General features: G+C 42.6%; 17 protein-coding genes across 17 annotated transcripts; 9 read left to right on the forward strand and 8 right to left on the reverse strand.

Moving 5' to 3' along the window:
• Positions 1 to 3,391: 3,391 nt before the first annotated feature.
• On the reverse strand, positions 3,392 to 4,327 carry LOC309350954 (olfactory receptor 9G19-like; the record flags this gene model as incomplete). Its single annotated transcript, XM_081878240.1, has 1 exon — positions 3,392 to 4,327. One exon carries the CDS (start codon positions 4,325 to 4,327, stop codon positions 3,392 to 3,394), a length of 936 nt encoding a protein of 311 aa, XP_081734366.1.
• Positions 4,328 to 9,229: 4,902 nt separating this feature from the next.
• On the reverse strand, positions 9,230 to 10,198 carry LOC309350712 (olfactory receptor 9G19-like; the record flags this gene model as incomplete). Its single annotated transcript, XM_081877804.1, has 1 exon — positions 9,230 to 10,198. The coding sequence occupies exon 1, from the start codon at positions 10,181 to 10,183 to the stop codon at positions 9,230 to 9,232; it is 954 nt and encodes a 317-aa protein (XP_081733930.1). The 5' UTR covers positions 10,184 to 10,198.
• A 6,841-nt stretch (positions 10,199 to 17,039) lies between these two features.
• LOC309331242 (olfactory receptor 2G3-like) lies at positions 17,040 to 18,023 on the reverse strand (the record flags this gene model as incomplete). Its single annotated transcript, XM_081843352.1, has 1 exon — positions 17,040 to 18,023. The coding sequence occupies one exon, from the start codon at positions 18,021 to 18,023 to the stop codon at positions 17,040 to 17,042; it is 984 nt and encodes a 327-aa protein (XP_081699478.1).
• A 5,329-nt stretch (positions 18,024 to 23,352) lies between these two features.
• Positions 23,353 to 24,291, reverse strand: LOC309350811 (olfactory receptor 5AR1-like; the record flags this gene model as incomplete). Its single annotated transcript, XM_081878078.1, has 1 exon — positions 23,353 to 24,291. One exon carries the CDS (start codon positions 24,289 to 24,291, stop codon positions 23,353 to 23,355), a length of 939 nt encoding a protein of 312 aa, XP_081734204.1.
• Positions 24,292 to 28,146: 3,855 nt separating this feature from the next.
• LOC309350991 (olfactory receptor 5AR1-like) lies at positions 28,147 to 29,078 on the reverse strand (the record flags this gene model as incomplete). The annotated part of the gene is given in 2 exon segments (XM_081878330.1): positions 28,147 to 29,019; positions 29,022 to 29,078. Coding segments are annotated over 2 exon segments (930 nt in total).
• An 8,114-nt stretch (positions 29,079 to 37,192) lies between these two features.
• On the forward strand, positions 37,193 to 72,689 carry LOC309331250 (olfactory receptor 5AP2-like; the record flags this gene model as incomplete). The annotated part of the gene is made up of 2 exons (XM_081843366.1): positions 37,193 to 37,322; positions 71,884 to 72,689. 2 exons carry the CDS (start codon positions 37,193 to 37,195, stop codon positions 72,687 to 72,689), a joined length of 936 nt encoding a protein of 311 aa, XP_081699492.1.
• On the forward strand, positions 41,829 to 42,776 carry LOC309350753 (olfactory receptor 5AR1-like; the record flags this gene model as incomplete). The annotated part of the gene is made up of 1 exon (XM_081877925.1): positions 41,829 to 42,776. One exon carries the CDS (start codon positions 41,829 to 41,831, stop codon positions 42,774 to 42,776), a length of 948 nt encoding a protein of 315 aa, XP_081734051.1.
• Positions 47,497 to 48,459, forward strand: LOC309350692 (olfactory receptor 5AP2-like; the record flags this gene model as incomplete). Its single annotated transcript, XM_081877751.1, has 1 exon — positions 47,497 to 48,459. The coding sequence occupies one exon, from the start codon at positions 47,497 to 47,499 to the stop codon at positions 48,457 to 48,459; it is 963 nt and encodes a 320-aa protein (XP_081733877.1).
• LOC309351699 (olfactory receptor 5M11-like) lies at positions 53,059 to 54,009 on the reverse strand (the record flags this gene model as incomplete). The annotated part of the gene is made up of 1 exon (XM_081879527.1): positions 53,059 to 54,009. One exon carries the CDS (start codon positions 54,007 to 54,009, stop codon positions 53,059 to 53,061), a length of 951 nt encoding a protein of 316 aa, XP_081735653.1.
• On the forward strand, positions 60,477 to 61,415 carry LOC309350827 (olfactory receptor 5M5-like; the record flags this gene model as incomplete). Its single annotated transcript, XM_081878106.1, has 1 exon — positions 60,477 to 61,415. The coding sequence occupies one exon, from the start codon at positions 60,477 to 60,479 to the stop codon at positions 61,413 to 61,415; it is 939 nt and encodes a 312-aa protein (XP_081734232.1).
• Positions 65,798 to 66,742, reverse strand: LOC309351708 (olfactory receptor 8U3-like; the record flags this gene model as incomplete). Its single annotated transcript, XM_081879542.1, has 1 exon — positions 65,798 to 66,742. One exon carries the CDS (start codon positions 66,740 to 66,742, stop codon positions 65,798 to 65,800), a length of 945 nt encoding a protein of 314 aa, XP_081735668.1.
• Positions 72,690 to 78,503: 5,814 nt separating the features above from the next.
• On the forward strand, positions 78,504 to 79,439 carry LOC309350854 (olfactory receptor 5AP2-like; the record flags this gene model as incomplete). The annotated part of the gene is made up of 1 exon (XM_081878152.1): positions 78,504 to 79,439. The coding sequence occupies one exon, from the start codon at positions 78,504 to 78,506 to the stop codon at positions 79,437 to 79,439; it is 936 nt and encodes a 311-aa protein (XP_081734278.1).
• Positions 79,440 to 83,830: 4,391 nt separating this feature from the next.
• Positions 83,831 to 118,076, forward strand: LOC309331259 (uncharacterized protein; the record flags this gene model as incomplete). The annotated part of the gene is made up of 2 exons (XM_081843376.1): positions 83,831 to 84,788; positions 117,073 to 118,076. 2 exons carry the CDS (start codon positions 83,831 to 83,833, stop codon positions 118,074 to 118,076), a joined length of 1,962 nt encoding a protein of 653 aa, XP_081699502.1.
• Positions 91,464 to 92,414, forward strand: LOC309350728 (olfactory receptor 5T17-like; the record flags this gene model as incomplete). Its single annotated transcript, XM_081877863.1, has 1 exon — positions 91,464 to 92,414. The coding sequence occupies one exon, from the start codon at positions 91,464 to 91,466 to the stop codon at positions 92,412 to 92,414; it is 951 nt and encodes a 316-aa protein (XP_081733989.1).
• Positions 96,148 to 97,201, forward strand: LOC309350806 (olfactory receptor 5AR1-like). The gene has a single exon (XM_081878071.1). The coding sequence runs from the start codon at positions 96,176 to 96,178 to the stop codon at positions 97,112 to 97,114; it is 939 nt and encodes a 312-aa protein (XP_081734197.1). The 5' UTR covers positions 96,148 to 96,175; the 3' UTR covers positions 97,115 to 97,201.
• LOC309351000 (olfactory receptor 5L1-like) lies at positions 108,116 to 109,042 on the reverse strand (the record flags this gene model as incomplete). The annotated part of the gene is made up of 1 exon (XM_081878342.1): positions 108,116 to 109,042. One exon carries the CDS (start codon positions 109,040 to 109,042, stop codon positions 108,116 to 108,118), a length of 927 nt encoding a protein of 308 aa, XP_081734468.1.
• An 18,089-nt stretch (positions 118,077 to 136,165) lies between the features above and the next one.
• LOC309350796 (olfactory receptor 5F1-like) lies at positions 136,166 to 137,110 on the forward strand (the record flags this gene model as incomplete). The annotated part of the gene is made up of 1 exon (XM_081878039.1): positions 136,166 to 137,110. One exon carries the CDS (start codon positions 136,166 to 136,168, stop codon positions 137,108 to 137,110), a length of 945 nt encoding a protein of 314 aa, XP_081734165.1.
• Between the last annotated feature and the right edge of the window lie 2,852 nt (positions 137,111 to 139,962).

Below are 139,962 nucleotides of genomic sequence, written 5' to 3' on the forward strand. Positions count from 1 at the left end.
GGGAATGCCAGGTGCTTGCATGTGGTTTATTTTTCTAGAAAAAACACTTTTACAAAATTACAATTACAATCAATGCCCTCGGCAGTGGTGGATGATCGGTACGGCAAAGTACAGTACAAGGAGAGGCTTTGCCTTGCGTAGAGGACCTGTGCCACTATTTATTGCAATGCCCACTATATATAGAACCAAGAGACCGATTTATAAAACCCCTGCTCACGAATGGAACACACTCGAAAAGGGTGAAAGGGTGAAATGGCTGCTGAATTATACTGACGACTTCGTAACCTATAAAGTAGCACTATATGCGTTAGCAGCTAAGAAGATCAGGAGAAAAGAACTAGATAAAATAGCGGTCAATTGCAAAGGTGATTTGGACATTTAAGCTGGCACATTCTACCTGAGAACCCCTTGCTATTCTACCGTATGCAACAAATAATTTTTAGGAGAAGTGATTGTGGTTCATTGTATCTGCAGTGCCTGATGTTTTTATGGTTTTTTATGCTTATTGTTGCTATTCTTTGTTCCCTTTGTGAATGATGCCATGGCCATTGGCTAGTGCAATACATGGATGATGATGATGACAGAAAAAAGAGATGCTGGAATTCACCACAAACACCTCTCTCGTTCTCTAAGAATGGCAATGGCGCCCACCTGAGAGATGCCAGAACTGAGTTCTGGTGAGTTCCAAGAGAAAAAAAGCGCTGGGTTTACCTTTCTCTTCCCCCCTCCCGCAGTGGCGGAGGAAGAAGTGTGTGGTAGGTGCGGCCCACCTCGGGTGTCATCCCTGAGAGGGGATGATATCGCCGCCCCACCCCCTGGGACGCTCGCCCTGCCCCTGGGGCGGCTAGCCTCGACCCCGGGTGCACAGCATGTACATGGCTCCGGGTGCCAGAGCAGCTAGCTCCACCTCTGCCCCCACGGAGTCTTAGGTTTCTCGTTCCTCTACCACCAAAATATGCACCAATCTGGCTGTTCTGTTGCTGAATGCCGGATTGGTTCATAATATGATCTCACTGATCCAAGACTTGATAGTGGGTGGGGGAGCCAATGTGGTGTTTATCACCAAGACCTGAGTGAGGAAGCAGGGAGAAGTGGATCTTAACCCTTCTCTCTTAACCACAAAGCCCTCTCTCAAGGGTAGATCTTAACCCTTCTCTCACACAAAACGGGGTGGACCCTCACAGCTCTCATTGGGGCTTCCCTTTCTTCTCCGAGAGAGAGAAGGACTTTGGATTATCTGTCTATCATATATATATATATATTCAAAGTATTCACTCCAGGATGGCATCCAGCTGTTTCTCCTTCTGCTAGGCAATATTTCCCCAGTCTTCAGATCCAGACATTTCAGTTCATTCATTTTTCCTTTCGCACAAGAAGTCTAAAAGTGGTTCTTCAATGATTATTATCAATAAATGTCAACAGTAGTTTTTCTCCATTCCAGCATAACAACTTTCCTTCCAATGTTGAGGAACAATAAATGTTTCATCTTTATTCACAAAGGAATCTCTCCACTGTGGTCATATACCATATTGGCCTGAATATAAGCCTCACTTTCCCCCTAAATTCAGACCGTGAAAAATTAAAGTGTGGCTTATATTTGCGACCTTATGGTATGCAGCCAGGAGCGCGGGGCAAACAGCGCCAGGAGCCTAGCAAAGTGGTGCCTGCCCTGCACGTTGTCCCCCATCCTCTCCCCCAAGGCTGGGAAAGGAGAGAGTGAGGAAGAGGAAAGGATGCTGGCAACGCAGCACTGCTCCTCTCTCCCCCAGTATGCAGCCAGGAGCAGCGAGGAATGGAGCTGTTTATATTCGGGTATTTTTTTTCTTTTTTTTCTCCCCCCCCTCCAATTTTAAAAGTGTGGCTTATATTCGGGTGCAGCTTATATTTGGGCCAATACGGTATTAAAAGAGTAATCCATTCTAATGTTCATATTTGCAAATATAATAATGAGAATACAATGAGTTTGCATTTTTCATTTCATTAACACTGAGCTGACAACAGTGAACCCAAGATTTCTTTCCTAAGTGGATACATATAACCAATTCAGACTTCATAACTATATACATTGTTAGAATTTATTTGCCCTAAATACCACCACTTCTTACTAATCTGCACTGACTCTCATTTCACTTATTGTTGCCAACTTACAGCACAATCACAAGTCCTTGCTGCTGAAGGACGTTGGTGTAAGGTGGAGGAAGATAAGGATGAATCTGTCAATCTTAAATTCAGGTCTCCACATTTGCAATTTGCAATTTGGTGTTGATGTTTTTTTTAAAAAATTAAAATCCTCATGAAATTTTATCACCATTTTAGTGTTCAGTTTTGAGAAATATACACATTTTTGCAAAGACTACACTAATACAATGCATTTTTTTCTACACATTGTTTGACTAAAGAACAGCATCACAAAATTGGGAAAAGTGTGAATTTTGAAGGAGAGCTGTGTTTCTGTTCACATCTTGGTTCAAGAAGTGCAAATTAGGTACCGGTAGTTTCTCATTACCATGCAAACAAAACAGAACACCTCTCTTGGCCCTAGGCAGAGACCTCCCTCTACTGGGTTCTACTGCTCAGAGATTCTGCTGCCAAAGAGGCCACACATCATGCCCAGGTGATCAGAAACTTGAGTGGTTGAATCACACATGACATTCCGATTAGTCTGCTGCACACCTATCCTTTGCTTAATCAAAACCACCAGCAGTGGAATGCATGCTATTTAATTGTGTCACCAATGCTAATGCTGTATCCTTATTAAAGAGTCTCAAATATTTTCATAATGTCTTGGCCTGGGAGGTGTGGGGTTCCACCATTTCTGATTCCTCCTTATACATGCCCTGATGCGTTCCTTTCTGTGACTGCCTTAAACAGGAACAAAAGGTGTCTCTTCATTCTCTACCCTGTCTCCCTTCCACAGTTGTTATATCCCACATAACTTACCGTAGTTGACTAAGAGTTCTGAGGAGATCTGCAAGGCTAAGGTGAAAAAGAGAATCTTTACTTCTCACTTTTATAGGTGCCAACTCCCTGGGGCCTGGGTGTCCGAGCACCCACAAAATTCCTTATGATGGGCACTCATAAATTTCAGTGCCAGGGCTGCATGGCACCCATGGCCCCGGGCAACCACAGTCGTGGGGCCAAGTTGGCACTCCAGCTCACATTTCCTATGGGACAGATACCTCCATTTGAGACTAACACATATAAAATTGAAAGCTATCGGTCATGTGCACTTGAGAAGTTGACCATTTGAGTTTTCAAAACAGTGCTTCAAATGAGACTTTTGATATTTTAGATTAGAAGTTATGATGATAGCAGCATTCAGATATGGGTTACAAAACTATCTTACACACTTATTTCTGATCTATCAAGTTATCTTTACAGTCTCTTTAATTTAGAAATCTGTCCTCCTTGTCATCAACTTCTTCACAGCCTTTTTCACATCCTTGTTCCTTAAGCTATAAATCAGGGGGTTCAGCATGGGAAAGACCACTGTGTAGAATGTGGAAGCCCATTTTTCACTCCCAATGGCATAGCTGGAACTGGGGCGTGAGTAAATGAAGAGGATGGAGCCATAGTATAAGGTGACAGCTGTCAGGTGGGAAGCACATGTGGAGAAGGCTTTGTACTTGCCACCAGTGGAGGAGATTCTTAAGATAGCTGCCAGGATAAAGATATAGGAGGCAAGGATGAAGGCTGAAGGGGCAATGATGTTAACAGTCAGAAGGAAGTATACCATAGTCTGGTAATTCTCAGTCACATCACATGCCAGCATTATCAGAGGGGGTGCGTCACAGAAGAAGTCATCAATGACATTGCCATCACAGAAGCTCAACGAGAAGGTCTTACTGGTTCCAATAGTGGCATTGATGAACCCCCCTAGATATGAGAGGGCCACTAGTGCCGTGCACAACTTTTTGGACATGGCAGTGGCATAGGACAGTGGCTGAGCAATGGCCACATAACGGTCATAGGCCATGGCTGCCAGAAGGTAGCACTCGCTATAGGCAAGGGCAGCTGAGAAGAAGAATTGGGAGGCACAACCACCAAAGGAAATGCTCTTGTCTTCAGAGATGCAGTTCACCAAGATCTTTGGCGTATAGACGGAGGAATACCACAGATCCAGGAAGGAAAGGTTCCCAATGAAGAAATACATGGGCGTATAGAGGTGAGAGCTGCTGCAGATTAGAAGAATGAGTGCAATGTTCCCAGCTAGACTAGCTATATAAATTATGAGAAACACCACAAACAGTATCAGTTGCAGTTTGGGATTTGTTGTGAATCCCAAAAGGATGAATTCAGTGACTGTGGTGTGATTTCCTCCTTCCATGAATCTTCTGTCAATCATTGGCTGAAGGACCTGAAAACACACAGGACACTTAACACTTGGAATGGCACCATGGTATCCTATTAAAGCTCCTTTTCCTCAATATGTTCTGAATCAGAGAGCTCACAAGGGCAATTAAAAATGGGGAGGGAGGAGATTACTTGTTTAATGAGATTCTCACTAATACGCACTTCAGAATTATTTTGAGCTTTCAGATTTTTCACCTGCAACAAAGCCATGTTTTTACAAAGTATATATACCGTATTGGCCTGAATATAAGCTACACCTGAATATAAGCCGCACCTTTAGAATTCAATGGGGAAAAAGAAAACAAGACAATACCCGAATATAAGCCACTCCCTTAAAATTCTGCAGGCACTCACACCCATTCCATTTTACCACATATCTGTTTCAGCAGCAATATTGTAAAAGCCCTTTTTTGTAAGGTCTCGAAATTAAGCCACACTTTAACTGTTCACGGTGAGAATTTGGAAAAAAAGTGAGGCTTGTATTCAGGCCAATGTATAAAATACTTTCTAATCTGACACTTTTCTCAGTTTGTTTGTTTTTCAATCTGACTTTCCTGTTGTTATTTTGCAAAAAAGATTCCGAAGTATCTAGTGCAATGACTATGGCAGTTCAGACAAATGTATTATGAATGTGCTCTAATTTCTAGAGATCAGAAAATATCATTTAGAGTACAGAGAACTGACATAAGAAGATACATAGAGATACATAGAGTTCTGGCTCTATCAGTTACATGTTATGAGAGTTTGACCAGATTCATGGAACTCAATCTTTGTTCAGATTAAATAGATTGTTTTAATTATATATAGGAATATATTGCAATTGGACTGAGACGGGAACCCTCAAAACACTTGCTAGGATACACTATGACATTGTGTTGCAGATGCAACTTCTTTAACCAAACAGCACCAAAAGACTCAGCAATTAAATGTAAGAATATTAGTCCATTTGTGTATTCCCTTTCAATTCCAAGCTTCAATCATTGCTGATGTCATGATTTGTGAATTAACTTTATTTAAAGGCAATGGTGGTGAGCCATTAACATAATGCTAGAGGTGGATGTCATGTCTGCCCTGTCGGCCTGACTTCTGTCCTACTGAGTCACTAGAGAGGGGAGGACTGCTGGCCCATTCCCAATGTACCAAGTCAACAGCATCACAGTCCTTCCCCTCTCTATCCTGGTATGCTGCAGCAACTCATTTGGACAGAGATTGGCAGGGCTGTGCAGCCCTATGTATGTCTTTTGCAGACACGTGGTGGTTCCAGGTACTGATGTTCATCCCCTGCCACATCAAGACACACATGACCAGTTCAAAGAAGACTTGAATGCCATCCTTGTGTTTGCATCAGCATCAGCAGCAACAGCAGCGTAAGTGAAAAACCTACATGCCAATCTCCCCTGATGTATTTGGCTAATCGTATTTGAGGTCATATGAAGAAGAAGAAGAAGAAGAAGAGTTTGGACTTGATATCCCACCTTTCACTCCCCTTAAGGAGACTCAAAGTGGCTAACAATCTCCTTTCCCTTCCTCCCCCACAACAAACACTCTGTGAGGTGAGTGGGGCTGAGAGACTTCAGAAGAAGTGTGACTAGCCCAAGGTTACCCAGCAGCTGCATTTGGAGGAGTGGAGACGCAAACCCGGTTCCCCAGATTATGAGACTACCGCTCTTAACCACTACACCACACTGGCTCTCAGTTCACCCTATCCTCTTTCCTCCATGATGACTCATGCTTAGCTGCAAATCACCACCTAATGCTGCAGGCAAGACATGCATGTGAGAACAAGACAGAGAACAGAGGAGGGGAGCCCCTGTTGTTGTTGTTGTTGTTGAACCATTTTCTAAGGTAATCCTTTAATCAGATGGCGTTTTTAAAAATATATCTAGAGGTTTTCAGTTGTTATTCTGAAATCATACTCATCATAATCATTCTGGCACCAAAATTATGCAACCCTTTCAACTAACCAAGCCTCATTTCCTTACCTTATCCCAATGAGAGACCCCTTCTTGTTATTTCCAGGCTCTGCAAAGCTTTCCAAACTAGGATAAATAAAAATAGAACAAAGTTGCAGGGAAACTGGAAGCCAAATTTAGGTGTACTGGGTTATGCTCACATGGTTTTCTGTCGCTGGCCACTGATGGCCAATTATTGATAGAGAATGTCATTTTTCTCTTGGTGATAAGCTTAAAGTGTCTTCTGGCAGCACCATATGGAAGAACTGCAAGGTTGTGGAAAGTGTCTCTGTTCTGATGCTGAGCACTGGAACCAAGAGCTCTAGGGTCTATGTACCCTTTTCCTTGTTATACTAGAAAATCAATAGGTATCTTTAAAGATTTACTTTGAATATAACAGTGGGGAATATGACATTTTTAATTTCCTCAGACGAAGCTAATCTCAGTGTTCTTCTGTTCCATCACATCAAACAGTCCTGATTAGAAAGAGCGAGTGGATATTTATCCAGAAGGTTCTGATTCTCTCTCTCCCCCGGCCCCAGTGGTGCTATCAATGGGACTGCATTTCACAGCTCTGGTGCAATTAAAGGTTTGCATTTGGTGCCTGTTGCTCTCAGGTGGGTTGCTATATGATTATGTAGTTGGGTAAAGATTTGTTTACTCACTACATTCTTTGTAGAAGGAATAAGTGTTGTGAACATATTCCCTAGAGTTCATGAACTTGTATGTCCACACTCCACAGTCAACCATCCATCACAATTCCATTTTTGTGTCAAATTAATTACCTACACTTTGCACGCACACACAAAGGTAATATTTAGCTCACAACTTCTTGAGATTATTTGCACATAGATGCCCCTATGCACTTTGTTGATCTTAGCTCTTTAGTTCGGAGACATCTTGATATCACCCTGAGGCATGTGAAACCATGCAGAACTACAGGCCAATCATATAGGATGTGAGGCACCATGATGTTACTGAGATGTCTGAATAAAAGAACCCATGCAAGCATAAAAAAAGGCAATCATATACCATGTTGCATCATGACATATTGAATTCATGAATAATATTTATTTATTTATTTATTTATTTATTTATTTATTTACTTACTTACTTACTTACTTATTTACTTATTTACTTATTTACTTATTTACTTATTTACTTATTTACTTATTTACTTATTTACTTATTTACTTATTCATTCATTCATTCATTCCGCACCCATCAGAAACCTAATGGTGAACAAAAATTATGATAAGCATTTTGAGAACAGAGAGAAAAAAGGATTTCATCACAATCACATGTCCTTGCTCCTTAAGGATGTTGGTGTAAGGTGGAGGAAGATAACAATGAATCTATCAATCTTAATTTCAGGTTTCCACACTTCCAAAGCAATATTGAACTGGGTGTTGTTGGTTTTTGTTTTTTTAAAATAAATCCTCGTGAAAAATTATCACCATTTTAGTGTTCAGTTTTGAGAAATATACACATTTTTGCAAAGGCTCCCCTAATATAGTGCATTTTTTTCCTACACATGGTTTAACTAAAGAATAGCACCGCAAAATTGGGAAAAGTATGAATTTTGAAGGAGAGCTGTGTTTCTGTTTACATCTTGATTCAAGAAGTGCAAATTAGGTAGTTTCTCATTACCATGCAAACAAAACAGAACACCTCTCTTGGCCCTAGGCAGAGGCCTCCCTCTACTGGGTTCTACTGCTCAGAGATTCTGCTGCCACAGAGGCCACACATCATACCCACAGAAAATACAGGCGATCAGAAACTTGAGTGATTGAATCACACATGACATTCCAATTAATCTGCTGCACACCTATCCTTTGCTTAATCAAAACCACCAGAAGTGGAATGCATGCTATTTAATTGTGCCATCAATGCTAATGCTGTATCCTTATTGTTGTTGTTGTTTAGTTGTTTAGTCGTGTCCGACTCTTCGTGACCCCATGGACCAGAGCACGCCAGACAATCCTGTCTTCCACTGCCTCCCGCAGTTTGGTCAACTTATGTTGGTAGCTTTGAGAACACTGTCCAACCATCTTGTCCTCTGTGGTCCCCTTCTCCTTGTGCCCTCCATTTTCCCCAACATCAGGGTCTTTTCCAGGGAGTCTTCTCTTCTCATGAGGTGGCCAAAGTATTGGAGCCTCAGCTTCATGATCTGTCCTTCCAGTGAGCACTCAGGGCTGATTTCCTTCAGAATGGATCGGTTTGTCCATGGGACTCTCAAGAGTCTCCTCCAGCACCATAATTCAAAAGCATCAATTCTTCAGCCATCAGCCTTCTTTATTGTCCAGCTATCACTCCCATACATCACTACTGGGAAAACCAAAGCTTTAACTATATGGACCTTTGTCAGCAGGTATCATTATTAAGGAGTCCCAAATATTTCCATAATGTCTTGGCCTGGGAGGTGTGGGGTTCCACCATTTCTGATTCCTCCCTATACATGCCCTGATGCATTCCTTTCTGTGACTGCCTTAAACAGGAGCAAAAGGTGTCTCTTCATTCTCTACCCTGTCTCCCTTCCACAGTTGTTATATCCCACATAACTTACCGTAGTTGACTAAGAGTTCTGAGGAGATCTGCAAGGCTAAGGTGAAAAAGAGAAACTTTACTTCTCACTTTTATAGGTGCCAACTCCCTGGGGCCTGGGTGCCTGAACACCCACAAAATTCCTCATGATGGGCACTCAGTGCCAGGGCTGCATGGCACCCATGGCCCCGGGCACATATAAAATTGAAAGCTATCTATCAATCATATGCAGTTGAGAAGCCAACCATTTGAGTTTTCAATACAGTGCCTCAAATGAGACTTTTGATATTTTAGATTAGAAGTTATGATGATAATAGCATTCAGATATGTGTTACAAAACTACTGTACACACTTATTTCTGATCTTACAGTCTTTTTAATTTAGAAATCTGTCCTCCTTGTCATCAACATCTTCACAGCCTTTTTCACATCCTTGTTCCTTAAGCTATAAATCAGGGGGTTCAGCATGGGAAAGACCACTGTGTAGAATGTGGAAGCCCATTTGTCATGCTCCAAAGCATAGCTGGAACTGGGACGTGAGTAAATGAAGAGGATGGAGCCATAGTATAAGGTGACAGCTGTCAGGTGGGAAGCACATGTGGAGAAGGCTTTGTACTTGCCACCAGTGGAGCGGATTCTTAAGATGGCTGCTAGGATAAAGGCGTAAGAGGCAAGGATGAAGGCTGAAGGGGCAATGATGTTTAAAGTCAAGAGGACGTACAGCATAGTCTGGTAACTGTCAGTCACATCACATGCCAGCATTATCAGAGGGGGTGCGTCACAGAAGAAGTCATCAATGACATTGCCATCACAGAAGCTCAACGAGAAGGTTTTACTGGTTCCAACAGTGGCATTGATGAACCCCCCCAGATATGAGAGGACCACTAGCACTGTGCACAGCTTTTTGGACATGGCAGTGGCATAGGACAGTGGCTTAGCAATGGCCACATAACGATCATAGGCCATGGCTGCCAGAAGGTAGCATTCGCTATAGGCAAAGGCACCTGAGAAGAAGAATTGGGAAGCACAACCACCAAAGGAAATGCTCTTGTCTTCAGAGATGCAGTTCACCAAGATCTTTGGCGTATAGACGGAGGAATACCACAGATCCAGGAAGGAAAGGTTTCCAATGAAGAAATACATGGGCGTATGGAGGTGAGAGCTGCTGCAGATTAGAAGAATGAGTGCAATGTTCCCGGCTAGACTAGCTAGATAAATGATGAGAAACACCACAAACAGTACCAGTTGCAGTTTGGGATTTGTTGTGAATCCCAAAAGGATGAATTCAGTGACTGTGGTGTGATTTCCTCCTTCCATGAATCTTCTGTCAATCATTGGCTGAAGGACCTGAAAACACACAGGACACTTAACACTTGGAATGGCACCATGGTGTCCTATTAAAGCTCCTTTTCCTCAATATGTTCTCAATCAGAGAGCTCACAAGGGCAATTAAAAATGGGGAGGGAGGAGATTACTTCTTTAATGGGATTCTCACTAATATGCACTTCAAAATTATTTTGGGCTTTTTGATTTCTCACTTGTAACAAAGCTTTTTTTTTTTTTTACTAAGTAAAATACTTTTTAAACTGACACTTTTTGTCTCAGTTTCATCATTATTTTTAACCACTTCCTTTTTCATCTTTTGAAAAAAATATTTCTGAAGTGTCTAGTGCTGGTGACTATGGCTGTTCATACATATTATTATGTATTATTTAATACATGTGCTCTTATTTCTCTGTTTTCTAATTATTATATGCTCTAATTTCTCTGTTTTCTGATTATTATGCACTCTAATTTCTATGTTTTCTAATTATTATGCATTATTTAAATGTGCTCTAATTTCTAGAGATTAGAAAATATCGTTCAGAGTACAGAGAACTGACACAGGAAAATGCAGACTTCTGGACCTGTCAGTTACATATTGTGAGAGTTTGGCCAGACATGGCAATTATTCCATGTTCATATTAACTATTATTGTACATTTTATATTTGAATGTCTTACAAGAATATTGAGACAGGAACCCTGAAAACCCCTGTTAGTTTGCAAGGGTACACTGTGACATATTGGAGCAGATCTCACTTGTTTAATCAAACAGCACCAAAGGACTTAGTAAATAAACTTAAGAATATTAGTGCTTCTGCATCTTCCCACTCTGTTACATATAACTCAATGCTTCAATCATGATAAGGGAGATTGGTGTCCCACTTAATTTCTGATGACAAGAACTGTTAGTTAACTTTATTTAAAAGTGTTGGTTATGAGTTAATAACATAAAAGCAGGCATATGGTGACACTGCCCTGTTCACCAGACCTCTGTCTGACTGAGTCAGTGCAGCATACTGGGACTGAGAAGGGAAGGGGTGCTGTGGCAGTGATGCTGGTACAGTGCAAATGCTCTGGTGGAGCCAGTCTGGTGCTGCTGCTGGCACCTTTGCACCACACCTACCTCACAACCATCACATCCCTCCTCCTCTCTATCCCAGTGTGCTGCAGCAGTTTGTGTGGATGGAGATGGTGTGAGCTGTGGAGCCTCAGCATACACAGCCAATGGTTCCAGAAGGAGATGTTCTTTGGCAGCCACACCAAAAGACACACCTGATCAGTTCAAAGAAGGCTTGAATGCAAACCAGATGTTTGCATCCTCATCAGCTGCATGAGTGAAAAACCCACATGCTGATCTCCCTTCCTGTATTGGACTAATTGTGTTCGGAGGTGTTGCGGAAGTTCAGTCTGTGCTGTTCACCTGATGCTGCAGACAAGACATGCAATATAGAGAACAAAGGAGGTGGGGAAGAGACAGCCTCTGTTCTTTTTTTACCCTCTTCTAAGCTAACCATTGAATTACATGGAGTTTTTATAAAAGCTATCCAGACATCTTCAGTTCTAAAATCATAGTCATCATAATCATTCTGGCAACAGAACCATCAGTGCTTGAAGCCTGATTTCCTCACCTCATCAAATGCATTCAAGGAGAGAGCTCTTCTTTTTCTTTCAGATGCTGCAAGTCTTTCAAAGCTAGGACACATAAAAGAAAAGCGACATTGCATGAAAATGGGAAGTCAGTTTTGGGTGTGCTGGGTTATAAACACATGGTTTTCTGTTGCTTGCAAAGAATGGCTCTGGTGTCTGTGTCCCCTTTTCCTTGTTATACTGGAAAGTAAGTAGGCATCATTCCACACATAATGCATGGGATTCTAGAAATGTTGTAATTGGAATATAAAAAGGGAAAGATGGCATTAGAAATCTTCTCAGAAGAAGCTGATCTCAGTGTGTACTTCTGTTCCTTCATGCCAAATAATCCTGACTGCCAAGGGTAGGTGGGGAGAACGTTCTCTTTTTCTGAAGGTCTTCTTCCCAGTGTGCTGTCAGTGGGGTGGCATTTCAGAGGTCTGGTTCAATTAAAAGCTTGCATTTGGTGTTTGTTGCTCTCAGGTGGGCTGCTATATGATAATTGTGTAAAGATTTGTTTACTTACTCTATCCCTTGGGGAGGGAATAAGTCTTGTGAACATCTTCCCTAGAGTTCATTAACTTGCATGAGGCACCTACATTGTGTTTATCTTTATGATTTCAACAAGAAAAAGCAGCAAATGTAAGGGCTGCAGATCCATTAGAAGTCCATATTATTTGGGAGCTTCGACAAATATTCATTAGTTTTTAATTTTCAGCTGAAATCATTGAATCGTAGAATTGTAGAGCTGGAAGGGATCAGAAGGGTCATCTAGTCCAACCCCCTGCAAAGCGCAGGAATCTCAGCTAAAGCATCCATGACTGATGGCCACCCAACCTCTGCTTAAAGACCTCCAAGGAAGGAGAGTCCACAACCTCATGAGGAAGACTGTTCCACTGTCAAACAGCTCTTACTATCAGAAAGTTAGTCAGAATCTCCTTTCTTGTATCTTGAAGGTATTGGCTCAAGTTCTATCCTCCAGAGCAGCACAAAACAAATTTGCTCCATCTTCCATGTGACAGCCCTTGAGATATTTGAAGATTGCAACCACATCTCCTCTCAGTCTCTTTTCCAGGCTAAACATACCCAGCTCCTTCAACCTTTGTTGAACCTTTGTTTCCAGCCCCTTAATCATCTTGGTTTCCCTCCTCTGCACATTATATATTTGGGTGGTTTGTGTGTGTGTGTGGGGGGGTTTCATCTGGTGCTGAAGTGACTTCAAAGCAATCCATTACAATCTGTTGCAGCCTAACAGGATGGCCCTGTGGAGTCTCAGTCTCTCTCTCTCTCTCTCTCTCTCTCTCTCTCTCTCTCTCTCACACACACACACACACGAATTTGTAAATGTAACTGTGCTTGGCTACCCAGAACTTGACCTTTCACACATCCTTTCAAACACATGCATTTGAAGAGGAGGAAATGTGAACTTGTTTATTCTCTTTGACTTCTCAGTGGATTTTGATACCTTCAACAATGATATCCTTCTGAAGCAGGTGTCTGAGTAAGGGGTGGGCAGCTCTACTTTGAAGTGGTTCTGGTCCTGCTTGGATGGTCATTTCCAGAGGCTGTTGCTTGGGGAGTGCTCTTCAAAGTGGGGTTCCTCAGGATTCAATTTTATCCCCTGAGGTACTGCTAGTGTGTGGTTCCTTAGACCAAATAGATGGGAGGTTGTCTGCTCTTTATGGGATTACACTTCTTCTGAAGGAGCGGGTACATAGCTTGGGGGTATTTCTGGACCCTTTACTGATGCTTGAGGCTCATGTGGTTTCAGAGGCATGGAGTGCTGTCCACCAGCTTGGCTAGTGGACCAGTAATGCCCCTATGTGGACAGGGATAAGCTAACTACTGTTGTCTGTGCTCTGGTAACCTCTAGGTTAGATTATTGCAATGTGTTATATGTTGGGCTGCCTCTGAAAACTGTTCAGAAACTTCAGCTGGCACAACTTTGGTGGCCAGATTGCTCACTGGGGCAAGATGGTTTGAGCATATTACACTGATCCTGGCCCAACTACACTGGCTGCCAATTAGTTTCTGGGCCCAATTCAAAGTGCTGGTTTTGACCCCAAAAACCTTAAATGGCTCAGGACTGCAATACCTCAAGGCCTCTCTCCATATGAATCAAACTGGACCCTACAATCATCCTCTGAGGCCCTTCTTTGTGTTCCTCCTCCAAGAGAGGTCCAGATGGTGGAAACACAAGTTTCCTGCAGTAGCTCTCCAATTGCAGAATGCTTTCGCAGATAATTTCCACTGGTGTCTTCATTACCTTTAGGCATCAGGTGAAAACGTTCCTCTTCAACCAGACCTTGGGCTAACTAACATCCTATATCCTTTTAAATGTGTTCATGGGAGGGAATGGGGGAAGGGTTTTATTTGTTTTTTCTTTGTTTTTGTTCTTGTTTTTATTACGTATTTTGTGTTTTTATCTTGTATTTTTATGCTGTGAACCTCCCTGAGATCTACAGATGAAGGGAACTATGCAAGTTAAATAAGTGAGTAAGCCAGTAAGAGTTTTGGATTTGGATTTGGATATCCCGCTTTATCACTACCCGAAGGAGTCTCAAAGTGGCTAACAATATCCTTTCCCTTCCTCCCCCACAACAAACACTCTGTGAGGTGAGTGGGGCTGAGAGACTTCAGAGAAGTGTGACTAGCCCAAGGTCACCCAGCAGCTGCATGTGGAGGAGTGGAGATGCAAACCCAGATTATGAGTCTATCACTCTTAACCACTACACCACACTGGCTCGTAAGTCAGTCAGTCAGTCAGTCAGTCAATCAATCAATCAATCAATCAATCAATCTAATAATTTTTATTTATATCCTGCCCTCCCCAGCTGAAGCCGGGCTCAGGGCGGCTAACAACAATAAAACAGTACAACAGTACAACACAACACAACACTCTAAAATCATTCATTATAAAATTAATTCAAATCAAACCCCACGAAGATTGCCGAAGGAGGGAGTCAGGCTGTGCCCTGGCCAAAGGCCTGGTGGAACAGCTCTGTCTTGCAGGGCCTGCGGAAAGATGTCAAGTCCCGCAGGGCCCTAGTCTCTTGTGACAGAGTGTTCCACCAGATCGGAGCCACAGCCGAAAAAGCCCTGGCTCTAGTTGAGGCCAGCCTAAAGTCTCTGTGGCCTGGGACCTTCAAGATGTTTTTATTTGAAGACTGTAAGTTTCTCTGTGGGACATACCAGGAGAGGCAGACCCGTAGGTACGAGGGTCCTAGGCCGTATAGGGCTTTAAAGGTTAAAACCAGCTCCTTAAACCTGATCCTGTACTCCACCGGGAGCCAGTGCAGCTGGTATAGCACCGGGTGAATGTGATCTCGCAGCGAGGACCCCGTAAGGAGCATTCTGCACCCGCTGGAGTTTCTGGGTCAGTCTCAAGGGCAGCCCCACGTAGAGCGAGTTACAATAATCCAGTCTGGAGGTGACTGTCGCGTGGATCACAGTGGCTAGGTCAGGGCGAGAGAGGTAAGGAGCCAACTGCTTAGCTTGGCGGAGATGGAAAAATGCCACCTTTGTTATAGCTGCAATCTGTGCCTCCATGGAAAGGGAGGTGTCAAAGATTACACCCAAACTCTTAACGGACGGTGCTGGCACTAATTGCGCCCCTGCAAGAGATGGGAGTTGCCCCCCCCAATCCCATATCGTCCCGTCCCAGCCACAGGACCTCTGTCTTCGAAGGATTTAGCTTCAACCGGCTCCAGCCACAGCTTCCAAACATCTGGTCAGTGTGTCTGGGGCCGAGTCAGGATGGCCATCCATCAACAGATAGAGTTGGGTGTCATCAGCATACTGATGGCAGCCCAGCCCAAAACTCCGGACAAGCTGGGCGAGGGGGCACATAAAGATGTTGAAAAGCATCGGGGAGAGTATTGCACCCTGAGGCACTCCATACATCAAGGAGTGGCGCAATGACAGTTCCCTCCCAAGCGCCACCCTCTGTCCCCGACCAGAGAGAAACGAGCGCAGCCATTGAAGGACTGTGCCCTGGATCCCCACATCGGCAAGGCGGTGCCAGGAGTAAGTGATCGACCATGTCAAAAATAAATAATGACAACCATCTGGCCACAAACAGACAAGGATTCCTTGGATCAAACTTTCTTTTTATGCATGGGATTCATCAATGAGATTTATATGCTCATAAATAACAAAAAGTTCTCTGAGAAATGTCCAGAAAAAAACAACAACTACCAGCTCATTGGCATCAGTTGTCTCGCCAGAACATATTTCACATCCTTGCACCTAGTTGTGAGTCACAGAGTCACACTGGGGATGCTGACACCTCGTCCTTATCTGATTTAGTGAAGGTGGTCTTCAGCATGGTGTTGGAGAACCCTAGGACCAGTGTGCTATTTTTCTAGACTCACCATGAATGACTCTCTTGTTCTTTTAGAATGGCAATGGTGCCCATCTGAGAGGAGCTAGAACTGTGTTCCAGTGAGTCCCAACTGGGAAAAAAAAGCCCTGACTAGGACTGCTGACTATTGTTTAGGGGACTTCATTGTCATTGTGTATGCTGATGACCAGCTCTCACTGGTCTAGCTTGGGCCTTCATGACCACTATAATAGGCTGATGAAAGACACTCTGTGCCACTGAAACCACCTGAGCTTCAAGCAATAGCAAAGGGTCCAGAAGTACCCACTCCTTCAGAAGAAGTGTAACCCCATCAAGAGCAGGTAACCTCCCATCCATTCAGTCTAGGGAACCACCCAGAAACAGTGCCTTAGTCTTGTCTGAATTGAGCTACAGTTGTTGCCTCTCATCCAATCCATTATCAAGGCAAGACAATAGTCCAGCACATCCCCAGCCACAACTGCAGATGTAAAGGGGAAGTAGAGCTGTGTGTCATCAGCATATTTATGACAACATATTCCAAAACTCTGGATAACCCCACTCAGTGGTTTCATGTTAAACAACAAAGGGGATGAAACTGAACCCTTAGGAACCCCACTTTGAAGGCTCCATGGGGCTAAAGAGCACTCCCCAAGCATCACCCTCTGGAAATGACCATTCAAGCTGGACTGGAACCACTTCAAAGGGGAGCTGCCCATCCCTAACTCAAACACCCGCTCCAGAAGTGGCTAATGGCATTGAAAGCTACTGAGAGTTCAAGGAGAATTAACAGGGACACATTTCCCTTGTCTCTCTCCTGGCAGAGGTCATCATACAGGGTGGAACCTGGCTTAAATCCCGACTGACATGTCCATCATTCATTAGTGAGATTTATATGTTGCTTAATAACAAAAAGTTATTTCTGGATACCATCTGGTCAGAAAAACCCATTTTCTTATTAGCACCAATGGTCTCTTCAGAGCATGTTTCACATCCTTGTTCCTCAGGCTATATATCAGGGGGTTAAGCATGGGCATTATAATTGTATAAAACAAAGCAATCACTTTGTCCCTGTCTCGTGAGGACTTTGACCTTGGTCGCATGTACATGAAGATGGCTGTCCCATAAAATATGGTGACAACAGTGAGGTGGGATGCACAGGTAGAGAATGCCTTGGCCCTTCCTTGGGCAGTTTGTATCCGCAGCACAGCTAAGAAAATGTAGGTGTAGGAGACAATAATGAACAGGAAGGGAATGAAGACTATGATAATGCTGAAAACAAAGACAACCATTTCAGCAAGGTAAGTGTCAGTGGAAGCCAAAGACAGCACTGCTGGCACCTCACAGAAATAATGGTTCAAGATGTTAGGACCACAGAAAGGCAATTGTAAGGTGAAAATGTTAATAATCATGGAGCTCATCAAACTGCTGCACCAGCAAAAAGCAGCCAGCTGAGCACAGAGCTTCCAGTTCATGATGGCCGTGTAAAGCAAAGGCTGACAGATTGCCACATACCGATCATAAGCCATGACGCCAAGCAGAAAGCACTCTGTCATGCCAAACGCCAGGGAAAAATACATCTGGATCGCACAACCCCAGAATAAGATAGTTTTCCTTCTGGTCACAAGGTTCATCAGCATCTGGGGGACATTGGTGGAGACATAATAAATGTCTAAGAAAGACAAATTGATAAGGAAGAAGTACATGGGTGTATGAAGCCGAGGGTAAGTGCTGACAACTGAGATGATGATGACATTCCCAAACACTGTGAACAGATAACAAGCCAGAAACACCACAAAGAGCACCAGCTGCACCCTTGGTTGATTGGAGAACCCCAAAAATATGAACTCGGTCACAAATGTTTTGTTGCAACCAACCATTTTCATTCACATTTAATCTGTGAGGAGGATAAGGGAAAACAGCAGATGAAGTGAAGTGCAGAATCAGCACCTAGTGACATATACTGTTCCTGGTCTTTGATGCTCACTGAAGAGATGAGAATGGCAACCCTTGCAAATTTCCTTGTACTCTATGGATGCTCCACTGCTGGGGAAAAAACTTACCTTTCCATGAGAAAAAACCACAATGCAGCTCTGTGTCTTAATGATAGTGTTTGAAATGGAGACAAGGAAGTAGCATTTCAATGGTGGGGTGAATGCTAAATTGATGTTCCAAGACCTCTCTTCCAATTTCTTGGCAGTTTTCTTTCTCTGCAAAAGAGACATCCATTTTTCTGCAGACATCCATTTTTTGCAGGCGACTTTAGAAAGCATAAGCTTTCAGTAAGTATGGGGTTCCACCCCACCTCACCCCTGATTAAGTATTTCCCCACTGCTCTGTTGCTTCCATGTTCTGCTTCCTAATCTGAAAAAATGCATGGGAGGAGCTGCTCTATGATGTCTTCCCTGTTTGGAAAAGTGTAGGAAACCAGGAATCAGGCTACTGAGAGCCTCAGAATTTGGGGGTTTGGGGTGGTGTTTTTTTGAAGGGAAGTCCTTCCTTTCATCTTTCAGAATGCCCTCCCCCATTTCTTTAACAGCAGAAGAGACTTCATTTGCAAAACAGCAACAATGAATAGCTGTCAGAAGCATGGTGGACAGCTTTCTCACCACCCAGCACTTACAGGAAAGCTGAACCAAAGATTTTCAGGAAGCAGGGGCTCCCAGGAAGGCTGCAAGCCACTAGAGAGATGCTTTGTACAGTGAAAGAAAGGACAGCCATACAAACACCCCTTGATAATCTTAAAAGTAAGATAAGCACAACAAGCCCACACCTCAAATGTAATTTCTTTTCTTGTTAATTTATAGAATGCTCTGAAAATCAGAGGAAAGTGTTGGTACAATACAAGTTTCTAGGTCCTAGCCATAAGTCAGTTGACTGCAGGAATTCGTAAGTAAGGGGATGGTTAAGTGGAAAGGATGAGTAGACAGAACCTGCAAAATCCCAGACTGTAGTCCACGAACACTTATGTAGCCATCAATATGTTGGTTTTTAAGGTACTACAAGACTTTTTTGTTATTGTGCTGCAACAAACCTAACACAGCTATCCTTCTGGAAATTGTTGTATGTGGAACCAGTTCCCAGTGATTATAAAAACATAGTGCACATTGGTGACTTCCTGTTGTTATTAAAGGAACAAACTAGATAAAATTAAAACATTCACATTTTGCCCCATTTTCGCAACACAGTTAGGAAGCAGTTATATTACCTGGAGTTCTGTAACTGCCCTGCCGCTTCCCAGAAACACACTCCACACTCCACCCCCCACCCCAAAACCCACCCAACAATCGCTGAGCTGAAAAGTTACTGTCAAGGATCCTTTCTTACTCCTCCATTATGTTACTGCAGAGGAATAAACAGGATGGAAAGCAAAGGTTATAGAAAAGTAGGAGAAGCACTTGGGATTTGATGTCTCTGAAGAATCACCTCATATTAGTCTGTTACAGCAAACACATACAAAGAAATATTGTGACACAATAAAACAGAGGGCTTGGAACCTCTGGTTGTGGGCCAGATTAGGCCTGGTGGGGGTTGCAGTTTGGCCTGCCAGGGCGTTTTCTCCAAACCACATCCACTTGCCCCACACCTGATGTCATGTGCACAGCAGGTAGAGATGCAATAGCAGATTGGGGGCCAAAAAGTGTGCTTCCAATTGCTTCATTGCAAATGAGTCTAGTTGTCAGTGCTGATCAGTGATGATAACAACAAGCCCCCTGGTTCCTCTCTGAAATTTAGAAATATTAGAGCTGCTTCTCTTCAGAGAGAGGCGGGGTTGCATGTGGGCCTCGCACTTCCTGCCTTTCAGCGCGAGGGGGGGGGTTATGTTTAGGCCCCCGCATCACAGGGAGCCCTGGCGCGCGTCATGACCACAGCAGGCCAATCCAGCCGGCTGGGGGGCGTGGCTTGCCACATGAAAGCAACTGCGCACTCAGGAGATTTCCCTCTCTAATCCTGGCTTCCACGGATCTCCCGCCCTCCCACCCTTTTTTCTGGTGTTCCTCACCTTGACCTTGCTATGGACTTCGGTTGGTCGCCTGCTGAAGGGGCCTGGTAGGAATATTTCCATTTGGCAGATTGGCACCAGCCACTTGGTTTTCACCTACCTCGTAGCAAATTGACACAACTTTGTAAGGTTGGGTGGTTAGGCATTGGAAAAGCTTGGTTTATGGGAGGGGAGGTTGTGGCCATCACCTAACTCTGCCCTTTAAGGGTATTCCATTAAAGGAATCCGGGGGTCATGGTTCCTGTCCGAAACCCAGGTGGTGGCTAGGGCCATGGCACAAACTTTCTGGTTACCTTGGGGGAGCTCCTGGTTGATGTACATCAGCAGGGCTCCCCCTTGTTGTTGCTGTTGTTTAGTCGTCTAGTCGTGACCGACTCTTCGTGACCCCAGGGACCAGAGCACGCCAGGCACTTTTGTCTTCCACTGCCTCCCACAGTTTAGTCAAACTCATGCTGGTAGCTTTGAGAACACTGTCCATCCATCTCATCTTCTGTCGTCCCCTTCTCCTTGTGCCCTCCATCTTTACCAACATCAGGATCTTTTCCAGGGAGTCTTCTCTTCTCATGAGGTGGCCAAGGTATTGGAGTCTCAGCTTCACGATCTGTCCTTCCAGTGACCACTCAGGGCTGATTTCCTTAAGAATGGATAGGTTTGATCTTCTTGCAGTCCATGGGACTCCCAAGAGTCTCCTCCAGCACCATAATTCAAAAGCATCAATTCTTCGGCGATCAGCCTTCTTTATGGTCCAGCTCTCACTTCCATACATCACTACTGGGAAGACCATAGCTTTAACTATACGGACCTTTGTTGGAAAGGTGATTTCTCTGCTTTTTAAGATGCTGTCTAGGTTTGTCATTGCTTTTCTCCCAAGAAGCAGGCGTCTTAATTTCATGGCTGCTGTCACCATCTGCAGTGACCATGGAGCTAAAGAAAGTGAAATCTCTCACTGCCTCCATTTCTTCCCCTTCTATTTGCCAGGAGGTGATGGGACCAGTGGCCATGATCTTTGTTTTTTTGATGTTGAGCTTCAAACCATATTTTGCACTCTCCTCTTTCACCCTCATTAAAAGGTTCTTTAACTCCTCCTCACTTTCTGCCATCAATGTTGTGTCATCTGCATATCTGAGGTTGTTGATATTTCTTCCGGCAATCTTAATTCCGGCTAGGGATTCATCCAGCCCAGCCTTTTGCATGATCCCCCTACAGGTGGTTAACCCTTGTGAGACTTCCTGCATGGCAGGCAGGAGTCAGATATCGTTGGGTCCAATACCTAAAGCCAATACCACTCACATTCTGTAACCAATAAAAGTTGTGGTCTTTTTTCTCCCATTAACCTACAGTAAAATACCAATGTCCATGTGTTTTATTTCATCAAAGGAGGGGGTACAGGGCCTTGCGTGCAACTATAGTTTAAACAGGAATACATGTCAACATAGAGAAGCTGTGTGCCAGGTGACTTGAGTGTGTACTCATTCTGCTGCCCAGGTGCTAAGGACCTTGGGCAATTTCAAGCCCCTTTTCTCTCTTATTTTCTCTCATCTTAAAATGGGCTAGGGTTGGGGAACCATTCAGATAGAAGACTCCATCAAATTCCCCTTGAGGGGTTCAAGTATGGAGGCCCACACCAAATTCCAAATCAAACAGACTTTATTCAGTAATGCATTACAGGACAGAATCCTAAGAATCTTCAAAGTATTTCCACTGGGATCCAATATAGACATCATTTTAGTTGTTCACCCTCTATACAATTACCTGATGCTACCCCAGCACTTTGTCATCTTTCATCCAGCCACAGTCCATGAAATGACCACCTCAAACCATTTGCAGGAGTAAACAGGATTGAAAGCAGAATTGTTTAGCATCATGAGCACAAATCATCAGTAATGTGTGTAGAATTTGTCTTTTGGGAAGCAACCATACCTTCACCTCAGTGACTCTTGTTATGCTGCATCTTTATGAGGATGCAGAACATATAATTTTACTATGCATTTTGACCACCATTTTCCACCACACCATTTTCTACCTTCCATTTTTGATGCAAGCCTCACATAACCCAGAGTCACATAAATCTCCCATAAGTAGCTTGAGAAATAAACCCAAAAACTTTCAGTCAGTGTAATGTAGTAAGCAGAACTTAAATGATTACCAAGGCTTCAATCCTATACACATACCTGAAAGTCTCATTGAGCTCAATGAGACTTACTTCTGCATAGCAAAGGATTGAGCTCACCTCTTAAAGTAATTTTTCTGGGGTGCTTTTTATAGTTCTTTTTCCATCCTACATAGTCCCTAATATATTCTGACGCATGAAAGGAAACCATTAAAATTCTTTGGACATTTTTGTTGGTTCCAGACCAAGTTAATCACACTTAGTCCCACTAAAATTAATGTGAAAGCTTAGTCATGACCAACTTCAGTCCCATGAATACCAACGAGACATAACTGTAATTAATTTTCTCAAACTCCAACTCTCTGGGTGCAGAAAAATGTGAATCAATATAATACTCTCTTAAAATGATTGCTTTATGTATGGCTCATCATCACTGCAATCAAAGTTAAAGTAGAAAAAAATTTCTAATAATGTTTTTCATAAATAAAAACATTTGAAATAAGATATTATCATTAACTCTTTTTGTTTTGATAATAAGTGTGTGTGTGTGTGTGTGTGTGTGTGTGTGTGTGTGTTTAGTGAAAAATACTGGGAAATATTGTAATTATTCTAAAACTTGGATTATATTCATAGAGCCACACACATGGAAACAAATATTACAGCTCTTAATGGAAACAAGTCTTCTTCCCTCTCTTTCTTTAGTAGTATAGAATAGCTATTATCATACTCTGTAAACATCTATAGACTCCTGCACAATATTATATTGCAGCATAAGACATGGAATGTATTCCTTCTCGTAATGTTTTGAACTTAGCATGTCATCACTGAAAGCTGCTCTGCTGCTTTCCCCCAGGGAAACTCAACATTTAGCACTGAATCAGAACAAACAGCAATTGACCTGTGGAAAACCTGTTTTCCACAGGTTACTGTTTGTTCAGATTTAGCACTAAGGAGTGGGTTTTCTGGAGGACAGCGGGAGGCAAAGGCAAAATCATTTGGACCCATGCCTGGAAAGTCTGAGACAAGTGGGAAACTGCTCAGACCTGTGCTTCCTAGGCAGAGGACAAGCAGAATTGACTAGAAAGAGCACTGAGAGAAGATATTACTGGGATAAAACTTTCTTGCTGACAACTCTTCTAAAAGCTTCCTTCACATCTTTGTTCCTAAGGCTGTATATTAGAGGATTGAGCATAGGAATCACAACCGTGTAGAACACAGAGGCCCATTTGTCCTGATCTAATGAGTAACTGGATGTTGGTCTCAGATACATAAACATAACTGTCCCATAAAAGAGGGTGACTCCAGTGAGATGGGAAGCACATGTAGAGAAGGCCTTACGTCTGCCTTCAGCAGAGCGGATCCTCATGATGGCAGCAAAGATGAAGAGATAGGAGATAAGGATGATAAGGATGGTGCTGAACTCGATGAAGCCACAGAGGCTGAAGAGGAGGATTTCACTCATGTAGGTGTCAGAGCAAGACAATGCTAGGAGTGGGGGGATCTCACAGAAGAAATGATTGATGATATTGGAGCCACAGTAGTCTAAACTGAAAGTCAGGCTGGTATGGGACATCAGGCTTATTAGACCTGCTACGTAGGAACCAATAGCCAGTACCAGACAAACCTGCTTTGACATGACTGTGGTATAATGGAGAGGACGGCAGATGGCCACATAGCGGTCATATGCCATGGCAGCCAAGACATAGCATTCAGCATCCACAAAACCTACAAAAAATGCAAACTGTGTGGCACAGCTGGAGAAGGAGATAATTTTTCGCTGGCGTAAGAAGTCAGCCAGCATGCGTGGGGCAATGGCAGTAGAGTAGCCCAGATCTACTAAGGAGAGGTGGCAAAGGAAGAAATACATGGGTGTGTGGAGTTGCTCATCTACGGTGATCAGGAGGATCATGCCCACATTTCCTACCACATCTGCCAGGTAGATGAAAAGAAAGACCACAAAGAGAGCTATTTCGAGGCGTGGATTATCTGTGAAGCCCAAGAAAATGAACTCTGTCACCTGGCTATGATTGCCTTCAGCCATTGTGGCTGAAGACAAATTGGGGATCTTGGGATCTGGAGAGAAGACAGAAGACACTACTTGAGGCAGAAGAAATGCTTTGTAGTGTAGAGCAATAGAATGGGAGAAAGGCAGTCTGCCCTGCTGGACAGAGAATACAGCACTCCTTCTGCAACTGGGTCCACCAATCACTTCAAGTCCCCTTAGTCAATGTTATGAAAGGAACATAAACTATCGCATTCAGTGTTTCTTCCTAAAGAAAAGAAAGCAGTTATTTTATTATATGGAGGAAAGTACAATAATTAAACATTTTTATTCATTCGTTTCCCTGACTGGAATCAAAGCCTGCCTTAGTTAAAGCCACAGATAGAATATGCTGCTTTATAAAGTCTTGACCATTATTTGCTCCATTTGTTGTTGTTGTTTAGTCGTTTAGTCGTGTCCTACTCTTCGTGACCCCATGGACCAGAGCACGCCAGGCACTCCTGTCTTCCACTGCCTCCTGCAGTTTGGTCAAACTCATGTTGGTAGCGCTCCATTTCTTACCAGATCCCAATAGAGTGAATAATTTTTTTCATATACTTTGCATTTGGATCTAGAAAAGTGTAGCCAGAGAGTGCAGTAAAAAGGGAAACATATCCAGGGGCACATTTATGCAACTGCTGCAGTTGATTGAGGATATGAAGCTTCTGCAATCTTTTCCACCATGGCAGATAGGATTAGGCTAAAGAATGGGACTTCTGGGTGAATAGCTCCTATAAGACACTCCCTCCCCTCTTTTCCTGACATAGGAGGAGTCTGGTGTTATGAGAGATCTTCAACAAATTTTCCCCAAATCACTAATCTGTGGGAGAAGGGGAGGAAGCATCTATACTCTCCTGATGTTACTCTTCTCCTGCTACCATCTCTTCTTCCTGGGAGCTAATGGATCTTTTAGTCTTCTACCCAACCTTCCCTGAGAGAACCATGAGAGCAACACAGGGCCTGGAACCTTCCATTGTCCTACTAGTTCTCTGGGTTATATCCATGGTCTCTGTAGCACCCTGTTTGCATGACTTATTCCAGATTCCACTGAAGTAAATATTCCCTGTGCAGATCCCCCTGAATTGTTAGCTCTGCCTGCTATAAAAGAAGATAATGACCCTGAAATTGTCCTGGTTTTGAATATGTAAACATTAAGAAGCTAAGCAAACCCCTGCTGGATTAGGTTGAAGGCCTCTTAAGTTCAGCATTCTGCTCTCAGAGCAGCCAACCACATGCAGATGGAAAGTTCACAAACAGGACATGAATGAAATGGCACTCTCCTCATTTGTGATTCACAGCAAATAGTATTGCTGCCTGTAACAGTGAAGGTAGAACATAACCACCGTACATAGCAGCCACTGATAGCCTTTTCTTCTATAAATTTGTCTAATCCTCTTTTAAAGCCACCCAGGTCAGTGGCCATCACTGCATCTTACTCACCAGCCATTTTAATCAGACTACCCTTGGAAGAGCACAGCATTTGGGTTGTTAAATATTGTTGTGCCTATCTGTTGCCCAATTCTAGCAGCACGACAACAACAGCAACAACAACAACAACTGCTTTCAGGAGATTCTTGCTTGGCTTTCAATGTCAACTTGAGTAAGAATTCTAAGCAAGGTGGACTCTCTAGCATGGACAATGTTTGCTAGGGGATTCCTCAAGCAGAAACCTTGACCTCTTAAATTTCCAAAATTCCCTGAGCTAACTTGGGTCCACATATCTACTTACACAACCTTGAGCCCCTCCTGCTTTGAAAAACTTTATCCCACCTGAAAGTCAGATGCTCAGTCCATACTTTTGTCCTCTCCTCTGCTTCTTAGCTGTTGTAAAGTGGCAAGTCAAAAAGGTGGTATTTATTTATCCAGCTCAGAGCTCCAGATGGCTGATGCAAGGATTACATGGCTCCACAGGAAGCCATTAAAAATACTTCTCAAGGGTACCCCTCCCCTTGTCACTTTCTCCCTTTCATCCTTACAGAGATAATTAAAGATGTTAATTGAAGTTCTTTCTCTTGAACCTTTCCTCAGCAACACAAATTTTGTGCTGTTACACAGAAAATTATACCTAGAATTGACTCAGTCCTCCCAATATGTCACAGCATCCTCCTCAGCCAAATGAGGATGGTGCTTCATTTGAAGTTCCTCTTCTGGAAGTAGGGTACCTCGTAATTAAAACTGTCATGGATTCCTCCAAAGATCATTGAAATTATATTTTGAGTGGGTACTTAATGAGAAGTCACTGTTAGACATTCATGTCCCCCACCTCACAGAACTACAACTTCTTCCATGATTCTCTGGGGAAAGGAAATGACCACCTAAATACTTTAAGTATATGGTGTTATATACCATCATAGCCCAGCAGCCTATTTCTTTTAAACCTAAAGTTGGAAGCTTAGTCCTATGCTGTAGTCCTCCTGTATTTCAAAATATATCCATTGAGGGGTGGGAGACTCTGCATTGGCCAGAAGGTAATGGCTTTTCCACCTTCTTTGCCCCATCCTCAAGCCCTAGGAACCTTCATAAGGGAGCTGTTTCCAGAGGAGGAGGAGGAGGAGGAGGAGGAGGAGGAGGAGGAGGAGGAGGAGGAGGAAGAAGAAGAAGAAGAAGAAGAAGAAGAAGAAGAAGAAGAAGAAGAAGAAGAAGAAGGACAACAACAACAACAACAACAACAACAACAACAACAACAACAACAACTGTTAGGGGAGACACCCCCTGTTTGCTATCAGGAGTTGGTTGGTTTCACCTTTGCCACCCCACCTCTAGCCTGAGGAACCTTCAGAAGGGAGTTGCTGCTGCAGGCATTATGTGTATGTGTATTCTAATGAGCTGAGCAGAGTGCAAGATTATGAGTCTTAGGGATGGGAGAGTGTGTGTATGAACATAACAGTGCTTAGTTTATTTTCTGGTTGCTATTTTGTTAAGTGTTCCGAATATTATTTTATAGATTACTAATGCTATATTATTTGGTAATCATAAAATATGACTTCTGCTTTAATTGTGATGTTTAGTTTATTTTTACATCATTGCTTGGTTGACAGTGTTTTATAGATTGTAATTGTTTCACTGATTATTTGTTAATTATACTGTACGATTTATGTTGTATTTGTGGTGTTCTATCATTTTCTATCATGTTATTGTTCTTAAGCCGCTTTGGGATTCATTTGAATGAAAAGCAACATAGAAACACCCCCCACACAAACACACACACACACCTCCCACACTGAATTGGATCAGCAGTCCATTGTGTTCAGTATTCTGCTTCAAAAGTGCCTAATTGGATGCCTCTGGAAAGTTCACAAGTGGGACATGAAGACAAAAGCTTCCCTTATTATTTGTCCCTAGCAGCTGGTATTTAGTTGTATACTGCCTCTGCATCCAAAGGCTCCATCAGGCAACATACATACACTCATATTGAAAGACATTATGACAACAGTTCTTTATTAGCCAGCCTATGTACCATTCCTTATACATTTCCTCCTTTAAATAGACTTATTTGGCATACAGTCATACCTTGGTTTTCGAACAGCTTAGTTCACAAACAACTCGGAACTCGAACACTGCAAACCCGGAAGTAGGTGTTCCGGTTTGCAAACTTTGACTCGGAAGCTGAATGTCCTGTGCAGCTTCTGCAGCTTCCAATTGGCTTCAGGATGCTCCTGCAGCCAATCAGAAGTCACACCTTGGTTTCTGAACATTTCGGAAGTTGAACGGACTTCTGGAACGCATTCTGTTCAAAAACCAAGGTACAGCTGTATAGATAACCAGGACTTCACAGAATAACTCTGCTCTACTAGGTACACAGTGCATCACTTTCCTCATCAATCTCTATGAACTGCCTCATAGTTATAACCAGGGTTAGTGTGAAAACATTTTCTTGCTGATGATTCTTCTAAATGCTTCCTTCACATCCTTGTTCCTCAGGCTGTAGATTAGAGGGTTCAGTGTGGGGTTCACGAGTGTGTAGAACATAGAGGCCCATTTTTCCTGATCTAATGAGTAGCTTGATGGTGGCCTCAGATACATAAACATAACTGTCCCATAAAAGAGGGTGACCCCGGTGAGGTGGGAAGCACAGGTAGAGAAGGCTTTACGTCTGCCCTCAGCAGAGCGGATCCTCAAGATGGCAGCAAAGTTGAAAAAGTAGGAGATAAGGATGACAATGATGGTGCTGAACTCATTGACTCCACAGAAGAAGAAGAGGAGGATTTCACTGATGGAAGTGTCAGAACAAGACAACGCTATGAGTGGAGGGATCTCACAGAAGAAGTGGTTGATAACGTTGGGCCCACAGAAATCTAAGCTGAATGTGAGACTGGTGTGGGCCACCATACTCATCAGACCTGCAAAGTAGCAACTAATCCCTAGCACCACACAGACCTTATTTGACATGACTGAGGAGTAATGGAGAGGGCGGCAGATAGCAGCATAGCGGTCATATGCCATGGCAGCCAAGGTGTAACATTCAGCATCCACAAATATCACAAAAAACACAAACTGAATGACACAGCTGGAGAAGGAGATGACATTACGTTGGCAGAGGAAGTCAGCCAGCATGCATGGGGAGTAGCCCAGGTCCATTACTGAGATATGGCAGATGAAGAAGTACATGGGTGTGTGAAGCTGCTCATCCAGGAGGATCAAGAGGATCATGCCCACATTCCCAACCAAATTTGCCAGGTAGATCAATAAGAACACCACAAAGAGGATAACCTCTAGGTGTGGATCATCATTTTTGTGAAGCCTACAAAAATGAACTCTGTCACGGTGGTGTGATTGCCCTCAGACATCACCAGACAATTTCAGAACAGGAGATGTAGAGAAGTGAGGAAAGGCAAAGCCTGCACTGCCAGCTCCAGAAAATAGTAACGTTGTAACCTGCTTGAGAAAAATGGAGAATTAGTCTGCATTGCCAGATACTGCTTCTTTAGCCTTCTCTATAAAACTGGTCCGTATAGTTAAAGCCATGGTTTTCCCAGTAGTGATGTATGGAAGTGAGAGCTGGACCATCAAGAAGTGAGAGCTGGACCATCAAGAAGGCTGATCGTCGAAGAATTGATGCTTTTGAATTATGGTGCTGGAGGAGACTCTTGAGAGTCCCATGGACTGCAAGAAGATCAAACGTATCCATTCTTAAGGAAATCAGCCCTGAGTGCTCACTGGAAGGACAGATCGTGAAGCTGAGGCTCCAATACTTTGGCCACCTCATGAGAAGAGAAGACTCCCTGGAAAAGACCCTAATGTTGGGAAAGATGGAGGGCACAAGGAGAAGGGGATGACAGAGGACGAGATGGTTGGACAGTGTTCTCGAAGCTACTAACATGAGTCTGACCAAACTGCGGGAGGCAGTGGAAGACAGGAGTGCCTGGCGTGCTCTGGTCCATGGGGTCACGAAGAGTCGGACACAACTAAACGACTAAACAACAACAACATAAAACTGACAAAATACTTCTCAACTGATGTATGCTTAGAAAGGAACACAATCTATTAAAACTTGTATCTTCTCTAGGGGTAAAAGTTACTCTTTCAAATAATTACAATGGAGCAGAGAATGAATGTAGTAAAAATTATAAAAAACTCACTGGGTTAGATGAAGATTAACAGAGCAATGGGAACTCCTAGTCAGAGCATCCCCAAAGCAACAACTTTCTCCCCTTTCTCCCCCTCTGTCTGCTAGTGCTGGCTGAAAGAGGGGAACTGCGAAGGTGAGGTGAGTAGGGCAAGCTAGGGGGAATCAGGCAGCCATCTTACACAGCCAGCCAGTCAGCTCCATACCTGAGGCAGCCATGTTGAAAACTGGAGTGGGACACTCTTTATGTTCAATTAGTTCATTCAGAACACTTTGCCTATCATTTGCTCTGCCTCTGTCCACCCTGGGCATGTGCCCTCCATGCCAAAAAATTTCCACCAAAGGAATGCAACCCTTGGCAGTAGAAGGCTGCCATTCCCACCCTTGGATGTTTTTTGCCTGGGTGATTTCAGGTAAGAAAGAGGAACAGTAAGTGAACTTCACTGACCTACTACAAGGCCACATTAATTAAGACACAAGTACAAAGTGAACGCGGGTGGCGCTGTGGGTTAAACCACAGAGCCCAGGACTTGCCGATCAGAAGGTTGGTGGTTCGAATCCCCGCAATGGGGTGAGCTCCCGTTGCTTGGTCCCTGCTCCTGCCAACCTAGCAGTTTGAAAGCATGTCAAAGTGCAAGTAGATAAATAGGTATCGCTCTGGTGGGAAGGTAAACAGCGTTTCCATGCGCTGCTCTGGTTCGCCAGAAGCGGCTTAGTCATGCTGGCCACATGACCCGGAAGCTGTACGCCAGCTCCCTCGGCCAATAAAGCGAGTTGAGCACTGCAACCCCAGAGTCGTTCGTGACTGGACTTGACTGTCAGGGATCCTTTACCTTTACCTTTATGACTCTGACACAATAGGAAATTACATTTTCCAGGGCTGCTGGCATATCTGATGCAAACAGTCTAGGTGTCAGAGAGGGAGGAGGAAGAAGAAAGGTAGGGAGGCTTCTCAGACCTCCAGTTTTCCTTCACTTTGATTGTTGCCAGTGCCTCGCCCACTGACAGCAGGAAGGAAGGAATTCTCCATATCAGATTGAGCCAGGGAACTTTGGGAATGAAATCAGATCACATGGTCTGATTTCAAGATAGTAACTCTACTTCAGAAAAAGTCACTAACATGTTCCCTCACCAATTCTGAAGTGAATATCTTCAAATATAAGCATGATAAAGACTTGAAACAAAACCTGCATTAAAAACAGAGGTCTGTGAAATTATTTTAATGCCATGGAGGCGAGAATACCTAACCTTCAATTAATATACAAAGTTGAAAGCTGAGAATCATGGGAAAAATTTTCCCTTCAGGTAAAAAATATGTATCATTTAGATGGGTTTTTATTTCATCAAAATATGCTAGGAAATTATCTGAGCAACAACTTTTCCCTTGTTATGGTCCATACCATTAACTACTTATTAATCTATTTATTATTTGAGGCCTTTATATACTGCCTTTCATAAATACTGATTCCAGTTGATTTTCAATGCATTTTCAATACTCATCCAAACTCCACATGTACACTTTTAAGATGTATTTTGCATCATATCATTCCATAGTGTGAAAAATACTCTAAGGGTTATTTTGTTATGGGACAAACAAAGCACATAGGGAATAATTATAGACTGTGTTACAGAGTTCTGTATGTCGCAATTAAAAATAATAGGACTTTATCAGCAAAGAATGCCAACACTTATATCCTCCTAATAATGTCCTTTGTACACAATTATTTATTCATTTGCTTGTCTTCTCTGGGGTGCAGAATCCAGGAAATGTTTGTTTTAATAAAGACTCACAGGGCTAGCCACAAGTCATTGAAGAAGTTACTAATTAGAATCAAGATTGTTAAGTAAATGAGGATCATTTAATCCTACAAGTGAACCAAGGCCAGAGCTGTAGCTAATCAATTTACTATATTTGTCAACCTCTGCATCCTGAATATTGTTAATATGTCATGTTCTTGTCTACATGCCATTGCCTGTACTCTGACATCACACAGATCTCCTAAATCTGTATGGCAACTGTATATCAAAGTGGCATAACACCAGTGGTTTATAGTTGTTGTTTCTGTTCATTAATGTGGCAAAGAGAATGTAACACAGTGTTTCTCAGAGTTGGGTCTCCAGCTGTTTTTGGACTACAACTCCCCTCATCCCTGACCACTTGTCCTGCTAGCTGGAGACCCGAGTTTGAGAAACACTGGTATGCAACAACGGCAGCAAGGATACTCATCGCTAAAAACTGGAAAACTCAAGATCTACCCACACTGGAAGAGTGGCAGATGCAGCTGATGGACTATATGCAACTGGCCGAGATGACTGGCAGAATCCGAGACCTGGGAGAAGAGAGGATTGAGGAAGACTGGAAGAAATTTAAGACGTATTTACAAAAACATTGTAATTTGGTTGAATGTTAAGAAGGATGCTAGATTATAAAAAAATGGCCACCACTAAATCAGATTTGAATTTGATGATAAGTGAGATTAAAGAAAACATAATTTTTTTGGAGAATTGCTAGATTATATTTAAATGAGTGGATATAAGATCGTAAACAAGTTGATAATTTGCTTGGAAAAACCTTTTAACGATGTAAATGGGAGCGGGAGACGTGAGGGAGTCCAAAGAAGTGATGAAATCACGTTATGATATAAGTAAGGTTGCTTATTATTTGTGCATTTGTATTCAAAAACTTTAATAAATATTTATATAAAAAAAAAAGAGTTTGAGAAACACCGATGTAACACTACTGGGAGAGTGAAAAGTTAATAATTGTAGGAGAGGCTATCTGCCTTCCAGAGGCAACATGGGAATACGAACACCTGGTTGGGTTATTGATAAAGTGGCTGCCAATAATTAGAAGCTATAGGCCATAATTGTGTTTATATTTAAATATTTTTAGATGGGAAAAGTTCACCATGCTGCAGTTTGTGTGGCCACCAATAGGTGGCCATGTGAACTGCAGCATGACAACAGTGGATGGAATGAGCAAAGCGGATAGGATAACTATGTCAATGAGCAGGCCAGCAGAATGAGCAAACACACTGGCGGGCAGGCAGTCCAGGTGGGCTTTGACCTGTTCCCTGTGATGCTGCCACCCACCTGTCTGCTTCCATGATTGCACAACAGAGTCAAGCCTGGGGTCTGAATGAGCAGACGGCTTAGCTGAGTGAGTAGGTGGGTGGGGTGAGTGAACAGGCAGATGGCCCAGGAAGGCCTGCAGTCCTTTACACAACCGTCATCATTGCTGCTTTCCATGGTTCACACTAGTTGGTTGTTTGGTTGTTTGTTGCTTCCAGAAAATAATGTATAAGGCAGTTCTTTGCTCTCCCTGCAATGGTTTTTCTTAATTTATAAAATTTGGCAAGTGTAAAAGCAACAAAATGGAAGTCAAACAATATAGAAATATGAGTCTTCCTATATGAATTAATAAATTATTCTTTCATGAAATTCCTGAAGCCAACCAAGGTTATGAGATCCCCTGGAAAATGCTTTAGAATGAGAATTGACTGATTCTCAACTTCACTGGTTTTGTGGTTATCTTGTTCTTTCTTTGTCTTCTCCTCCCCTATTGCTCAATCCTTTACCTGCCTTTGGACTAGCCACACTCAACCTGCTGCTAGGGGAAACCCGTCAACCAGCACTGTTTTGAAAGCAAGGGTACCTCTCTTTTTCAGTGATGTCATGGATCCCTTAGAATGAGTGCCTTCTGCACCCTTCTCCTCCATCCCATAAATAACCTTCTATATGTTATTTGTCCACAAATAAAATATAGAGAACCAATATTCATGTGGAGGTGTAAGCTGTGTGAATTTCCCCTATACTTACTACAGTGGTACCTTGGGTTACAGACACTTCAGGCTACAGATGCTTCAGGTTACAGACTCCGCTAATCCTGAAGTAGTACCTCAGGTTAAGAACTTTGCTTCGGGATGAGAACAGAACTTGTGCTCCGGCGATGCGGCGGCAGCGGGAGGCCCCATTAGCTAAAGTGGTACCTCAGGTTAAGAACAGTTTCAGGGTAAGAACAGACCTCCAGAACAAATTAAGTTCTTAACCTGAGGTACCACTGTAATGGTTTCATTTCAAATTTTCTTTAAATTAGTTGAAGTCCTTCCCATCGTCCTCTGTACAGAAGAAAGCCTGCATTGCAATACTCTGTATTTGCAATAAACCACACCTTTCAATTTGTTGAGATATAGTCTTTCTGCCAAAGAATTAAACATTGCAATAAATTTCATTTATTAAATTTGTATACCACCCTTCATCTGTAGATCTCAAGGCAGTTCATATAGCACAGGTATAAGATTTAAAAAAACAACAACTAAAAAGACTTAAAAGCAACAACAAATTTATAGTACATGTTAAGTCCAACCAAAAAGAAATATGAAAGACAAAGGAGTAAGTACCACAAATAATAATGCAACCACCCACCAAAGACTATGATTCCACCAAGGGCGAGAAACTCCCTGGTGACGTTCAGGTCCAGACCATTCAGATGGAAAGTTTGGAAAATCTTCTATCTTAGTATTTTCTCTATCAATAGTTGGCCTTCCAAAAGGGAAACAGTTCGTTTCAGTTTACCGGTCTTTCTGAAAAAATGCTTCAGTCTGGTCATCTGCATCAGAATAGCCTCAAGGGGAATATCAGTGATTACTCCAACTCCATTTGTGCTTCTTGTTCTTGTAACTCTATGGTCTGGTTCTGGAGTGACCTTTTCCAGGTCAGTCCCTCAGCTGTGCTCCCCCGAGGCACCCGGTGTTCCCCTAACCTCCAGGGTAAGAACTGCAACAGGTCAGGAACTCATTTTAACTTGCATGCAGTGAATCCAGGTGTTGTTTCCTTCCCATTTTACAGAGGGATGAATGGCCAGAAGTTCCTGATGAGGGCTATCCCACTGTGGATCTTTCTTTCTTATTGCCTTCTTTACCGGGACCCAATCACAAGGTTGCAGATCATACAGGGCCACATCCAGAGGCCAGGACTGAGTATTTCTAAAGAGCGTAAGGGTGAGAGTCAATGCATTCTGGAGTTCTTCAATATGTTCAGCCAATTTTTAATCTCCTCCCATTAGTGAAGCATATAGAATGCATAATGGCCCAGTTAACTGAAATAATCTTTCAAAGAGGACTTCATCGGGGCTCAGGCTTGTACCTACCACTGAGGTGATTCTAAGCTAAGTTTCTTCACCAAGTTTTCCCAATCCCACCTTAATTTTCCCAGTAGTTTTCTCAACAAGCCCTGATAACTGAGGGCAATGCAGTGGATGCAGTTGCTGGGTTATTCCCAGGGATGTAAGCACTGTTTAAACAGCTTGATTATTGAAGTGGGATGCCCAATCTGGCTCTGTTATTTGAGGACCTCCATACTGGGGGATGATATCCTTCAGTAGAGCTTTGACTACTGAAGCAGCACCTGCCTTTCTGGTCAAGAAAACCTTGACCTATTTCAAAAAAAGTACAAATCATTAAATCCACCACTTCCTTCTCAGTTTCCTCTATCCATGCTTTACTCAAAAGATGCTGATAGCCCTGGTATGGAGGCATATCTGCAAAGTCAGTCTGTAATCTCTGAAGGGGGCCAAAGATATTACTGGAATACAACTCCCATCATCCCTGACTATTCACCATGATTGCTGGAGAAGATTGAGAGTCTAGCGACATCTGAAGGGCCTCAGGAACCCATCCCTGCTTCAGAGCAAGGAAGGAATCAGGATTGTGTCACACATTACAATTACCTGATGAGACTAACAAGATGGTGATTATTACTGCGTGGTCTCTCTAGGATGAGTGTCATGGGAAGTTGCCCCACAAGGCTTTCTGTTGTTCAATAAGCACATATACTCTCATCACCTCTAGAATCAGTTCTTTAAAATGCATGTACACTCATAGCCTCTAGAATCAGTGCACAATATGAAGAAAATTCTGTTTGACTACAGGTAAGGCTGAGGTGATGCAGTCAGATCCTATAATATACATGCTGAGATTTTATGGGGAAGGAATAATCTTTCTTCTGCAAGAATAGTAGTTGCCATTACTGAAAGTATTTATCCACACTTAATGGTTTTTTTTGAAAAAATTAGGTAAATATCCATTTTAATGAACTTTGAATCTTTTGTTTTCAGTTAGTTTGAGTAGCTGGAAACCAATGAGTATCTAGTTGAGGATGCAGGGCTTACTAAACTGTGATTTCTGAATTTAGGGGGTGGGGACACACTGAATGGAGTAAACTGCTTTAATTTTGGCTTAAAACTGCTTTCCCCCACCCTCAGTGTCACCTACCCCTGCTTATTCTACTCAGACCTCTGTCATTGTTCAAGATCGCTCCTTTCCCTCTCTCAATTTTTCTACATGCCTGCTTTATTCAAGCCTCTGTTGTTTTAAATTTGGCATTTTCCCATCTTTGCTTTCCTCAAACCTCTGCTATCATTTTAAACCACAACTTTCCTCTGTATCATTCAATCTCTGCTTTACTTAAACCCCAGTTGCTGTTTTAAAATGGGCAATTCCCTCTATGTCTTTCCATTCCCGCTTTACTCAAACATCTGTTCTTGTTTAAAACCACAATTTTCCTCTCAGTGTTTCTCCACCCCTGCTTCACTCAAAGTTCTGTCATTGTTTAAAATAGTCACTATTTTTTATTTCATTATCTCACACATACCTCGTGTGTGAGATATAAAGGGTGTGGAGCCCTCATATATTCCATTGTAAGAAGGTACTTTACTTTAAATCCACCTCTTCCTTCTCTGTTTCCTCTATCCATGCTTTACTCAAATGTCTGCCTTCCTTTAAAACCACCACCTTACCCTTCTCAGTGCCTTTGCCTTCTTATTCCCAAGTCATGGCCATGGCTGGTGTGCAACCTCCATTCTCTTTTGCTCCCATACACCATGATAATTTCATGCAAACCCAGGCTTGTGATGAGGCAGTACAAATCCTCCAATGGGGGCTGCATGATGAAGGGAAGGCATGGCCAGTTGGTCCCTGAAGAGTTGAGAGTGGTAAAGAAAATCTGAAATGATGGCACACACTCATTAAAGCCCTTCCTGTCTTTTTTATTTTGATGAATGTACACAAATATAAAATTAACTCTGGAGTGGCCATGCATTTGCCTAATGTAAGTGGAGTTTGGTTCATAGTGCAACATGAAAAAATATTTTTGAAAAATATTTTTCCAAATTATATAAATGAAAATCACATTCTTTTTTTTTAAAAAAAAAAATTAAAATGTTTCCAATGCACACTCTTATATTATCTCAGGTTTTCACTATGATTTTCAATGTTTTCTCTTATCTACCCTAATTTTAGCCCTCATTACTGATTGATGGTTAATCATACTGGAAGAATGCAAGAGGGGAACAGAACCCAGGTGTCTGAGTTCATTCTCTCAGGATTCACAGATCGTTCTGAAGTGGAGATACCCTTGTTTTTGCTCTTCCTATTAATTTACCTACTGACAGTGATGGGAAATCTGGGTATGATTGTGTTGATCCAGACAGACTCCCTTTTGCAGTCTCCAATGTATTTTTTCCTCAGCAACCTGTCCTTCATTGACATTTGCTACTCCTCCATCATCATTCCCAGGTTGCTGTATGATCTGCTTACAGAGAGGAAGGTGATTTCATACAATGAATGTGCAACCCAGATGTGGTGCTTCACCCTCTATGCTACAACAGAGTGCTACCTTCTGGCTGCTATGGCTTATGACCGTTTTGTTGCCATCTGCAAACCACTGGTTTATCCTATTGCCATGGCCAGAAACATCTGTCTACAGCTTGTAGCTGGGTGCTACTTGGTGGGGCTTGTGAATGCTATTGTTCACACCAGTGGGACCTTTAGTTTGTCTTTCTGTGGTCCCAATGTAATTAGCTCCTTCTATTGTGACATCCCTCCTTTGTTGCGACTCTCCTGCTCAGACAACTATGTTTCCAAGGTTGTACTCTTTGTCCTTTCCACTTTTGTTGTGGTAGGGAATGCAATTATTGTTCTTGTGTCCTATGCTTATGTCATCTCTGCCATCTTGAGGATGCGGTCTTCCACAGGCAGACAGAAGACCTTCTCAACCTGTGCCTCACACCTGACTGCCGTTGTACTGTATTACGGGTCCTTGACCTTCATGTATGTGCAGCCTGGAGGCATTGAGGCAGTGGAGCAAGACAAGATTGTGTCCGTCTTCTACACCATTGTGATCCCCTTGGTGAACCCCATGATCTACAGTCTGAGGAATGAGGAGGTGAAAAGAGCCCTGAAGAAAAGACTAAGCAATAATATCTTACTCCCACAGCAAAAGCAGTGAATATTCATGTGGTTCTTGTTGTTAAAATGTTGTCCTATCTTGCACCTTTGTCTCACGCAAGATTGGATCTGAGCCAAAATATATCAGAAGTCATTTTTCTGGAGAGAGAGAAAATATCACTGTTTCCCCATTTCAGGCTGGGTACATTCCCATATCTGCTGCGACATGCCAGGAATTGAACTATAGCTTCCTACTCCTTTTTTTATTTGTCTCCAGAAATATATGAGAAAACTCTTTAAAAATAGCCCATTGATGGGTCTTGACCCCAGCCCATCTTGCACATATATCTAAATTTGGGTCCCCTATGTGTTGGAAGGTATGTATGGAAAGAGCACATGTAGTGGTCTTGCAAACATGTATACGAATTTTAGGAAGAGTTAATGAAAGAAATTTCTGAAATAATGGTTGAACTGTTGCCTTTAAACCCGTAACTATGACTTTTATCCATTTTTAATTCATTTAATACAGACTTAATATGTAATTCTGTGAACTGCCCTAAGACCCCTGGGTATAGGGTAGTATATAAATTAAATAAACAAATAATAAATAAGCAAGCCGCTTACATTTTCCCCCCTAATAGGAGCTACTCCTTTGACAATATCACAGAGCTGGAAGGTGTCCTCAGGTTTTTCTTTAAATATTTGGTTCTATAAAGTAATGCTTGTTCCCATTTTTGAGAAATTGACTTATACATTAAGGGTATATCCAGATCTAGGTAAACCTATGGATCTTGCTTCCATTTTGTGGCCATTTGTTACTTACCGTATATAATACACCAATCATGGGGGTGGCAAGTCTCAATGAAATATGACTCTATTTGGTATTCATAACATTTGTTTTGTACCAGTTCTGTATCAGTTTGGTTTTTGTTGTAACATCTAATTCAGTGTGTGGTCTGCATGATTAATCCCTTGACTTGGCAAAGAACAAATGATAAGGTTCTGGTCCTAGACCTTTGTAGAGCTCTATTGGTTTTCTGAAAGCTTTAAAGAAGTAGCAGCCCTTGTTTCCATTGGTAGAAACCTGCTGGGAAATAGCCAAATGATTAAGTTAGTTAGGGTATTTAAAAATACAAAGACCAGGAAAAATTATTGTCTTGCCCTCAGATAAAACACCTGTTTAATTGGCCAAAAGCCCACTGAAGGAAATTTACTGCAGTTTCAATGTGTTCTTGTACCCGTTGAGGAAATTGATTGATTGTAAAGAGCTCTCTTTTGTTTTCTAGTTGGAATGTCAAAACATAGGCTGTAAACCTGTGCAATATACTTGGCGAAGGAATCAAACTTTATTTAGGACATTGATTTCTGGTAGTCATCGTTTTGGAATCCATTAACTCCATTCTCCAATCCAATATATACCAGCAGAGAACCCATTTGTCAAGTGTCAGTCCTTACGTTGCAAATATGTATCAGCAGGCTTTGTGTGGGAAAACCCAAAGGATTGTAGAAGTATCCAAAAGACAACCAACCTGGGTGGCTTGGGGAAGACACAAAAACAGACCAATGAAGAACATGGTCAGTGGCTGGAATACACTGTTTGTGATCCTCCCTGCTCTTCTCCTTTGCATCTTGGCACCACTCCACTCCCCCAGCCCTTGCACCTCCCAATTCTTTAAATCAGTGGTGACCAACCTTTTATGCCAGACTAAGCCCAATGGTAAATTTGGGATTTTGAGTGAGTGAGTGAGGTGGGTTCCTGGCGGCAGGGGTGGTTCTTGACACAAAATAACTGCCATGAGCGGGTGTAGCTTGAAAAAAATGGGGGAATACTATTGTTCCTATATACGTATGTGGATTTATCCATATTTAATGTTTTCTTTTTCTAGATGTTAACATCCATTTCACTGAACAGGTAGGTGAGGCTGGTGAAGTCAAAGACTTGCAGACAGCCTTCTAATACTACCTTTCCAAGTGTTTGCCTTACACCCCCTTTCCCTTTATTGCTGTTGCTTTAGTCTGCAAGCCTGGGGTTAAAGACTGTCTTACCACTGATTTTTGTAAGCTGCTCACAGAGACTTTTGTCAGTTGAAGAATGGGGTTAAAAAGATCTAAATAAATAAACTTGGATGGTGATAGAGGGTTGTTCTCAGTGTCTAATTTGAATTTTCTCAAGATGTGGCAACAAGATATTTTAATTAGGTCCACAGAGCATTTATATTGTTATGATATCCAAAAGGACTTCCAAAACCAAGTATAAAATCCTTGTTTCTCCATTGGAAGTCACACTTCCCCTTGAGTCCTTTTAATATTAAGCCTTGACCTGCTAAAACTGAAAGATTAAACCAGAAACATGGACGTTATCAGAGGAGAATCACTGAATGATCTACAAAACTTTCTTATTTCATGCACGTCACTGCTAAAGCCACAAGGTAAGGTGCTAATCATAGACCTTTGTAGAGCACTCTTGGTTTTCTGAGAGCTATAAATTAGTAGCAGCCCCTGATTCCATTGGGAAATAGCCAAAGGATTGAGTTAAGGCTTTTGTTTTAAGCACACCTAGACGGGCACCAAGAGACAAATTCATATCTTACCATCAGACAAGCACCTGTTTAATTGGGCCAGATATCTATTGAAAGAGACTTACTGCAATTTCAATGCAGTTTGTGTGTCCTTGTACCCGCTGCAGAAATTTGCTGAGTGTAAAGAGTGCTCTTTTGTCTGCTTGCTCAAATAACAAAACAGGCTATCAAACTAGGTAAACTATTTAGTGAATGGACCAGATATTACATATGAAATTGGTCGGTGACATTCATCTTTTGGGGACACTTTCCCTCCATTTCCCACCCCAATCTATACCAGCCCAGAACTCATTCTTCAAGCGTCAATCCTTATGGAGCCAAAACTGTAACACCAGCCATGAGAGAGGTGTCAGCATACTTTGGGGGAACCGAAAGATTTGTAGACATAGCAAAAAACAAGCAAACCTGGCTAACTTGGGGGAAAATACAAAAACAGACCAATGAAAACTGAGCATGATCAGTGGCCAGAGAACACTGTTTATTCAGGGAAGAGTGGGAAAGAGACAGTGGGAATGGAATGGAGTATCCTGCTCCATACAGTTTCAAAGGGACATAGTCATCCATTAAGAGAGCTATGGCTGAAAGTGGGGCGTACATTGACAAAATACTCTGGGCTGTGAACTTACTCTCTTCACTGGCTAACCCTGTCTATTCTAACCCATCTTAACTTTCCACTTGCTCACCAGGTGCCTACAGGGCTGCACTGTTTTCAGAGGTGGGAAGGAGAGCAGCAGAACAAAGCCCTTTGTGATCCTCCCCCCTTCTCCTTTGCGCCATGCTTTGTTGGAGCTGCAATCATGTACATGCATATACACACACCACCCTACTTCTCTCCATTTCTCTGTCGCTCACAGAACACACACATGACTTTCTCCCTTATAAAAGCCTAGCCAGGCTTGCAGACAGTTGGAGAAACAATTAGGGCAACCATCTCAACTGCTTCTCCAACACTTTGGTCATTATGTAACAGGAACAAATGTTTTTGAAAAGTATATTTCCAATAATGGAAATCACACAATTTTAAAAGATGGTTTGCAATGCACCCCCTTGTATTACCTCAGCTTTTCACTTTGCTTTCCAATCCTTATCTATCCCTTATCTATCCAATCCCTTATCTATCCTAATTTTAGCTGTCATTCCTGACTGAAAGTTAATCATATTGGAGAAATGCAAGAGGTGAACAGAACCCAGGTGTCTGAATTCATTCTTTTAGGATTCACAGATCATTCTGAAGTGGAGATACCCTTGTTTTTGCTCTTTCTACTAATCTACCTCCTAACAGTGATGGGAAATCTGGGTATGATAGTGTTAATCCAGACAGATCCCATTTTGCAATCTCCAATGTACCTTTTCCTCAGCAACCTGTCCTTCATTGACATTTGCTACTCCTCCACTATCATTCCCAGGCTGCTGTGGGACCTCCTTACAAATAGGAAGGTGATTTCGTACAATGCATGTGCGACCCAGATGTGGTTCTTCACCCTCTATGCTACAACAGAGTGCTACCTTCTGGCTGCTATGGCTTATGACCGTTTTGTTGCCATCTGCAAACCACTGGTTTATCCTATTGCCATGGCCAGAAATGTGTGTCTTCAGCTTGTGGCTGGGAGCTACCTGGTGGGACTTTTTATTGCCATTGTCCACACAAGTGGTGTCTTTAGGCTCTCCTTCTGTGGTCCCAATGAAATCAGTTCCTTCTACTGTGACATCCCTCCTTTGTTGCGACTCTCCTGCTCAGACAACTATGTTTCCAAGGTTGTACTCTTCGTCCTTTCCACTTTTGTCGTGGTAGGGAATGCAATTATTGTTCTTATCTCCTATGGTTACATCATTTCCACCATTTTGAGGATGCGGTCTTCCACAGGCAGACAGAAGACCTTCTCAACCTGTGCCTCACACCTGACTGCCGTTGTACTGTATTACGGGTCCTTGACCTTCGTGTATGTGCAGCCTGGAGGCATTGAGGCAGTGGAGCAAGACAAGATTGTGTCTGTCTTCTACACCATTGTGATCCCCATGGTGAACCCCGTCATCTACACTCTGAGGAACGAGGAGGTGAAAAGAGCCCTGAAGAAAAGACTGAGTAAGAAAATCTTTCACCAGAGGCCACAGTAGCAAACATTCATATCGTGTGAATTCTTATGATTTTGCTCAGTCCTGCGCATTTGTCTGCCCTCTCACAACCTATCTATGGGCGATACTGGAGCTGAACCTAAATTTCTGAGATGTGATTTTTCTAAGGCAATTTCTGATATTCTTTTTCTGTTTTGAGTGGTAGAAAAGCTTGGTGAAATAAAAAATAAATGACAAATCCAGGTAGGTTTGAGGCACTGGGTGGGTAGGTGTTGCGGTGGTGGTGGGGATGTTGGTCAGGCTGCCAGCCCAATTACTGCTTTCCAAATACTGGGCATTAATGGAGTATTGCTTCTGCTGTTGAGGGTGAAGAGATAAGGGTTGATGCAGCCACCGTGGCAAAAGCATTGAATTGTCTCTGTGCTGAGGCATCAAAGCACCGACTTCCCCATGCCTGAGTCATCTTCTCCCTCTCCCTCTCTGGAACTGGCAGTGACACTTGGCATTGGGAAGGCATGTGAGCAGTGCCACCATGCCTGTGTTGCCTCATTGCGTGCTGCAATTGCTATTGCCATTTCCAGTGGCAGCAATTTTTAAATTCTTTTTTTTAAAAGAAGAAGAAGAAGAAGAAGAAGCTGTGCTGCTGCCACTGCTAATGGTGAGCCCCACTTCTGAGAAACTGTGATCCCTGCCCCTGACAGTCCCTGCAGAAATTTAGTAAAATGGCCCACCAATTTGTCTATCCAGAAATATGGCGTAGAAATTGGAGAGGCTATTTGTGCACAGCCCTATCCTATATATTGCATGTATTTTACTGTCTATACAACACTATCATTCTTCAACAGCTGGCAGAATTTCAGAATGCAATTCTGAATTATTTATTTTTTTGAATAGCAAATCTTTCCATTTATTGCTCTTTTAGAATTTTGAGTTTGAGGACTGTTTTTGAGGAATTGATGTACAGCAGGGATGAAAAATACCCAGATATTATTGGACTACAACTCCCATTATCACTGGTCATTGGCCATTCCAACTGTGGCTGTGGCTTGCTCCCACCACCACAATGAGAAGGATGGATTAGCTTTGACTGGAGGCATACCAATCTGGTCAGTGGTGCTGCTATTGCCAGCACCTCCCTCTGCCCCCTTTGACTGTGCACCATAGCTACACACAGGAGTGCTGACCTGGGCCCCCAGGTTATGAGTGCCCAATGACGCCTGTGATATAACGTGACGTCATGATGTCACAACGTCATGACTTCATGTTGTGTTGGTGGCACAGCAGTGCTTCCAAGGCCTTGCGGGGTCTCGGAGGTTACATCCGAGGCCTCACGAGACCTCCGATGAGATTTCCAGTTTCTACCGGAAGTCGTGTTCAGATGCTGGCAGGGCCTCGGACATTGCTTCTGAGACCTCACAGGGTCTCCGAGGTCACATCTGAGGCCTTGCAAGACTTACATGGAACAAACACAAGAAACAAACAACTAAGACTGCGGCCAAAATGGAGGGTGGAGGGTGCACTAGCCAACTAAGATAAAACACGGGCAACAAGCAATGTTTACTTATTTATTTACCGATTTACTGACTTTAAGGAAGGGAATGATTAATTGGCAAAGGACAGAGAAATGAACAGATAACAGGCTGGATACCAGTAGGCACTGGATGGGAAAACAAGACAAAATAATATAAATAACTACTAATGAATTAATCATTAATGTTAACAAAAGCTAAGTAGGGTACTACTGCAAAGATTCACACATTCACACACATCACAAGATGAAGTGGAACACAGAATTGTAAAAAAAAACAAAAAAAACTATCTAAAAAAGCTTTAGATAAAAAACAAACTTTAGCTCCTTTGATAGAGAACAGAAGGTGGTTCTCAGTGTCATGCTCTATTTATGAAATGTATTCTATTTACTGTTTTGAATTTTTTCAGTACTTGACAACTCAGATTTTAATTAGGTCCACCGAGCTTGTATATTGTTTTGGCATCTCAAAGGACTTCCAAAACTAACTATAAAATCCTTGTTTCTCTATTGGAAGTCAGAGTTCCCCTTGTTTCCTCTTTATATTTAGCGTTAACCATCTCAAACTGAAAGACTAAACCAGGGACATAGATCATATCAGAGGAGAACCACTGCAGGACCTGCAGATTTATTTCTTCTTTTTAACATCATACACTTAACTGCAAAAGCCAGATTTCTGTGAGGCTGCTTTGCATGATTAACCCTTTGGCTTGGCAGATAACAAGAGGTAAGGTGCTGATCCTAGACCTTTGTAGATCTCTCTTGATTTTTTCTGAGAGCTTTACATGAGTAGCAGCCCCTGATTCAGTTGATAAAAACCTGTTGGGAAATAGCCAAATGATTGATAGGGTGTGTGTTTTTTTTTAACTAATTCTGCTTGTCCCATAACTAGAAAGCACATGTCTGAGTGGTTTTCCACTTGACCAGTACTTTCTAGGCATGGATCCAAGTGATTTCCCCCTTGCCTCACTGCTTTCACAGAGAAAACCTGCTCTTTAGCTCTAAATCAGAACAAACAGTAATCAGCAGAAAACCTGATTGCTGTTTGCTCCAGCTGAGCACTAAAGTGCTTTTCCCCAGGGGAAATGCAGTGGGAGAAGAGGAAGTGTATATGGATAAACTCCAAGAGGCGAACCAGGGGACAAATTCCTGTCTTGCTGTCAGACAGGCACCTGTTTAAATGGCCAAAAGCTCATTGAAGAAAACTTACTGCAGTTCCAATGCAGCAGCCCCAAGGTTTGTAGAAATACATATAAATTTAAAAACCTAAGTGACTTGGGGGAAACCCAAAAACAGCTCACTGAAGCATGTGGTCCATGGCCAGAGAACACTGTGTGCTCTGAGTGGGGCAGGGAAGAGAGATCCTGGGAATGCAATGGACTATCTTCTACAAACCCCCTACCGCATTTCACTGCTCTCAGAGGGGCAAAGGAGAATGGCAGACCCTCCAATGTCCCTATTTTCCAAATATGTCCTGGATTAGAGAAGTCGCCCCAGTTTCTGATTTGATCCCGCAGTGTCCCACTTTTCCTTAGGATGTCCCTATTTTCATTGTAGAAATGTTGGATGGTATGGAGTTATCCAACCCCTGAGCTGTCTGAAGGCAATCCTGTATAGGGAAGGTTTTTTTTTTAATATTTAATGTTTTATTATGTTTTTATATATGTTGGAAGAAGCCCAGAGAGGCTGAGGCAACCCAGTAAGATATGCGGGATATAAACAGTAAAATTATCATTATGGAATGGGACACCCCTATTTTCATTGGACAAATGTTGGAGCGTGGGGAGGAGTCTCTTCTCTCCTTTGCACCTTTGATGTCAGAACTGCAAAGAAGAGGAGGAGGATTACAATATGCTGTGTTATTTGGATCTTGCTAACTGAACCTACTGCAGTAAAAGGAGAGAGCTGATTATACAGTGATAGTACACACAGGCATTTTCCATGGGAGAGGCAGAGAATTTGCTTTTCTTCCCTAGCCCATGTGTGTGTGACTTCCTGATACATATCATGTTGCAGCCAGCAAAAAAGCATTGAGGAAGGAACCTGATCTACTGAAAGACCTAGCAGAGGGACAAAGTGCACATGATCATGCACTGGGCTCAGGCTAGCAGATGCATTGCATTCTGATTGCTGTTAACAAGATTGAATGTGGGAGGGGAATCTCACTGAAGGAGGACAGGGAGAGAACAAAGTAGCAAGCCAGCTTTGGCTAAACAAATGGCAGGAAGGGATGGAGAGGGAATTCAATGTCTCACAAGCAAGGCTGACAATGCCCATCCATGACTCACCTTCTGTTGCTCACACATGCGGCTCAGCCAGATAGGTAAAGAAAAAGTGTTTTACATGTGTTGTATATGTGATAAAGCACTGTGACTCCAGATGGCGCTGTGGAGTCTTTCCCTACCAGATTTCCCTGTATGAGTTTACAACGCGTTTAACTGAATTGCTTCTTTGATGTGTCTAGATCCAACCATGCAATCACCATGTACATACAGACACACATGCCTATGCATACCTCCTTATCTCTCTCAGTTGGCCCAAGGGTATTTCTCTGTCTCTCATAGAACTGAACACACCTCTCTCCCCCTTACAAAAGCCTTCCCAGGGTAGCAGACAGGCAGAGAAGGAATCAGGGAAACCATCGCAATCGCTTCTCTAAAACTAGAAGAAGAATCTCTTTAGGGCACTGCAAGCCCACCACCGCCTTCAACAGTACACAGCAGGGCAGCAAAGTGATCCTTGTTTCTCCACTGGAAATTAGACTTCTCCTTGTTTCCTTTTAATTTTTAGTCCCAACCATCTAAAACTGAAAGATTAAGAAGGATCATATCAGATGAGAATCACCACAGGATCTGCAGGAGTTTTTTTTACACCATGGACATACTGTACCTAAAAAAGCCATAAGCCTTTTGGGCTGCTCTGCATGATTAATCCATTGGTCTGGCAAGTAAAAAAAGGTAAGGTGCATATTATAGACCTTTGTTGAGCTCTGCTGGTTTTCAGATAGCTTTTCATGAGCAGCAGGTACTGTTTCCATTAGTAGAAACCTATTGGGAAGTAGCCAGATGACAGATGACTGAGTTCCAAGAACACTAGAGGATCACGTGTTCCCCAGGCCTGTTCTATAGACTTGATATCATGACTGGAAAGGAAAGAAAGGGAGGAATTAAAATGCGTTTGGTATTCACTTTTATAAACAAGTTCAGGTCCACAATTTCCCCCCAATATTCTAGGATGAGAAAAATTACACATGGGGAGGAAATGGTCATGGAGAATTACACCACAACGACTGAGTTCATCCTTCGTGGACTGACAGATCAGCCAGAACTGAAGATTCCCCTCTTTGTGATCTTTCTAGGGATCTATGCTGTCAGCATCATGGGTAATCTAGGAATGATTGTTTTAATAGGAATTGACTCTCGACTTCACACGCCCATGTATTTTTTCCTTTGCTACCTGTCCTTTGTTGACTTCTGTTACTCCACTGTCATCACTCCCAAGATGCTGGTGAACTTTGTAGCTGATGCTAACATCATTTCATTCCATGGATGTGCAGCACAGTTCTACTTCTTTGGCTCATTTGCAGGCATCGAGGGTTTCCTTTTGGCGGTAATGGCATATGACAGGTACAATGCCATTTGCAACCCACTCCTCTACAAGGTGATTATGTCATGGAAAGTCTGCAGCTACTTAGTAATTGCCTCGTTTCTAGCTGGATTTATAAATGCAGCAATTCACACTTATTTCACGTTCCACCTGCACTTCTGTGATTCTAACATCATCAACCACTTCTTCTGTGACACGCCCCCTCTTCTTGCACTCTCTTGCACTGACATACACATCAACCTGATCATCATTTTTGTCTTTGCCAGTTTTAATGAATTAAGCTGCCTCATCACAATTCTTATTTCCTACATCTATATCCTCTCTGCCATCTTACGGATCAGCTCCTCAGAAGGGAGGCGCAGAGCTTTCTCTACCTGCGCTTCCCACTTACTGGCAGTCACCATATTCTTTGGAACGATCCTGTTCATGTATTTGAGACCCAGCTCCAGCCACTCTATGGACCAGGACAAAATAGTCTCTGTCTTCTACACTGTGGTGATTCCCATGCTGAACCCACTGATCTACAGCCTGAGGAACAGGGAGGTAAAGGATGCTCTGAGAAAAGCTGTGCGTAGGAAAGCCATGTTTTAACATGCTGCCTATTGGAAGACTATCAATGTGTGCTTTGGGCGTGTTGATGGTAGACTGGCTCTAGCACAATTTTATAAATGTATTGTTAAATGTAAATGTTATCAGCTGATTTTTACCCAGTACTGTTTAGCTCATGTTTTCATTATGTTGGGAAGAACAGACTGTTTGGGGTAGAGCTGCAGCTCAGTGGAAGAGCATCTGTGTTGCCTGCAGAAGGTCCTCTGGTTCAATCACGAGCATCTCTAGGTAGGCTGGGAGAGACCCCAGTCTGAAACCCAGGAGAGTCCCTGCCAGTCAATGTAAACAATATTGATCTAGATTGATCAATGATCTGATTCAGTGTAAGGCAGCTCCTTATATCCCCAACTTCATCATAATGGAACCTAATGACTTGTAATTCAGCCAGGTATCCGGATCGCACAGAAATAACTTACAGAGACCTTGAGTCAACTAAGTTCTACTCAGAGTAGACTCATTAAAATTTATGAACCTAAGTTAGTAATGTGTATTAACTTAGGACTACTCTGAGTAGGGCTAGCACTGAATGCCATCCATAGGCTTGGATCCTAATTTCCTTTCTGTCAACAGGAGCTTTCTCTGAGTGAAGTTCCATCAGTAGCAACAGAGAAGGTGATTTTTGCCATTTCCCCATGCAGTCACTTCCACCCCTGGAAACCTGCTCAGGAGGGTTCTGGATCCTTCCAGAACAGTGTGAGGGGCTTCAATGGGAGGGAGTAATTGGCAAAAAAAAAAACCCCAACCCTGCACCTCTTTCTTTTGATCCTTCAGCCAGTCAAAAACCCTACATGAATGAAAGGAGCCCTTCTGTCTGCATTTAATTCATTTGCTGAATTAAAATATGCTGTATAATTTAGTACAGGAGTAGCCAATGTAGTATCCTCTGGGTGTTGTTGAACTATATTTCCAATTTGCCACAGCCAGCATGATCAATAATCAGGAATAATAGGAGCTGCAGTCCAACAACTTTTGGAGGGCACTATGTTGATTACCCCTGAAGTATATTGGCAAAAGTCTTGTCATCCCCAAAGAAATATCAAATTGAAATACAAACTATTTAAAGGTTTCATAAAGATGATCTATTTTCTCAATTCTAGAAATATAATTAAAATATTTTTGGATAAAGCACCATTGTATTATTATTTTTTCCCATATTATCGATTTCCTGTTCTAACATGACCTTCAGTGGAAACTAAATAGTAGCAGAATTTATTTTTTTAATTATAATTATTTCATAAAATTTATATGCCGCTTAATTGTAGAAAAAGCCTCAAAGTGGATTACAAAAAGATAAATTTAGCAGAGCAAGATGAATTAAAGATGCAACACAGACTGTATTCACATGTGATGCCATGTTAGAGATGCTCACTGGAAGTTTTCTGGTGTAAAATGGTACTCCACACTGTAGGGCCTTGTGAGGTTTTTGGTGAGTTAGTCTTGAGAATGTGGGGACAAGAGGGGAAAATGTAATTCATTTGCATAAAACACCTGGTTTATTCAATAAAATACCTTACACTGAATGTATGGCAAATATACATACTGCACAGAAAAAAGTATCCTTTTGTACAATGCTACACCATTTTATCATTCTGCTGGTAGGCCTGGAATACATAATGTATTATGAAAACACACAGGGAATCCTGCCCATTTTGGTTGCTGTTGCAGACATCAGACAGAAGATGGCGCTCTGAGAAAAGGAAGGAAAATAAGATGTTGTTTTGCATTGTGAATGTAAGCCTGTTCAGGGTGATTCAGAGCTCCTTCTGAGCAATAAATGTCCTTTAAGAAAACCATGATGCTCAACAGTTGAATACTTGGCAACTCAAATCCAATTCAGAAATATCCCTCATGTGAGGAGTGGGGCCATGCTGACTAGCCCACCTGGAGATTGCATGAACCAACTACCTCCTCCCCATCTGAGCATTTGCAGGAGAAAGCATTCACACATACCACTGTATGGAATCATACATACATAAAGGTTCTCCCCTTGCAGACGTTTGCACTGTACAGGCCAATGTTAGAGTGTAGGCACATGGCAGGTGCAAGGTCTGTGAAGGCAGGCTCACACTCTTATGCACCGGCCCAATGTATGAGGGATACTTTTGAACAGAACTTCAGTATGGAGGAAACTGAGCTAACAGGATCTTCTTACCCTCTTTGAGATATAGACTTATAAAGCCACTGGGGCGTGGGTGGCGCTGTGGTCTAAACCACCAAGCCTCTTGGATTTGTCGATCGGAAGGTCGGTGGTTCGAATCCCCACAACAGAGTTAGCTTCCGTTGCTCTGTCCCAGCTCCTGCCAACCTAGCAGTTTGAAAGCATGCCAGTGGAAGAAGATAAATAGGTACCACTGCAGTGGGAAGGTAAACAGCTTCCTAGCAGCGGTTTAATCATACTGGCCACATGACCCGGAAAGCTGTCTGTGGACCAATGCCGACTCTCTCGGTCTGAAAGCGCGATGAGCGCCGCAACCCCATAGTCACCTTTGACTGGACTTAACCGTCCAGGGGTCCTTTACCTTTACTTTACAAAGCCACTGTAACATATGTAACAAAAGGTGAACAAAAGGTGAATCACTGTATGATTAAAAACTTTACTAGACAGTATCAATGTCATTCCTGGGTATTGGCTCAGTTTTATTTCTACTGTAATCACTTTTAGTTTAACAACCAATCAATTGCTGTTGTGAAACTCCTGCACATCTTTGTCCTTTTATTCTAGTAAATTAAAACAGATATTGGGATCTTAGCGGAGGGGTAGTACCTCTGGTGGGGGGCACATCATGCTCCTTCTGAGGTAGTTTATCCACCTTTGATCCCCACCCTGCACTCAGCTCTCACCTGTAGCTTCCAGAAGCTGTCAGCATGCAACAGCATGCAACACACCCCGGGAAATAGCTTCAATTGGCCAGCTAAACCAGGTGAGGGTAGCCAGTGGGTATTAAACCCTCGGTGTGTTAGGGACTAGTCTGTCCCCTGTAGGTGAAGAGTGAAGCCCTGTAGGCTTCAGTGGATTGAGTGGACGAGACCAATAGTGGGTCCAACGGTCAAGAAGGGGGTTTCTGCACATGGTGTAGAGGCATATGGGGCTCATCAATCTGGGAAGGCTGCCCATCTAGGGGAAGGAAAACTCTGATCCTAAACCTCTGCTGCCTTGTGGAATATTTTTCGGCTAAAGTAAACCCTACATAAATCTGGAGTGGAGTTCCTAAGGTGGTTGGAAAGTGCCTTGTATGCCTCCTTTCAGCAACTCCTGCAGCAAAGCTGGTGCCAAAAGTATTGCTTTGCCTTCCTTTGGAGCACATCAATGAGGCCACCTGCTGGTGGTGGTGGGGTCTTCTTCCTGCTTTGGAATGGCTTATAAAGGTGCATCGGCCTTCCTTGCCAAACACCCTGCCCCTTGACAGCCCAGGTCACTCTGCATAGTCCAAGGCAAACTGGAGTGATCCAGGACTGTCTAACTCTCACCCCAACTTCGTTGAAGCCAATTTCCCTCCCTATCATCCCATTTTGGCCTGGGAGTTGGCTGAATTCAGTGCATAGCCCTTGTGCCCAAGCTTTGCTGTTCTAAGATAAAAAGAATCAGGCCTAACACTGCACAAATAGAGCTGTCATTGTCAATATTTCTGTGGGGGGCGAAACCAACAGGTTTCTCTGGGTCTATTATAAAGGCAGTGTTTTACTTCTTTATCCTTGGAAGACCTACAAGTTTCAGCCCCAAATTAGTGACTTATCCAAGGGCATTGAGGTTTCACTAACCCGTTTTCTCCCTTGTCAGCCTCCCCAGTGTTTCTTAGGGTTAGAAACAACCACTAACAATGTGGTAGCTGCTTTAAAGCCTTACTGCATCACCACTCTTGACAGAGGCAATTGTGTTTATTTTTTAGTTTGATGGAAGCTCTGAGAGCCACTCAGAAATTGATGAAAGTGAGGAGGAGTGGAAGAAATGGCAATGCTTGGCCTACCATGTTATTAGAGTTTGCTATGGTCTCAAACCTACATAGATGTGTGAAAAGTCTATGAGCAGTGAAGGCTCTGGATAGCACCTTCCTTTGCCCATGGCTTCCCATCCCCAAGTCTGCCAGACATGCATACATTGGATGTCATGTTTGAATAGCTACACACAGCTCCAAAATCATAATGACCATTCTATACAACACATGTCCTTAAAATCATAGATAATAATGGGATGGGCAGCTCTAATTTGAACAACTAGGCTGCTATTTTTCAGTAGTTGTTCCATTTCATTTGTAATGTCCACTTCTGTCTTTAGACTATATAAATGTACAATGTAAGAGCAAGCCAGCTTCCCACTTTATAAGTATCAGCAAGTGCAGGTGCCATAAACTGCAATATTAGTTTAATCTGAAACTAGCTCTGATCAAAAATGATCAAGAGCTGAACCCATTCTGCTGCAGTAGTTGACCAACATGGTTACTTGTTGCGTAATGCCTTTGGCATTACAAGCAGAACAGAAACACACAACACTCACAACAGTTCTTTATATAAGCATATACTTCACACTATTTATGGAAATAAATAATAGTGGATATTAACCTTCAAATAAGGAATTAATGGACATTATCGTTTACGGTGTATATTAGTAAAATACTTCCCTACCAGTCTCTTCATGGCACCCTTGACCTCCTTGTTCCTTAGGCTATAGATCAGTGGATTCAGCATGGGAATCACCACTGCATAAAACAAAGATACTATTTTGCCCCGTTCTGGGGACAGGCTAGAAGGACGCCTGATATACATGACGAAAACTGTCCCATAAAAGAGGGTAACCGCCATCAGGTGGAAGCCACATGTGGAGAAAGCTTTGTACCTACCCTCAACAGAGGGTATCCTCAGGATCGTAGAGAGAATGAAAATGTAGGAGATTAGAATAACAGCTAGGGAGCTGATGAGGTTGAAACTGGCAGAAAGTAACATTAGGGTCTGTTTGACATGGGTGTCAGAGCAGGACAGTTTCATGAGAGGTGGGTCAGCACAGTAAAAGTGGTTGATGACATGGGAGCCACAGAAGGTCAGGCGGAAGGTGAATATGGTCTGTATCATGGCATCTAGGAAAGCATATGCAGAGGGAACAGCCACCAGCCACATGCAAACCTTTGGTGTCATCTTTATGGTATATGTCAGTGGATTGCAGATAGCTGCATACCGATCATATGCCATGACAGCCAGGATGAAACATTCTGTGAGACCCAGAGCAATGAAGAGATAACACTGTATCACACATCCAGTAAAAGAAATGTATTTGTGGCCTGTAACTAAATTTGCCAACATCCGAGGTGTGACATTGGAGGAATAGCAAAAGTCTATAAAGGACAAGCTGCTGAGGAAGAAGTACATGGGTGTGTGGAGTTGGGAGTCCATCTTGATTACTGTGATTGTCCCCAGATTTCCCACAACAGTAATAATATAGACCAGCAGGAACAGAACAGAGAGTGGGAGCTGCAGTTTAGGATACTCTGCAAATCCCAAGAGAATAAATTCAGATCCTGATGTATTATTTCCTTTCACCATTCTGCTATGCATTTTGCCTTTTGAGATACAAGAATTGAAATGCAGGCAGTCTAAGTGCTTTTCCTGAAAGACAAAACAACCCAGTTTATGTTTCTTCCTTCCTTCGGGCAGACACTGGCACAATATACTTCCCTTGTAGGAGATAAGAACATCATCATCATCATCAATAAGTTTGTTGTTCAACTGAAGGCCATGACAATTGAGTAGAATATCTATGGAAGAATAAACATGGAAACATGCTGCTGAAGGCTAGCCTAGAACATACTGTGGAATTGGATTCTGCAGGATCTTTCCCAGTCTTTTCCCAGTCTACCCTTCAAGCTCATCTAGGCACAAACAAGCCCCAGATAATTCCCATTAAAAGTATAGAGGAAAGTAGGAATCCCGTGTGTAAGTTTATGCCATAATCACTGGGTCAGGTACCATGTGCCTGACGTTTCACCGGATGGTTCACTCTTTGAAGTGCTGCCAGATGACAGTCCTCAGTTTGACGACATCTTCTGTTTGAAGGGCTGTGTGGTCCACATCCAGTTTTAAGATAAAGAGCCATAAGAAGAGATAGCAGAAGCCTTGAACTTGCTCATCAGCAATTAGCCCCTGGACTGTAGAATGAGCAGAAACAAAGGTCATCCAGTCACATACTTCCCCATTAGGGTGAGATATATTGCATTTCTCCTTAAATTATCATAATTCTTTCAACATTTGCACCTATACATACAAATTAGGATGTGCTAATTACATGCCAACCCATGTCCTCTTTTTTGATGACAAATGAGTAGCTACCCTAACCACAGGATTATTTTGCCAGCACGGTCTTGCCATTCTGTAGATTGGAACAACCCCACCCCCATAGATACAGTGCTGTATGGGATTACAAATAATCACTGTTTCTGGGACAAATAATGAATACTTTTTACAGCCATGTTCAGCCTACCAGTTCAGGAAATGTTGGAGACATTTCCACCCAGAGTCCAGAGCAAGGGCGGATTTTGGTAATCTTTGGTAGTATGACACCCTGAGTGAATCCAGAATTTGGGGCCCCGAAATGAATCTTCTCAATGATGGATCTTCTCAATTTTGTGCCCCCTGTGCAGGGAAACTGCCCTAAATCTGGCGCTGTCCAGAGCACTGACACTGGAGCTAGGCAGAAGAATAGTTTTATACTGTCATACTTAGCTGTACGACATGTGACCACTAACATTTTCCTGAACTTCCTGACTAGCATGGATCCCCAAAGACATGACACAATCATTACTTTAGTGCAGCCTTGGAAGTCAATTAAGAATACTCTGAGAATTTCTTTCCCCCAGAGTTGCTGAGAACAGAAAAGCATATTTATGTTTGTGATTCCCGTGGGGTTTTGAGCGGGTGAAATCCATACTCTTTCTACAACTGTCATAGCCTGGTTGAAAAGAGGCATTTAATTATTTGTTTTCTTTATTTACTTACATTTATCTATAGGGTGCTCTTTGTTGAATGCTTTCAATCCCAGAGGGGGAAAAAAAGTAATAAAAATAAGCAGAGAAAAGCAAAAAATACAAGGATCATATTGTAAGTTAAACCAGCAAAAATACAATGCAAATTAATATTTCCAATTTAACAAAACACAAGCCTCCAGGTTGGCAGGGCTACCAGATAGTGATGTGGAGATGGACTAGCTGCCCCACCATCACTCTTCTCCTTACTTGCTGACACAGACAGCATTCAGGTTCTTCCAGGGTCTTGGGAGGAGGGTCTGTGGCGTCTCTCCTTAAACAGGGAACAAACACAGTTTCTTCACGGTATGGAGATAGAAGCATAATTGTTAGCTTATAAACCAGCTCCTCCCCAAACTGAATGAATCAATGAATGAATCAATCAATCAATCAATCAATCAATCAATTTATTATGGTCACAGACCAGAAATTCCTCCCTAAACTGCCCCAAACTGTGTGGTACACACCCGTCCTGCCTTTGTATGGTGTGAACTTTGCTAGATGCTTGTTGAAGGGACTGAGTAGAAGTTCTTGGTAGAGCACCTAATTGCCCTGGAATTTGGCCTCTTTTTCACCTACTTTACTCTCCTGGGAGTTCCTTGTTTGGAGTGGAGTTCCTTGTTTGGTTTAATCTGGCCTGTAGTCTAGGCAGCAAAGTGGAATTAAGATCTGTTGAGTAAATTCCTGAGGTATTATGCAAGGCATTATTGTTAAATGCACTCCTTGGTCAGCCTTCATTGCAATTGCTTTGTGGGTTATTGTGGGTGTCATGTAGCATATGTACTAGGGAGAATGTCAAACCAGTGGGCTGTGATGCATTGTTTGGCTCAAAAACCCAAGGCCCTGATAGCAAGGAGGAAGTGTTACTTCAATATTTGCTGTGGGGGTCATAGGTTGTACCTTGCCTAGGAGCAAGAAGGGATATGATCTCTCCATCAGTGAGGAACTTTCCTGCTTGGATTATTTGATTTGTCTGATCAGATCAATTTTCTATTTGGTTATTGCAGATCCTGATTGTTATTTTCACATTTTAATAAATATAACATCCTCCCACTTTAGTATTGTGCCCTGAGTCTTCTTTGGGGGTATGATGGCAATAGGAGCATTTTTGGAACAGAAGATGGGGAATGGGAGACACAGGACAGAGAAGCAGAAACTCACCTTTGAGCTCTAGAAACTCATTTGTATTGTAAATGCCTCTGGTGATCTGAAATGCAACGCTGCCCTGAAGGATGAAAGCTGTCTGCCTCCAGCTATGTTCTATTTGCATATTTCCACACATACTTTTTTTAGAAAAAAATTTAATTTTTTACAAAAAGCCGTAAGTTTTCAGTGGTCTTATCTCCCAAACACAGGTAAGTGCTTCCACTTGGAATCTCTAACCATATGAGGAAGGAGGGAGCATATAACAATAAAAACCACCTCTACTTTATTTATTTATTATTAGCAAGCTTAGGAAGAATGTAGGCTCATGTTCACCTTAACTTTCTATCTCCTAGTTGTGCAGTACTGCAGTTACGGTTAACATTATGGTCCATAGCCACTCAGATATCATTTGTACCATTTGGTTATTTGATGTAGGTTCCTAGGGATATGGCACAAGACTCCACTTCTGGCTCCTCATCCCCAATTCAGAACAAATCTACACATTATGTGCTACAGGGGTTACCAGCCCTTTTGAACCAATAGGTACATTTCAAATGTTGAGAGTGCTGGAGGCACCGGTCAATAAACAACTGTTATGGCATAAGACAAAATGGCTGCCATGGGGAGTGTAGCCAGAAAAAGCAAAAGAGATATGGCTACCCCCAACAAAGTTATGCTTATTATGGAAAATCAGCTACTGCATGTTGTGTTGGCTTTAATTCTGGAAATCACACAATATTGGTTTTACACGCACACGCACACACACTGATCCCGTTGCTGTCTAATGGCAACAGGGGACATTCTTCAGTAGGAAAAAATATATATACAATGTAGCCATACCCACTCACTGTACATTTTGTCCTATAACTTTCATTTTTGGAGGGCTACAGGGTTGCTTTTTCAAGAAATAAAGTATGAAAGCTCAGAGACAGCAGTGAAACCCTTCAAAAGCATAATGGCTCCTGCACATTCCAGGATGGCAATCTCTGATCTTCTGATTCATATTAGTTCAAAAGGTCATACCACTATAATCTAATTAAACAGGAAAGGGGGCACATTTTCATTGTCAACAACAGCTCCCAGGAATCCGATGGAGAGCAGTAATTTTACTCTCAGGGCTCTAGAGGACAACAAGTGGAGCAGAAGAGCCATTTCAGAGACAATCTCCCTGGGCTCATAGATGAATATAAAGCCTTCTGCTTCATTCAGCCGCCGGTGCTCTTGGGAGACTGTGGGATTGCCTATTTCCTCATTGAGGTAGGTTTTACCAGCATCCATTGCCTATATTTGGGTGTGGGACATCTTATATCAGTTGAGGCATTCAACCTAACATCCATTGGGCTCTATTTCTACAGCATAGTGTGTTGAGAAAGACTGCCACTGTGCAGTGGTCCTATCTGTTTCTGAATTAGCTGCAGCTAGATGTGTCCAACAACAGCAAGATTTAGTTTGGACCCCAATTCAGAACTGTGGGAAAACAACAGACCTCAGTCTGAAGTAGTTGGTGAATCAGTCAGAAAAAATATACCTTTTAATTATTATTTTAGGGTAGGAATGGATGAGATTTGCAGGCAAAGTCATCTGCTAAAGAGGGCACAGAACCTGTCAAATTTTAGAATAGCTGCTGTGGTTTCCCCTCCAGCTTTACAGTTTGGAGGTTGGTAAAAAATAATCAACCACGCCTGGGGTTTTATGAGTAGTTGGTCTGAAAATTACAAACATGTCTAATCTTCTTTTTTTGTGAACCGTCCTGAGACCTCTGTGTATAGGGCAGTATATAAATTCAATAAACGAATGAACAAATGAATGAATGAATGAATCTCCACTGAAACTGCCTTTGAAATCCTCAAAGGCAGTCACTGTCCTGAATCTCTTGCCAATCACTTTCATTGGATGACCTTGAGTGCTAGCATCAGGGGCGCCGACTTATAAAAAATATTGGGGGGGGGCGGGGGCCCATACCGACTTATAAAAAATATTGGGGGGGGGCCCCAAGACCTCCAAACCGCTGCTGCTGGGGGAACGAAAGGGGCGAGCCCCGGGCTGCCCCGACCTTAAGTGAACCTGTGAGGGCCCGCCCTTTGCGGCAGCCGATTGGCTGCCGCCGTGGGCGGTGAATATTAATGAGCTAGGGGGAATCCCTGCTTCTCGCGGGGCTGACGCCAGCCCCGCGAGATTGTTGATGGGTCGAGAGCCCGCAACCCCACCCCCTCTCTAGATCGGGAGTGGCTTTGTTTTAACTCATTACTGAATGTATTTTAAAAGGTAACTATCGTCAAACAAGGAAAATAAAAAATACCAACATAATTTTGTGATTTTACAAAGCATAATATAACTAATAATTTTCTTAAATTATTGGGGGGGGGCATAGCCCCCCCAAATGAATTTTTGAGGGGGCTCGGGCCCCCTCAGGCCCCATGGAGTCGGCGCCTATGGCTAGCATTATTATTTAGACAACAACATTAGGAACTTGTCTCTGTTCACTATCTCCACAGTATGCATATTTTTATTAACTTTAACCACACCACTCTTCTCTGTTTTCTATGAGGTCCGAACACCTTACTTTTTAAAGGAAAGGTTTGCCAATCCCGTGATCATTTTACTGGCATTTTCTGCACCTTTTCCAGATCGACAATACCCGTTTTGATACTGTGTGGCCAGAGCAGTAGATAGTATTCCAAATGCAGCTACCATTCTAAATTCTTTCTACCATGATCACAAGACGCTATGTCATCATCATAATCAGCAGATCCCTTTCCTGTATATGTCAGTTGTTGATATTTTGCCCCATTGTGTGAATCACTTTACATTTGCTTTCATTCGATCTTGTTTTCATTTCTCCCCTTTCATCTAATTTGGAGCTATTGACAAGCTGTTTGATTTTAGGTTGAAAGTAGTTTTTCTGACTCTGGAATATTGAGTGGAGTGCTATGGTTGTGTATGCTTTCAGGTTCTTTTTTGAAATTTACTTTAGCTATACCCCCCCCCCCAAAAAAAATATGGTGAGTCAATGTAACCACCTCTTTCTTCTGTACAGTGGAATCTCGGGTTACGTACCTCTCTGGATACGTAACTTTCAGGTTACGAATGTGGCAAACCTGGAAGTATTCTTCTGGGTTTGCTGCACGCATGTGCAGAAGCAGCACCTCTGGTTATGGATTTTTTGGGGTGCTCACGGACCCCCGGAACAAATTAAATTCATATCTAGAGGGCCCACTGCATATAGAAAAGAGATCCATAGCTCTATCTTCTCCATACATATAAGTTCTGATAATATCCAGATCACCAGTGCACCAGAAAGCACTTCAAGGTCCCCACTTTAATCACCTGCTTTACCCATGAGAATATGGATACCTCTGATGATCAGATGTTGAAGCTAAACAAGTCAGAATAGCATTCACACACTTTTTTGTCACATTCCAAATGCATCTGTTTGGCAGGTGCGGAAAAGAAAATACTGAACTAGATGGTGCTTTTTGTGTTCTTATTCTCTGCGTAGTCTCCTCCCTCATATAATACTAACCTTTTTCAAATTTATAAGTTTGTGCATGTGTGCATTTTAACTATGTTTCTATTATTCATTCCCTTTTCATTCAGGTAGCACAAAGTCTATTATGAAACAAAATATGTTGTCTTCAAGCTAGTTCTGTTGTGTGTTAAAACAATGGAGATAAAAAGGACCCCAAGATGCTCCCTTGAATCACACACAAAAACAGTAGAGGTTTGAGACCACATAATAAAACTAGGGAAGAATATTTCTTCACCAGCACATCAAATAATAAGTCTGATTTCACATTCTTTGCATGTATGTTCCTTTCATTTTCAGAAGACGTTATAAATGTGTAGATGGCTGAAAGAAACAACACAATTGTATTTGACTTCATTCTTTTGGGTGTCACAAATCGTAGAGAGCTGCAGCTTCCTCTCTTCATGCTGTTTTCAGTCATTTACATTATCACCCTTCTAGGGAATCTGGGGATGATCACATTAATCAGGATGGATTCCCAACTCCACACTCCCATGTACTTCTTCCTCAGCAGCCTGTCCTTTGTAGACCTCTGCTATTCCTCCAATGTCACACCTCGGATGCTGGCCAATTTTGTAGCAGACTATAAAGTCATTTCCTTTACTGGATGTCTGATACAGTGTTATCTCTTCATTGCACTGGTGCTTACGGAGTCCTTCATCCTGGCTGTCATGGCATATGATAGGTATGTTGCCATCTGCAATCCACTGACATATACCACAAAGATGTCCTGGAAGGTTTGCATGTGGCTGGTGGCTGTTCCCTCTGCATATGCTTTCCTAGATGCCATGATACAGACCATATTCACTTTCCGCTTGACCTTCTGTGGCTCCCATGTCATCAACCACTTTTACTGTGCTGACCCACCTCTCATGAAACTGTCCTGCTCTGACACCCATGTCAAATTGACCCTGATGTTACTTTCTGCCAGTTTCAACCTCATCAGCTCCCTAGCTGTTATTCTGACTTCCTACACCTTCATCCTCTTCACTATTCTGAAAATTCGCAATACCGGAGCGAGGTACAAAGCTTTCTCCACATGTGGCTCCCACCTGACAGCTGTCACCCTTTTCTATGGGACACTCTTTGTCATGTACATCAGACGTCCTTCTAGTGTGTCCCTAGAACAGGGGAAAATAGTCTCTGTGTTCTATGCCGTGGTGATCCCTATGCTGAATCCATTGATCTACAGCCTAAGGAACAAGGAAGTGAAGGGTGCCCTGAAGAGATTATTGCAGAGGAAAGTGTTATTGCATTAAATGTCTATTCATTCACTAGTTATGAAATGAAATGATCCATGAGGAAGATGTGTCCACCATATGGTGAAGGAGAGGGAATATGAATTTTTACAGCTTATGAATGTATGGTATTTAATATGTGGTAGATGAGTTCTTGCACCTTGCTGTCTGGTTTCTTCCTTCCCTCCCCACTTTTCCGATTTAATTTTTGTTCTTGGTTTCCATCTCCATAAAATATTGACAGTACAGCCCAAATACAACATAGTATCTCTCACTCTTCATCAGCATCTAATTTTCAGATCCACCAGTTCTTCAAAATTGAAACAGGGTGTTTGGGTGGACGTATTGCTTACACACTGCAATGGCACCTAATGGGTAGGGGAAATGCTCTTTGCAGCCTCTTCTGAAACTTCTGACTTACATTTTCATCCTCAAATTGTGAATTTCCTGGGAAAAAGGAGAAACTTGGAGTCAGCACCAGGTATGGAATCCTTCTTACATCTGCAAAGAAACACCGAAGCCCAAAGCCTAGCCTGGTGTCTTTTTCTCCATGAGCCCCCAACTTCATGAGACCATCAACTACAATGAAGAAATGAGTATCTTTATCCTATCGGTGTTACCTCTCATTTTGGTTGTATATATACTATTCTTTATTTGGCTCTCCAAGAAATTAATCTTGTGGTGTTAGTGTGAGGTGGTATAAATGTTACTGTTGGTTGATTGGATTTTACAATGAAAAGAATGCTCCTTATACTCATGTGGATGTGGTCTTTCCCTCCGCCCCATCCACAAACCATTTGAAAGCCAGAAAACCATTTGTTTGCACCCCAAGTTCCTTAGTCTTTCTGAGGATGCTTGTTTAGGCATGATAGGGTCTGGAGTGGGAGGGAATAGTTGAGGTGGAGAGTTTTGGGGATGTGGAATTTGTTATAGAATGCACACATTAGATTTTAGTGATTGCCCTGGGCCTGTGTATCATTATGGGATTCCTCTTTTGTCATGGCTGATGTCTATAGTGTTTCACTGAAGGTACAAGGCTTAATCAAGCAATGGAGGAACTCTGAGTACATTAGGAGGCAGAAGCCCTTTATTGTTTCTTTCTGCAGGAGACACATGATGCAGCTACAAGCAGTAGCCTCTTATCCTACTCATACCTTAGCAAATATTATATGGCTCCAGGTAATAAGCAGTCCAGAGGTGTTGCTAAAACCATGTCCTAATCTCATGTTTCCCAGTTAGCTAAGTACTGTGGACCCCGTATTTTTCAAAAGCCAAGCCACAGACCCCTACTTTTGAAAATCATGATATCTTTATGGTAGTTTTTGTTATGTGAATGGTGCCACGGACCCCCTGGGTGGGTTACATGGACCCCCTGGGTCTGCGGACTACCAATTGGGAACCACTGTCCAAATCTTGTAATTTTCAGGACCTACGGGGAAGGGTTCTGTGTGTGGTTGGAATGCTAGGTACCCTCACTCTTATTTGCATTGGTTTAAACACTGGTCCTGTTTTATGAACACAATGGAAATCATTTGTTAGGCAATTGTTTGCATAACAAGTCAATGATTTTCACTGATTCCTACTGGAAAAATTCTAATGCACTCTTGAGTATGCAATCCGTAGTGCATATAGTGAGGAATGGATACTAATTCATTTTGTTCAGAAAAGTGAATTTTCGCATAGCAAGCATTTGTAAAATGGAACCTGAGTGTTACCTTCAAAACTCCCACCCACACCACTCACACATGAAAACAAAGACCATCACAGCCAACCACAAATGAACAACCACACCCTAGGCCAACCCCAACCTCTCTCACCACCAAAGGAACACAAGTGAAATAGTAACACCGTCGCCCGACCCCACCCCCACCCATCTCCCCCCTCCACCTCTTTCCCCCTTTTCTTCCCAATGTCTCAACAAATGAAACTGATTTGTAAAAATGTTACATGGGGAAAAAGTATGAGAGAGACATTGCAAACACTTTTGTAAAACAAGAAAATCTTTAATAAAACAAAATAAAACTATTTTTGCAGGCAATTTGAATGCTATCTGTAGTAAGCATTTGGATAGACTTCCCAATGTGTCTCTTGGCAGCTATTCTGGAAATAAATGTATATTCCCACTCTTAAACAGATACAATCTAAAAAATGGATGGTGTCAGATAAATCAGGGAGCAAGCTATCACACATATTTATCTCTGAAATTTCATTCTTATTCAGGAATGAATTTTCTTTTTAATCTCTTGTCTCCCTAATTTTGATTTTATTGAACATAGAACCCATGACTCTATCTGATCACTCCCCTACTAAGGCCTCTTTACAAATACAGGGCCCCATTATCCCTGACTCAATATGGTGGTTGCATACATTCCTGCTGTACCACAAGATATTGCAGAGGCAATCCAAATGGTTATAACAAATTACTTTGTTGGCAATGCCTCTCCCAATGTCGAACCTCATATTCTCTGGGGTGCAATGAAGGCTGCAGTACTTGGCATATGCATTGAAGAAATGACTGGAACAACATCAACAAAAGGAATTCCTCTAACAAAAATGCCAATCAAGTCAGATATACAAGACCATGAATTAAAACATAAAAGGACAGGTCCCAACTGAATTTATGTCAACCTAATCACTAAAAGGATTCTGCATCCTGTGTCCATTGAACATATTCTTTCCTGGGCTACATTTGTGTCCCTTCTTCCCCTGATTTTTGTTTTTGTTTTTTGTACTTCTGCAAATCATGGAGCTACCAATAATTCTCTCTTGGGCATGGATGATTCCTTTTAGCCACATAAGGGTTGATAATCTCAGAATGAGTTCACAGTTAATATAAATGATTACACTAGCCCTTATTTTAAATACTGGATTTCTCTTCTGCAATTATTCCTGGTATTATTACCAAACTTTCACATTTCATTCCTTTTCCATGAGTGATGAACTGAAATAATGACATCGTCAATGATAAAAGAGAACAGGAAGTCTAATATCTTCAGCCAAAAAATTAACTACTAAATTATACTAGATCAATATATGCAATAGTCTAATTAAACAGATGATAGTTTACCAGCCTAAGACTGGGCTCAAGTTGGTAATAACTGAATGATTTATATGGCTTGAGTCCTTGGTCTAAGTCAGCTAATCGAGCAGGAGCAGATTCAACCAAAAATGTGGTGATTTAGAATTGATTAATCTTTTAAAAATTTAATGTACTTTTAAAAAAGTACATTAAAAATAATATACTTTTCAAAAATAAATACATTGCCGAAAGAGACCCACCAACTAAATAACTGTAGGATTTGACAGAGTACCAGCTATGCCATTGCCATGAGAGATACACTGATGGTACACTGACAAATTCACCAGTGGAGCCTATATAGCTCCACTGAAGATATTTATATATTTTGTGGTATTATATTCTGATTTTGTTATGTGAACTGCCCTGAGACCTTTGGGTATAGGGTGGTATATAAATTCAATAAAATAAATAAATAAATCTGTACACTGCACTTTATCCAAAGATCACAGAGTGATTCAAAACATAAAAACACAAAGTGGGAACACAAAATACATAATAATAATAATAATAATAATAATAATAATAATAATAATAATACACCAAACCAATAATCCCACTTCTAAAAGCACATTTAAAAGGTCACAGAATGTTAATCAGCCAAAGGTCTGGTTGTAGAGGAATGTTTTCGCTTGTCACCTAAAGATATGTAATGAAGACGCCAGGCGGGCCTCCCTGGGGAGAGCATGCCACAAAAGGGGAGCCACTGCAGAAAAGGCCCGTTCTTGTGTTGCCATCCTCTAGACCTCTCTGGAAATGACCATCCAAGTAATACCAGAACCACTGCAAAGTGGTGCTACCCACCCCTAACTCGGACAGCTGCTCCAGAAGTATACCATGGTATTGAAATCCACTGAGAGGTCAAGGAGAACTGACAGTGACACAATTCCCCTGTCTCTCTAGTGACAGAAGTCGTAATCCAGGGCAACCAAAGCAGTTTCTGTGTCAGAACTGGGCCTAAACCCTTATTGAAATGGATTTCATTTCAAAAGAAATGATAATAATGTATTAAAACGTACACTTTAAGATAAAATATATTTAGAGGCACACATTTGACTGAACATTTTCTTGCAGATTTTTGAGAAGAAATATATTAGCAGATTAATGGGGAAAGGGAATTAAATGACATTTTGAGTGAGCACATGTGGAAGTGACATGGCCCAGAAAGAGATTGATTTATCTATCCATCCCTACATTGAGGCTCTTCCATCTTATCTCCTGTGTTGCTTTCTAGCATCACCTCCTTTTGGCCACTCCAAGCATACACACAACACATTCCATTCTTGGCATGAATAAAATACATTAGGAAGAATGTCCTAATTATCCATCAGCGGACAACAACAATTCTTTCTGTTGTTCTCTTCAGAGCATCTTTCACCTCCTTGTTTCTCAGGCTATAGATCAGAGGATTGAGCATAGGAATCACCAGTGTGTAGAAAACGGAAGCTATTTTATCCGTTGCTAGAGAGTGGTTTGTACTAGGTTGCAAATACATAAAGATCAGAGTGCCATAGAAGATGGTGACAGCAGTCAAGTGAGAAGCACACGTGGAGAAGGCTTTGAGTCGTCCCTGAGCAGAGCTGATTCTCAGAATGGCTGAGAGGATAAACGTATAAGAGATGAGAACAATGAGAAGGGAGCATAGCATATCAAAACCAGCAAAAGCGTAGATCAGTATCTGCTTCGTGCTGGTGTCAGAGCAGGAAAGGGCTAACAACGGGAGGTCATCGCAGTAGAAATGGTTGATCACATTAGCAGAGCAGAAGGACAAACGAAATGTAACTATGGTGTGGAACAAGGCAACACAGAAGCTGTATGCATAAGGGCCAGCTGCCAGCTGGATACAGACTCTCTGGGACATGATGATCCGATAAAGCAGTGGATTGCAGATGGCCACGTAACGGTCATATGCCATCACCGCCAGGAGAAAGCACTCTGTGATCATGAAAGTAAGGAAGCAGCCCAGCTGTGCTGCGCATGCATAGTACGAGATGGTTTTCTTAGCTGCTAAGAAGTTTGCCAGCATCTTAGGGGCAATGACAGAGGAATAGCAGAGGTCAACAAAAGCCAAGTGGCTGAGGAAGAAGTACATGGGGTTATGGAGGTGGCTATCAGTCCGGATTAGAAGGATAATCCCAAGATTCCCCATCACAGTGATAACGTAGATCAGGAGGAAGATGACAAAGAGGGGGACTTGTAGGTCCGAGCGGTCGGTGAGTCCAAACAGAATGAACTCCTTCACTGTCGTCACGGTGTGATTGGCATCTGCCATTTATTCCGAATCAGATCATCTGGTTAAACAGGGCATGATTAAATCAGGGGAGAAATTCACTTATCTCTGACAGGCAGAAAACATACAGTAGTGTTATCTCAGCATATGTGGATGATAATTTTTTCTGGTGGGTACTTTTTAAAAATACTGTTTTGTTTCTGTAGGTGTTCTGTTTTAAGTTCTGATGCAATCACAATGTCACCACCAGCTGAAATCATTGTTTGAGAAATGTTATGTGTTTCTGATCTGCATAACCAAGCACCACCTCAACCCTAAGAGTTTGCCTGGGTTCAGAAAGCATTTCTTGACCTTCTTACCAGATAAACCCTATGACTGAACACGGGTAGCTAAAACTTTGTCTCCTTATAATTTTTTTTTTGTTTGTCATTTGGGGTCAGGAAAGCAATAGAAATGCTGCTCATTTTGATACATTTCTGTATTTCCTCCTCAGAATAAGGTGTGTAATATATCCATTGTACACAGCAGGGAAATATTCAAATGTGAATACACCATACAGCAAAAGTGATCAAGGTGGAGGGGTGGTGGCACTTGCCTAACTTTCTGTGACTGGTGTGGGTTACTGGGAGAGGTGAGGTGGTGGGGAGGTTTGTGTGGTGCAAACACAGCTATGAAGCCAATCTGGTACTCCTGTTGGAGGATTTATATCTTGGCAACCTCTCCTTCCCAGTAAGCTGCACTGATGTCAGTGATGAGAGGTCATGTAAGTGCCACCCCTCCTCCCCATCAATCATCATGGTCATACAGGTACACTGAAGAGACTAAATTGGTTGCAGCAACCTTTTGAGTGCACAGGTGACAAAATGGACGTGCTGCTACATAAAGTGTGAAATGGTCCGTAGCAGCACCTTATTCTTGCCAGCAGGGCAGCTTTTTCAAACTGCCTTTCTAACAAAGCTGATACCCCATGAACGCCACCTCCCAATCAGGTTTTTGCTTGAATCACAACACACCTGACACTTTTATGAATAATCTCTAGGCAAGTAGATCCTTGGCCATATTGTTAACGGATGCTTGGGGAATTTCGTCTTTTTTGACTTGCTCTGAATTTCTTAGACTGGATAATTTTTGCACTTCTCTGAATTTTGCAACACTGCTCTCTGCAATTTAAGGGTATCAAAGTACATTTAGAAACACACACACACACACACACACACACAGAGAGAGAGAGAGAGAGAGAGAGAGAGAAAATACATATAGAAATATACACCAACACATATATAAATGCATTTTTTTGTGGAATTTTACGAAAAGAAATGCCTGATTAATGGAATCAGCCTATGGAACAGATTTATGGATGACACAAATGAGAAACAGATTGGTTCTTCCATCTTCATATATATCATACTTCTGTTCTTTTTTCCTAGACAAATCCCATTTTTCACCATAAGGGTTGCTATTCCACCCTGCGCTGCTCAATGTCTGAAGGATGTATCTCTCTGTATCTATACATAAAAAATGTATCTATCTACATATACGAAGATGTTAAATACTAAGATCTCATATAAAGAAATGCACATTCACTCCCAAAGTGCCAGAAGAAATATAGTTATGAACTGAGCGATACTTTGCACTTGTCACTCTTCCTGCAGAGAGGTAAAATTCACCATTCTTGGAAGAAAGGTGAGCAAAGTTGTGGTTGAAGAATGTGACAGTGTCCATTTTTTTCCACCACTAACCATGCTGAGGCACTTCTGCACTGATTGTTTCCCCATCTCATGGAAAAAAATATACTCTCCTCAAGTGTTCCTCGTTCACAACAGGATACACATTTTTTAAAACATGGAAATTATCCCCTTGTAGAACAATGCTGATTTGGTTCTTGGTTTTAAGTCAGCTGCCCAACCTACCAGAGTGTCCATTTCCTTGTTCTTTTATGCACTCTGAATGAGTCCCCCTGACTGCTTCCAAGCTCTTTATGTGTGTATCTCTCCCTCTAGCATTCTGCCTCATATTCCACCTGTAGGACTTTTGGTCCTTAGGGATATCTCCAAACGAGCTGCTGATATAAACATGTGCCATGTAATCATGCTTCTTTGCATGATGGAATCCTCTTCTTACCAACTGGTAAGTGCAGGATTCAACCCTGCATCGTATTGCTCCTTCCCAAGGAGGTTCTCTTAAGGGCAGGTGCTTGTGAACGAGCAACACTGAGCTCAATGGAATGTTTTGCTTATCAGATGGTAACTGCAGGATTCCACCCTGCATATTGCACTCACAAACATGCAGGACCTTTTATTTAGTCAGGAGAGGAGGAAAGGAGATGCAGCTTATCCCCCCTGCCCAACCATATGTTTACTTAGGTTTTTAAAAACCCTAAGTACAGGGCCGTCTTTAGCATATGCGCCGCCGGGGTGCAAAGATCCACCCAGCGCCCCCAAATTTAGTTTAGCTGCCCCCAAATTTAGTTTTATTGAACTTTTTTTGGAAGGGGGGAGCCAAAGTTGTTGACCTTGTGGGGGAGGGTGAACTCAAAGTTATTGAACTTTTTGGGGGAGGGGGGAAACGCTCACCTATAACAACCTTTCCCCTGCCGCTGATCAAGAGAGACCAGTATACAGTAGGTATACATTTGGCACCCCCCAGAATTAGATGCCTGGGTGCCCCACACCCCTTGCACCCCCTTAAAGACAGCCCTCCCTAAGTAGCCCTGCCCCTGAATCAGAGGCACCAGCTTGCAAGGCCAGTGTTGCATGTGTGACATATGTGTGATGTCAAGAGCCAAACATGGTGACCATGCAGCTTCAGTGGCTGGTGGCTTCTCCTCCACTTCCTCTTGGTACCACCACTGATGGGAGGCTGCTTCAACCCTTCTTCCCCTCTGCAACAGCAGCAGGAGGAGAATGAGTTGACCGCTGGAGCTGTGCAACACTCGACTCCGTGCTGCACTTTTTGGAGATTGGGGGAAGTCCCCACTCCCAAAATATAGGAAGGGCAAAAGGGCTCAGCCCCCAGGAGCTGGCACTGCTGCCTTGAATTGATCAGGGATCAGATTTTGGGTGGATGACCCTTTGGCAGGTCTGCCAAATCCAGGGAATCTAGATTAGGGCCCTGGTGCAGATTCAGAGTTTGTGTGAGTCTGTGCACAGCCCTAATAAATGGCTGCAATAAATAAATTATAAAATGTGACTTGTCATTCTATTTTGAAACAAGACAAGGCTAGGTAGGAATGTTTGGTCCTAAGCGCTATCTGTGGCTTTTTTGTACATACAATGAATGGGTTGAACATTTTTTAAAAAATATTATAACAGTATTATATTATAACATTTAAATTAAAAAGAGATGCTGCTTTATAATGAATCAGAGCAACAATCCAGCAGCCCCCTTTTAAGATTCCAAGAAAACTGGAGATTCTGTGGCTTAAACAATGAGACAGAACCAGGAAAGCAAAGTGCACCAAAGGGAAGTAGAAAACAGCAGCCATTTTGGACTAGGATTCCTATAGAGCAGTGTTTTCCAAACTTGGGTCTCCAGCTGTTGTTGTGCTACATCTCCCATCATCCCTAGCTAGCAGGACCAGTGGTCAGGGATGATGGGAATTGTAGTCCAAAAACAGCTGGAGACCCAAGTTTGGGAAACACTGCTGTAGAGCTTGGTGTCCAAATAGCTCATTCATCAGTCGCAGCTCTGACTGCACACATGGATTAAAAACATTGAAAGGCAGGAGCAGCCTGGTGACTCATTTCATAGAAATTGCTTAGAAAGTTGCATGTACATTCTAGAAGGTCTTGGTATTTACAGTGGTACCTCGGTTTTTGAACATAATCCGTTCTGGAAGACCGTTTGAGTCCTGAAACGTTGAAAAACCGAGGACTCGACAGCCGACAGCTAGGCCTCCAGATCTTGCAGTCAGTGGAGGCTGCGTGGCATGTTCAACTTCTGAGGCATGTTCGAAAACAAGCATTTACTTCTGGGTTTATGGCATTCGCAAACTAAAATGTTTGTCAACAGAGACATTCAAAAACCGAGGTACCACTGTACTTTTTATTTTTTAAAAAATGAAAGCTTAGACTCTAGGCCCCTTGCAAGTCTGGACCCTGATGAGAAAAAGTGATTGAGAGCCTATAGGGAATCCTCACAAGAGAATGAATAAATACTCTGTGAGCTCCTCATCCAAGCTCAACCCTCTGAATGCTGCTGAGGCTCCATTCCATAGGTGAGCTACTAAAGTATGAAAATGGTGTTCAGGAGACAACTCCTAGGAATCTCTGGTTGTTGTTGTTGTTGTTGTTGTTGTTGTTGTCATCTGCAATTCATTGAGTACTTTAAAATAGATACTAGTGGTAGACAGAATGGTGCTGAGAGTTTAGGATTTTGCTCATTTGCTACAATTAAAGATGCTGCAATCCATAGCTGATTGTGCTTTTGGATGGTCAAATACATATCTTCAATAGATTGGAATTCCTATTAACTTCTGTGTGGGTGGAAGGGATCCAATTTGTGTGTTCTGAAGAATATGTGAGTGGATCAGATTTTTTCCACTGAAAACAAAGACAGAAGTAATTTGGTAGGGAAGATAGCATTATACAGGCACCAGAGTTTCCACATTTGGAAAAGATTACAGGAGGGCACTAAGTTAAAATCTACCTTCAAAAGATGTTTTCATGCAAACTGTGTAGGATTTTAAAAATTAGTAGCACTTTATCTCCAAGTAAAATAAAACATGAAATATTTACAGACCTCAGAAGTAAATAACATTGAGTCTAATGTGGCTTACCCCTGAATAAATGGGTATCTCCTGAAAATAGAACATTCTGTAATTTGAAGGGAATTCTGAAATGATATCTCCTCCTGAATTTAAAAAGGGTGTAGTTCCACCAGTCTCCCTCTTGCACATCATTTGCTCCTAATGACCATATGCAACTGGCAGGATTAAGGAGATGGAAATTGTCTGACCCCTCCTCCCATCTTCTTCGCTATCTCTCAAAATAGATAGTAGATACTCAGTCTTTTTCTTTCTTTCTGTCCCAACAGCTAATCTATAATAAAAAACATGTCTGTGTGGAATCATTCAAGCACCACTGAGTTTATTCTCCTAGGAATCACAAGCCGAATGGAGCTGAAACTGCCTCTCTTCTTTCTGTTCCTTCTGATCTACATTGTCACCCTGGTGGGGAACATAGGGATGATCTTGCTCATCAGGAGAGACCCTCGCCTCCACACCCCCATGTACTTCTTTCTCAGTAACTTGGCTTTTGTGGATGTCAACTATTCCTCAGCCATCACACCCAACATGTTAGTCACTCTCTTGGCAGAGAACAAAAGCATTGGGGTCATTGGATGTGCAACTCAGATGTTTATGTTTGTTATATGTGGGAGTTCTGAATGCCTCTTATTGGCAGTGATGGCGTACGACCGGTATGTGGCTATCTGCAACCCACTGCGTTACCCCATCATAATGTCAGGGAAAAGGTGCATGTGTCTAGTAGCTGGTTCCTATTTCCTTGGCAATTCTTATGCAGTTCTACATACAGTGTTTACCTTCACTCTGTCCTTTTGTGGGCCAAATGTGATCAACCATTATTACTGCGACATTCCCCCACTGCTACAGCTTTCTTGTTCAGATACGCACACCAACGAGACAGTGATATTTGCACAGGTTAGCATAAATTGCGTCGGCACAACAGCAATCATCTTGCTCTCCTATGCCTGTATCTTGGCCACCATTTTGAAGATCCATTCTGCCGAGAGCAGGCGCAAGGCCTTTTCCACCTGCACATCCCATCTGACAGTTGTCAGCTTATTCTATGGGGCAATTTTCTTCATGTATCTGAGGCCCAGCTCCACGTACGCACTAGAGCAAGACAAAGTGGCCTCGCTATTCTACACGGTGGTGATGCCCATGCTGAATCCCCTCATCTACAGCCTGAGAAACAAGGAAGTTAAGGATGCATTTTGGAGACTGCTTGGGAAGACACTGCCATTCTAAAGGAAAATTATGGAATAGCAAACCAATATAATAATGAACAGGATATTCAACTTTCATTCTGTTTACTAATATTCATTATGCCTTTCAGTTTATTATTGTTGTTGTATTTATATTTTAAGGGCTTGTTCTAATGGTGGTGCAAGTAGAAGGAACCTTCCCTAACCAATGTTTATCATTTATTTATTTATTAGATTTATATAGCACCCTTCATTAAAAGATCTCAGGGCAGTTCACAAAATGTTCACCTCCCTTTTGCAGCCTCCTCTACCAAGGATAGATGCATCAGTCATATCTGCATGTTGGTTCAGAAGTCCATCCCATCCCATTTCCAGATTGATTTGCAACTTTTACTTCAAAAAATACAAAAGAATTTTTGCATATAATACATACACATACTTTTATTACAAAATACATATATAAATTTTATTCGATCCCAAAATGAGCATTTTAAATACCTACTTCATCTCACATTGTGCATTTTAAAGCATATTTTATCCTAAAACACACATGTCTTTCCTGTTTTTGTTTTTATGAAGAACTGTATTGCGAAATTCAGAGAAGCAGAAAGAAAATTACACTCTGATCTATGTATTATTCCAGGAGATGTGGATTAGGTTTGTTCACTCACAAATTCAGACAAAATTCATCTCCCAGGCATCTTAATTTTTTTACATTTTTTAAAATGCCAAAGCAGTCAGTAGGATAGCCATTCTCTACTTTGCAGAGAACAGTTCTCCATTTGAAGAGTTATCCCAGGGCAGCCCTCTAATCTGAAGGGCTACCAATTACATGCTTAGTATATAAAGAACAATAGAAGAATAAAAAGCAGCATAGGCCTTGAGGTTGCCTATCAATGGTTAGCTTTTGCACTGCAGTCTAAGTAGACACAGATGCCACCTGGTCACAGTCTCTGCTACTATGGGGAGAGGTATTGTATTTCAATTGTAGTAATTATTTACAGATTTGCATCTATACACATCAGCACCTGCAAATGTTATGTGAACCTTCATCCTCTTTATTTTTGTCAGTTTAACACAGGGCAAGTCACCACCCTGGCTTTAAGTCATGGAATCTGGAGTTGTACAGCCTAAGAATAGGTTTACCTCCTCAAGGAGAGACAGACTAGCAGCAAATACAGCTGAATGTGCATTTGTTTATATAAAGAGATATAGCAGAAATGCATCTGCATATAAGTGTTTATATGCTAATGCTAGATGCCTCTGAACCTAGATGGGAAAACTGAATGCAGGAGAGGAAAGTTAGGGCTGCCATACATCCTGCCTTTCCATGACATGCCTTGGAATAAAAAAGGCGCAACAACTTTTGTTCCCCTAAAAAAACATACCCAAAAAACTCTGTTCTGAATTTCACTTGGAGTTATGGCAACTCTAGGAAAGTGCCTGCTTGTATTGCTGCCACAGGCATGGAGCTGGCCACTGTGAGAACAGGATGCTGGACTAGATGGGTCATTTGGCTGATCCAGCAGATTCCTCTTATGTTCTTATGCCAGGCATAGGCAAACTCGGCCCTCCAGATGTTTTGGGACTACAACTCCCATCATCCCTAGCTAACAGGACTAGTTGTCAGGGATGATGGGAGTTGTAGTCCCAAAACATCTGGAGGGCTGAGTTTGCCTATGCCTGTCTTATGCTACATTTGCTCCTATCTGAAAGAGCTGCGGTGGATACCACTATAAACACTATAAACCACTATAAACAATATTGCTTGTTCAAGTAGCTACACACCCAACTAGAAACATGCAATTTGATGTGGTTTTCACACATGAAACATGGATCTCCAGATTTAGAAAGGATAAAGACTGCAATGTACTTGAACATTCTGGCCCATGTAATTTTAACATATGCATTACAAACCCAACTGAAGCAAAAGCTCCATTAAGCCTTGTGTGTGGGAACTATATTTATCATGATTTTCCACTGGTGAATTCCCTGGGATCCACCTATTATGGATACAGGCTCCAGATGGATATGTACCGTAAGTTAGTGATGATCTATTAATACACTAGTGGTTATTATAGGTAGAATGTTTACAAAGATATAATTCCTCTTAGAGACTCTAAGTTTATGGAAACAATGATTACTCAAGGCAAATCTTTATTTAGCACTAGGAACAATGCTTCCAAATGGTAACAATGATTATGGTCTTAACAAATGATGAGATTGGAGGTCCACAATGGCCTGCACTTGCCCAGGCAGGTGCATTATGTGACCTGTGAGAACAGCAAAATAACCAGACTGTACAATGGTGATGGGATAAAATCAGGCCAAATCTTTATTGAAAGCAGCAGGCAGTGCAAGGGTTGCCATGGCATTGGGTCCCAAGATCAGTTCATCATTCCACAAGCCCTGTGTTGATGGAATGGATCTGCTGGGTTTGGATTGCTCCAAACCTGTACAATGGGAGTCAGCCAGTGTTGAAACTGCCATGGTGCAGGCAGGGTCTCACTGGGAGACCAGGGTGCAGATTCCAACCAGGCAGACACCGAACCCACACTTGGGATTGCCATGGTCAATCCTCCCCTCAGGCCCCTCATGGCCACTCCCCTATACTATGTTGATCCTGACTAATGCCATTTCCGCCCTCATACAAACAACATCCTTCCGGCTAACAAAGAAAAACCATAATTTCACTGAGGGAAAGGTGAGAAAAGCCCCAACCAAATGCCAATCAAAAGGAAAGAAATTCCTTTCTGGTCCTTTCAACCAATGACCCAGAATTGCTATGTGAAGGCTCTAACCCAAGGGCAGGCAGGTAGGAAGCTCTCAAAGCAAAATGGCTGTGAGCTTCAGGGGAAGCAGCCTTATATAGGCTTTCCCCTCCCCTCTTCAGCAAGGACCCATGAGGAAGCTTTTTCACACAAGCCCATCACACAGAGAAGATACTGGGCGAAACCTGGCCACAGCCCCACCGGCCAAAGGGTCCCATGCTTATTGGGCATGGAACGGGGCTTATGTCTGCTTGACAAAGGAAAGGGTGTTTTGGAAACTTGGGAGATGAAGGTTGTGGCCCTACAATTAGACAGAGTGAGACAACCACCTCAGAGGGAAGATGATGAGAGAAGGCAGCGCTCATTCTTCCTGAGACTCACCTGGGATGTTCCCAACTCCCTAAGTCAGTGCCTAGTGATGGTGCTTGCTCAATGCTGGTCTGAGTTGACTGGCTTTTCCAGTCAGTTAATCTCTCTGATTATGACAAAGATAGGACCTTCAGGAAAAGGCAGCCAATGTAGTCCACATAGTTCAGCAGGAAAGCACTGCTCTTAATATGTGATGTGTGCTGATGCCATTACTGCTGCATTTGTTTGAGTGGACAGTGAGCATGCACCAGGTATAGAAGTAAGAGAGTGGCAGCAAAGTGTTGAAAGGCAGAGGCGTGTGTCCTGCACTTCCTAAGCTAACCAGCAGATAATGCTGACCCAGTGCTGGTTTTGAAGTAAGATTCAGTTGCTAGTCTGATTGGCTTCTGTACATGAGGGTGTCTAGGCAGCAAAATATATTGGGCTGGCCCCACAAGCGTTATGTAGATTTCTCTAAAGCCCATAGAAGAACAAGGAAGGGAGAAGATGAGGAAGTGCTATAGGAATGAATAACTCATTCTAGAACAAATGACTATTCACAACAGCCCAGACTAATTGGGCAACTTATCTTCAGCATCACACTAAAAAGTATAAGTGAAACTTAGGGGAGTTAAGTCCCAGAGGTAACAGCAAATAATAAATACTATGAGAGGCTCCTCAAGATAGCAGACAATCATGTTCAACAAGCAGGTGCTTCATCTCACAGGGTAAGCTGGCAATTAATCACTTCTGAGTATGGTATTTAGGGGCCAATGCTTAGCAATCACAAGCATTTTTATCACTAGTGTTAATCACCTATATAGAGACAAACAACATAGTAGCTGCTGTTGGGAAAATAGATGTAATATATGCCTGGAGGGCTGGATATTCTATATTGGATAGATAAGGGAGGGTTGATGGGAGACATCAGGAATTGACAATGCACTGCAGGGAGAAGCAGCAGAAAGTAAACTGATGGTAGAGGAGACAACTAAAGATGATTTATGGAAAAGGAGCATCTTGAGGGGCAACCTAGGAGGAGGATCCATCTCTAAATGCACCCATTTCAGTTATGGAAATAGAGCTGGCTATTAATCAAGCAAAAACAGGTAAATCATCGGGTTCTGATGGGCTCACCGCCTCTTGCTAGAGAACATTTTGAGATCTAACAATACCACTGAAAGATACAATGAACGGAGTAGGAGAAAGACACCGCACTTGAAAATTGCACCCTAGCCTAAGTCATTAATTACCTTCCTACTGAACAGCCCACACCACGCCCCATAATCGTCTTATGGAAAACTTTTAATAGCTTGACCATGATTCCATAAGAAATTGACATTTTACCATTGAAGTTTTTCCCCCCTCCTGAGGTTAACTATAATTTTATTACTATCTACTCTTAGTAGAATTTTCAGATTTTCAGGTTACATCTTTGCCTCCTTTGCCAGGAATGAAGAAATGAGGTATGAATTGGGGTGAATAAAACATGCAGTTAAAAGAAACACCCTAACACCCCTCAGTGTGGGTTCCTGAGAGCTGGGAGAATAAGCCTCCCAAAATTCCATCCCTGCTCTGAGCACTAGAACAGTCTCCCCTTGCCTGTTCACCTTAAAGGTAATCAACCACAGATGTAATGAGACAGACAGAATCCTAGAGTAGCTTCATTTCTGTAGCACTTATGCAAGACAGTTGTGAGAAGTCGATTGGATAAGCATCTCTTCACCATAAGGATGCCTCAGTTTAACTTCCTCCTGACCCATCTTACTACCTGCATCTGTATCAAACTGGTGTTTCACCAAGTTGGCCCAATTACCATATCCCTCCCTCAACATATCCCTCTACTACTACTACAGCATGAAATAGATGTGGGGGGCCAGTGCTCTCAGTTTGCCAATTCTGAGGGTACCCACCCCAATACAAATTCTACTTAACCCCTTAAATAGGGACTGGCTACTCCCATGCTCTAAATACATAAATATATATACAGTAAAGGTAAAGGGACCCCTGACCATTAGGTCCAGTCGCGGACGACTCTGGGGTTGCGGCACTCATCTCGCTTTACTGGCATAGGGAGCCGGCGTACAGCTTCCAGGTCATGTGGCCAGCATGACTAAGCTGCTTTCTGGTGAACCAGAGCAGCACACGAAAACACCATTTATCTTCCCGCTGGAGTGGTACCTATTTATCTACTTGCACTTTGTGCTTTTGAACTGCTAGATTGGCAGGAGCAGGGACCGAGCAATGGCAGCTCACCTCGTCATGGGGATTTGAACCGCCGACCTTCTGATCGGCAAGCCCTAGGCTCAGCACCACAGCACCGCCCACGTCCCATATATACAGTATATAATTATAAATATAAAAAGTGGCGCATTAGGAGAGCTGCCACTCTGGAAATGCACTGAGGAGGGTTAGGCTTTTAAGCCTGTCCACATTCCTCCTTTGACTGGCAGATGCGTCCCACCAGCTATGGGTCACCAAAACAGATGTGGGTGAGGGAATCACCCTTCACCTGAAACAAGGGCAAAAGAGCAGCATTCCATTCACTCTTCCATGCTTTGTATTTTGAAACCCTTTGCTTTAGAACTCTGGAAGCACATGAAGTCTTTGTCCAAAGTCACCTGTTGAAATGGTATTTTGTTTTGTTTGCCACACAAAGGGAACTGAACTGAGAAAATAAAAGATTACATTGCTAACCATTCTTTCTCGTCCCACACAGGTAACTTGTATATGAGGAAATGTCTCTGGAGAATCACACCACAGTCACTGAATTCATTTTTCTAGGAGTCACTAACCGAACAGACCTGCAATTGCCCCTCTTTATCCTGTTCCTTATTGTCTATATTGCCACCGTAGTAGAAAATCTGGGCATGATCTTTCTGATAAGGAGTGACTCACAGCTTCACACTCCCATGTATTTCTTCCTCAGCCACTTGGCTTTTGTGGATCTCTGTTATTCTTCCACCATCACTCCCAAAATGTTGGTGGATCTCTTGTCAGAGAGAAAGAGCATTGGGGTTTCAGGCTGTGCAACCCAGATGTTTCTGTTTGTTGTATTTGGGATTACTGAGTGCCTCCTGCTAGCTGGAATGGCCTATGACCGTTTTGCGGCAATCTGCAACCCCTTGCTCTATTCAGTTATTATGTCTGAGGAAAGGTGTGCCTGGCTCGTTGCTTGTTCATATGGAGTTGGACTGTTCCATTCAGTTACCCACACCACATTCACTTTTACTTTGTCCTTCTGCAGATCAAATAAAATAAATCATTTCTTCTGTGATATTCCTCCACTTCTCCAGCTTTCTTGCTCTGATACCCACATATATGAGATGGTGATCTTTGCTTTGGTTAGTGTAAATTGTGTGACCACCACAATGACCATTGGCATTTCCTATACTTGCATACTGGTTACGGTTTTGAAGATACGCTCCGCAGAGGGCAGACACAAAACCTTTTCCACCTGCACCTCCCACTTGATGGTTGTTACACTGTTCTATGGGACAATTTTCTTCATGTATCTCCGACCCAGCTCTGCATACAGCCTGGATCAAGACAAGGTCGCCTCCGTGTTCTACACAGTGATGATCCCTATGTTGAACCCCTTGATCTATGCCCTGAGGAACAAGGAAGTTAAATGTGCCCTTCAACGAGCAATTGAGAGGATGTTTTCACTGTGAAATGAAATAGCAGAACAGCTGGAACAAAGTACAAGAAAAGAACCTTGCAATACAACTTGATCACTGTTATAACTGATCTGTTCTCCATGGTTGTTTGTTGCGAGTCCTAGCAGGGAATGAATTTGGAGTGACAATAACCATGGCTTCATGCTTTTTGTACACGTGAAGGACAATTGAAAAGCCTATTGCCTTTATATTAAAAAAATTCTCATTCCTCAGGGGTTACTGGAATGAAAACTTTATGATGAAATTGAGAGAAGGCTATTGCAGTGCTAGGAAATTTAGAAAATACAGTGACATTCATAGTGATAAGAGCTCTATATAGATCAAACGTGCAACCCAATCAGTTTTTGTGCTAAGAATGCCTTTCTCAGGATGAAGCAAATAATAATAATAATAATAATAATAATAATAATAATAATAATAATAATATATTATAATATTTGTACCCTGCCCACTCTGGGTGGCTTCCTACAAAGATTAAAAATACATTAAAATGTCACACATTAAAAACTTCGCTGAACAAGGAACAATAACTGCTATTCTAGCACAATACAAAAAATTCCTTCCAGTAGCACCTTAAAGACCAACTAAGTGCTACTGGAAGGAATTTTTTGTTTTGACTATGGCAGACCAACACGGCTACCTATCTGTAACTGGAATTCTAGCACAATGTTAGAAAGTTCAGTATTGTGTAGGTGTCATGGGCCAGAATGCTGCACAACGTGAGGATATTACTGAATTGGCACCTGCCACAATTTATTTATATATTTTTATCCCTTCCTCCCTGCAATGTAGCTAATATGGCTTTCACAGCTTTATCTCAGTTTTTCCAACAGAGGGCAGAGAGAGGGTGAGAAACCCAAATTCAAGCCTGAATATGAATTTGAACGTATGGCACCTGGTGACATATATGGTCCTATGTACAATAAGGGATGTGGGTAGTGCTGTGGTCTAAACCACTGAGCCTCTGGGGTTTGCAGATCAAAAGGTTGGCCCTTTGAATCCCCGCGATGGGCTGAGCTCCCATTGCTCTGTCCCAGCTTTTGCCAACCAAGCAGTTCGAAAGCACACCAGTCCAGCATTTTGTTCTCACAGTGCCCAACTAGATGTCCAAGCAAAGCCCAAAAGCAGAGCACAGGCACTCTACCCACAAGTGAATCCCAGCAACCAGAATTCAAATCCATATAAACAATGACAATTGAGATAGAATACAGTGGTGCCCTGCAAGACGAATGCCTCGCAAGACGAAAATCCCGCTAGACGAAAGGGTTTTCCGTTTTTCGAGGCGCTTTGCAAGACGAATTTCCCTATGGGCTTGCTTCGCAAGACGAAAATGTCTTGCGAGTCTTGCGGGTTTTTTCGCTTTCCCCCCTTTTTCTAAGCCACTAAGCCGCTAATAGCCGCTAAGCCGCTAATAGTGCTAATCCGCTAATAGGGGTGCTTCGCAAGACGAAAAAACCGCTAGACGAAGAGACTCGTGGAATGGATTATTTTCGTCTTGCAAGGCACCACTGTACAGACAAAATGAGCTGCAGTCATTGATAGACCTGCCCTCCATTAATTTTGCCTTTTAAAGCCATCCAAGTTAGTAGCCATCACTACTTATTGTGGGAACAAATTCCAGATTATAACTATGGGCTGTGTGAAGAAGTATGATCTTTTATCTGTCATGAATTTTCCAATATTCAGCTTCATGGGATGACCACCTGCTCTAATGTTATTCGAGTGGGAGAAAAACTTTTCTTTGTCTACTTTCTCTATTCCATGCATCATCCCATGGCTTCTGACAAAATTAACTGGAATCTTACTAAAAACATATTTCTTTAAATTATAAAGATTTTAGTAAGAACATCCGGAAACTGCACTAGCCACAGTACTTGTTATATTGACACCTCAATTTCAAAGCTCTTTGCTTAGTCTGAATCTATACAAACCTCTGCCCCACCAGAACACCCTCCTAGTGCTTTGCCCCAGTGGGAGGTATCTGCTAATGGAGGAGAAGGGGGCCATTTTGACAATTCCCCTACTCACTGCTGCCCCAAATGTCCCTTGAAAATCTAAGCTGGAGGGTGGGGGAACAACCTACCCAGCCCCTGAGATCACTTTCTGAGGCCCTCCTAAGTGTGCCTCCTCCACCAGAGGTCTGGAGGGTGGTAACATGAGAAGAGGCCTTCTCTGTGATGGCTCCCCATTTGTGAAATGCTCTCCCCAGGGAGATTCAGCTGGCGCCTTCATTATACATCTTTAGGTGCCAGGCAAAAATGTTCCTCTTCAACCAGACTTTTGGCTGATTAATTTCTATGGACCTTTAAGTGTGTCTTGTAGTAGGGTGGGTGTTGTTGGTTATTGTTTTTGTGGTTTTATTCTGTGGTTGTTATGCTGTGAACTGCCCTGAGATGGTGGTGGTGATGGTGATATTTCACTCTTTCTCTCTCTGGAATTCTGCTCGACAGCGCCATTTCACCTCATTTTCCATTAAGAGGCAAAAAATAATAATTAGCTGCCTGTTGGTCGTTTTAGTTTCTATGAGACTTCAGGAGGGATTAAAGTCTGAAAAAGTGATGTGTGAGGAAGCTCAATATCCTGTCAGCTGTTTATCTTACAGCAGCCAAACAAAAGTGCTCCATAATAAATTGCAAGGTAGTCTCTTGCAAATTCAGATCAGAATAGAAATTCTATTTATGCTAAGAATTCTTAAAGAACAGGACTGCTGAGAGAATAACATCTGGAAGAAAAGTAATGTTAGAAACCAAGTGTCACTGGAAAGATTGGTGAAGAAAGAAAATGGAACAGAGCTTCTTATGGTACCCATATAGTACCAACAATCAGGGGGTTGGCAATCAGATTAAGGGAACATTTGTAGCTTGTTTTAGAGTTGAGGAGAGAAAATGTTATTGCAAATTATCAGATCGCTGTGATTCAACACATCTAGTTCATTTTAATATTATTTTACATCTTACATGAACTTGCTGATCTATCTGTTTCAAGACCTCTCTCTCTCTCTCTCTCTCTCTCTCTCTCTCTCTCTCTCTCTCTGACTGCAACAGAGTACCACACCTGTTTATGCAGAAGCTGCACAGAGCTTATTTCCAAAGGTATGTAAAAGTATGCAAAAGTGCACTTTATGCTGTGCTTTCTTGTGTTGGTGTAGATAGAAGTATGTGAAATGAAGGAAATGATTTGCATGAATTCTTTGACCGTTCATAGCACAGGAGTAAATATCTCCGGAGTAGATGCAGTGATAATCCAATTTAACAGTCTTAGATACCATCCATACTCAGAAATAAGTCCTACTGTGTTCAGTGGGGTTTACTCCTATGTGATCATAGAGCTGTAATTGGAAGGAACCTTGAGTGGCATCTAGTCCAACTCCCTGCAATGCAGGAATCTCAACTAAGCTCTTTTAGTACAAATTGGTTTGCAAAGATTCTAATTAGATTTGTTTTTCCAACAAATGTGTTGGATTTGCTGGCTTTTTAAAGTAGAAGTATGCCTACAGCAGGATCAATGTAAGAGGCAAACCCTGTACTAGAAGCAATTCATGATTCTGAGCTCTCACACTGTACCTAATATAGACAGATCCCTGCACAAATTGACAATGCTTCCCCAAAACATCTATGCCTCCTAGATGACATTGGACTACAGCTTTCATCATCCTTGTTCATTGACCCCAGCCCACATTTCTAGTTGTGCAGATAGGTAACTTTAAACATGGACTCGGTGGTCTTACAGATACCTCCTCTTTAGATGGTGATTTCATTTCTTTAAATTATGACAAGCCCAGCCTGGTGAATTGGGGATTCCTCTTGCTCATTCTACTGTGTGGTGCCTTGGACTTTTGCCCCAGACTCCTGCCCTGAGGGGACTGCTCCCTATCACACCAAAGCTGAGCACAAAACCTCCATCCATTTCAGTAACTCACCTCAAACTTTGGCCCACTAGTTTGGGCTGGGGAGCCGACAAAGAAGGCATGGGGAGGGTGACCATTCCCTAGTCTTTTTCACAAGCATCTGATAACTAGATAGATAATGCTGCTTCTGTAATTGACGTTTCAGATTAGCCACAGACAGTACAATCCTATGAATGTTTAGTAATCTGGAAGTAGGTCTCAGTGCATTCAGTGAGATTTACTCCCTTGTAAGTGTACATAAGATTGCAGACTAAAAGCATAGCAAATCTGTTAGTCTCTAACATGCTACATTAAACTGTTGGTCTTGTCTGAAGGTCTTGTCCTTCAAGCATGCATAAAACTTTCTGTTAAAGTAATGCAAGCTCATAGTCATCCCTGCCACTGCTGGCAACAAATTCCATACATTGGTTGTAAAATATTGTTTTACCTGTGCTATGCTTTGGTGTTTTTTCAGATCTGGACATTTCACCTGGGTGCAATGTCTGAAGAAAACTCCACAACAGTGGTCAGTGAGTTTGCCTTTGTGGGATTAACAAACAACCCTACACTACAAACTAGTCTCTTTTTGGTGTTCCTGGTTATTTATATGATTACCTTGGTTGAAAATCTAGGAATGATTGCCTTAATAAGGGCCAGTCCCCGGCTCCACACTCCAATGTACTTCTTTCTCAGCAGCCTCTCTTTCCTGGATGTATGCTTCTCTTCTGTGTTTGCTCCAGAGGCATTAGTGAACTTCCTAGCAGAGAAAAGGTCCATTTCCTTTATTGGGTGTGCAATGCAGATGTACTTTTTTATAGGTCTGGGGAGTACGGAGTGCTTTCTCTTGGCTGCAATGGCATATGATCGCTATGTGGCTATCTGCAAACCCTTGCTGTACCCAGTCCTCATGTCTCCTAGAGTCTGCATTCTTCTGGTGTTGGGATCTTATGCCCTAGGCCTATTGCACTCTCTCCTTCACACAGTCCTCACCTTCAGGCTGTCATTTTGCAGGTCTAACATGATCAATAACTTTTTCTGTGACATCACAGCACTTTTGGCCATTTCCTGTTCAGATATCCACCTCAATGAACTCCTGATTTTCTATGTGGCTGGTCTTGTAGAAATAACCACCATCTTGAGCGTTGTAGTTTCTTATACATATATTCTCACCAACATTGTGGTGAGGATCAGTTCGGTCGCAGGCAGGCTGAAAGCCTTCTCCACCTGCACCTCGCACCTCATGGTGGTTACCATTTTCCATGGGGCAATTCTCATTCTGCACTTCCGACCAACCTCTAGCAGTGAATCTTTGGTTCAAGGCGTCTTTGACAAAACACTGACTGTGTTCTATACAGTTGTCATCCCTTTGCTCAACCCTTTGATTTATAGCCTCAGAAACAAGGAGGTAAAGGATGCTTTGCTAGGCTTTCAGCAGAAGGTGTGTGACAAAATATTTTGTTCATGAACCTTATAAAATCAAATGGGCATGGCATTATTAATGTATGTAATGTATTACAGTTCTTTCCAGACCTTAAAGTCTAGATAGAAAGAAGGATGCACTAAATTCCCTCTGGCCCCTATGTGCTGTTTTGGTGAGGAATGTAATGTTCCCCTTAAACTATGTCCATATTAATCCAAGCTGAATGAAGGGAACATTCTATGCTATGAATGATATATGGTGTATTCCCTAACATGGAGTTTGACCACTGTTTTAACAATTCTCTTTCATATGTTTAACATAGTGCTTAATAGTGCATTGTATCCCCACGTCCTTAAGTCAGAGATGGGGAGTTGCTGTAGCCCACTTGGTGTTGTTGGGTTCCAATTCACATCAGACTCATGATCAGGCAAGATGGGAGTTATAGTCCAGCAATGTCTGAAGAATCACAGGTTCATCACTCCTGCATTAAGCCATAGGGAGTATGAGAAGTGCTCCTGTTCAGTCAGCTTGGAACAGGAACCTCCTTGGAACAGGAGAGCTTGCATTTGACAGAGTTATCCGTCCGTCCATCTTGCCCACCTGCTGCCTGTCAACATCATTCCATTGGCACAAAGCACCCTTTTCTATCCACCCAATGTATGGCCAGATAGAAGTATCACCAATGCGATTGCTGTGAGTGGTGGCCAGTGGAAAGTCTTGAAAGGGATCCCTTCCCAGTGCTACTACCATTGTATGAAAACATTGCGCCTGATTCAGTTCCAAGCGGGTGCAACAGTCTTCTTGCTCCCAACTCCTGTCCTACCTGGGATGTACAGCAGGGCTGTGGATGTGACAACGAACTCTCACACAGAGAGAAGCAGTGGGAGAAGGAGCTGCTGTCTGCCAGCCACCTCAAAAAGTATCCAAGATGCCATTGCACTGCCTGCAGAAAGATTAAGAAGGCTTTCCCTGATGTGTGCCTCAGTCATTCTCTACAATGTCTATAACTATATATATGATTTTATTGCTTTTAGTTCATTGAGTTTGTTTCTTTTATATTTTATCCTATTTTCTCTTATTGTACAATGCTTGCATGACTTTAGGCTATGAAGTGTTTTTTAGAATTGAAAAATTAAAAAAAGGGCAGTCAACCTATCTCCTCCTCTATCTCCTCTACAGTCAACCTATCTCCTCTATTGTGAGACTCAATTAGGCCCTCTTCAAGTGTTTGGCTTGACATTATGCCAGAAGCTAGCCAGCAATAAATCACACAGAGTAAGTGACGTTAACTCTTTATTAGAAGAAACAAGGTTTGCTCAGGAGTGTCAGCATAGCAACACTTTTCAGAGGCCAAGCCCCTTTGAGGCAGTTGTGGAGACTGCAAGTCCCCACTTTCCCACAGCTGCCTAAATCTCCTGCTCCCCCGGGTCCTTAAAATTCAAAATGGATATCAATATTTATTATTAGAAAATTCAGTCCCACGTGTTTCCCCATGCTTCGGCACTGGTACCTACCAGTACTTTGTATTTCTGCTAGGGTTGCCATATTTCAAAAAGTGACAATCTGAACTAAAAAGCTGTTAAGCTATTTTTGGCAAAAATGCTTTTTAAAAATGCACTATTTTTGAGGAAAATTGGCAAAAACACTGCCGACACGGTTGCCATACATCCGGATTTTCCCAGACATTTAGCTGATTTCCCAGACATTGATTCCGACTGCAGTATTCTGGATATGTCCGGTAAATTATGGACATATGGCAACCCTGATTCCTGCCATCTCACTGTTTTGTATTGTTGTGTGTGTGCGTGTGTGTGTGTAAATTGCAAATTTTGGACAAAATGGATTGTTTCAAGAAGTGGCAAAGAGATATTTCTAGATTTGTCTGGCAGGGCAAGAAGCCTAGAATAAAATTTAAAATATTAACTGATGCAAAGGAAAGAGGTGGATTTGCCCTGCCAGACCTTAAACTCTATTATGAATCAGCAGCATTTTGCTGACTGAAAGAATGGCTGTTTCTTGAAAACACTGACATTCTGGACTTAGAAGGTTTTGACAATGTTTTTGGGTGGCACGCATATCTGTGGTATGACAAGGTTAAAGCACATAAAGCATTTAAAAACCATATTGTCAGAAGAGCATTGTTTAATGTCTGGATAAGATATAAGGACTTACTTGAGAATAAGGGCAGGGGGAAACTGGAGAGATCGTTACTGAGAGATTCAATGTCACTGAACTTAAAGGGAGTCTGCAAAATGTGGGATTTAAGGAAAGCTTTAACACTAGTGGGACTGTGAAACAAGAAGACAAGTACTTTCGGAGCAACTACTGTTTGGATTACAAAATCAGCAATGGGGAGTGGAACTGGGGGGAAGGGAACAATCTGACAAATGAAAATCAATATTACGACTGTTTGGAACCCCCCAGAGATCCACTCCCCAAGGAGAAAGGGAAGGAACTACGAAAGATCTCAACAAGGGACAAGAAAGCACTGCATTACAACCAGGATCAAGGAAATCAGCAGAGGGGGCATGGAAGTGACTTGAGAGCCTCTGATATCAGAACACCAGATTGAAAGTTAAGTTAAGGCTTGAAGGGAAGAAAGGACGGATACAACCCAAAACCAGGAAGAAAGGGACGATGGACAAAATTAGAATTAATATATATATATATATATACTTGTTATTTTTAAGTAATATCAATGAAACAATAGATGGTGTCGCAAAGGAAATACCTGGCTTTAGCAGGGAAATTTGAGGGTGTTAAGTATAAATATGTCTAAATTTTTAAATTTTAAAGTTTATGTTTTGGAAGGTAAAGACAAAGTGAAAGATAAATATTGATAAATTGGATAGATTGTTAAGATAAAGTATGATTGATAAATATGGGAAAAATTTGAAAGTTTATGGTGTGGAAGGTAAAGATTAAGTTAAAGACAATATTGATAAACTGAGATAGATTGTTAAGATAAACTATTTTTGAAAGTATGGGAAGAATTTGCTGAAACTATGATTAAATTGGAATACAAAGGGGGAGGTATGAGGAGGTCTAAGACTTAAGATAATGAAACAAAGCATTCTTGATTTATATATCTTTTTTCCTTTTTCTGTCTTTTTTTCTACTTGTTTTTGTTTACTATTTTTCCTTTTTTGAATGTTTTTTGTATTTTGTATTTTAAAAATTTGAATAAAAATTATTATAAAAAAAAGAGAATAAAACCCCAAGGTGGTTATCACCGATGGAAGCGAAGGCTCAGAAAAAGCTCAATATGGAGGCCAAATGGCCGAAATATTGGGAGATATTGGAACAGGAGGGTGAAAAATTGAAATTGCAGAGTTTTGAGAGATTAAAAGACAAAGTGCGAGATTGGTTACATTATTTTCAAATAAGGGAGGCTTATAACATGGATAAGAAAACTGGCTTCCAGGTGGAAAAATCCAAATTGGAAACAGAACTGTTAGAACCCAAAACTAAGATACTATCAAGAATGTATAACTTGCTGTTAGAATGGAATACTCAGGATGAAACGGTGAAATCTGCTATGATTAAATGGGCACAAGATGTGGGACATAACATAATGTTAGCTGACTGGGAACAGTTGTGGACCACAGGTATGAAATTCACGGCATGTAATGCCTTAAGAGAGAATATTATGAAAATGATATACAGGTGGTACATGACGCCAGTCAAGCTTGCAAAAAATTACCATTTGCCCGATAACAAATGTTGGAAATGTAAAGACAATGAAGGTACATTTTTTCACCTTTGGTGGATGTGCCCAAAGATGAAGGCTTTCTGGGAGATGATATATAATGAAATGAAAAAGGCATTTAAATATACTTTTCTGAAGAAACCAGAGGCCTTTCTCCTGGGCATGGTCGGCCAATTGGTGTTAAAAACGGATAGAACTTTCTTTATGTACGCTACAACAGCAGCAAGAATACTAATTGCAAAGTATTGGAAGACACAAGATCTACCCACCTTGGAAGAATGGCAGATGAAAGTAATGGACTATATGGAACTGGCGGAAATGACTGGCAGAATCCGAGACCAGGGAGAAGAGTTGGTGGAAGAAGACAGGAAGAAATTTAAAGACTATTTGCAGAAACATTGTAAAATTAATGAATGTTAAAATGATGTCAGAATGAAACGAAGTGGTTTTTAGCAATAAGGTTAAAGAGGAATATGTAAAAATGGATTGAAAATAGGGGATAATATAACGATATATAATGTGTTAAGATTAAGAACCAAGATAAAACAAAGAGGGAAAGGATTTGCTGAATTAACTATTTGAACTGGAATACAAAAAAGGGAGGTGTGAGGAAGTCATGGAAACAAGTAAATGAATTGTAAGACATAGAAAGAGGGATCTATTTTTAACTGTTTTTGTTTTTTCTGTATATTGCATTTTTTTTTAAAAAAAATTCCTTTTCTTCTTTTTCGGTTTTGTAATCTTTTTTCATGGAAATTTTAATAAATATTATTATTTTTAAAAATAGGATCTTTCCCTGAAACCCAGGAGAGCCACTTCCAGTCAGTGCTAAGTCCTGCACATGGCTGCTGCCCTCCGATGCCAATATTCATTCAGATAAACCAATGATCTGGCTTTGGCTTCCTATGTTATTGGGATTCCTTCATGAAACAATGTTATCCATTTCCAGTCTATGATGCCCCCAACATTCTTCCAGTTGTAGCCATAGCTGTCAACGTTTCACTTTTTTAAAGGGAAATTCCCTTATTCTGAATAGGATTCCTTGCAAGAAAAGGGAAAAGTTGACAGCTATGGTTGTAGCTTCATATAAGTTTGTTTTTCAGGGCTAACAATACTCTTCCCCTTCTCTTTGCTTCTTCACAAGGGCGGCCCACCCATGAAGCAAGGTGAGGCAACTGCCTCAGGTGGCAAGATCCACAGGGGTAGCAGATCCCAGTGTAGATCTTTATTTCCCCTTTATTAATCTTTATTGACTCTTTCTTCCCTAGCAGGGAGGGGGCACTTTTTGTGGTTCACTTGATGTGCCCAAATGTATTGGGTCGGCTCTGCCTCTTCATATGGAATTATTATTATTTTTTATCAGAAACAAACAATGCGGTTGAGTCTTGGGGAGAGTATAGCACATTTTCCCAATAGATGAATTCCTAAAACGATGAATTCTGTGCAGTTCTCCAAGGACATGGAGCACTGAGGGTGGTAGGGATAAAATAAAAGCTCGACAGTTATATATACATGCCATTCCGTGCAGCTGACAAATTGGACTCTGTCTAAAAATGCTTCTGGGTACAATAACTGTGCTCATTATCACATTTCTCTATTTGGGTTTTACTGCAAGCAACCAACATAGTTATCTCTCTGAAATTAAGTTCCATTGATGCAATTTCATCCTCCATTTATTTCTTCAGATCTTCTACCACCCCAGTTTCCTTTAAGAGTAAGTAGCGACATATAAGAAAGCAGGAGTCAGTGTGTTGTTTTCCCGCAACCACACACCTTGTTTTTTTGCATAATTTTTTCCCAACTTTGCTCTTAATTTGGCACATATATGCACTTCTTCTGCTAATTATGATTTTGAAGCATGTTTGATTGATCCTTGTGGCAGGCTTTATGCCTATTTGTTTGTTATTTTGTTTGCTGTTTGCATTATTTATATGAGCTCTGTTATGCAGGCTTATATACATTTAAAGAATTATGGTTTTTTATGCTCTCCAGAGAAAGGAGAGAGTGCTTCATGATTCCACTGCAAGCCAGCTGATCAGCATTCTGCAATGAGTATTTTTCTTCAGTATTGTAGTGCATGTACCTTCCAAGCATTGTTCTCAAGATAAGATTATGCTCAGCAATCCAAGAGTCAGAGTTGTTACTTAGCTGTAACAGATACCAGATCCTGCAGTGTCATTTTAGTTTAGAAGGGGAAGGAAAATGTGCAGAATTTTTTCTAAGGCACCCTCTTAACAGCCAAAATAGCTTCTGGAAAAATTGCAAGTATGCGTAATGATTATCGTAAATGTATTCTGAGTGTCTTCATTATACACTTAAAACAGAAGTGAAAGAAAGTTTTCAGCCAAACTCTTGAATTTACTTGCATAACTTTGACTACATATTCTTTCTCAACATCCCCAGCAATAGAGACTCTTAACAGCGGCATTCTTGTAGCAGCAGAACCAAAGGCACACTTTCATACCCCTCAACTGTCCCAATTTAAGTGGGACATCCCATTTTGGGGTGCTGTGTTCGTGCACAAGTCCCCTGGCTCCTTTGAGATTGCAGCCCCGAAAGATGCATGTCCTGGTTTTCCTCTGGGCTGGGCTGGAGGGTATTCACTTTCAATGCCAAAAAGTACCGTAATTTTTGAAAGAGGTTCTACATTGCTTCCTGGTATAGCCAGTTTCCTACATTAACAAAGGATGTGCTAGCTGTGTGGGGTACATTCTTAGTTTGTGTGGGTGTCTTCATCACATCCTTTCCCACCTATAACTAGGCCCCCATGTTGAATAAGCAGATGCCTTTGTAGAGCTGAAGAAGAAGGTAAAACACTCCCTTTATCCCCAAGCACCTGGTACCTTTGATAGAAATCCTTCCTATATTTAAATAAAATAAGGGAGTCACTGGTGGCAAATGAACTGCATAGTTTTCTCATGTGCATGATGAATAAATGGTCATTTCTTCTCAGTTGTCGTGTTTCTTTATTTTACAGCTCTGGAATAAAACAATCTGAATGCAATGAAAGAGAAAAACTTCACCGTAATAATCAATGAGTTTGTATTTGTAGGGTTAACAAACAATCTCATACTACAGATTGTTCTCTTTCTAGTCTTCCTTGCTATTTATATTGCTACTTTGGTGGGAAATCTAGGACTGTTTGTGTTAATAAGAGCCTGTCCCAAGCTGCACACTCCAATGTACTTCTTTCTCAGCAACCTCTCTCTCCTCGATGCATGCTTCTCCTCTGTGGTTGCCCCTAAGACTTTTGTGAATCTCTTGGCAGATAAAAAGACCATTTCCCTCACTGGATGTGCATTGCAAATGTACTTTGTGATAGGTCTGGGGAGCACAGAGTGCTTTCTCCTGGCTGCAATGGCATATGATCGCTATGTGGCTATCTGTAAACCACTGCTGTATCCAGTCCTCATGTCTCCTAAAATCTGTACACTTCTGGTAGTGGGGTCCTATGCTCTTGGGCTTCTGCACTCTCTTCTCCATACAGTCTTCACCTTCAGGCTGTCATTCTGTCAATCGAACGAAATCAATCATGTATATTGTGACATCACTGCACTTTTATCACTTTCCTGTTCTGATACTTACATCAATGAACGCCTGATTTTTTTTGAGGCTGGGCTTGTAGAAGGAACCACCATCCTGAGTGTCATCGTCTCTTATATGTACATTCTCATCAACATTGTGAAGATCAGCTCAAGGGCAGGTAGACTCAAGGCGTTCTCCACTTGCACCTCACACCTCACTGCAGTTACCATCTTCCACGGGGCAATTCTTATCTTGCATTTCCGACCAAACTCTGGCAGTGGATCGTTTCTTCAAGACGTCACGGACAAAACCCTTGCTGTGTTCTACACAATTGTCATCCCCTTACTGAATCCCTTGATATACAGCCTGAGAAACAAGGAGGTTAAGGATGCCTTAGGAGGCATTCAGAGGAAGGTATGTAACAAATGAGTAGTTAGCAACAATTTCTAAACATTTCCACAAGAGCTATATATTGCTAGTCCATTATCAGCATCTATGTATGGTGTTGCATGTCCAATATTAAAATTACAAAAATGTAGCCTCTCTTGTCATTTACCTATATGATGATCTTAAGGATCAATATAAGTTCAGCAAATAATATAAGCTAGAAGTGCTCATTGTAGCTTAGGGTTGCCATATTTCAAAAAGCAAAAACCAGGACATCCCAAAGGTTGTTGAGATTTTTTTTAGGAAACCCCCAAAATTGTTGAGTTGTTTTTTAAATAAAAGAGAGTAAGTCAATTCTAGGAAAGTAATGCCCTATTCTTAAATTGCTTATCTATGATTACCTCTTACAGTAAATATGTAGAAGATACCACAAATCATGTGTGGTTGCAATGAGAGAGGGCTATGGAGATGAACATGAGATCTTAAGATTGTGAGGAAACACAAAAGCCAGAGTGGTCTCATGGGGAGATCTTGGGCCGATCACTACTACTTAGTATATAGAATATTCTACTACTTAGAATATAGAATATATACTACTATATACCTCATAGAATCACTGTGAGGATAAAAAGGTAATAAGGAGACCATGTTTACTCTACACACCCAGAGAACCTTAATTATTGGGCAGAACATAAACACTGCAAATAAATTAATAAGCTACCTTCTGCTTGGAGAAAGGGTCAGGTGTTTTTTTTAAGCAACAACAGCTAAACATATAGTAAAGCAGTGTGCAAAAGTTCCATGATAGATGTTCAGAGATTCCTCATAATAAGCGCAAGGTGTGAAAAATAGGAAATATACTTTATTTCCTTGACATCTAATGGGAGGGCATTCCACAGGGTAGACACAACTACTAAGAAGGCCCTTTGAGCTCTCCACAGCCGTCAACAGCACACCCACATGAAGGGAAGAATCTACTTGGACTTCTGGTCCAGCATTCACTCTGCTCTCTCAGCTTCTTCATTTCTCTTCACCTGCCTTGTTTCCCTCTAGAGCATGCTTTCTCAACCTGTGGGTCCCCAGATGCTGTTGAACTACAACTCCCATCACCCCTAGCTAGCAGGGCCAGAGCTCAGGGATGATGGGAGTTGTAGTCCAACAACATCTGGGGACCCACAGGTTGAGAACCGCTGCTCTAGAGTCTAGAGTCTGCCATCCCAGTGTGCACTTGACAATGAGTCCTTCATACACAAACCAAACTACATGCCCTTGGGGTACACTTGACTTTGTCAAATGTGAATATTCCCATAAAGCTGATTGCTCGGAGGAAATGTGTTGCTCTGTAATACCATTTCATAAAAGGTTCAGGTCCATCTCAGCAATAATTCATAGTTTCATCATGAATAACCCCCATCAGTTCCAGCCAATATGGCCAATGATCAGGGGTAATGTTAGTCCAGGAGCATCTGGAGGGCTGTAGGTTAGCCATTCCTGAGTTAAACTAATCAGCTTCTGGGTATGTGTCAAATACCTACCCTGGAAGGTGACTTTGAGCAAGAAGACAGTTTGGTTAATGCAAACAATGCTAGCCTAAAAATCTCAACATACTTTCAATTTACGTTTTGATCCTGAGGAAGAACTTGAAGAAAAGAGAGTCCTCCTTGGAATATAGCTGGCAAAATAAGTATTTCAAGACTATGAATACTGTTAGGAAGTACTGCTTGTTGATTTCCTTGTGAGTTTTATTTTCAATACAAATAGGGTAATATACAATTAATACACTTTTCAAAATGAATTTTGGCATCACCATAGACCCCAACACCAGACTGTTTAAGTTATGTGAGGTCTCATTGTTGTTATGGGTAAACATCTCTAAGGTGCAGGTCCAAAATCATTCTCCAAATCATGGGGAAATGGCAGTTGATCTTTTCATACTGGACAGCTGCCAGGAAGCAAAAGTGGAGAGAGTGAGAACAGGAAGCTGGACTAGAGGGGCCTTTGGTCTGATGCAGTGGGGCTCTTATCTTCATTTCTTTTCTCTAGTTTTTGTTTTGATATTAAAAATGCCTTGCCCGTTTTTCAAGCAGTATCTTAACTCATCTAGCTATATCCTATGGGGCAGATTGCTTCCCACCAACTGTAGTCCTTTAGGATCCGATCATATTTTGCATATTTATATTAATATATTCAAGATAACTTGCACCTGTTTTATTTGTGGTATTTTTGTAACTCATCCTGGGACAATTGGGTGAAGAAGAAGGCCTATGTAATAAATAAGTAAATATTAGAATTCATATTAGATGGCACTAACAGAGAATCCAGCAACTGTTTCATTAGCCAGTGCCCCATGGGAGATTGTACTAACAAATCTCTGTATGCTAGAACCGCCACAGGAGTTTTGTTGTTAAAGTACAGTGTGGAGAAAATTACTTTTTTGTCTTGTAAAATCCTGGCACTTCACCAACAAAGAAAGGACAGTATAATAAAGCTACTTTTTGTAACAGTTTGTGGAAGTTTATATTCCCTTCCAATGAGGTCTGTCAGTGTGAAGCACCCAAAATTGTATCATCCATAATATCTTTCCACTGTGTATTATTTAGGGATTCCTCCATATCAAACCAAAAACATCTTGGCAAAGTCACAAGATAAACAAAGAATTATTAACAGAGCAGCTTGACTTATAACTGCAGAGGTCCATTAGGTGGAAGGATCCCAATGGGTTTACCCAAACCCAGATCTTCAAGATAAAATAACTACATCTTCATTTGGGAATCTGATGACTAAAAGAAGGCATGCACTTCAGACCTAGAATAATAACCTAGAATAATAATTAAGAAACCAACTTCAATATGCCCCCTTCCCTGGCTGCTATAATTGTTGCCTGAAACTGTGGTGAGTACAAATCTCTCCTTTTCTCCACTGTGGTATACAAGCTGATGTTGTCCTCAGATTCTCAGAGAATTCATAATGAATTTAAAGCATTTATGGCTAAAAATGAGAGACATCCATGCTGACGTAAAGAGAATGATTTGCTTCTTTCCCATATGATTTGTCATCTTATATTTCTTAACCTGGTGCCCATGTCCATATATAGAGAACATTCCATCTGTGGAATTTTGCTTCCATATGTGGAACTCCTTTATTGGCTTGGCGTGTAACATCAGTATGTTACATTAACGAAAACATTAGAAGAGATCTGACCAAAGACCTGTCTTATTCAGCATCCTGACCTAAGCAACCAGATCCTTATGGGAAGCTCATAAACAGGATATGAACAAAAGAGCACTACCATCAATTGTTATTCCCAGCACTTGAGGAAATGATATTGAGTTTAAATGAAGCCAACTGGGTGTAGCTTAAGTCCAAATAACTCATCATTGCTGGAATTCTTAAAAGCGGCCTACAATTTCCTTTCCCCTTTCTCCCATTTTATTCTTTCTTCTTGTTTTTATATATTGTTTATAGGAAATTCTATCCTGCTGTTCTAGTGCCTTTGCACTGCTCAGTATTCTTAATTTTCTCACAATATAAAAATATATTTAGGGGGGGGGTCTTTTTTAAAAAAGGAGAAAGAACAATAACTGAAACAATACCTGTTTATTTTCAGTTAAAGGATCAAACTGGAGATTGCTCAGACAAGTTCCTCCTTTTTTTTAAAAAAAATGATGATATATCCTAAGAGATTTTGAATGTTAAATAATCTTGTATTTTTCATAGTAGCTTTTCAAAATCTGATTTGCTACCTATAACACTGAAATTTATTATTTTCCTCCTTTCAAATAACAGTTTGTTTGCAAGTGCACATGGATGGGGACAACTGCACTATAGTGAATGAGTTCATTCTTGTGGGACTCACAGATCGATCTGAACTGCAAATCATCCTCTTCATAGTCTTCTTGCTGATCTACATTACCACAGTATTGGGGAATGCTGGGATCATTGTAATCGTGAGGACTTGCTCTCAGCTTCAGACGCCTATGTATTTCTTCCTTAGCAACTTATCATTCCTGGACCTGTGCTATTCCTCTGTCGTAACACCCAAGATGCTAGTGAGCTTCATATCACATAGAAAAACCATCTCCTACTCTAGCTGTTTCACTCAGTTGTATTTTTATATTGCTTTGGCAACAGCAGAATGTTACCTCTTGGCAGCCATGGCATATGATCGCTATGTGGCCATCTGTAACCCACTGATGTACACAGTCATCATGTCTGAAAGACTATGTGTCTTGCTGGTGTTTGCTTCTTTTGTGGTAGGCTTCCTAAATGCAACAGTACAGATAGGTTTTTCCTTAACAGTGTCCTTTGGTGATTCTAAGGTCATTAACCATTTCTTTTGTGATGGGCCACCATTGATGAAGTTGGCCTGCTCTGATACCACTCTCAACCAAATCCTTGTTTTTACTGTTGTTGGATTCAATGAAGTTACCACCACGTCCATAGTTCTCATCTCTTATACCTGCATCTTCTCTACCATCCTCAGAATACACTCCAATGACAGCAAGCGTAAAGCTTTCTCCACCTGTACTTCTCATCTAACTGCCGTCAGTTTGTTCTATGGGACCCTCCTCTTTATGTACTTGAGACCCAGTTCCAGCTACTCTTTGGAGCAGGATAAAATAATTGCAGTGGTTTACACAGTGTTGATCCCATTCATGAATCCCCTGATCTATAGCCTCAGGAACAAAGATGTGAAGGATGCCTTGATTAAAGGAATGGAAAGACTCAGGATTTCAAGATAAATGTAGCAGTCACATACTGGAAAGAATATGGCAAAGGGTTAGCTCTTTGATTTACCTGAAGGCTGGGGAGAATTTTAAAACAAAAGAAAAAATAGGAATAAAAGCTAATACGCGCGCTCTCTCACTCTCTCTCTATATATATATCTCCAGAGTTATACAGGATGATATTCAGTGTTAGTTATACCCATTGTGCCAGGCTGGCACAATGAGCCCACTGAACTTTAGTAATGCACATTCATTGATTTTAATAGGTCTGAGCTCTGAATATGACTGTTGGATATCATCCACACCTTATTATTTCAAATAGAGATTTTCACAAGCCTTCATAAAGTAACCAAAAGGAAGAAAAATAATATATTTGTACGTACAGTATCTAGAATAAATAAAAATGTGAACATAGTGATAGTAGTAGGTGTGGTACTACAGGTAGATTTTTAGAAGGTTCTTAATGCTTAGAAGGGATAGATATGGAGATTGTATTGATTGCTATTACCGTGCAAAACCAGACAAATAAACAAGTAGAAGGCACAAGGATAGATGTGTTGGAATTTAGATTTTCAAATCATGTTGGCTTGCACATTGGCTTGAAATTGATTGTTCCAGTGATTTATCGATATGGACCATCTCTCAGTGAGCTTGTCTTCTGTCTTTTGCTTAGTCTTATGTTTCTCTTGGCTTAGAAGTATGTAAAGTTTATTAACATATGCAACTACCGTTTTAAAAGTAGCTTTGTCAATATAAGAAAGGGTTTCTTGAAAATGAGAAAGGTGATTCATGATTTGCATATTACTTATTTATGAATAATTAAAAATACAAAATCTGCTTGTTATTATCCAAAAATTATTATGCAACTTTACAATCTCTCTCTCCCCCCCCCCCCGCAATCCAACTTGGTGCTGGTGCTTAGGTGGTTCAGAGATGATTTGGCGTTGGGGTGAACTGTGAGGTGGCCAAGCTTGCTAAACAAACCAGGTTATTTGGGATGATGAAAACAAAAAAAGGATAGCAAAGATCTTCAAAGATATATAACTGGCAAGTGTAATTCAATGTATGAGATTCATATGGGGTAAAAAAATTCCTAATTTCATATATATGCTAACAGGGACTCAACTGGTGGTGATTGATGAGGAAGACCGTTAAATATGTATATTTCTGCGTATATTGCTCTGTTACTTAGAGTGAAGAAAAAATGTTGGACTTTAAGTGAGAGAGAGGTTTCTATAAGCACAATCCTATACTCTCAAGCAGTTCTTTCATAAAGTTAAGGCATTACAAACATTTTAAATATTCCCATTATAGTGGATGGGGAAACTTGAAGCTTCGTTGTTCCAAAACAAGATTCTGATTTGGGTCTGAGCAAAGCAAGCAGCCTCCGAAGTGGTCCAGGCCAAAACACACCACTTTCTGAATCATCTGGTCAAGGTCCAAACCAAATCTTGTGTTCAGTGCACACCTCTAATATCTATGGTCAGTACTAACAGCTGTGACATGTGCTACAAAAGACATTTCTATTTTCTCCTAAAGGGGAATGAGCCTTTCTGGTATTACTCTGTTTATTTATATGTATTTTTAGGAAGGCTGCAATAGCCTTTTCATTGTTAAGGTGGAATTTAATTATATCATATATGGTATAAAAGTGGCTCTTCTTTTTTTTTTTTCTTTTTTTTGAAGGGGCTACTTGTTAAAGGGGTTTTAAGTTTATTGTTATTAGTTTTCAAATTGCTATAGAACCACAAGAACAGATAAACAATAACATACAAAAACTAAACAAATTAAATAATAACACCCAATCTAAGATCAAGGTATCCATATTTCCCTAGAAGGTGCAAAGAGAGATAACTGTAAATCTGAAACTATATGGGATTACACACATGAGACAGGAACTTTACAGAGCTGATGGATTCCACTTGTCAGACTTAGGGAATGACATTATGCTCGATGATGATGATGATGATGATGATGATGATGATGATGATTTCTTATTTATACCCCGCCCATCTGGCCGGGTTTCCCCAGCCACTCTAGGCGGCTCCCAACAGAATATTAAAAACACAATAAAACATCAAACATTAAAAACTTCCCTAAACAGGGTTGCCTTCAGATGTCATCTAAAAGTCAGATAGTTGTTTATTTCCTTGACATCTGATGGGAGGGTGTTCCACAGGGTGGGCATCACTACTGAGAAGGCGCTCTGCCTGGTTCTCTGTAACCTCATTTCTTGCAGTGAAGGAACCACCAGAATGCCCTTGGAGCTGGAGCTCAGTGTCCAGGCTGAACGGTGGGGGGGTGGGGAGACGTTCCTTCTGACTTTCATAGGGGGTTAAGAGTAGTGGGGGAAGAAGCACTAAATTATCCTTTTCCTGTTGCAGGTGTGAACGGGAAAGGAATAGATTGAAATAGATGATGGGTTCCTTGAGGCATGTTTGAAGTAAACTGTGATTCCAGAGTATTTCACGCTTTGTGACGTCATGGTGAAGGGTATGGCTCACTGTTGAGCTTAACCTGTGTTTCTCATTTTGGGTTTTGCAGTCTTGATGGGCCATGAATCAGGAAGGAGTTCCTCCTCACCTTTAAGGGTGTGGGGTGACAGGTACATGTCCATCTGCAAACCCATTACACAGCTATCATGAGCAAAAGTGTATGCCGTTGGATGAGGAGGGAATTATGGCTGAGTGCAGTTCACATTCAATGGTACAGACTCTCCTCATTATACATCTCTCCTCCTGTGGGCGAAATGAAATTGACCATTATTTCTGTGGTGTCCACCCTTTATTGAAATTTGCATGCCCTACTGTGGCAAGGGGAGTTGGAAATTAAAGCCAGCTTGACTCTTCAGTGTAGGCTTACCCAGTTAACAGACTTAGGAGGCTGATAAAATTTATTTAATAAAGTGGTCCTCATTCTATGCCATACTTGGTATTCTGCCTCATTATTTCCAGTTTCCTAACATAAAAGCACACTTTCTTCTTTTGGGAGTAGGGAATGGTTTTGAACAGAAAATAATTCCCTAGCTCCAATATTGTTTTCTCTACCATCAAGGGAAAACAACTCAAGCCATTAACAACCAACTGATTTTGTGCTCAGGGAACTAAAGCTCTTGACATCAGGCAACCTAGTATAAATGTACCAACACTTTCAGACCCTTGTATCTTTCTGAAATGAGAAAAGGGCATTATTTAGAGACATAAATTTAGGGTAAGTATTAACTAGCAGGATGAGAAAGTTGAATTTCGCTCTGTTGGAAAGGTTGACAAAAGGGTTGTGACTGAGTAGAAGACTAGGAAACAAAGATGTTTCCCAATGCCATTACAGCATTTACTAAAGTTGCAGTTGCAATAATCAAACTTTAATTGGTCTAGCTGTCACCTAAAGCTTTCAGCTGTAATCTGGTGCCCAGTGACCCCATTAAATTCAGTGAGATTTACTTTTGAGTATACATGTACAGGATTGCTTTCTCAGTGAGGCACAGAGATGAAGAGCTCACTCAATTAATTTAACCTGTTTGTTTTAACCTGTTTGTGGTGCATTACTGTGAAAAAATCAGTATGAAAGAATCAGTATGAATGATGAGTTCTAACAATTGGCCACAGATTTCATTTAAAGAAGAAAAAAACCGCAGTTAGGTTACATTTGTTTCAATATAATCAAAAAACATGATGTCAAGATGGTTATTATTATTATTAAAAAGTCAGTCAAATGCTTTAAATTCAGAATGCTGATAACACAAATTGTTTAATCAGTTGACAGCTGTAATAATTGGAGAGCTTCTGGTTGTGCTGTGGCCTGCCACACTACATCTGGTGGTAACCTAGGCTAAGCCAGGCCTTTTTCAGTTGCAGAATCTAGTCTCTGGGATCTCACCCCATGCCCCATATGAATTAAAGGTAGGTACCAGCTATGCTGAGTTTTTGGTGCCTCATGAAAATGCATTTATTAACCCAGATTTTGTTGGTAACTGGCACCAAACTTTGAGAAATTATCTGGAAATTGCTGTCTCTAGTGCCTTCACTGCCCAGTATTTTTAATTTTCTTACAATAGTTAAGATTCTTGGGAGAGAAATTCTGAAAGAGAAGAGGAGAGGAGGAAGAAGAAGGAAGAGGAGGAGAAGCATGACATGAGTCAACCGTAACATGACCTTCATGCTCTCATTTGAACTATAATAATGGAGATTAATGGGGAAAGGTCCACCTTTCCCCCCAAAACTGATGATATTTCTGCTTTAAAATTATAATGAAATCATATTTTTTCATGAACAGTAACTACATACCTTTTAAAATTCAAATCCCTGGGGAAACCCAGCCAGGTGGACAGGGTATAAATAATAACATTATTTTTTAAAAAAAAACATTGTGAATGATGTACACTGGGCACTGAAATATTATTTCCACCCTCTCAAATAACAGAATATGTACACATAGATATACATATAGACAGACAGATATATCAAGTGCTTGCAAGTGCACATGGATGGGAACAATTGCACTATGGTGGATGAGTTCATTCTTGCGGGATTCACAGATCAATCCAAGCTGCAGATCACCCTCTTCATTGTCTTCTTGCTGATCTACATTATCACTGTGATGGGAAATATTGGGATCATTGTAATCGTGAGGACTTGCTCTCAGCTTCAGACGCCAATGTATTTCTTCCTTAGCAACTTATCCTTCCTGGACCTGTGCTATTCCTCTGTCGTAACACCCAAGATGCTAGTGAGTCTTTTATCTCATAGAAAAACCATCTCCTACTCTAGCTGTTTCACCCAGTTGTTTTTTTATATTATTGGTGCAACAACGGAATGTTACCTCTTGGCTGCCATGGCATACGATCGCTATGTGGCCATCTGTAACCCACTGCTCTATACAGTCATTATGTCTCGAAGGCTATGTATTTTGTTGGTCTTTGCTTCTTATGTAGCTGGGTTTATAAATGCATTAGTAAATACAGGATTTACCTTAACAGTGTCCTTTGGTGACTCTAATGTAATCAACCATTTCTTCTGTGATTGGCCACCATTGATTCAGTTGGCTTGCTCTGATACCAGTCTCAACCAAATCCTTGTTTTTGCTATTGCTGGATTTAATGAGGTTACCACCACATTGGTAGTTCTCATCTCTTATGCCTGCATCTTCTCTACCATCCTCAGAATACGCTCCAATGACAGCAAGCGTAAAGCTTTCTCCACCTGTACTTCTCATCTGACCACTGTCAGTTTGTTCTATGGGACCCTCCTCTTTATGTACTTGAGACCCAGATCCAGCTATTCTATGGAACAGGATAAAATAATTGCTGCGGTCTACACAGTGTTGGTCCCTTTGGTGAATCCCCTGATCTATAGTCTCAGGAACAAGGATGTGAAAGAAGCTTTCATGAAAGGAATGGGGAGGCTGAGGATTACTTTAGCAATCATCTGCTAGGTAGAACCCAAAGAATAGGGAGGGGAGAATATTTTAAAAATGAAAGAAAATTTGTGAGTAAAAAATAATCACACTCTGAACAAGTCCAATGAATTTAAGAGATTTAAATAATGTACATCCAGTAACTTCAATAGCTCTGTTCTCTGAGTATGACAGCTGGAGATCATCCATATTTCATTATTTCAAAAAAGAGAATCATACAAGCTTTCAGAATGCGATGAAATAAACAAAAAAATAAACATTTGTAAATACAATATATACAATAAAGAGAAATATAAGAACATAGCAATAGTAGCAGTACATATTTAGAAGGTTCTAAGTTATTAGAGTGGACATCGAGATTGCATTGTTACCAGGTTAACCCAGACAAAGACACAGATATGAGGAACAAACATACACTCATGAGAATATAGTTATTCAAAACAAAGAAAAAAAGAAATGGTTGCACACTGGCTTCAAATCTGTCATTCCAATAATTTATTAATAAAAACCAACTCTGTGAACTTGTCATCTTTTGTCTTTCACTTAGCTCGATGTTTCATTTAGCCCTGGAGAATATGTGTGTTTTGTTGACATACAAAACTCCCTTTTCAAATGTAGTTTTTTCTGTGATGCTCATTTTAAAGAATAAATTTTGAATAAATAAATAAATGTGAGTCGTTAAATACATCAAATTATGGTTGCTGTTGTTCAAAAATATTATGAAACACTATTATTTTTTCACAATGGAGGAATGTGAGGGGAAACACACAAACAGACACACAAAGAACCCTTTTGAGTAAAAAAAAAAGTGGCTAAGGAGGGGCCCTGACCGAAGTCCATAAAAGTGGAACTCGTGATCAGCTAATAAAGGGGCCCTGACCGAAGTCCATAAAAGTGGAACTCGTGATCAGCTAATAAAGCTACATCTCGGGAGACAAAAAAAATGTACTTCCTCACACACTTCATGGAATTCACTAACACAAATGTACTGGTGGCCACCAACAATGACAGTTTTCAAAGGGGATTAGATACATAAAAGAGGATCAGGTAAATTCATGGAGGCTACTAGTTATTGTGGCTATAAGTCACCTTCAGTATTAAAAGCCACATATTTCTGAAACCATGTTCCTGTGTTCCAGCTCAAAGGTATAGCCTATGTGCATTCAGCAGGCTTCCCCTCTACAGACATGCCCCCAACAGAGGGTGGGGCCAGCAGAGGATTTGACTGTAGGAGTGGAGCTAGCATGCATATAATAATAATAATAATAATAATAATAATAATAATAATAATAATTTATTTATATCCCGCCCATCTGGCTGGGTTTACCCAGCCACTCTGGGCAGCTTCCAACAGAATACAATGGTACCTCGGGATGCGAACGGGATCCGTTCCAGAGCCCCATTCGCATCCTGAACAGAATGTAAGACGTGACAGCGCGTCTGCGCGTGCGCGGGTCATGTTTTGCCGCTTCCGCACATGCGCGTGACGTCATTTTGACCGTCTGCGCATGAGCGAGAGGTGAAACCCAGAAGTAACGTGCTCCATTACTTCCGGGTCGCTGCGGAGTGTAACCCGAAAGCGCTCAACCTGAAGCGTATTTATCCCGAGGTATGACTGTATTAAAATACAATAGTCTATTAAACGTTAAAAGCTTCCCTAAACAGGGCTGCCTTCAGATGTCTTCTAAAAGTCTGGTAGTTGTTTTTCTCTTTGACATCTGGTGGGAGGGCGTTCCACAGGGCAGGTGCCACTGCCTAGAAGGCCCTCTGCCTGGTTCCTTATAACTTGGCTTCTTGCAGCTAGGAAACCGCCAGAAGGCCGTCGGCACTGGACCTCAGTATCCGGGCAGAACAATGGGGTGGAGATGCTCCTTCATGTATATTGGACCGAGGCGATTTAGGGCTTTAAAGGTCAGCACAACACTTTGAATTTTACTGAGAAACGTACTGGGAGCCAATGTAAGGTCTCTGCTTTCCCCCCACATAATGGAGAAAATAATCCTGGAGGGAAAAACACACAGCAATGTGCATAAAGCCGTATACAGTACTTTAATTTCTTTTAATTTTTATTATTTGTATACTAGGGTTGACATATTCCCAAAAGTGAAAATCTGGACAGAGTTGTTGAGCAGAAATCCGTCCAGACGACATTTTTTCAGAGCGATTCCTGAACGAATGGCAGCCATATTGTCAGTGCAGGATTTACATATAAGCTAAAGAAGCTTCTCTTGGGGTCCCCCCCAAAAAATTAAAGGGGAAAAACTGGATGTACATTTCCAAAATATAAGATAAAAAACAAATAAAATAAAACCTACATACAGCAACAGTGTTTTGTGTTATGTAGGCTCCTATGATGTAAGTAATAGGCCCCGCCTGCTAGCCTTCTCCCTAGAATATCACTTGTTTGCTCATTTCTATATATAGGCTGCCTACATTCTGCATGGACTGGTTGCATGGCAACATGTGCAAATGGCTTTAGATACCTATTAGGTCCATAAATTACCATATAGCATATATTCAACACAAAAAAACCAGTGACAAATTGTTGTTGACAAAGGACAGCTGGACATATAAAGGGCCCCATTACCGTCAGTAGCTTAGGGCCTCATCAAACCTAAATCCAGCCCTGCGTATTGTATACCACCTTTCACCAAAGGGCAGTTCACTGTTAGGATTTTTATCTTGCCAGCTGCTCAGAGAGCAGCTCAATGGTTGTTTACATCATGTGAGTGTCTGAGAGCATGGGACAGGAAGTCCTCACAGTCTCAGTACTGGAAAAAGTTACTTTCGCTTCTGTGTGAAGTGTGCTCTTCTGTACTGCTGCTCAGAGAGAGCAGACATGCTGGTGGGTTCTCTGTGTATAGACAACGTAAATAAAGTAGTTTAAAGCTACTGATTGTCTCTTTCTTCTGCAATGAGATGCCAGAAGACGAGTGTGCTCCTCTCAGGAGGGAGGGGTCGCTTATTACCGGTCTCTCTAGACTGAGGAATATTTACAGTCAGAGGGTGACCACCGGAGAGACGCCTCGGTGTCTTGGGAAGGTGGCGGCCTTCCCGGGCGTTTTTTCCAACATTCACAACATACAAAATACAAAATGAGAGCACAAAATACATAATAAAACAAGAACAAACCAATAACAACCCCCCTCAAAAAAAAAAAAAAAACCACCAACAACACCAAAAAACAAACAAACCCCACACATTTAAAAGGCCAAACGCTGGGTTACAGAGGAACATTTTTACCTGGCACCTAAAGATAGTAGTGAAGGTGTCAGGCAAGCCTTGATAAGTGTTTGAGAGGATGAAGTGTTTTCTAAGGGTGGGTAACAAATGCATAAACTTTTAGCATGAACACGCACTGCAACAGCAAGCTCATGGTAGGAAAGTGAGCAGGGGTGTGTGTGGAGCCAGCCTCCTGTGTCGGCCTTGCTATTGCTTTCCTACATGGAGCTAAGGCGGGGCTGGTAAGCCAAGAGGTTGAGGTGACATGGTGACTCACTCTCTTTTCTTTCCTTTTGTTGCTTTATTCTTGTAATGTTCTTGATTGCCCGCTTTAAAATAAAGCCATAATTGGGCTTTTAGCTAATACCCAGTATGCCTTATTAAAAACTGCTTGTTGCAACTATAGGGAAATTGCACAATCCATATGTAGAGAGAGAGAATATGATAACAATATTTATAGTTTGTGTAATGACAGCTAACAGCGCTCGGCGAGCTGGACTTTTGCCCTGAAAGAGACATGCTCGTGATTTTGAATAAAAGCATTTATTTGACCAGCATTTTAATATGGCAAAAACTAATGTGCCCTGGTGTGTTTGGGTGGTAGTGGGGACTATTCCATGGATAATCATGGCTAGATCTACATCAAAAGGGCCACATGGGTCAGGAAAATAAATGCTGCATAATCTGTCCCTGGGAGAATCAGCCTAACAAGCTCATCTGAGAGGGAAATAAGATGTGTGTGTCTAACTAAATTCCTTGCTATAGCTGCTTATTTTCCTCTATAGATGTGTGTGTGTATTTATTTATCTGCGGCAATTAAAACCACAGGTATGCAAGCAATGTCAAAGGAATGCTGAATCTTTAGGGGTATGATTCTGCCTTTCTGTTATTTAGAACCTCATTCAAGGAAAATAGAACAATAAAAAACATCAATTAATATCCATGAAACATTCTCATGATTGAGTTGTATTCTGTGTTTGTCTAACTCAGGGTAAACCCATTAATAATTTCTTCAGCTGCTGGAGGCAGATTTTCTTTGGCCAAACTGGATGAGATCTACAGCCACATTTTCATTCTACCTACACCATTCTTGTATGATCTGATCACAATGTAGAAGTCACTTGAAAACGGGCTTCAAATATTGTATGTAGCAAGTGTCATAATCTGTAGAGCAGCTTGCACTGAGAAATGTTACCTACTGAATAGAGTTTCCATGATACCTTTTACAACAGAAATGGGAACAACTTTCATGATATTTTTTTCTGCCCTCCAAAATTTTCCCCAATATTAATTGTGATTTTGAGATGAACTTCTGGAGAGACGCCCACCCCCCACCCCCCCCTACCATGGAAGAAGCTGCCCAGAAAAAGCATCTGCTTTTGTACAGTTCTGAGCAGTCTTCAGCCCAGACACATTCAGGCAATACAATAGACCTGCGACTTATGCATCATTTACAGTGGTGGTTTTGCACGTGTGGCAGGAAAATAAATGGAGAACAGGAGGGAAACAGTCAGAACAGGACATTTGAGATCTCACACACTCTTTCCAGGGTCCAGTAAACAAGGTGGAGGGCTTACAAAGTCTTTTCACACTGGAAAGACTTTTAAGACTTTAACCTGCTTACTGGGCTCTGAGGAGGACACTCGAGGCCTCTGGAAGGCTGTGGAAAGCTCCTGCGAGATCTTGGATGGCCCTGCAAGCCTCCCACAGCCCCAGAAGTTGGTATAATCATGCAGGGGTGGTTCCTGGGGTCTTCCTGACATCACAGTACTTTGTGTGCAAACTCCCAGAATGTAACCTTTGCCAAAGTTGCATAAAGTATTGTGCATGCCTTCACGGCTTTCTGCAGTTTTGGTGCTACTCTGCTTCCTAATCAAATAAGCCTTTTTCAACCTCATAATATAAAGGTGGTCATCAAAATCTACCGTATTTTTAAATGTGGAACAATGGTTCCTAAATAAATACTGTTCCCATTCTAAGTTTGATTCATATTTCTGCTTTTATTTTGCAATGTTCTAAAATGAATACATACATAGATATATCCAGCTGTCCTTGGAAAATATGGTATAGATCTCAATATTTGTTTCATGCATGCATCTTTTAGACCCTCTTCCAGAAATGGATTACCCCATTTCTTGCAAAGAACACTTTTTATGAACATATGACCATAAGGAATAACTTTGTCCATGTTGCAACTGCAGCTGGTCACCAGAACAGCAAACAAGAAGGAGTCCTAGAATTTAGCACTTTCCTAGTCTTGGGTCACTAGATGCTGTTCAACTACAACTCCCAGCATCCATGACCCTTGGCCATGCTAGCCACTGTTGTTCAACAACATTGGGGACCTAAGGTGGGAGGGCTCCTCTACCCTAGATCCACATGCTACCTGAGGGGCATCAGCCTTTTGAATGCACCTTTCACTTCCTTGTTCCTCAGGCTGTAAATCAGGGGATTTAACATGGGGATCACCATTGTGTAGAATACAGAAGCAATTCTGTCTCTTTCCAAAGAATGGCTAGCATTTGGCTGGCAATATATGAGGAGAATGGTAGCATGGAATATAGTGATGGCTGTGAAGTGAGAGGCACAAGTGGAGAAGGCTTTGTATTTTCCTTCATTGGTGCGAATCCTGGATACAGATATAATAATGAAAATGTAGGACATGAGAATGATCACTATGGTGCTAGTCTCCTCAAAGGTAGCAAAAATGAAAAGTAACATCTTATTGATGCTGTTGTCAGAGCAGGATATAGCTAACACTGGGGAAATGTCACAATAGAAGTGATGGATGACATTTGTCCCACAGAAAATTAGCCTAAAAGCAGAACAAGTGTGAACTAGGGCACAAACCATGCCACACATGTAAGAAAGAGCTACCAGTTGGGTGCAGAGCTTTCTAGACATGACTACTGTGTACAGCAAGGGATTACAAATGGCCACGTAGCGATCATATGCCATCACAGCCAAGAGGTAAGATTCAGCCACCACTAAATTAACAAAGAGGTACATCTGTACTGCACAAGCAGAGAAAGAAATTCCTTTGGCCTCAGAGATGATGTCAACGAGCAATTTGGGTGTGATGGATGAAGAATAACAAATGTCAATAAAGGACAGGTGACTGAGGAAGAAGTACATGGGAGTGTGGAGTCGCACTTCGAGCCGGATTATGAGGATGATGCCAAAATTCCCCACTAAGGTGACAACATAGATTGTGAGAAACACCACAAAGAGGAGGATCTGCAGCTCTGGATGGTCTGTGAAGCCCAGGAGGATGAACTCTGATACCAAAGTGTAATTTCCTCTCTCCATTCCTTTGAGATCATGCTTTATCACTAAGAATTGGGGAAGATGGTAGTGGATACAAGATTGTTGACTCAAAAATCAGCTCTGAACAAGATTATCTGTTGACATATTATTTTGTCAATGAAAAGTGCTGCAGTAAAGGCTTCATGTTGACACCTCTGTGCATGGTCTGGGTAGAGCCTTGTGAGCTGGATAGAGAGATCTGGATGACTTAAATGATCCTGTAATTGGTTTGAAAGAGAACCAGATTAATCTAAAGGTTCATCACTATGAAATATTCTATATTCATACGTGGATATGTTTTTGTTGTTTTATCATTTCTTATTTGCTGTCCTGTGTTCCTGTGTGAGGAAGGATAGCATATAAATTTAATTAACAAAGAAATAAAATACAAGAAGCATATTAAATCCAAAGTCCACTCACTACATTTTTAATTTATTTTTACTTCAAAGGATGCTTTTGTTTCTCATGTTTTTAGCATGTGATTAAAAATATCATTCTAGAAGAAAACTCAGCTGGAAAAAATACTGTGTGCAAAAATCTTTATGAAACAGGTTGATTTAATATCAGTATTAAAAACTATTAGAATGTTGACTATGGGAAAGGTGCATTTTTCACATATCTTACTAGACAACCAAGGGATGGACCTATTGAAGTCTTTACAACATCTGTTTAGTGATCAAATTAGAAATGGGTACATGAAATTGCTTCCAGGTTACATAGCTAGTGTTATAGTGACCACAGAATGTGAAAGGAGAAGGAAAATCTCCCGCCAGTTGTCTAAATCTGGGGTAAAGTTTATGAAAAGCTATGTGGTTATTGTGAGAGTTAATGCTGAAGGGGAGGTCTTTGCCTCTGAAGGATCCTGGAAGGAAAGATAGGGTTCCAGTTCTGCTGAGAGCTGTTTTTAGTTGCAGTGGCCAACATTTTCTGGGACCAACCCTAACTTTGTTCCTGCCCTTCTTACCTGTCTGATCCTTATCATGGGAAGCCGTGAAGGAAGAGAGAAGATGCTCTTCCTTGAATTCAAAAGCAAATGCTCCTTGAGTGTGCGGGAGCTGTTTTTCATTCACTTTTATGGCCTTTGGGGTTTAATCTCTGGAGCAATCTGAGAATTCCCCATCTTGGAGAAAAGAAACATTATGACAAAACTTTAGTTGCAATGCTTTTTTCCTAGAAAAAAATGGGTGCTGGTACTCACCATGAAGTTGTTATAGCAAGTGCCACACTTTTTAACAACAACAAAAAGAGATGCCAGTACTGCATCCCTTTGAGTACCCCCTGAAAAACCCCAAATTATTATAAATAAAATAAATTATTATTTATTATTATTATCTGTGCTTTTTTTTCTTTAAAAAAATATGTTTAAGGCTACTCTCATTTTCCTACTCACATTGAAATGTTTAGGGGTATGCGTACCCCTGAGTCCCCCCAGAAAAAAAGCACTGATTATTAAAATGCACAGTTATCTTTAAAGGAACAAATAACACTGATACCATTCTTTGCTCCACCAGCCCCAGGCTCCACTCTTGCCCCCTGACTTACAGGACCAGAGCGTTGGTCGGTCTATTTTCTAATGAAACCTAGAGATTCTTTGAACATGGGTCCTCAGTACAGATACCTTGGAAGTCGAACAGAATCTGTTCCAGAAGTCCGTTCGACTTCCAAAATGTTTGGAAACCAAGGCGCGGCTTCCGATTGGCTGCAGGCCAAACAAGAGCTGCGGAAGCCCCATCGGACATTTGGGTTCCAAAGAACATTCGCAAACCGGAACACTCACTTCCAGGTTTGCGGCATTCAGGAGCCAAAACATTCAACTCGCAAAGCATTCGGGATCCAAGGTACGACTATAAAGTGAAGTACAGTCATACCTTGTTTTGCGGCCAGGATCTGTCCTGGAGTCCCAGCCGCTAGCCGAAAAGGACACAGGGCAAAGCAATGCATCTGCGCACACGCACGGAGCAGTTTGCGCTCCTGTGCATGTGCGAAGCACAATTTAGCACTTCTGCGCATGCTTGAGTGGCGAACCCGGAAGTAACCCGTTCTGGTACTTCCAGTTTTGCCGCAGACGTTTGCTGGAATGGACGCTAGACAAGGCGGACATTTGCGGAGGTATTACTGTACAGCATAGGCAAGCTGCAGCACATGCGAATAAATGTCAGAACTGAATTAAACTTTGGCTACCTTCTGTTGGGCTTGTATAGCTCTATTTAGGCATTCCGCTGCACACAGCTGTAATTGTGTGGAAAGTCAGAGTGGTGCTATACCTGGTTATCTACCCCCAGCCCTATGAAGAGTCAGGCAGGGAGGGCAAAATCTCCACTCCTCTATTAAACCATGCTGCAGCTGCATTTAAATGGAGGGCAAAGTGCTTCACAGAGCACTTTAGCAAACCAATTAGGATGGCTTAAGGACTCCAATGTGCGTGAAGCTGGTTTGAGAAACAATGCATCAAATAGTAGCATTGTATAAGAAAGTACTAGATACATGTGTATTTTGGGTAATGTCATGTGAACATGTCCAGCACTGGAAATGCGGTTGAGTACACAGTGAATGGGAGTCTGAACACAGCCTAAGTTGCAGTCTTAAGGAGCTCCTTATGCCAATGGATGAACAGTTAAGCTTATAAAACTAATTAATTAGTTGTTTAATTAATTAATTAGTTAATTAGTTGTTTATGTGGCAGTTCATCATCAAGGATACCTTATTCTTCCATGTAGGACATACAGTAGATAGGAATAATATGTGGCACCATAGCAGTCTTGTATACCACATGCTACACCAATGACCTAATACCAGGACCTGTGTGCAAAGATGCAGGGCTGTCATATGAACTAATGAGTTAAGTTCTAGATAGTTTCAAAGAGATTTTCCCCAAAGACAAAAATCCTCTTGTGCTTTCATCTTCCAACCTACAGCAGAAAAACAAAGTCCAAGTGCAGAAATAACTTGAAAAAGAAACAAACAAATTCAGAATCATTGTGCCCTTGGGGTGAGGCCACGGTATAGGCACTCTTAGGGAGAGAAACAAGTATTTCCAGTGACTCGTGGTTTCATACATTAAACAATGCCGAGAGCTTGCTGAGGAGCCATTTTCATGCCTCTTAAAGGTACAGTTAAAATTTTAAAATCTGATCTTGTTTCCTTTCTTAGAAATATCTTATTCCAAAAGTTTTATATGTATATGATGATATATCGGTTGATGGTGATATTTGTGCATTTGGATATGAATGGTGAGAAGCCTCAAATGTAGCAATTAAAAACATGGAGCATAAAATAGCAGTGAAGATATTTAAAGAGATGGGAATAGAAAGCAAATCAGAAACATTCTAAATTGATGAAGAGGTTTTTTTTCTGCCAAAAGTTTAATGTATATGTTGTTGTTGTTGTTTAGTCGTTTAGTCATGTCCGACTCTTCGTGACCCCATGGACCAGAGCACACCAGGCACTCCTGTCTTCCACTGCCTCCCACAGTTTGGTCAAACTCATGCTGGTAGCTTCGAGAACACTATCCAACCATTTCGTCCTCTGTCGTCCCCTTCTCCTTGTGCCCTCCATCTTTCCCAACATCAGGATCTTTTCCAGGGAGTCTTCTCTTCTCATGAGGTGACCAAAATATTGGAGCCTCAGCTTCAGGATCTGTCCTTCCAGTGAGCACTCAGGGCTGATTTCCTTAAGAATGGAGAGGTTTGATCATCTTGCAGTCCATGGGACTCTCAAGAGTCTCCTCCAGTAACATAATTCAATAGCATCAATTCTTCGGCGATCAGCCTTCTATATATTAACTAGTAAATATACGTTTTAATACTCAAACTAGGGGATGTCAAAGACATAGCTAAAGGTTTTGCCAGGAGATGTAGAGAAAAGGTAGGATTTGAAATATTGAAGAGAATGGCAGGATTTGGAAATGGCTTGGATATAGGAGAAGGAAGGAGATGAGTTGGAGATGATTCCTAGCTTGGACACAAAGGAATTGACCTTGTAGACTATTACAGCATTAGCAGCCAACTAAAATAAGACCTTGATGAATTCTTTAGCAGACAGCAAATCCATTTCTTTCTCCGGATGCACCATTCAGCTCTTCTTCTTTGCAGCTTGTGCTACCACTGAGTGCTACCTGCTGGCTGCCATGGCCTGTGACCGTTATGTTGGCGTTTGTAACCCTCTGCTGTACGCGGTTGTGATGTCTCATAAGCTTTGCATAGGGCTAGTGGCTGGGGCGTACGCTGCTGGCGTGATTAGCTCAGCCACACACACCATTTCCATCTTTCGCCTGCCATTCTGCCGTTCTCGTAGGATCAACCATTTTTTCTGTGACGGGCCTCCACTCCTAACTCTGGCCTGCTCAGACACACATTTCAATGAGATGCTGCTTTTTGCAGTTGTTGGCTTCAACATCATAGTCACCACTGTTATCATTCTAGCATCGTACTTGTCTGTCCTCACCACTATCTTGAGGATCCGGACAATGGAAGGGAGGCACAAAGCCTTCTCCACCTGTGCCTCCCATTTGGCCTCTGTTGCTTTGTACTATGGGAGTTCCCTCTTCATGTATTCACGGCCCAGCTCAAGCTATTCCCTAGATCAGGACAAGGTGGTTTCTGTTCTATACTCAGTTACAATCCCCATGTTGAACCCTCTCATCTACAGCATGAGGAACAAGGAGGTGAAAGATGCCCTCAGAAAAGTGAGAGGCAGATTCCTTTCTTGGTGACTAAAACTGCACAGTAAGATGGGGAGGGGTCATACATTTTTCTGATGCAAGAGCCAGGCAGCGTGGCTAACCAAATGTCTGGTGGTCTCAGGGAAGAGGTGGGGAAGCTGTGAGCCTCCAAATGTTACTGGACTCCAACTCCCATTGTCTTTGACCATGAACCACGTTGGCTAGGGCTGATGGGAACTGGAGTCCAACAACATCTATAGGGCCACAGGTGGTCCACAAGTGGGGAATTCCCACAGGATCTGCTATCACATAATATGTTGGAAATGCTGCCCTCTTTAAGAAATACGTTCCTGCCCTGTTCTTGACTTGGTACAGGAATCTCTGTGTGATTTTTGTTGGCTTGTATTGTACAGAATCATCTATTCCACTTGCATGATGTGCAGTACATTGGTCTTTTATACTTTTTGATAAAGTTAGATGTCACCTCTGTGCAAAGAGGAAGTAGAAGGGAGGGGGGAATCCACATTTGAGTGCCATAATAACCACATCCCCAACTCTGCTCTGTTTCTTTTGAGAGTCTGCTGCTGATGTCACAAACTGAAAGGACAAATATGAGCTGTGTAAGGCCTTTGGTATGATGGGGAAAGGAGTCTGCTTCTTTTTTTGATGGCGTGTTTCACATAAGTGAGTTTGACCTTTACTGCCTTTTCTACAATTAAGGTTCCCAGAGTAATTGCACTGGAATGCTTTTAGTCCTGTACAATTTATCTTGACAGATTAAAATGGATTAAATCACACCAGTCAGGTTTCATAGTGCTATGTGAAGCAGGCAGTTAATGAGCTGTTGCTCTTTCCCATCTTTAGGCTATTGTGTAGTTAATGATAACCTCTGCCTTTCAGGATGAGCACACCAAAGTTGTAAGAAGCCCAGCTTCAGTATTAAGTCTCATACTCCGGTTAACCTTAAGGACAAACGCCAGTATAACAAAAGAAACTTGCATATATAGAGCAGGTTATATAAATGAAGGACATGTTAATGAACTTTTTATGTGTTGCTTTGCTGTAATCTATACAAAATCCCAGTAAGGTAAATTGGTATTATTAACCCACATTGTGGACTGAGGGAGAGCAGCTTGCATAAGTCTACCTGGTCAGCTGAAAATCAAACCTTCCATGACTTTGCTTGTAGCTTGGCCCATGGGGAATGGGGGAGGTGAGAAGGAAGCCCGCTAGACAGCTCCAGTTCCTCACCCCAGACCTAGTGAGATGATGGTAGAAATGTATTCCTGAAGGGGAGTTCCCGATTTATAACCCAGTCACTCAGCCACTATGCTATGTCAGCATTCAATAAGCTAATTTATCAACATGAAGCTTTGGGTAGTACTTTTAGGTAAATAGGTCCACTAGCTGAGGATGAATTCTTTCTTCTGCCTCTCAGTTAGATTTAACCATAGATTTTATTCAAGTGCTCTAGCCTTGTTATGTAAATTACTTAAGCACGTTCTTCATTTAAACGTATCAGTAAACTAACAGAAGTATCAATGCTTCCAATCACATTATGTATAATTTTAGAGATCAAATGAATTGTTTTTATTTTTGGAGAAGACTCTGGACTGTCCCCCTCAAGACAAAAAAATGTTTCGTTAGTTAAAGTTCTTCCTGGAATAAAGGTCCTACAAAATGGTGCTGGGGAGCTGTGGCTTTAAACTGTGTCCTTTGACAGGGAGGCACTGAAGGGTTCCATCCTGTCTCTCGTCTAATGTGGGGAAGCTGCTGAGCTCAGTTATCTGTATGAAGCTTACTAACCCTGAAAGTGATACCATTCTTGGTCCTGGCACTTATCCTGATATAATGTTGAGTGATTTATCCCTGCCTTGGAAATATGGTCTGTGTTGCTTGTAAACCTGATCAATAAAGTTGTGGCTATTGATAAAGAGTTGCCTCGTGGTCTATCTTCTAGCTGGTTCAGTAAATATGGAAAAGACAACTTCTGCATCTCTGGGTCTTTCTTACTCCTCTGAGATCAAGTCCCTCAAATTAGTAAACAGTATATCTTTCCAATTAGTATAACAGTGTTTGTTCCCATATTAATACATGCAAAAGGGATTTAAAGGCAAAAGGAATTTAAGGCACAGGGGAAGAAAGATATAGCTCTTTTGCCAACCTCAGCTGACTGGCCAACTGGCTTCAGTGAGATCAGCAGCACACTCTATAGTTGCTGTGATAATTACTTACTTGAGGACTTATTTACATTACGATAAAATCACCAAACCACAGAAACGATATGGTACTGATGTCTGGCAGTGAGGCACTTCCACTGTCAAGTAACTTTCTTCACATTAAATAAGGTAGGTAGGTAGTACATGATCACAACAGATCAGATGAGTTGTCTCCTTACTGCCCTCGGACAGTGCGTATGACTGGGGATAGAAATGGTGGCTGAGTGTATTTGTGGGGGTCTGTGTGTGAATGTATATGTATATGAAAGGGTGTGTACATGAGAGAATGGTGTTTGTGTGCGTGTGTAGGCGAAGATGAATACTACTTGTGAATGGGGTATCTGATAGGTCAGAAACATAAAGGAAGCAGACTCTGACCTCTCCCATGGCACCTTCCCCTCAAACTTGCTGGATCTTAACTCAGTGAGACTAGCAGAATTTCATGCCTGCTTAGGACATCCTGGACCAGTGTGAGAATAGTAGTATAAAGCACTAAAATATATAGCTGTGTGATACTTAAAACATTGACTTAAATCCGTACCACAATCTGATGCCTGTTTACCCTAAAGTAACACCTACTGAATGATTTGGGGATTACTTTAAAGTAATAAGGCATAGGATTGCAGCTTCAAAGCATTTTTAAAAGATGACAGTTGCATATTAAATGATCTAATCTGAAAATGATTTTTAAAAAGATGCATATTCACAAAGCTAGATATTAGTGCAAATGAAGGGAAAAAATAGATTTCCCCTAAAATTTATATGGAATTTATTCCGCTAATGAACTTTGGGAGTAACATTTGTTAAATTATATAATTTTCTTTGTAATATCACTAGGTATTATGATAAAAAAAATTATATTTGCAGATTGAGGATAAAGAAGAAATTCATGCTCTACAAGCTATGGCGCACAAGTAGCCTCTAGGAATTGGTAATCACAGAAATACTCATTATTAAGTACAGTGATACATTCTGACATTTTGGGTTATGACTTCTGAAGATATATCAGCACACTCTATGTCCAACTGCCTCCGTCCACGCACACCCTTAATATCTGGCAAGGGGTGGAGAAGTCAAATGAACTCTTCACAGAGCAAGATGTCAAAATAGGCAGCGCATGACTCTGCAGACTTCACCTTCATCCCCATCTGAAGGTACAAAAAGATCCATGTTCATTCACCATAACTATAGTAGGAATAAATCAGCTACAAAAATGTCTACGGAAAATACCAGTGTTGTGTCTGAATTTATTTTTGTGGGATTTGCAAATGTACCAGAACTGAAGATTCCCATCTTCACATTGTTGCTGCTGATCTATGTTATCACTGTGGTGGGCAACCTAGGGATGATTTTGCTGATCAGAATGGACTCTCAACTGCACACTCCCATGTACTTTTTCCTCAGTAATCTGGCTTTCTTAGATTTTTGCTATTCTTCCAACATCACCCCCAAAGCCTTAAGAACTTTACTATCAGAGAAGAGAAACATTTCTTTCCTGGGTTGCTTCATCCAACTGTATTTCTTTGTTGCTCTGGTAGGTACAGAGATCATGCTTTTTGGGCTGATGGCTTATGACCGCTATGTGGCCATCTGCAACCCTTTGTTGTACACATCAATCATGTCACACATCCGATGTGTCAAGATGGCTGGGGGAGCATTCACAGCCGGCTTCTTGAACTCAATCATTCATACCACTTTGGTAGGTACTTTGTCTTTTTGCCAGTCTAATGAAATCAACCATTTCTTCTGTGAGATCCCCCCACTACTCAAGCTCTCATGTTCTGATACATCCATAGCTGAAACACTAGTTTTCATGTGTGCTGGAATCAATATGTTAGGTTCTCTCTTGATAATCCTGAGTTCTTACCTGTACATCCTTTTCACGGTGGTCCAGATGAAATCAGCCAAGGGCCGCAAGAAAGCCTTTTCCACCTGCATCTCCCATCTGATTGCTGTGATCATATTCTATGGAACGACTATATATGTCTATTTACAACCAAGTTCCAACTATTCAGAGGATCAGAATAAAGTTGTGTCAATGTTCTATTCCTTTGTCATCCCAATGCTCAACCCCTTAATTTACAGTTTGAGGAACAAGGAGGTGAAGGAGGCAATGAAGAGAGTGATGTATAAGAATGCATTTTCACATTTACTATAAAATACTATATCAACAGACTGTCAAATCAGTTCGATAACATGTTAGATTTTATTCAAGTCCTCTAGCCTTGTTATGTAAAGTATTTAAGCATGTTCTTCATTTAAACATATCTGTAATGCAACACAACTGTCTATGTTCTTTGCCATATTTTTAAACATTTTAGAGAACATATGGCTCCACATTGTATTTGGAGGAGATTGCCAGGTATCCACCCTGATACAATGAGCATTGAGCTATTAGAAATTCACACCCCAAAAAGAGGCCCTCAAAATTTGCAAAAATAAAAAAGAAGAAAAAAAGAGCAATGCAACAATGGCGGTAGAGCTGAATGCATTTGTTCCCAAATTTGCCTAAAAATCGGTGGAAAACCTGGGGTCCTCCAGATTTCTTTGGACTCTGATTTCCTTCATCCACATCCAGCATAGAATCCTTCTGGAACGCAACGGTAAGAAGTTTTTTTTTGGGGGGGACAACATTTTTCTGTGTGGTTATGCTGCTTCCTGAAGTACAAGGTGGTCTGGGTACTGTTCCACTAAAATGTGACCTTTGACACTGAATGGTTCCATCTTCTCTCCCATGCTTTTGACATCTACCTAAAGAAGTTAGCTATAGTTTGGGGGTGGGATGTCATCACAATGCTGATGACACCAAGCTCTTACTTACTGCTTCCACAATTCAATCCTGGGAAGGCATTGCAAATTTTTAAACTTTTTCTACTTTTGGAAGAAAATCAATTGAAATGTAATCAAGGTAGGACAGAAGCAATCTTGGTTGGCCATTTTAATGATCTTGGAGGAAGTACACAGACTTTTCTCGACTCTGTGTACAGAAGTGTACTTACATTCAGAAAGATAGAATATACATTTCTGAAAGAATCTAAAGAACTAGGGTGGTTTGTTTCATACTTCACGTGGTATTAGAAGGTTTTATTTACAGGGCTAAAGGGAGGGTGAAAGAGTTTATGCTATCGGGAGAAGCAGCTGAGCTGGGTTTATCCCTGCCCTGGAAATGTGGTCTGTGTTGCTTGCAAGCCCAATCAATAAAGTTGTATCTGTTAATGATCTACCTTTTAGAAATCGTTAAGATAATATTTTAGTTTTATATTATGCTGCTTTGACTGTATACTCTATATTTGACTTTCTTCAATTAGCTTTATTTATGTTTTATAGATTTAATTTGCTGTAAACCACTTTGAGATTTTTCTTAAAAATATAGAGTGGTATAGAAAATAAATGAATAAATAAGTTAATGGCAACTTCTGAGGCTCTGGATCTTTCTTAATCCTTGGAGATCAGGTTCCCTGATAAACAGTGTATGCTTCAATTAGTATGAAAATGTTTGTTCCCATAGGAATGCTTGCAAGAGGAATTTAAGGTACAGTGGCAGAAAGATATAGTTCTTTTGTTAACCTCAGCGGATGGGGTAGACCTGACCCTGAATGAAATCAGTCACACACTCTTTGCTTACTAGGACGATAACTTTATTGAGGACTTAAAGGTACATTGTAGCTGAATCACTGAGTCACAGAAAGAAAACACTTCTGAAGGTTGGTGGTGGGGCACTTTCAATTTTCTTCGTAGTCATACAGGTAGGTAGTTTCTGATCCCATCAAGTTACATGTGTTCTATAATTATTGCGCTTTTACAGTGCTTCTGACTGGGGATATGAATGGTGAATGCGTGTGAATGTGCGTGTCTATACTTTCTCTGTGTGCGGGGAACACACGCATATATATGAAAGAGTGTGTGCATGAGAGAATGGGTTGTGTATTTTTAGGGATGGGTGAATACTGCTTGATGTGAATGGGGCATTTGGGTAGTTAGAATGTGAGATGTGGGGGAGGGGAGTGAACAGTGTATATATGTGAAATGGGAGGACTTCAGTGCAGGTATCAGATGGAATCATCCTCCAAAGAAATTTTAATACTGTTCCAGGCAGACCCAATCTCCACGTGGTGGGAGATTTTAGGGTTTCCAGCAATTTTTCAGGGATCATTTTCCTTGGAATGAAGCTCAGTGAAGACTGTGGTGCATGTAGGATATCTAGTTTCATTTAGACACAAAGAGTATATAACCTGAGCATAAGATGGAGGGGCTCACAGCATTAACACCCCAACAGATCTTGTTTGTCTATCAGTCCCAGCTTTGGATATAGCACAGTTCCAGCATGTCTCTGTTTCTCCAGCTTCCAGGCTGCTTCCAGCTCAGTTCACACCCACCCACCAGACTATTGTTTTCCTCTCTAGCAGCTAGGTGAGCACAAGTGAATGAAAGGCCCCCCTATTAGTCTGGAAGGCACTGTCACCTAGTGGTAGCCTAGCATATTCGCTTTGGATGCCTGAAGATGACACTTAAGGGGTCAGCTAAAGCCATTCTAGTACAAGGAAACTTCTCCAACTAGATCAGCTATCTCCTCGGTTAGATTCTAACCCTCACTGGGTACGCAGAGCTCCCTGATGCTTAGCGGCTGTTTCCCACTTTACTTTTCATGGCTGCCTTACTCTGTCTAATGGCAGGGCTGTCTTTAAACCAGACACAAACATAAGAGTTCTCCCTTGAGCAGAAGATGTGCAAGTGGCAGCCCCCTGGTATGCCTGCATAGTCCTTCCTAGAACAAGGTGACAACTATAGGCTAAAGCACTAAAATATATAGCTCTGTATGTCTTATTTAGTTATTAAGTTATTAAGAACAAAATCCCATACAAGTCTACCCTGAAGCATTTCCAGCTGAATGCAATGTGGCTTAGTGCCAGGTAAGTAAGCCTAGGATAACAGCTTCAAATTATATATATATATATATTTTTTAAAAAAATAATTTTTATTCATTTTTCAAACACATAATAAAAACAAACAAAACACAAGACAAAAACATACAAAACATTTAAACATGTATAATTTCATAATCTTATTTTCATACACCTTCTTTCCTCCAACTTCCCCATACCTCCCTTTCGCTGCATCCTTATTTTGGAGTTCTTTAGCAACCCTTTAGTCAGTTTGTCTATTAGTTCCCTTTCATTACGTTTCCATAAGCTTGTTAGTTACAGCTGTAATTCTCTACTTCTTACCCCTTGACATCTTAACATTCCTCAATTTTACAACAATTTTTAAGATATATTTTGAATTTTTTCCAGTCCTCTTCCACTGTCTCTTTCCCCTGGTCGCGGATTCTGCCGGTCATCTCTGCCAGTCCCATAAAGTCCATGACCTTTGTCTGCCATTCTTCCAGAGTAGGTAGTTCTTGCATCTTCCAATACTTTGCCAGAAGAATTCTTGCTGCTGTAGTAGCGTACATAAAAAAGGTCCTATCCTTCTTTGGCACCAATTGGCCAACTATGCCCAGGAGAAAAGCCTCAGGTTTCTTAGAAAAGGTCCACTTAAGGACTTTCTTAATTTCATTATAGATCATTTCCCAAAAGGCTTTAACCCTCGGGCAGGTCCACCAAAGGTGATAAAAGGTACCTTCAGTCTCATTGCATTTCCAACATTTGTTATTGGGCAAATGATAAATTTTTGCAAGCTTGACTGGGGTTGTAGTAAAGTTAGTATTATTTAGAAATTATTCTTTGGTCAAGTAAAAGGAGTGAAGCCTTGTGGGAGTTTCATCAGCCACAGTGACCCTGGGAAAGAAGTTGTGTATCTTTAACCCCTAGACTAGTTGGCTCCTCAGCTGAAAGTTTTATTGAACCCAAGGAAGTCTTGATTTAATGAAAGAACTAACACCTGAGTTCGCTGGTGTAAACATCCCCCCCCCAATGATGCTATCTGTCCTTGAATTGCTTGGGAATGTGTCTCTGGTTAATTTCCACGGAAGGGAGGAACCCTTTGATTTAAAGTTTAGATGCCAAATTGGCCCAGCTGTCAAGAAGTAAAATAATTGACTAGCAAACCGGTCATTGGTGTATTCAAAAATAATTTGAGTCCTATGATTGGTTTGAAAGTTACGACGCCTTGTGCAAATTGTGAATAAAGGATCAGGGAATTATCCTGATCTGGGCTCTCTGCCTTTTGCTCTGCAATCCGCAAAGATGCCGGCTCTATTGTTCCATCCTAATGGCCGTCGTTTCGTCTTTTGAAATGGAGATCTTCAAAAGCTTTCAACTTGCAGAGTCCTAAAGACCTCAGCTATCCTATCTTGTGTTAGACCTTGTGAGTATGTATAGTTAGCTATACTATGTAACTTTGTTATTTTTCTTATCTGTAACGCCCAAAAGAGTGCCTGCTATTCTAGCATGTTTTCTTATGTTATTTTAAAATAAACCTTTTAAGAATGAAACTGTTTTAGTTTGTGTGCCTTTCCGAAGGGAATAGCTAAGTCCTAGCCTTACGCTTTGTTACGCTCTACCATAGAACTTCTGCCTGCAAGTCTGTGGATGCAGCTTGTGGAGTAGGGGGACAGCCAGGTTAAATGGGTCGCAACCTGCTCCCTGGGTTGTGATTCGGAGTCCCCTGGACAAGAGGGAGTGGTGGCAGCCCTACCGGGTCTTACTTGTTCTGTTATGCAAAAAAAGGTAATCTCACCTGCCAACCTTGCCCTGGGCGTCCTGGCCTGGCCGGAGAGCAGAGGCAGGAGCAGGGAGGGGCAAGCGGTTGGGGGTGAGCATTACTACATGTTGGCAGCTTGGTGGGATTGAACTTCCCGCGGAAAGGCACTTTGATCTTTTAAACTTGGCACGAATCTTTTGTGGGTTACAGGTGGTTTATTTTTTTGGATAGTGATAGTTAGGAGAATGGAGGACAGTTTGGCAACTTCGCAACAGCAATCATTACAGACTGTAGATCAATGGGGAGGAGAGGGAGAAGATAGTTCCCTCCAGGTGGAAGCCGACCCCCCTAGAACTGTGAGCCCTGGAGAAAAATCCGCTTCCTGGTTTTCGGATGGCTCAGAGGAGGAACTGGTGGATGCCAGCAAAATAAGTACGGTCCGGAGGGGCCAGAGAGAGTCCTGCATTGTGGACAGAGGGAGGGGCACGCCAACTAACCAAACCCTATCCCCTCGTGAGGAGGCAGATGCTGTGGTGGACTCCACGCGTTCTAGGAGGAATTATTCTGTCCATACAGAGTCTAAAGAAATGGACTACGCAGAAGAGCATGATGTGGAGTGGGTACGTGATCCGGTGAACGGTGGATTCCGCTGCCGAGATAAGTATCCTCGAGAGGCCCAGTCTCTTTTAATGGGACCAAGAGGCAGCCGGATGGCGTCCAATTATCGAGATTTGTCACATCAGCTACAGGAGGTGACTGTAGGAGACTGTCGCCGAGAGGCCCCTGCGCCTGACGTCCGCCGGAGGGTGAGACAGCGTCCAATCAGCCCAGGCAGGATCTACTCGCCGGTGAGGGCTCGAGAAGTGCGCGTGCCGGTGCGAAGGTACGAGGCAGACGAGGAGGAGGAGGAGGAAGAGTACTTCCAGAGACCCCTGCGTGGATACGCAACAACGGCAGCGGAACAGCTACACGCCGAGGGGCAATTGCCTCCTAACCCTGCGCCAAGGTATGAACTTGTCCCGAGGAGGGGGGGAGATCGAAACCAACGGTCCCCTCCAGGACTGACTTTAAGTAATCTTAACTGGAAGGTGTTCCAGAAATACCGCCCCCCCACTGATGTCCTTAGTTATCTAAACCTTTTTGAGGTGACTTGTCAGGACATGGGGGTTGCGCCAGAACTGTATATGGCGGTGCTACGTCCCCTAGTTTGTGGTGACTTGTCAGAGCTTATGGGACACCTCCCCTCAGAAGAGATGAATGACTATGAAAGCTTTAAAAGGCTAGTCATGCAGCGGCACGGCTTACATCCTGAACACTATCGAAAAGCCTTTCGGAAGGTAGAGAAAGGGGGGCTCGGTGACGGCATTGCAGTCTTCTCTGCCAAGATGGCCCAAAACTTTGAACTGTGGCTTGCAGCCGAGGGGGTGGAGGATTTAAAAGGGATCAAGCAGTTGCTGTTGATCGAACAACTGATGCGCTCCCTGCCCCCAGAAATTGTTAGCTTGGTTGCAGATAAAAAGCCAAGGACGCTAGCAGAAGCCACCGCCCTTGCTGAATCTTTTTGGCTGAACCGCACCCATCTTGTCAATAAAGGACAGAGTAATATGTATAAATCTACAGCGTCGTCGGGAAGGTCCGCCCCCCCCATCAAAGAATCCAGCAAAGGATTGCCTACACCTGCTAAAGACTCTGTTGCAACAGGGGGAGAGCGTGCTAAAGTGCTCCCGAGTTCTGGACTGTGTTTCTTTTGCAAAAAACCGGGGCACATCAAGGCAGCCTGCCCCCAGCTGGGTGGGAAGAAACCCCCCGTCCTGACCTCCACCCCTGCTGTTCGTATGATACAGAGGCAGGAGAATTGGGAGGAGGAACCGACAAAATCTGGAGCCGTGGAGAGTTTGGCTCTGGAGGAGGAGGGTGGAGCGACACCTGTTGTGAGTAAACCTGAAACACCTGCGGTTACTGTGGGTCCGGTCTGCACTCAAGGGATTCAAAAAACACCCCATGTGAATTGGGCGAATTTGGAGTTTTCCGCTCCTATAGAAATCAATAAAACTGTTGTGAACTCGTACCGGGACACTGGGTCTGACATTACTAGCGTTTCAAAAGATCTGGTTTTACCCAGCCAGATGCAGGCTAAACCCTTAAAGATTAGCCCTTACGGAGTGGAGGAAATCTTTCAGCCAACAGCAATAGTTCCCCTTAGGTACAAAGGTTATAGTGGGGACCACCTGGTAATTGTTCATGATCCAGAGGTTTGCAAAAGCCCAGTTTTGGTTGGGAATGATCTTGGGTTCCAAGTTTATTTGCAACAACAGCTAACTGTGAATCCGGTAACCGTGGCAACTCCCCCCACCCCCTCCCCGGTAGGGAAGGATGTGGTGGAGCTTGAGACTGGGTTGGATGGAAAACCTGGAGGGGAGGGAGAGATACCTGTTTTGGATATAGACTCTAGTAAGAACTTTAATGCTTCTGTTGAAGTAGCGGACTGGGGAACGACACCTCAAGGTTTGAGGGCTGAGGAGAGCTTTGTCCCGGGAGGGAAAGGTGGAAGTTTGGTGCTTGATGCTATAACTCCCAAAGCTACTGAAACTGCAACACCTGAGAAATTGGTGGGAAGGAGGGTTGGCTTGTTACGCATTGCCACTCCTTGTGTTAATCAGCCCTGCTCAGCGTCTGACGTAATCCCTAGGATCCATCGAATTGTTGTGCCTTCTTTTCGAAGTATAGACTCTGTTACTGAGACTCTACCAAAAGTTTTGTCCCAGTGGAACCAGCCCAATTTCCAAAAGAGTAAGCCTGGTGGTGGAAACTCAATTCCACAATCTACAATTGTTGATTTGGTTACCTCTAAGGACTTAGGGAGGGATCTTTGTGTTCCAGATCCTGAACCCCGAGTTTGTGCGAACTCTACTTTGGGGGAAAGTGTGTTGAAATCTACCGTTTTTCCTCAGCCGCTTGATGTAAACCCCCAAGCAACACAGACTGTGAACTATGTCAGCTTTTCTTGCCAGCCGGAAGCTGAGAGGCCAGCGGAAGGAGGGGGGCCTGTCCAGCCAAGTCAAGCCGCTATAGGAAGTTTTGAATTTTCTTTCCTAGGTTGCCGAGAAGCTGTGGAAATTCTCCCTTGTGAGACTGTGTTTATCGCTGGTGTGTTTAACAAAGAAATTCCTTGCCCACAGCTCAAGGACTTTAAAGACCCAGGCGACGTGTTTCTTGTTTTTCAAAAGATGTTTTATGATGCAAATGTTTGTGTTAGGAAGAAATTAAATTTGGTGGGTCTTTTACAGAATTCCAGTCCTAGGAACCAGTATGATGAAGATATGAGCAAAAATAGTTTTGGCTTTGCTTGGAATTCCATTTTGCCCAATCCCTGTGTTCAAAATCTGGTGGGAGCGTTCAGAGGAAAATGGGAGGGATTGGAAGGAGATGAGTTGATTTTTTCTGAATCGTGGCCAGAGCACCTTAAGCATGTGCAGAGTGCCTTGGCCCGCTTGCAAGATGCAAACCTGACCAGTAAGATATATCAATGTCAGTTTGCTCAGGGAGGAGTGATTCCCTTAGAATTCAGATTGGGCTTGGGAAACATCAGATCCCGGAAGGTAGAAATCCATGGTGTGCTGGAAGAGTTTTTACATCAATGCCTAAGAATCTTTGAATGGCTAAAACAAGCCCTTGTAAGTTTTTGGGTGAACCTAGCCCATAGCCCGCAGCGTCCCTTTAAAATGCAAACCGACGCTAGTCAACTAGGATTAAGAGAAGGCTTGGACAATGGGAAAAGTTGGCAACCTGTGGTGTATCTGAACAAAGAATGGTTGCCCCAGGGAAAAGACCGTCTCATTGTTGAACCAAAAGGTCTTTCTGGTTTAGAGATAGTGACTCAAGGAGTGGAGAAAGGAGACTGTGTTGTAACTTCAACTTGTACCAGTCTCCTTCTTAGGTTAGTTGCTTACTGGCCTAGCCCTAGTGCCTTTGATCCTATGCTTTATCAGGAGAAATACCAAAAGGTGCTTGACTCTTTTAGAGACCATCATGCTGATACTGTGAAAGTATATGTGGAACTTGAGGTTGCTTTGCTAGTCACCTTGGGAGGTGGAGACCAGGTGCTTTTTGTACCTTTAGGCTTCCCAAAAGGTACTTTCGAGGGGTCATCTTCATTTACCCTTCTCAGGACATCGGTTAGGAAGTTTTTTGTTATTTCACAGCTTTTTTACTGTGCCTGTGGTATTGATCCAGGATGAACTGTTTGTGTAACCACCTTAATTGCAGGAAAGAACAACATTGTTGCTGATACCTTGTCTAGAATGTACCAATCTGTTCCATAAGATGTTTTGTTGAGTACTGTTGAAAAACTGTATAAATATCGGATTAGGGGGGTGCTGCTAATGTTGTATGTTTAAAAGCTGCTGGAGCCCCCTGGACCGGATGATCTACCTCAGTATGTAAATAATTTCTTTTGATGAAATTATGGGACTTCACCCTATAATTTCATCTTAGGGGGGAGGGTGTAGTAAAGTTAGTATTATTTAGAAATTATTCTTTGGTCAAGTAAAAGGAGTGAAGCCTTGTGGGAGTTTCATCAGCCACAGGGACCCTGGGAAAGAAGTTGTGTATCTTTAACCCCTAGACTAGTTGGCTCCTCAGCTGAAAGTTTTATTGAACCCAAGGAAGTCTTGATTTAATGAAAGAACTAACACCTGAGTTCGCTGGTGTAAACATCCCCCCCCCAATGATGCTATCTGTCCTTGAATTGCTTGGGAATGTGTCTCTGGTTAATTTCCACGGAAGGGAGGAACCCTTTGATTTAAAGTTTAGATGCCAAATTGGCCCAGCTGTCAAGAAGTAAAATAATTGACTAGCAAACCGGTCATTGGTGTATTCAAAAATAATTTGAGTCCTATGATTGGTTTGAAAGTTACGACGCCTTGTGCAAATTGTGAATAAAGGATCAGGGAATTATCCTGATCTGGGCTCTCTGCCTTTTGCTCTGCAATCCGCAAAGATGCCGGCTCTATTGTTCCATCCTAATGGCCGTCGTTTCGTCTTTTGAAATGGAGATCTTCAAAAGCTTTCAACTTGCAGAGTCCTAAAGACCTCAGCTATCCTATCTTGTGTTAGACCTTGTGAGTATGTATAGTTAGCTATACTATGTAACTTTGTTATTTTTCTTATCTGTAACGCCCAAAAGAGTGCCTGCTATTCTAGCATGTTTTCTTATGTTATTTTAAAATAAACCTTTTAAGAATGAAACTGTTTTAGTTTGTGTGCCTTTCCGAAGGGAATAGCTAAGTCCTAGCCTTACGCTTTGTTACGCTCTACCATAGAACTTCTGCCTGCAAGTCTGTGGATGCAGCTTGTGGAGTAGGGGGACAGCCAGGTTAAATGGGTCGCAACCTGCTCCCTGGGTTGTGATTCGGAGTCCCCTGGACAAGAGGGAGTGGTGGCAGCCCTACCGGGTCTTACTTGTTCTGTTATGCAAAAAAAGGTAATCTCACCTGCCAACCTTGCCCTGGGCGTCCTGGCCTGGCCGGAGAGCAGAGGCAGGAGCAGGGAGGGGCAAGCGGTTGGGGGTGAGCATTACTACAGGGGTCATGTACCACCTATAGATCATTTTCATTATGTTTTCTTTTAAGGCATTACATGCCGTAAATTTAAATCCCATACAAGTCTACCCTGAAGCATTTCCAGCTGAATGCAATGTGGCTTAGTGCCAGGTAAGTAAGCCTAGGATAACAGCTTCAAATTATATATATATATATATATATATATATATGAATTGCATCTTAAATTCTCAAACCTGAAAATGAAAAGAAAGCACATGCAAATTCATACAGCAAAATATTGCGTGGACAGGCGGAGTCCCCAGATCCCGCGTGGTCCCCCCGTCATGTGGAATAACGACTCAAGACAACGTGCTATGGGATTAAATTGGCCACAACTTTATTAAATTTCAAATGTGGCTCAGGCATTGGGCGTTCTCCCTCCCCGTCCCCAGCCGGGGACCTAGGGAGCATCAGGGTTATCCAGTGTGGGGGGGATGGGCCGGCTCTGGAGAACATATGTTCAAGCAGAGATAGCCGCCCCCGTTACGCCGCCGCAGGGGAGAGCAATGACGACCTTTCAGCATACGGCCAAAGCCTCCCTTCAAAAACCCCTTTAATGGGGAACCCTGGTATCGCCTCCGCAAAGAGGAAGATGGACTAAAGGATTCCACCCAAGGCCTGATACCGCCAAAGATGTGACGTTTTGCTCCGGGAAAGGCGAAACCTGCCAATGCAGGGAAATTCCTTTCTGGCCCTTTAACAGCGACCTTAACGTAGCAGCGCCCGCATTACCTGTGAAGAAAAATTAACCTGCAAAACCTGTTGTCAGAGTCACCCGTGGTCCCAGCTCACAAGAGACCAAAGTCCACTCCAGCCTATGTACAAAAGCTTTTATTGAAGAACATTAGTAGCTTTACATCCGAGGTGGGTGACCCTACGTCTGTTACGCTTAGACCGCTGAAGTACCCTCTGAGTCGGTCCCCCCTCTACACCAGTTTAAGAGGCTTGTACTGGTCCACCTCTTTCTCTCTTTCCTTTTCCGCAGGGTCTTTCTGCCCCCCTGTGTTCTCTCCCTTCGGGACTCTCCAGAGGCTGAGTCCTCTGCCGCCTCCTCCCCCCTCCTTCGGGCTTTGGGACCAGGCTCCTCCCCAGGACTCTCTTCATTTCCGCGCGCCTCCCATTTTGAACTTGGCGCGCGTACGTTGCTCCTGACCTTGCCTTCGACAGTTACACTGCCCTCGATACTACTTTCCTCCCCTTCCGGCAGGACGTTTTGCCCTGATCTCCTTCCCCTCTCTGCTTCCTGTTCTGCTCCTTCTGACACACTGGTCACTCCTCCCCCCTCACTCCGTTCCAGCGGAGCAGCCGGTCTCGCTCTCCAACTCCCACTGGGGGTTCCCCCTTCGTTTCCCTGCTCCTGACTGCTTCCCCCTCTAGCTCCCCTTGGCTTGACCAGAGGGGCTCCCTTTTGGGAGTCCTCCGATTCACTGGACGGACTCATGGACAATCTTGGGTCATTGTCATCCTCTTCCTCGTCAGTCTGGAATCCTTCCCCCTCACTTTCTGTCTCCTCCCTCATCTGCGTCTCTCTCCCTGAACCCCTGACATCCATCCCCCCCTCGAAGCCCCCCCTTCCCCCCTCCCGGCCCTCGGAGGCAGGTCGTGGGAGCCGCAGCTCTTCGGAGGTAGATGCAGGATCCAGTTCGTTTGCTTCAATGTCCTCTGCTAGCAGCTCGGTGTATGTGTGTTCGAATGCGGGTTCTTCACCCAAGATGTTCTCGGCTCCCTCTTCCATTGCTACTTCGTCTGGAGCTGCCTGCCAAGGCCCCGTCAGCCATTTCTTGCGCCAGTCGTCCTCTGGTTGCTCGTCCCACCAGTAAGAGGGTTCTGTGTCTACCCCCGAACACGATCCCCTGGGCGGGCTTGATTCTGGCGTTCTCTCCTCGGCGGAAGAAAAGCCCCTGAAAGTACTGTCTGAAAGTGTGGGCGTAAAGAGCCAGTCATCAAAATACTCGGCTGGCATGGGTCTATGCGGGAAAAGTGCATGGAACTCGTCTTTCAGAAGAGGTTCGTCTAAAGCGTAGTCCGGCACCCAAATATTGGCACTGGCCGGGGTACCCTCTCTGGCTAGAAGGTATTCTACTCCCTCTACCCCCCATCTCGAGTCCAGGATCTCAGTGACCTCGTTGAGCGGTTCGGCCCTGGGCGCCCCCTCCCTCCGGGTGACTGAGTGTGTGCGTGCGGTACTGTTGCAGACTCCTGAAACCTGTGCGGGGTCTTGTAGGGAGTGAGCACCGACCTATGAAAGACCGGGTGCACTCTGGAACCTTCGGGGAGGGCCAGTCGAAAAGCTACAGGGTTGATCCTAGCCTCCACCTGGTATGGCCCTAGCTGCCTGTGTCCCAGCTTCTTCTTAGCCAACGACCTGGCTGGCATCGCTTGGGCCGCTAACCATACCCAGTCCCCCACCTGGATGTCCTCTCCCACTCTCCTGTTTTTGTCTGCCTGCACCTTATATGCTTGTTTGGCTAGCTCCAAATGTCTCCGCAGCTCCTCGTGCACCTCTTGCAGTTCTGCTGCGAACTGGTCGGCTTCTTGCGTCACCCCCTCTCCCGGTGTTACGAACCCCGGGAAGGTTCTGGGATGACGACCATTGTTCGCGAAGAACGGCGTCACCCCCGTCGACGCGTGCTTCGTGTTGTTGTAGGCAAACTCCGCCATCGGCAGGTAGTCCACCCACGCCGCTGGGCGCTGATTGGCGTAACATCTCAGGTACTGCTGCATGATCGCGTTGACTCTCTCTGCTTGGCCGTTGGTCTGCGGATGCCTTGCCGACGTTAGGTTGATCTTGACATGCAGGATACCTAGAAGCTTCCGCCAAAAAGTAGAAACAAATTGGCGCCCCCTATCGGACAGGATGGATTGTGGCAGCCCATGCACCCTGAACACGTGATCGATGAAGAGTTTGGCGGTCTGTTCCGCCGTCGCCACCTTCGCGCAAGGAATGAAGTGCGCCATCTTGGTGAACAGGTCCACCACCACCAGCACTGCCGTCTTGCCTCTGGAGCTGGGCAGGTCAGTGACGAAGTCCAGCGCCACCCTCTCCCACGGTTGCTGTGGCGTCTCCAGCGGTTCCAGTAACCCCGCTGGCTTCTGGTGCACTGGCTTAGACCTCTGACAAGTGTCACACCTGGCGACGTAATCCGCTATCTCTCCCCGCATCTGGGGCCACCAAAAGTCCCTGGCCACCAGTTCTATTGTCTTCTCCTTGCCGAAGTGTCCCGCACTGGGGGCGTCGTGCAACTGCTGCAGAACCCTCGCGCGGAGCTCTTCGCCCGGTACGTAGAGGGCACCTTTGTGAGTTAACAGCCCGTCGCGTAATTGGAACTCATCTTCTCTCTGCGAACCCCTGCGCAGCGCCTCCATCTTGGATTGTGCAAATCGATCTACTTGCAACGCACGTCGCACCGCGTCCAGGTCGACTGCGATGGTAGCGCACGTCCACGCCTGCGGTGCGAAAATGTGCTTGGCTGCCACTGGCGCTGCTTCCTCGAGATATTGCGGTTTCCTGGAGAGCGCGTCGGCTATAACGTTGGATTCTCCCGGGATGTATTCTATCCTGAAGTCGAAATCCGCGAAGAATTCAGCCCAGCGCATGTGTCTTTGGCTCTGGAGCTTCGCCGTGCGCCAATACTCTAAGTTCTTGTGATCTGTGCGGACCTGCACTGTGTGCTTGGCACCTATGAGGAAGTGTCGCCACGCTTTGAAGGCAGCGTGGATGGCCAACAGCTCTCTGTCCCATATGGTGTAGTTTTGCTCCGCCTTGCTGAGCTTTCGGGAGTAAAAGGCACAGGGTCTCCAATTTCCTTGGGAATCTTCTTGCAGGAGCACGGCTCCCACCGCTCTGTCTGAGGCGTCGGTCTCTACTCGCATGGGTCTGCCCGGATTCACGTGCATCAGCTGCTCCTCGGAAGCGAAGAGGCTTTTAAGCTTCCTAAAAGAGCGCTCCGCCTGTTCCGTCCAAGCGAACTTCTTCTTCTTGGAACTGAGGGTGTCCGTGATTGCTGCCGTCTCCTTTGCAAAACCCCTGATGAATTTGCGGTAGAAGTTGGCGAACCCGACAAATCTCTGGACCTCCTTCCGATTGCGTGGGCTCTTCCAGTCTAACACGGCGCGGACCTTGACGCTGTCCATGGCCAGCCCCTTATCAGACAGCTTGTAGCCGAGGAAATCCACCTCCGTCACATCAAATTGGCATTTCTCCAACTTGGCGTAGAGCCTGTGTTCTCGCAGTCTCTGCAGGACCTCCTTCACGTCTCTTTCATGAGCCTCCTGCGATTCCGAAAAGATCAGGATGTCGTCGAGGAAACACACACACTTCTTGTAGAGGAGCCCCGCCAGCACGTGATGCATAAAGGCTTGGAAGACGTGAGATCCATTTTGGAGACCAAACGGCATAACTCTGTATTCATACGTGCCCAGAGGCGTGAACATGGCCGTCTTCCACTCATCGCCCTCCCGGATACGGATGAGATTATACGCTCCACGCAGATCCAACTTGGTGAAGATCTTCCCCTTCCGCACGGTCGCTAGGAGGTCATCAATCTTGGGCATGGGGAAGGCCTTGGGCTTGGTCATGGAATTTATGGCCCTGAAATCCACAATGAGTCTTTTCTGGGGCGTCTCTTTCTTCTTCACAAAAAACACAGGACTGCCCCCCACTGCTTTGGACTCCCGGATGAATCCACGCTTCAAATTATGCTCTATGAACTCCCTGAGTTCTTGCATCTCGTCCTCAGACATGGAATACAGCTTCGCAGTCGGCAGCTGCACCCCCGGCAACAGGTCGATCGCGCAATCGTAAGGTCTGTGGGGCGGCAGCCGATCAGCTTCCTTCTCGCAGAAAACCTCCAGGAAACTCTCGTACTTGCGAGGAACTGCCTGCGCCATGCCAAGTTGCAGCTGCTGCTCCGCCCCTTCCTCCTGGCTGGACTGGATACAATGTTGAGCACAGTACGATGAGCAAAAGGTGATCTGCCGTTGGTACCACGCTATCGCAGGACTGTGTCTCTCCAGCCAACTCATGCCTAGTACTATAGGCGTGTCCGACAGGCGGGTGACATTGAAGCTGATGACTTCTCTATGATGTCCAATCCGCATCTCCATGGGGGGCGTCTGTTGCACAACTTGTCCTCCCAGCAATTTCCTGCCATCAACCGTGACTACGTTTAGAGGCGTTGTCGCGGGCAGAAGCGTTATGCGATGCTGCTTGACGAAATGCACTCCCACAAAGTCCGCGTTGCTCCCCGAATCGATCGTGATGGGGACTTCCAGGGTGGTTCCGTTCGGCAACTGGAGTGTTGCAGTGAGCTGCACCGTTGGCTTGGGTGGTAAAGGGTCTGTACGTTGCAAAGGCACTGGGGACTGCTCTACAGATTCGCCTGGCTGAGCCCCAGCAGCTCTGCTTCCAGCCAGGCACTGTCGTTTCCCTGAGGCTGCTCCTCTTGCATCACTTCTGCTGCCACTGTTGCTAAGGCTGCAGTGTGCTTCTGGGGCCTCTGGGGGCACTCTTTCGCCATGTGTTGTGCACTGTCACAGATGTAACATTTCCTGTTCCCTCTAGGAGGCTTCGCCTTTACTGCACCAGATGCGGGGACTCTGGCTGTTGCTTGAGCCTTAGCACCACCAATTTCCATCGGTTCCTCCCCCTGCCGCGCCAGAGGCGAGGGATGTGCCTGACTGAAATCTCTGGGGAGAAAAGGAGGCGTCCTCGCCGGTGCACGCGCCTGGCGTCCCTCCTCATTGTGCCAAGGACGTTCTTCGTGCCGTACCCCTATTGCGAGAGCCCTCTGCACGACGTCCTCCAGGGTCTGAGGTCTGTCTCCCCTGGCAAGTTCATCTTTTATGGGGCCGCTGAGACCCTCCCAGAACAAATCTCTCACTGGTTTGCAGTCCTTCTCCCAGCCTAATACAGTCAGTAAGGCGAAAAATCGCGAATGATACTGACGCACAGTGGCTCTCCCTTGCCGCAACCCGTGCATTTCCCTGCGTGCAAGATCAAGATCCACGGTTGACTGGAAACAAGCGTCCATCGCTTTAATAAATTCATCAGAATCGCGGCGGGCAGGGCCGTCTTCGCGCCACAAATTGCGCAACCAAGCTCTTGCCTCCCCATGCAAATGAGACACAATAAACCCCACTTTCTCCTCTTCATCTTTAAAGTCATTACGAAGCAAATGCAGTGCATACAAGACGTCTGCTCTGAAACTTGGGTAGTGCTTTAGGTTCCCATCGAAGTGGGTGACTAGACTGCCCCCCCGCCTTCCAAGTCCAATTCCCTCCGATCTGGACGCTGGGAACCCTTCCCTGCTTGCACGCTCCCACCTTGTTTGCAGGTCCTGGCAGCGCTTCTCCGCTTCATCACTCTTCTTCTGAGATGCAATGACTGCAGCGGTGAGTTCTGTAACTGCGTTTCGCAGTGTTGTCAGCTGCTCCTCCGCACTCATGGCTGCTACCGTTCGTGAGCTTTGCAAAAAAAAATTTTGCGTTCTTGGAGAGGGGACTTGCTGTCAGAGTCACCCGTGGTCCCAGCTCACAAGAGACCAAAGTCCACTCCAGCCTATGTACAAAAGCTTTTATTGAAGAACATTAGTAGCTTTACATCCGAGGTGGGTGACCCTACGTCTGTTACGCTTAGACCGCTGAAGTACCCTCTGAGTCGGTCCCCCCTCTACACCAGTTTAAGAGGCTTGTACTGGTCCACCTCTTTCTCTCTTTCCTTTTCCGCAGGGTCTTTCTGCCCCCCTGTGTTCTCTCCCTTCGGGACTCTCCAGAGGCTGAGTCCTCTGCCGCCTCCTCCCCCCTCCTTCGGGCTTTGGGACCAGGCTCCTCCCCAGGACTCTCTTCATTTCCGCGCGCCTCCCATTTTGAACTTGGCGCGCGTACGTTGCTCCTGACCTTGCCTTCGACAGTTACACTGCCCTCGATACTACTTTCCTCCCCTTCCGGCAGGACGTTTTGCCCTGATCTCCTTCCCCTCTCTGCTTCCTGTTCTGCTCCTTCTGACACACTGGTCACTCCTCCCCCCTCACTCCGTTCCAGCGGAGCAGCCGGTCTCGCTCTCCAACTCCCACTGGGGGTTCCCCCTTCGTTTCCCTGCTCCTGACTGCTTCCCCCTCTAGCTCCCCTTGGCTTGACCAGAGGGGCTCCCTTTTGGGAGTCCTCCGATTCACTGGACGGACTCATGGACAATCTTGGGTCATTGTCATCCTCTTCCTCGTCAGTCTGGAATCCTTCCCCCTCACTTTCTGTCTCCTCCCTCATCTGCGTCTCTCTCCCTGAACCCCTGACACCTGTAAAGAAGTTAACCTGCAAAATAAGACATTAACTGAGGGTGGGTAGGGTGGGAGAAGCTCTGGAGCCAAGTGAGGATTACCAGGTAAGATCCTCCCTCTATTGTGTGGGCAGGTAATCCCTCCCCTACCTGGCCTAGTCTCCTTGGCAACACTTCCCCCAGGTGGGATTGGACAACTGACTGAGGTAGGCGGAGACCTCCAGGTATCCCACCTGGGGGAAGGCAAAGCCAAGCCTATGCTGTTGGGGCCGCTCCAGATCTAGGGGCTGCACGCGTCCACGCAAAGGGCGCCCCCCCGTTTTAAGCGGGGAGCGGTCATTACTGTAAATTTTAAAGATAATGGATTTTCAAGAAAATTGAAAAGAAACTTGTTTAAGCAATCGAACGTTGCAAAATGATATTTGTTAAATTATAGAAATATTGTTTGTAATATCCCTAGACGTTAAGATGTGGCTTATTTTATTTTATATCTGCAGATTGAGAATAAAAAGCAAAATCATGCTCTACAATGTAAGGCACACAAGCAGTCGGTACATATCGACCACCCAAGAAATGCCCTTTACTTAGTACAACCAGACTTTTTTGGTTATGACTACTGAAGGTCTATCATTTGCTCTTCCCAGCTGAATCCATCCTCTCCTCCAACTGAAATCATATGAAGACCCATGTTCATTTGAAATAAAAAATAGCAGGAATAAATCAGCTACAAAAATGTCAACAGAAAATACAAGTGTTGTGTCTGAATTTATTTTTGTGGGACTTGTAGATGTACTGGAACTGAAGATTCCCATCTTCACATTGTTGCTGTTGATCTATGTTATCACTGTGGTGGGGAACCTAGGGATGATTTTGCTGATCAGAATGGACTCTCAGCTTCACACCCCCATGTACTTTTTCCTCAGTAATCTGGCTTTCTTAGATTTTTGTTATTCTTCCAACATCACCCCCAAAGCCTTAAGCAATTTCCTATCAGAGGGGAGAACCATTTCTTTCCTGGGTTGCTTCATCCAACTGTATTTCTTTGTTGCTCTGGCAAGTACAGAATTCATGCTTTTTGGGCTAATGGCTTATGACCGCTATGTGGCCATCTGCAACCCTTTGTTGTACACATCAATCATGTCACACACCCGATGTGTCAAGATGGCTGGAGGAGCATTCACAGCTGGCTTCTTGAACTCAATCATTCATACCACTTTGGTAGGTACTTTGTCTTTTTGCCAGTCTAATGAAATCAACCATTTCTTCTGTGAGATCCCCCCACTACTCAAGCTCTCATGTTCTGATACATCCATAGCCGAAACACTAGTTTTCATGTGTGCTGGAATCAATATGTTAGGCTCTCTCTTGATAATCCTGAGTTCTTACCTGTACATCCTTTTCACGGTGGTCCAGATGAAGTCAGCCAAGGGCCGCAAGAAAGCCTTTTCCACCTGCATCTCCCATCTGATTGCTGTGATCATATTCTATGGAACTGGCCTGTTTATATATTTGCAACCTAGTTCCAACTATTCAGAGGATCAGAATAAAGTTGTGTCAATGTTTTATGCCTTTGTCATCCCAATGCTCAACCCCTTAATTTACAGTTTGAGGAACAAGGAGGTGAAGGAGGCAATGAAGAGAGTGATGGATAAGAATGCATTTTCACATTTACTATAAAATACTATATCAACAGACTGTCAAATTAGTTCAATAACATGTTAGATTTTATTCAAGTCCTCTAGCCTTGTTATGTGAAGTATTTAAGCATGTTCTTCATTTAAACATATCTGTAATGCAACACAACTGTCTATGTTCTTTGCCATATTTTTAAACATTTTAGAGAACATATGGATCCCCATTGTATTTGGAGTTGATAGTCAAGTATTCACCCTGATACAATGTGCATTGAGCTATTAGAAAACACTGCTCAAAAAGAGGCCCTCAATGCAAAAATGGTGGTAGAGCTGAATGCATGTGTTCCCAAATTAGCCTAAAATGAGTGGAAAACCTGGGGTCCTCCAGATTTCTTTGGACTCTGATTTCCTTCATCCACACCCGGCGTAGAATTCTTCTGGACCCTAAGGGTAAGAAGGTTTGGGGGAAGAAGAAAAAACATTGTTCTGTGTGGTTATGCTACTTCCTAAAATACAAGTTGGTGCTGGGTACTGTTTCCCAAAAATGTGACCTCTGACAGGTAGGCACTGAATGGTTGTATCTTGTCTCCCATGCTTTTGACATCTACCTGTAGAAGTCACCTGTAGTTTGTTCCAGGCAGACCAGCTCTTACTTGTTGCTTCCACTATTCAATTCTGGCGAGGCACTGCAAATTCTAAACTTTGTATAGTTTTGGAAGAAAATCAATTGAAATGTAATCAAGGTAGGACAGAAGCAATCTTGGTTGGCCATTTTAATGATCTTGGAGGAAGTACACAGACTTTTCTCAGCTGGCTGTACAGAAGTGTCCTAATGTTCAGAAAGATAGAATATACATTTGTGAAAGAATCTAAAGAACTAGGGTGGGTGGTTTCATACCTCACGTGGTAGTACAAGCATTTATCTGCAGGGCTAAAGGGATATGGAAAGAGTTTATACTATGTGGAGAAGTAGCTGGGCTGAGTTCATCCTTGCCTTGGAAATGTGGTCTGTGTTGCTTGCAAGCTCAGTGAATAAAGTTGTGTCTGTTAATGGTCTACCTTTTAGCTGGTCCAATAATATGGAAAGTCTCTGAGTCTCTGGATCTTTCTTATTCCTTGGAGATTAAGTTCACTGATAAAAAAAATGTATGCTCTAATTAGTATAAAAATATTTGTTCCCATAGGAATACTTGCAAAAGGAATTTAAGACACAGTGGCAGAAAGATATAGTTCTTTTGTTAACCTCAGCAGATGGGGTAGACCTGACCCTGAATGAAATCAGCCCCACACTCTTTGCTTACTAGAATGATTACTTTATTGAGGACTTAAATGTACATTGTAGCTCAATCACTGAGTCACAGAAAGAAAACACTTCTGAAGGTTGGTGGCGGGGCACTTCCAATGTCAAGTGACTTTCTTCGTAGTCATACAGGTAGGTAGTTTCTGATCCCATCAAGTTACATGTGTTCTATCATTATTGCCCTTTTACAGTGCTTCCGACTGGGGATATGAATGGTGGCTTTGTGTGCATGTTTGTCTCTCTCTGTGTGTGGTACAGACACGCATATATATGAAAGAGTGTGTGCATGAGAGAATGGGTTGTGTATTTTTAGGGATGGGTGAATACTGCTTGATGTGAATGGGGCATTTGGGTAGTTAGAATGTGAGATGTGGAGGGGGGAGTGAACAGTGTATATATGTGAAATGGGAGGACTTCAGTGAAGGTATCAGATGGAATCATCCTCCAAAAAAATACTGTTCCAGGCAGACCCAATCTCCATGTGGTGGGAGATTTTAGGGTTTTCAGCAATTTTTCAGGGTTCGTTTTCCTTGGAATGAAGCTCAGCGAAGACTGTGGTGCATGATAGATAGATAATTTATTACGGTCGGAGACCAGCTTATAAAACACACTTGGGGTACAATTCCAGAAAGAAAACAAACTGTTAAAACAATGTACCACAATAAATTTTAAATTTATAAATGTGATAAGCATATAGACACTTAAAACTTTAAGATCAGCTACCGCATAGATATGACCCAGAGTCAGCCATGGAACCGAATTTGGGGATTTTCTTCATGAACTAGTCTGAGTCAGGGGATGGTCTGAGCCTACAGATCTGTACACAGAATCTGGTGACCATCTGGGTCGTCTTATGATCTTTGCCTAACCGGAAAAGGTCACTTTTTAAATTTTTCCAGTAGCTCAGCGAGCCCCACCAGTAGGGGATCAATGGTTTTACAACGTGCCTCTTCATAAAAGGGACATCTAAAGAACAAGTGCTCTGGGCTTCCTATATCCCCCAATGAACAGGCGCAAAGTCTCTGAGCATATGGGGCTTTTTAAAAAGGCTCCTTCCAGGACCAGCGAGGGCAGAGCCAAGCTTCTGGCGAGTGTAAAGGCCCTTCTTGCATTTTTGGATTCGAGAAAGAAGAGATATGCTGCCGGTATGACTATATATCTCTTGATTTCTCCAATTTTACAGTCAGGGCACCTTGAGCAGTCCTGTTGTCTCTCGGTGTCTGTGATTCTTTGCCAGACCATAGCTTTTGCCTGGCCCAACCCCAGACTTAGAAGGGCTTAAGGGGCAAAACCCAGTTTCTGAAGGGTGTTCAGGACTGCTGTCAGCCAGCCTGACTGGAACTAATCATAGAGGATTTGATATTAGGCAGATATAAGCCTCCACTCTCATCATCCCCATTTCTAGTCTAACCCATGCATTTGAAACACATCTGGGGACTTGTAGGAGAGCTCTAAGGAGTTTAGATTGAACTCTCTCAAGGGGGGAGAAAGCAGAGGACGGTGCGCCCAGAAAGGATCCATAAAGGAGCTGTGTCAACGTTTTGGCTTTATATAATTTTAGTGACACATGGACGAAAAAGCCCCCTTGTGCTCTA

This window comes from Podarcis erhardii (assembly GCF_964252035.2).
Source record: "Podarcis erhardii genome assembly, chromosome: 1".
Taxonomy (NCBI): domain Eukaryota; kingdom Metazoa; phylum Chordata; class Lepidosauria; order Squamata; family Lacertidae; genus Podarcis; species Podarcis erhardii.

Excerpts from the sequence above, each read along its gene's own strand:
- LOC309350806 (XM_081878071.1), top strand. The coding sequence starts at position 96,176 with ATGGATGGGGACAACTGCACTATAGTGAATGAGTTCATTCTTGTGGGA.